A 144179-nucleotide genomic window follows, 5' to 3' on the forward strand; every position below is an offset into this window, starting at 1 on the left:
CATAATTAGCTGTTATTTCCAAATGAGGTAAGATACGTGATTTAATTGGAGACACTTTAGCCTTACACATAACAAGAAATATAACACTATTACATTGAAGGTAAGCAACTGCTCCATATGCCAATTTTGAAGCATCACAAAAAATGTGGAGTACATTTTTCCCATCTGGATTGGCCACCTGGCATGGGAACTCCAACATTGGAATTTTCTCATAATCGCCAATTAATTCATCCCACCTGTTAATGAATTCCTCAGGTAGAATTTCATCCCAAGCACATTTAAGTTTCCATGCATCCTGAATTAATAATTTCCCTCTTATAGTAAGGGGTGACACTAAACCTAGTGGATCAAGATAAGATAAGAGATAAGATAAGATTTCGTTCGGATTTTTAACTCCAGGGGGTTAGCCACCCAGGATAACCCAAGAAAGTCAGTGCGTCATCGAGGACTGTCTAACTTATTTCTATTGGGGTCCTTAATCTTGTCCCCCAGGATGCGACCCACACCAGTCGACTAACACCCAGGTACCTATTTGCTGCTAGGTGAACAGGACAACAGGTGTAAGGAAACGTGTCGAAATGTTTCTACCCGCCGGGAATCGAACCCGGGCCCTCCGTGTGTGAAGTGGGAGCTTTAGCCACCAGGCCACTGGAAACTTCAGCAAGCAAGACTCTCTTAGTTAATTTATTGGGCATACTGTAATTATTAGGTTTTAACATTAACAAATCTCTCTCAGTATAACAAGTTAATCCCAATACATTACTACATTTTGGCACTTTATCTCCAGGGTAATCTTTACTTATTTTGTCCTTTAATTTGGACGAATTACTATTCCATTCCCTCAGAGGCATATTTGCACTTTGCATTATTTTATTAGCATCTCCATAAGTCATTAACAGTTCCTCTTCAGTTGATGTCACACCTAGGAAATTGTCCACATAAAATTGTTTGCTCATTACTTTTTTCAATGGACTTTCCATACGTTTAAGGTGTGCATTTATCGTCGCTTGAAGTAGGAACGGACTGGATGTAGCACCAAATAATATGCTCCTAAAGCGAAAGGTTTTCAGAGGGCTAAGTTGGTCAATAGGATTCTTAGGCCATAAAAAGTGGGTACAATCCCGGTCAGCCTCTTGTAAAATCACTCTCAGGAAAGCTTTACTTATGTCAGCTGTAAAGGCATAATGCTTCACTCTGAAATTTAATAAAATATCTCCTAATTTTTCTGTCAACGACGGACCTGTCATCAAACAGTCATTTAAACTAGGTACATTTTTGTTACTCCTGGCACTACAATTAAACACAATCCTCAAAGGAGTGGTCTTAGAATCTTTCTTCACTCCGTGATTGGGCAAATAGTGACCATAAATTTTGGCTTGCTCAGGAGGTACCTCTTCTATAAATTTATTAATTAATTGTTCAGCAATTATATCATTATAGGCAGTTAACAATTCTGGTGTCTTACTCAGTTCGCGGAGCTGAGCCTTTAATTGTCCATATGCCATTCTGTAATTAGTGGGCAATTCTGGATGGTTCAGTCTCCACGGAAGTCGTACCCAGTATTGTCCACATTCAAATTTTACATCTCTCAGGTATTGATCCTGAGTAAAAGAATCATCTGGACTTTCTTCGTTTACATTTATTCCAATGCTGTCTAATTCCCACAATTTATGCACTGGCTCAACACCATCCTCTATGGAAGAATTATACTGGGGTACGATTTCATGAGTAAGACACACAGTTATGGTATTTGTAGTTTCCTCTAGTCATGAATTATTATTACGAGGAATCCTACCATACATTACATGGCCTCCTGCAGTCTTCAAAAGGGTGACACCACATTTCTTTACCATACCCTTTACAAAGGAGGCATAATAGTCACTACCTATCAAAATATTTATTGGGCCTACAGAATCATCACTTACACCAGAAGGTGCTAAATTTACATTATATGAAAGTCTTTCTGTAGCTTTACTAAGCTCTACTGTAGTTATTTTCTCTGGAAGTCTATCTACGATTACTGCATTAACACATTTTTTCTCATTGCCCAACCTGACAGTTACATAAACAGTGTCATACAATTAAGTCCTTTTATCCGAGAGAAAACCAGATAATTTTAAAGTTGTGGGATCTCCCATCCGTACTTTCATCCCATCAAGACATTTACGTTTTAAGAACGTACGCTGTGATCCCTGGTCTAATAATGTATTTACATTTTTTGATTTATGCCTTTTATCATCAATTTTCACCTGTAACACAGGTAAGGCTACTTCAGCAAAACCATCATTATTAACATTAGCAGCAATTTTTACATTAGCCACTGTTGTGTCAGGATTGTCAACATTATCATTATTATCGCCATTATCATATAGACCTTTACACATGACTATATGGTGTCTTCCTTTGTGGCATTGATAACAGAACTTTAATCTGGCATAATAGTCCTTTACAGTGTGATTACCCAAACACCTGATACATCTCTCAAGTTCCTCCAATCTTTCAACTTTATCATTCCATGAATTGTATGCATTGCAATTCTTAGAAAAATGAGTACCCTTGCTGAAGAGACAATCTCTCATTTTTTTGACTGGTTTCTTATTAACTGGGCTACTCTAAGGAGGGTATTTATTCTTCTTACTTTGTGGAGAATCGTTATTTCTGATTCCTGCTATTTGATATGCACCTATCCAACTCTTTTTAGGAAATGAAATTTGATTATTACCATTGGGATAATTTTTCCCTTTGTGAAACTTGACAGATACCTCAGAGTTATTATGTGTTGCATCTTTAAAATGAGTTAGTTGGCTGGTCTGCAACTGCACAATTAATTATTGTAGACCTAGTCTTATTTCCTCCAGTCCAAAATAACCCTTGTGAGATTTGTTTGAGATCCATTCAAGTGTTTTACAGCTTAATTTATTCTGTACAATGGCACTCAATAACCAGTCTGATTCCTTCAGATTATATTTATTACTTAAAGTTTTGAGAGTGCTCTCCAGTTTAATCCTAAACTGCTGTAAACTTTCGTAAGTGTGATCTGGAGATTTTAAATTAACAATGATATTCACTAGATCCAACCTACTTTGTTCTATATTACCATAAGTGACCTTCAACAAGTCAACTGCTTCTTTGTAAGAATCATCTACATTGGGAAAGGCTTGTATGAGTATGTGAGCATCTCCTCTTACCTGTCCTTTGAGGTAAAATAATTTAGTTACACAGGCTAGGTCACTCCTTGTGAAAATTTGTGTGGACTGCCTCCAAGTGAGTCGCCTACTCGGGCAAACTCTGTTGATACCGAGCTCTGAGGTGGGTACCTCACCCTCACAAGTGGCTTATAGGACAGATTTTCACAAATGATTGATGTTGCAAGAAACTCGCCTGCATGCACGTATAAAGGACTAACTTACTTGGTGTTGCAGCATATATCCTGATCTTCAACTTCCCTACGCTTAGCCTTAGCCCCTTTGGACTTCCCCTCAGAAACCACGTGCAACCAGGAGCCTTAATTCCTGCAATATTCAATCGTTATTGGTGACCTGCCTGCACCTCAGAAATTCCTATATCCAAGAGGGTATGTATCCCCTAGTATAACTATGCAGACACGGACACTAGCTTCCAGACTGCAAAGAGACGTTGGTACTTACTGGGCATGCACTGCCTGCTGCACACCGGGCCCACAGATCAAACTCACTCACAATTCTCCCCAGACACTGGCCAGAAATCTACAAGATAAAGTGGAGGTCTTGTCTTACTGTATGGGCCTGATGGAGGTCATCTACGGTACATCGAGGTGCTTCTACCAGATTTCCCTAGGTCTCAAATGTGAAGACACATGGGGGGCGCCATCTGCTGATCACGGCACGTCTTGTCCAGTTGGTGTCTGTCTTAAGAAGAACGAGCCGGTCTCTCTTCCAGACCCTCGTCTCCTTCCCTGAAGGGTAAATCTATAAATTAAATAGGTGCCTACCATCAATCGCCAACCCGGGGAGAGAAATGTGTTTATGTTCGGGGAGAACGTTTTTTGTTTGGGTGGGTTTAAGGGCCACACAGCTCAGCTGTTCCATTACGACCATACCGGATCTGTCCTGTGGAACTTTAGGGACCAAATAAATTTCCACACTCCTGTCATGCACAGCTGCTTTAAAAATTGACCAAAACTCCTCCTAGTTTTCTCCAGGATTAAATACAGGTAAACATAATTCTGGGAGTTTTGGCAATGACATCTTATTTGTTGGGGCAGACTGATTAACTGCCTGGTTTACACATTTTAATTTATTCAAGGCCTGACTTTTACAAGAAAGAATCTTTTCCTCTAATTCATAATACTGATTAATCATAAGATCTACTTCAGTCTCATCTACATAGTTTACTAATAAATCTCCTTCATATTTGTTGTAATATAATTTGTGTGAATCATGTATATTACCTAAAGCATCTAAATACAATTTTAAATCATCAGTATTCACAGTTTCTTGATTCATTAATTCCAAGCACTTATTATATGCCTTGGTTACATGAACTTTCTTAGCCTGTAGTGATGCTTTTTTTGCTTTATATTCCATATGTTTGTCTTCTATATTAATTTCCTCATTTTCAGCCATGATGCAATGTATTAAATTCAACTTAATAACACTGATTATGTACTAAATTATGCACTTTATAAAGGTAAATAGTACAACTTTCCTTTAAATAAATCCTAGCTACTTGAGCTTAGCAATTACATGTAAGAAAATTATATAAATTTTAAATGTACATTAATACAAACCTTTAGCCAAACTTGGCTTATCAAAATTAATATTACACAAATTAGTATAATCCTTGCCAGAATTTGGCATAGCAAATCAATATTATACACAATATAATCTTTAGCCACACTTGTCTTATCAATTACACATACACTGATATAAATCTTCTCCAGAATTGTCTTATCAAATTAATATTATACAAATACATTAATATAAATCCTAGCCACTTTGGCTTTGAAAAATTGTTATACACATTAATATAATTAGCTACAATTGGCTTATCAATTACACATACACTTATACACATTAATGTAATCTTATGGGCTCTGGTGGCCTGGTCTGGTGGCTAACGCTCGCGCTTCACACGGCGAGGGTCTGGGTTCGGTTCCCAGCCAGAGTAGACACATTGGACGTGTTTCTTTCCACCTGCCTGTTGTCTATGTTCCCCATCAGTAAAATGGGTACCTGGGTGTTAGTCGACTGGTGTGGGTCGCATCCTGGGACACTGACCTAATTTGCCCGAAATGTACCGAAATGCGGAGCATAACAAGGGACTTTCTATATAGTAGTATGTCATTGTTGTCAGCTAGGACTGTATACCTTGTACATGTACTTGTAGTAAATAAAGATATTATATTATTATATTATATTATATTATATTATATTATATTATTATATTATTATATATATTATATTTAGCCACACTTGACTTATCCAAATTAATATTGTAATAATTATAATCCAATACACATTAAGTAAATTTGTGAATTTAACATCCACCTCCTTCTGTCATTTCACATATAATTATTAAGTAATTAACTAATTAATGACTTCACTAATTACCTCCGGTTCAAGAAGGACCAACGGGCAAATTAAATGTGGAAAATTGCATTTATCTGAATGTATCATTATATACATAACAGTAAATGAACATTGATAATTATTATTTATCAGTTAGACAAGTAGGAATTTGGGACACCTAGGTCACAAAAAATGTCCCCCTTCGATACCTACCACTGTCATATCCACAAGTTGCTCTGGACCTATTAATTAAATGAAATATACATCACCAGGAATGCTGGTAAATATATAAATTTGTGGACTCTGTGTTCATCAAGAACTGCAAGAAGCCCCTATCACGAGCCTTTTCCATCCTATGGAGAGGGAGCATGGACACGGGGGTCGTCCCTCAGTTACTAAAAACAACAGACATAGCCCCACTCCACAAAGGGGGCAGTAAAGCAACAGCAAAGAACTACAGACCAATAGCACTAACATCCCATATCATAAAAATCTTTGAAAGGGTCCTAAGAAGCAAGATCACCACCCATCTAGAAACCCATCAGTTACACAACCCAGGGCAACATGGGTTTAGAACAGGTCGCTCCTGTCTGTCTCAGCTACTGGATCACTACGACAAGGTCCTAAATGCACTAGAAGACAAAAAGAATGCAGATGTAATATATACAGACTTTGCAAAAGCCTTCGACAAGTGTGACCATGGCGTAATAGCGCACAAAATGCACGCTAAAGGAATAACAGGAAAAGTCGGTCGATGGATCTATAATTTCCTCACTAACAGAACACAGAGAGTAGTCGTCAACAGAGTAAAGTCCGAGGCAGCTACGGTGAAAAGCTCTGTTCCACAAGGCACAGTACTAGCTCCCATCTTGTTCCTCATCCTCATATCCGACATAGACAAGGATGTCAGCCACAGCACCGTGTCTTCCTTTGCAGATGACACCCGAATCTGCATGACAGTGTCTTCCATTGCAGACACTGCAAGGCTCCAGGCGGACATCAACCAAATCTTTCAGTGGGCTGCAGAAAACAATATGAAGTTCAACGATGAGAAATTTCAATTACTCAGATATGGTAAACATGAGGAAATTAAATCTTCATCAGAGTACAAAACAAATTCTGGCCACGAAATAGAGCGAAACACCAACGTCGAAGACCTGGGAGTGATTATGTTGGAGGATCTCACCTTCAAGGACCATAACATTGTATCAATCGCATCTGCTAGAAAAATGACAGGATGGATAATGAGAACCTTCAAAACTAGGGAGGCCAAGCCCATGATGACACTCTTCAGGTCACTTGTTCTATCTAGGCTGGAATATTGCTGCACTCTAACAGCACCTTTCAAGGCAGGTGAAATTGCCGACCTAGAAAATGTACAGAGAACTTTCACGGCGCGCATAACGGAGATAAAACACCTCAATTACTGGGAGCGCTTGAGGTTTCTAAACCTGTATTCCCTGGAACGCAGGAGGGAGAGATACATGATTATATACACCTGGAAAATCCTAGAGGGACTAGTACCGAACTTGCACACGAAAATCACTCACTACGAAAGCAAAAGACTTGGCAGACGATGCACCATCCCCCCAATGAAAAGCAGGGGTGTCACTAGCACGTTAAGAGACCATACAATAAGTGTCAGGGGCCCGAGACTGTTCAACTGCCTCCCAGCACACATAAGGGGGATTACCAACAGACCCCTGGCAGTCTTCAAGCTGGCACTGGACAAGCACCTAAAGTCAGTTCCTGATCAGCCGGGCTGTGGCTCGTACGTTGGTTTGCGTGCAGCCAGCAGCAACAGCCTGGTTGATCAGGCGCTGATCCACCAGGAGGCCTGGTCACAGACCGGGCCGCGGGGGCGTTGACCCCCGAAACTCTCTCCAGGTAAACTCCAGGTAACTGTATATTAAAATTTAAAAAGGATTATAGTATATGCACACATTTATATAACAGAAGGAGAATATATCTTAATCATAACACTCACCAATTTGACTGGAGATTAATGTATATCATACTCAGAAAACCTCACTGGCCAGGTTACTACATAAGACTCATCTGAGGTTCCTGGAGCTGTCTTGTCCAGTCGCCTGATATCTCAAGTTATGCAGGAATGCACATCCAACAATTTTGTCTCCTATTTGAGAGGTGTAATCCTAATTTTAACCTCAAGAGCACGAAAAATTCTTCCCGTTACACCAACGTTTCTAATCCAAATTCAAACAAAATGGCGATTGACCCCCCCAGCCGCAGGTTTCCCATTTTCGATAACATACTTCTTTTAAAAATACAATATAGGGCATCTATTTACCTATAAATTACCGTATTTCCGGAAAATGTATACAGTATTTTCCACAGGGTTTATAGTGAGGCACATATGTATGTTTCAGAGAATTTCCTGTATCGGGGGTTAGTTGGGGATGAGTCTGTACTTGTTTTATTGAGATTATGATGTAGGTCATTCCGTTTAGTGACTAATGTTAAGGTTGTGATTGATATATTTTTTGTGAATATTCTTTTTATTGTATTGAGCCTTTGTCATATGTTACAGTAATACTATGTAAACTATATACACCTGAAAGAATTTTGATTCAATGATGTTTATATAATTCATTATCTGAACCTGTTACAAAGGTCACCTGTAAGTTATGTCCTTGTTAAGCTTCTTGTAAATAGGGTTCAGATATCCCACTCTTCTCAATGTTACGTATGCTATATAGCAATATTTGCGAGTGTATATTTGCAATCTTTTTGTGTCAGTTAATTTGTGTCGTGTTTATTTTGTCAGTGTACGTTATCTAGGATTGAGATCCTTAATGTATTCATTTTAAATTTTCTTTAAGGGGTGTTATGTTAAGCTGTACTGTTTATAAATAAAATATATAAAAAAATAATGTTTGGTAAGTTTTCTAAGGTTCTTTTGGTACAAAATTATTAATTTTTACATTAACATAAATTAAAAAAATATATATCTTTGAATGTATAAGAGAATTTTTTAGAAAGGACTTAATTTTAAATGAGTTCCTGCACTTAACAGGTAGAGGCAGTAACAAGAAGAGTGTCTGCTGACTCGAGTCTTATACACAGATCGACACCATGCTCTGCCCTTCTAGGGTAGGGTTGGTGCCTGAGCCCGAGCTTGCAACTCACAAGCCTGCCATTCTCATTAGCCCCCTTGGGGCGGGGATGGCAGACCAGAGAGGCCTAGCTTCTCCCTACGAGCCCCGTGAGGGCAGAGAATGTGGCTAGGCCTGGGGACAATTGGTCCCAAAGATGAGGGGGTACTTGTGCTTCCTCCTATGGGAGCCTTAGATCTCAGACACTCCCTAGACAGGGAGCCAAAGCCGGGCCACCACTTGCAAAAGGCCCGGGCCAGGAGAATACCGCTGAATCTTTAATAATAATAATAATCTTAATCACATGCCATGGCCAACCCTAGGGTTGGGGCCAGCCTCGAGTTCATGAGGTTGTTCTACATCCAGGTAATACGCTGGCTCGTTGACTATGGAGCACTTGCTCTGGTTCATGTCAGACCCACAAACATCAAGTCACTCTGTGGTCCAGAGCACAGCTGTACGGGCAATGCTGGGGGCTCCTAGGTGGGCCAATGCAGTGGCTCTGAAATTTGAGGCCCAGCTACAGCCCCTTGAAGACAGGATCCAATTTGTAGCAGCCAAGAGAATAGCAAAGTACCTCTGACTCCCAGGGGCTGACAAACTGATGAGGGATTTACGGGTTCGCCAGGGACATGTCATTCCAATGTACCCCGGTCGCTGATGGATGTGGTCAGTTGCAGATGCCACAAGGAAGCTCCTGCCCATGACATTGCTCCAGGCGGGAGGCTGCGACAGACCAGCAGCAAACTACACGGTGCCACCCTCTTGGGCACCAAAGCTGTTGGCGGTGCACTGGACAACCCTACCAGGCAGCAAGAGGCATTGCCCCCAGCACATTCTGCAATGACTTGCCTCGGCTAGCATTGCGGGTGCGGAAGGCCCAGGGTGTGTGCCGAATTACACCGATGGCTCCAGAGACCCAGTGGCAGGCTGCACAGCTGCTGGGATGTTCCACAGCAATCTGACAGCAGGTTGGAGCCTCCTGGACCATTGCGCCATAATCCAGGCTGAACTCTCTGTCATCCAACAAGCTCTGCAGCATGCACTTGCAGACCTTCAGCATCCCCCCGTCATCCATGTTGATTCCAAGGTAGCGATCCAGGCAATTATGCACGGAGAGCCAAGGGACAACATACACTTGATTACATCCATCCGGGGTGACCTGCAGACGCTCATAGCCCAGGGTCGCAGGGCCACCATCAACTGGATCCCGAGCCATGTGGGTATCCCCGACAATGATGCCGCAGATGAGGCTGCAAAGACTGCAACCCTCGAAGCACAGCCACGTACTGCAATCTCCATCAACCTCAGCCAGATTGCACTGTGGGCTGCCAGTGCGGCCAGGCGCCCACTCCCTGACCCTGGGGATTCACGGAGCCTCTGCTGATATGACAGGGCAACCCACAGGGCGCCCCCTCCAAGTATTCGGACGCAAACCAGAGAACTGAGAGTGCATATCCACTGCCTATGCTTAGGGTATCCCACCACTGCGCAGATTGTTGAATGGGCACGAGAGGAGCTCTGTGCCTATTGTGATCGAATGGTTCCAAAACCCTTTTAGACTGCCCAGCTATGATGCCCCTTTGCCATAGACACTTCCCAGTGACCCCAGTGGGGCAGCACATCTTGTGTACTTAGCTGTCAGAGACTTGGAAACCTTACTCCCAGTCATTCAACATCACCCGACCTCCCCCCGTCCCCCGCTGAAGTTGCTGTGAGGGCCTGCTTTGGGCCTCCTTTACACCGCACGCCAGCCGCCGTTAGTGCACACTAACTTTTGGTACGTCAATTGGCCATAGAACCAGAGAGGAACCTCCCTTTCCACCGAAAAACTGCCACGCATGTACAAGAAAAGATAAACGACACTTCCCTATCTGGGGAGCCAATGCCGGGTCACCAAACTGGAAGAGACCCGGGCCGGGATCCGTACCGGCAAACCAAATAGAATAGAAGAACATAAATTGAAGGAAAAGAGTTTATTGTTTATTTTTTAATACTCCATTTTAGGGTAATAATAACACATTTGTGATTTAGTATAAATGTGAAAGATACCATTATTGATCACAAAACCCATTTATGTTCCTTAACCTATTATTAGATATTCACTGGCTAACATACATATACCCGTTATTGTGAATTTTTAATTCTTTACATACGTAAGTATATACATTACATATATACACCAGTTTACAAAACTAACACAATCTCAGCACGCACGCACACACTAACAGCCCTCGCACACTCACACACATGAATGCGCACGCATACTGGCGCGAAAAATCAGTAAATGAAATGGACTACGAGACAACAAAATGCAAGGAGGCAGAGAGGTTTGTTCCCAAAGCTAACAGAAATACGGCCATATCCCACTTTACGCCATTTCGGTCTAAGTCAAATTCGCGTTTACGCCACTTTTCTAGAGTAAATTTCAGTTCAGTGAACGTCATTCCATCCGACTTTATGTCACTCAGCAACGTCGCCTACGTCATATTTTTTTTTTTACTTATGTTCATTATTCTTTGTAGTGTTCTTTAAGGTTAATGAAAAGTTATAGGCTTTTGCGAGTTATTTACGGAAGTTTTACTGTGTTTCTAGTCATTTTAAGGCATTATGTCCTGTTTATGTCGAAAACCGAGTTATATCACAGCTCTTGGAACCAATTACGTAATTATATAGGGCGGGGTATAACTGTTGTGGAAATTTTTTACATAATTTCCTAAATGTAGAACATATAAATAAATAATAATTGTGTAATAAAATATGATGCTGATTTGACCCTTTTGAGAAATTTCGAGTGAGGGGAGTGTAGAAGAGCTGTGGAGTGACACTGGGGGAGGGGGGGATGCCATATTGAATCTAATGTGTGAGCACTGGATGGAGTTGTGCAATGTAAGCAACCGTTTTTGAAGGTCAATTGGAGTTTTTTGGCCTGAATTTGTAATTAGGAACCTGTGTTAATGTCCCCTGCTGCAGAATTGTGAAAGGAAATTTGCAGGACCTCAAGAATTACATGTGGATGGCAGAAAATGAGGGATGTAAACATTACTCACGGGGGAAGTGCACCATTAGTCCTTGCATTAGATCTCTAGCTGGCCAGTGTAGGGTCTAGGTGTTAGGCAGGTGGTGTGGTATGATCTGTCTACCCAGCAAGCCTAATTTTATGCAGTCCACAACTTTAATATACCAGAGTAGCTGGTTTTAATATTATAATTATTAATTTAATGTCAGGTCTAGCTTTTTGTGAGAATGGTAGGGAGTGGACCTCAAGGAAGTGACAGTTTGGCAACCTGCTGTGACTAAGTCCCACTTACCTCACCAAAATTACTTGCAGATAATAATTCAGGTATTGCCCTGTAAGCCTCATGCAGGTAATTTACTCAGGTAATAATAATTTTCACAACCATAATGGGAAGATCAGAACGAGCCCATGGTTCACTTAAAATGTAGAGAGGCCAAAACTAAGTGCACTAGAAAATGGAAAAAATATAGAAGACAAAGGACCCAGGAAAATAAAGAAATTAGTTGAAGGCCAGAAACGAATATGCACGGGTAAGGAAGGAGGACCAGCTACAATACGAAAACGACGTAGCATTGTAAGCCATTGTACAGCCACATGATGAGATTTGTAGTGATACTTATTTGGTGATATTTGTAGAGATAATTGTAGTGATGATATCTGTAGTTGTGGAAAATAATGTATTTTCCGGAAAAAATACAGTGTATTTTTTATGTAAATTAGTGTAATACATTGTATTTAATAACATTTATGTCATAAAAAATGGGAAATTTTCTGTGCCTGCCCTGGAGTTTACCTGGAGAGAGTTTCGGGGGTCAACGCCCCCGCGGCCCGGTCTGTGACCAGGCCTCCTGGTGGATCAGTGCCTGATCAACCAGGCTGTTGCTGCTGGCTGCACGCAAACCAACGTACGAGCCACAGCCCGGCTGATCAGGAACTGACTTTAGGTGCTTGTCCAGTGCCAGCTTGAAGACTGCCAGGGGTCTGTTGGTAATCCCCCTTATGTGTGCTGGGAGGCAGTTGAACAGTCTCGGGCCCCTGACACTTATTGTATGGTCTCTTAACGTGCTAGTGACACCCCTGCTTTTCATTGGGGGGATGGTGCATCGTCTGCCAAGTCTTTTGCTTTCGTAGTGAGTGATTTTCGTGTGCAAGTTCGGTACTAGTCCCTCTAGGATTTTCCAGGTGTATATAATCATGTATCTCTCCCTCCTGCGTTCCAGGGAATACAGGTTTAGAAACCTCAAGCGCTCCCAGTAATTGAGGTGTTTTATCTCCGTTATGCGCGCCGTGAAAGTTCTCTGTACATTTTCTAGGTCGGCAATTTCACCTGCCTTGAAAGGTGCTGTTAGAGTGCAGCAATATTCCAGCCTAGATAGAACAAGTGACCTGAAGAGTGTCATCATGGGCTTGGCCTCCCTAGTTTTGAAGGCTCTCATTATCCATCCTGTCATTTTTCTAGCAGATGCGATTGATACAATGTTATGGTCCTTGAAGGTGAGATCCTCCGACATAATCACTCCCAGGTCTTTGACGTTGGTGTTTCGCTCTATTTCGTGGCCAAAATTTGTTTTGTACTGTAGTGATACTGGTCCTGTGGGGAGCAGCAGCAGGATAATACTGCACCACCTCTAGGGGCCCTTAACAACAACAACAGTTTGGTGTGTGTCATGGGCACCAACACATGGTGTGTGATTCTCTCCTACTTTATCCATTTATCAGCGATGCAGATTACATGGTGAGTTTAAATATGTGGCCTGTAGTTATAACTTTTCTCTTGACATATGCAAGACATCACCATCCCTGTAGAAGCCATTATTAGATGTACTAGTCATTATATTTTGTTGTTGCAGAAGTACTATGAAGATTCTATGTTCAATAAAGCCTAGAGATAAGGCCTGTGTTTCTATCACAACAATTTATTGAACATAGGATCCTGGGCTACCTGGTGGTGATCCTGCGCTAGACTACATCACAACATGGAGCGTTTACTGAAACCTGAGAGGCTAGACTGTGACCCCAGCTTATCAACGGCTGCTCAGGAATGGAAGCACTGGTTTAAGACTTTCGAAAACTTCTTGGGAGCCCTTCCTAAAGAAGATCTAGATAAACTAAGTCTGCTCATCAATTTTGTGTCACCTAAGATATATGAGGCTATTTCTGAGTGTAATACCTACGAAGATGCTATCAAAACCCTCAAGTCTCAGTATATTAAACCTACAAATGAAATCTTTGCACGCTATCGCCTTGCAACTCGCCGCCAGCAGATTGATGAGTCCTTAGAGGAATACTTTCAAGCACTGAAAATTTTAGGTAAGGACTGTCACTTCCAAGCAGTGACAGCTGCTCAGTATTGTGAAGAGTCCATCAGGGATGCTTTTATCAGTGGCCTGCAATCACCAATAATAAGGCAGCGTTTATTGGAGAATAAAACTCTCGACTTAGCCGCTGCCTTTGACCAGGCAAGAGCTCTAGATTCAGCCCAGAAGAATTCTGAAGTATACAGTACCACTCAGCCTTCTCGAGTGGTAAGTGCTGCAATTCCTGACCAAGACTCTTGCAATGAAGTTACTGGGGAACCTGCCTCAGTGACAGCAGCAGCAGGTACGGTGTGTTTCTTTTGTGGTTTTTCAAGACATCCACGTCCAAAGTGTCCTGCTCGTGAAGCAATGTGCCATAAATGCCACAAGAAAGGTCACTTTGCTAAAGTATGTCGTGCTAATGCATCAACAAGAGCTAGTGCCTCCACACATTCCAGTGATCATGCGACTCTAGCAACAGTGACTTCTGCGGCTACTCCAAATTCACTGTCAAAGGCAGTTGTGAAAGTATTCATCAAAGGAACAGAAGTAGATGGTCTTATTGATAGTGGCAGCTCAGAGAGTTTCATCAACCTTGACTTAGTTAAACGGCTCTCCTTGACTCTACATCACTCATCAGGTACCGTTTCCATGGCATCAACAGCTCTCTCTATTCAGACCTTAGGGTTTTGTAAGGTAAATCTCAGAGTTAATGGAAAGGATTATCAAGATGTACATTTAGCTATTCTGCCACAACTGTGCTCTGATGTTATCCTTGGTCAGGACTTTCAGAAGCTGCATGGTAGTGTCACCTTAACATATGGAGGTGAACTGCCTCCTCTTGTTGTCTGTGGACTTAGCACTTTAAGGGTAGACCCACCAAAGCTGTTTGCAAATCTTACCGCGGATTGCCATCCTATATCAGCTAAGTCACGCCGCTATTCTTATGAGGATCGGATGTTCATTGAGAACGAAACTCAGAGGCTGCTGAAGGAGGGTATTATAGAACCGAGTGATTCCCCTTGGCGTGCACAGGTTGTTGTTGTTAAAGATGGTTATAGGAAACGGAGACTGGCTATCGATTACTCTGAGACAATCAACAAATTTACACTTCTTGATGGGTACCCTCTACCTCGAATTGACGATACAGTGAACAAAATTGCTCAGTACTACGTGTTTAGCACAATTGATCTGCAGAGTGCCTATCATCAAGTCCCTATAAGGAATGAAGATAAACCATACACAGCGTTTCAGGCTAGTGATGGCCTGTATCAGTTTACCAGAGTCCCTTTTGGAGTCACCAATGGGGTAGCCTGCTTCCAACGAATTATGGATTCACTCATTCAGGAAGAGCAACTCATGGGAACCTACGCGTATTTAGATAATGTTACCATTTGTGGCAAGACCCAGGAGGAACATGATGCAAACCTTGATAAGTTTTTGGAAGCTGCCAAGAAGAAAAATATCAGTTACAATGAGGAAAAGTGCACTTTTTCAACTAAAAGGCTTAGCATCCTTGGTTATGTAGTGGAAGGAGGTTCAATATTCCCAGACCCTGAACGACTACGACCTCTACGGGAACTTCCAATGCCTCAAGACAAAAAGTCACTCCGAAGAACTCTTGGTCTCTTTGCTTATTACTCACAATGGATCTACAACTATTCAAGTAAAGTCCGCCCATTGAGTGCTACCACATTTCCTGTGACAAAGGAAGCAGAAGCCGCTTTCCATACTCTCAAACAGGACATTGAAAACTCAGTAGTTCAAGCCATTGATGAGTCCCTACCATTCGAAGTGGAAACGGATGCATCTGACATTGCCATTGCTGCAGTCTTATCTCAGGCAGGACGACCAGTAGCCTTCTTTTCGAGAACTTTTCAAGGATCAGAGAAATGTTATGCTGCTGTAGAAAAGGAAGCCCAGGCCATCATAGAAGCAGTTCGCCACTGGAGGCATTATTTAACTGGTAGACATTTCACCATAAGGACTGACCAACGGTCCGTGATGTATATGTTCGACAAGAGGCACAAAAGTAGGATAAAGAATGACAAGATATTACGCTGGAGGATGGAACTATCGTGTTATGACTTTGATATTCTGTACCGACCGGGTCAAGAGAACATCTCACCTGATGCATTCTCTAGGTCCCACTGTGGAGCAGCATGTCATGATTTGCAATCACTCTCAGCTCTCCACAAGGCTTTGTGTCACCCAGGAGTTACACGCCTGTACCATTTTGTCAAATCAAAGAACATGCCCTACTCAGTGGAAGATGTGCGACAAGTGATCAGAGCATGCAGAGTATGTGCAGAGTGCAAGCCAAACTTTCATCAGCCAGAGAAGACTCATCTCATAAAATCCACCCAGCCTTTCGAAAGATTGAATATAGATTTCAAAGGACCTCTACCAAGCACAAATCAGAATAGGTATTTCCTTAACATAGTAGATGAATATTCAAGGTTTCCCTTTGTATTCCCCTGTGCAAATATGGCTGCTTCAACTGTTATTAGTTGTCTTTCACAGTTGTTCTCTATTTTTGGTATGCCAGCTTATATCCATTCAGACAGGGGATCCTCGTTCATGAGTAACGAACTTCAGGAGTTTTTGGCTAGCAAAGGTATTGCCTGCAGCAGAACAACAAGCTACAACCCTCAAGGCATTGGTCAAGTGGAGCGGTTCAATGGTACTATATGGAAGGCAGTTACAATGACATTAAAGTCACGCAATCTACCTGTTCAACACTGGCAAACTGTCCTACCTGATGCTCTTCACTCTATTAGATCACTGCTGTGCACAGCTACTAATGCAACCCCTCATGAAAGACTCCTCAACTATTCACGTCGTTCCTCTACGGGAGCCTCCATGCCCACTTGGTTATGTCATCCTGGACCCGTTCTCCTGAAGAGTCACCGTAGGATGAACAAGACGGATCCTTTAGTGGAAGAGGTAGAGCTCCTGCAAGCTAATCCACATTACGCCCACATTCGCTACCAAAATGGTGAAGAGACTACAGTATCTACAAGACATTTAGCCCCAGTTGAAATCCCTATTAGTGTGGAATCTCAAGATACACCAATAGATGTGAAAGATGCTTCGTTTTCTCCTGGAAAGCCCCTTGAGACTACCCCTATGGAAATAGAGGATTCTGCTCCAGCAGTTAATCAAACCCCGCTGGAAAATATCGAACCTGGTGAAAAGGCTCAAGGGCTACGAAGGTCGGGACGTGTACGTCGCCCACCTAACAGTTTGGGAGATTACTGTCTCTGATATTTTAGAAGGGGAAGATTGTAGTGATACTGGTCCTGTGGGGAGCAGCAGCAGGATAATACTGCACCACCTCTAGGGGCCCTTAACAACAACAACAGTTTGGTGTGTGTCATGGGCACCAACACATGGTGTGTGATTCTCTCCTACTTTATCCATTTATCAGCGATGCAGATTACATGGTGAGTTTAAATATGTGGCCTGTAGTTATAACTTTTCTCTTGACATATGCAAGACATCACCATCCCTGTAGAAGCCATTATTAGATGTACTAGTCATTATATTTTGTTGTTGCAGAAGTACTATGAAGATTCTATGTTCAATAAAGCCTAGAGATAAGGCCTGTGTTTCTATCACAACATGTACTCTGATGAAGATTTAATTTCCTCATGTTTACCATATCTGAGTAATTGAAATTTCTCATCGTTGAACTTCATATTGTTTTCTGCAGCCCACTGAAAGATTTGGTTGATGTCCGCCTGGAGCCTTGCAGTGTCTGCAATGGAAGACACTGTCATGCAGATTCGGGTGTCATCTGCAAAGGAAGACACGGTGCTGTGGCTGACATCCTTGTCTATGTCGGATATGAGGATGAGGAACAAGATGGGAGCTAGTACTGTGCCTTGTGGAACAGAGCTTTTCACCGTAGCTGCCTCGGACTTTACTCTGTTGACGACTACTCTCTGTGTTCTGTTAGTGAGGAAATTATAGATCCATCGACCGACTTTTCCTGTTATTCCTTTAGCACGCATTTTGTGCGCTATTACGCCATGGTCACACTTGTCGAAGGCTTTTGCAAAGTCTGTATATATTACATCTGCATTCTTTTTGTCTTCTAGTGCATTTAGGACCTTGTCGTAGTGATCCAGTAGCTGAGACAGACAGGAGCGACCTGTTCTAAACCCATGTTGCCCTGGGTTGTGTAACTGATGGGTTTCTAGATGGGTGGTGATCTTGCTTCTTAGGACCCTTTCAAAGATTTTTATGATATGGGATGTTAGTGCTATTGGTCTGTAGTTCTTTGCTGTTGCTTTACTGCCCCCTTTGTGGAGTGGGGCTATGTCTGTTGTTTTTAGTAACTGAGGGACGACCCCCGTGTCCATGCTCCCTCTCCATAGGATGGAAAAGGCTCGTGATAGGGGCTTCTTGCAGTTCTTGATGAACACAGAGTTCCATGAGTCTGGCCCTGGGGCAGAGTGCATGGGCATGTCATTTATCGCCTGTTCGAAGTCATTTGGCGTCAGGATAACATCGGATAGGCTTGTGTTAATCAAATTTTGTGGCTCTCTCATAAAAAATTCATTTTGATCTTCGACTCTCAGTCTGGTTAGCGGCTTGCTAAAAACTGAGTCATATTGGGACTTGAGTAGCTCACTCATTTCCTTGCTGTCATCTGTGTAGGACCCATCTTGTTTAAGTAGGATCAAGAGCCCCTCACCAGCATCAAGAAACCTTCCTTGAGGAGATGATTCAGAAGAAATTTTAAACAACATTGTAGGTACAGATAATGTTTATTTATATACATCTGTTCCTTTTGTTACATAAATTAAAATATAAATCAATAATATGTTTGAGTGTTAATAATAAGAGAGGATATAATTAATGTTAAAGTGATAATAATAAGAACCAAGAAAATAGTTAATGTTTGTTGACAAACATAATATAATATAATAATAAGAACCAAGAAACTAAGAAACTAGTTAATGTTTGTTGACAAACATAATAATATATAATAATAATAAGAACCAAGAAACTAGTTAATGTTTGTTGACAAACATAATAATATATAATAATAATAAGAACCAAGAAACTAGTTAATGTTTGTTGACAAACATAATAATATAATATAATAATAAGAACCAAGAAACTAGTTAATGTTTGTTGACAAACATAATAATATAATATATAATAATAATAAGAACCAAGAAACTAGTTAATGTTTGTTGACAAAATAAGAACCAAGAAACTAGTTAATGTTTGTTGACAAACATAAGAGGCAAACATATAATATATAATATATAATATATAATATATAATATATAATATATAATATATAATATAATATATAATATATAATATAATATAATATATAATAATATATAATATGCCTAGACAAACATAATAATATATAATATATAATATATAATATATAATATATAATATATAATATAATATATAATATATAATATAATATAATATATAATAATATATAATATGTAATAATAATAAGAACGAAACTAGTTAATGTTCAAACAGAGGCGCCTGACTCGAGTGTTCCAGTACAACACGACAATTATTTATCTTTATTACTCTCTTCTTCAACCACATTATGACTTCAACCAAGTTATTTAGTTTTTAATGCAGTGATCTACACGAGTGACTTTTTTTATGGAATATCCGGCAGAATTGAGCGTGAGCAACAGCAGCAGCAAGTTGATGGGCTGCGCCTCCTAGCATAAGTGAACAATTAAGAAGAATTAGTGTGAGTCTTGGTAGGCCTAGGAGGAGATATGCCAGGTGTGAAGAGAGTGCCAGACAATGAAAGGGACGACCACGAGAGTGAAAATGAAGATGGAGACCAAGATTCTGACAGTGATCATAGTTCACTGGACGAGTCTATATCATCTGATGGCACTGAGTCTGATGATTCCTCAGGTAACACACTTATACTTAACAAAAAAATAACATAAATGTACTATAATGCTATCCTTTTATTAATTTTTATGTTATCCTAGGTAATTTACACATATGCTGCTATGTTATGATAACTTATGTAACTATTTCACGTGTACCTGTAGTTGAAAAAACTAATTAATGTTTCTGCCACACAATAAACTTTATCAAGTTACAAACAGATCTGCCTGGGTGAACAATAACAATATACAAGTGTGGAGAGTTAGGTGGAGAATGTCGAGGAGGTTGAACTTGAGATTGACCTGCACGGCACGGGCGACTGTGTGTTATGTAGGATAACAATGAAGTTTCTTGGTAACAGGTTCAGCCATAATGAAGTTTCCTGGCAAGTTCAGCTGAACTCTTTGCCAGGAAACTTCATTGTCCTACATAACACACACTCGCCCATGCCGTGCAGGTCAGTCTCAGATTCAACCTTCCCAACATTCTCCATGGGACTTCTGCACCAGCCTTCGTTAGGTGTGGAGGTCTCTCTCTCACCTGAGTATCAGTGACAAATTTCCCCCGTTCTCTCTGGGACGCTTGTCTTCATCTATTTTGCCCACCGGGCACTCTACAGGAGGGGCACCTAGGAGGGACACCTGTTCATTGGCTTACTTTAGCCAGCTCCATTTTTTCTGCTCTGCGGAAAATTCTTTAACGGTCTTTGGTGGGAAGCCGGTTACTGAACTCAGGTTGGGCTTGGCAAGGGGGTCCACTGGATCTAATTTGAAACTATATGTTTCTATCTCTGTTTACAAAGGAACTTTTGTTCCTTTTCTCTCATTGCCCCAGCCTTGGGCAACAATTTTTTCTCATCCCATCGAGAAACCAGGCTCGATACGGCGTATGCTGTCAGTGGCCCCTCATAAACCCAACAAAGAAAGAAAGACAACAACAACATTCTCCACCTGACTCTTCACACAATATATACTTACATATTCTTTACACTTGATAAAGCCCATTGTGTGGCCAAAACATAAATTTATTTAAGTACAGGTACACAAAATACAGTTACATAAATTATCATAATATAGCTACATATTTGTCGATTACCTAGGATACCCCAGAAAAGTAAATAAAATGATCGCATTATAGTGTATTTGTGTTAATTTTTTCTATCGTGTCCTGTATTTTATGCCATTTATCTCCAAGCTTGTATGTTACTCTGAGCTTAGTCTTCTTCATGATAGTACCACCACACAACCTCATTAGCCTTGCTCACTTACCACAAAATATCCATATTATTAACACAGAAAAAAAACACCTACCTCTGTTGTTATAATTATTTACAGATGTATCAGCAATAGTAACAGTAATAATAATAAAAATAATAATAATAATAATAATAATAATAATATAATTATGTATTTATTGATGTAGCAGCCATAATAACACATTATTATAATTATGTAATATGTTTAATATATCAACCATAACAACACAATGATAATAATTATATATTGACTTATCAGTCATAATAGCACTAATAATAATAATAATATAAATAATTATATAATGATATACTGAACAACAACTGTGGTGTTGATTCCTGCACTTAAATCTGTGTGATTTGTATGATCTAGTAATAGGGGTGATCAGTAATATGTTGCTTGGTCATTGTGCTCAAGAATCATTAACTATAGGACAGGTATGTTGTTATTGACAGTATATCTAGATAGATGCACACTTGCATCATTGGCTATAGTTATCAGTAAATACTTGGAAGAACCTGACAGGAGTTGACAAGTTTTAGTGCTTACCATACAACTTATGTACATAATACAATGAGTAAGTATTTCTTGTGAAAAGAATTGTTTTGGGAATATTAAAAGAGGTTGGTTATTAGGTATTGTTTACTTAATGTTAGATTAGGTTAGGTAACACTTGGCTATGTATCTTGACCTGAAAATGTTGCCCATTTTGGTTTATATTGGGCCAGGCATGAGATGCTTCATTGTGCTGCACAACCTAAATAAATGCATTCATTTTCCTTATACCATCTGAAAATAACAATTTGCACAAGAAATTATTTATTTCAGGATGTACATATGTTGTATGTGTTGATTTGAGAAAGGGTAGAAATGATCTGAGTTCCACCGAGTAGTTGTTGGTAACTATTTCTGCATTATTTTATAAATGAAATCATCCAGAATTGCTATGGTCATGCAGTTAAGACAGATTTCCATTGTGGAAATGTAAAAAACATCTAATGTAACTAAGCCTTATTCCCATGTTCCACTTTGGTATTATTTCATGAGCAAGATCATCAGAAATTGACATGGTTGTGAAGGATTCTTTTTATAATTTGCACACTCACTGTGCAGACCCATTCTCTCATATCTAGGCCAAAATTTACCACTTGCAGCTTATCTGATTCGGCAGAGCTCATAACGTAAACTACATGAGGGACACTGGCCTCAATGACATAGGTGTTTACTGGTAACATTTGTGAAATTTAACCCTTTCACTGCCCAGACCAGACCACAAAGTTAGTGGTCTTGGCTCAATTTATGCATTGGTGATTTTGCCCACTTTGAGTCCTATTTTAAAGCAATTATTATTTTTATTATTTTTATTATCACACTGGCCGATTCCCACCAAGGCAGGGTGGCCCGAAAAAGAAAAACTTTCACCATCAATTCTCTTATTCAATTTGACCAAGAAACCACCCATTCATCTATTTCACTTAACCTATACAGTGCACAGAAGTTGGTAATTTGCCCATAATAAACAGCATAGACATTCTTGGCATTAAAACGTTTCCTCTGTTTATTAGTCGCATCTGCAGGCTTCTCCTATACAGTGGACCCCCGACATTCAATATTAATCCGTTCCTGAGAGCTCATTGAATGTCATAAATATCGAAAGTCGAATTAATTTCCCCCATAAGAAATAATGGAAATCAAATTAATCTGTGCAAGACACCCAAAAAAATTTTTTTACCACATGAAATATTAAGTTTAATGCAATAGAATAATTACAATAACAACAATAACAATAGATTAATAACAATAGAATAATTGACACTAACCTTTAATGAAGATCAGGTGATGATTGATGGGATGGGAGGAGGGGAGAGTGTGGATGGTGTTAGTGTTTAGAAGGGGAATCCCCTTCCATTAGGACTTGAGGTATCAAGTCTTTTTCTGGGGTTACTTCCCTTCTTTTAATGCCACAAGGACCAGCTTGAGAGTCACTAGACTTCTGTTGCACAACATATCTGTCCATAGAGGCCTGTACCTCTCATTCCTTTATGACTTTCCTAAAGTGGTTCACAACATTGTCAGTGTAATGGTCACCAGCACTAGAAGCTTTCTTGGGGCCCATGGTTACTTATTTTGCAGAAACAAGCACCAAAAACAGTGATAATATGGATAATATGGAATGTACCGAAAGTATCCTTAGATGCGCGCACACTGGCTGGCTTGTAAACACTGGCACACATGGGGCAGTTCAGGCCACACGTGGACACGTCTCGTGCGAATCGTATCGAATAGCGGGTTTTCGATTGAACATCGAGGCAAAATTTTTGCGTTAAAATGCATCGAGTGTCGGATTTATCAAATGTCGATGCCATCGAATATCGGGTCCACTGTATTACACTTACCTTCCATTTTGAATTCTCATTCACAAAAATAGAAGATTTACATTACTCTATTTTCTGGATAATTAATTATAACCAGGAAAGATTGGTCATGATTTACATCATCCCAGTAATTGAATCAGATCTATTTAAAACCCATTAAGCAAACTTGGGGTTTTAGGAGGGCCTTGCCCATTCTCTTGAATTTCGACAAAAATAAAATGCAGTGGACCCCCAGTTATCATAATTAATCCGTTCCAGAGAGTGTGACTAAAGTGAATTTGACGATATCCAAATTCATTTTCCCCATAAGAAATAATGTAAATCCAATTAATCCATCCCAGACACCCAGAAGTATTAGAAAAATTTTTTTTTTACATGAAATATACATTTACCTACACAGAAAACAATGAGACATGAAGGATAAAACAATAATAACATGACACTTATCTTTATTGAAGACTTGTTGATGTATGGAAGACGGGAGGAGGGGAGAGGATGGAAGAGTTACTATTGTTTGGAAAGGGAATCACCTGCCATAAAGACTTCAGTTACCAAGTCCTTTTCTGGGGTTGCTTCCCTTCTTTGTTTTTTAATGCCACTAGGACCAGCTTGAGAGTCACTGAACCCCTGTCACTCAAAAAATTGTTCCAGAGAGCTCTGTTTCTGGCGTTTCCCTAAAATGGGACACGACATAGTCATTGTACACGTTGCCAACACGGCCTGTAACAGCTTTGTCAGGGTAATGTTCATCCATAAATGTTTGCGCCTCACTCCACTTTGCACAAATGTCCTTAATCTTTGAAGAAGGCACCTTCTTCCATCTCTCTTCTTCCTCCTCCTCTGAAGCAATTTCCTGAGCTGTGGTCTGTTGCTGTTGCAGATGAAGGGCTTGCAGCTCTTCAGTGGTTAGCTCTTCATTGTGGTCCTCCATCAACTCTCCCACACCCTTGACACTAACATCCAACCCCATGGAATTCCCCAATGCCACAATACTTTCCACAACTGCCATAGGGTTGTCAGGGTCAGCCCCAAACCCTTAAAAATCCTTCTCTTGGACACATTCTGGCCACAGTTTACTCCAAGCAGAGTTCAAAGTTTTGGATAAGGTTGCTTTAGTGGCTGAAATTTCTTTTGGACTGTTTTTAAATTGGAATTTGTTGAATTTTGTGTAAAATGGAAAAATTATTGACTTCTATGTACTTCCTGGGGAGTTCTGATAGTTTAAAATAGGACTCAAAGTGGGCAAAATTGCCAATGCATAAATTGTGCCCAGGCAGCCAACTTTGCACCTGCATCATTGTGTTTTCTGTGAAATTTTGCAATTTTAATGTCATTACCTTCAGAAAAAGAATCTACAATTTCAGAAGATAAAATTATTATTATTATTAATTTTTTTTTTTGAAGAGTCATGACTGTCATTTAATTTTAAGGGGTTGCAACAATGAAAGGGTTAAATTTGTGGTTCTTGAACAGTCTCCACCTAATAAATTTGAGTTCTCTATACATATATATAGAGTGATCATACACAAAGTATGAATGCATTTGGGAAAGCTAACTTTTGTAATTCAATTATAGAAATTAGAGTGATAAAAATACACCTGTGTGATAGGTAGGTCACGATCAGAGCAAAAAATGAATTGTGAACCGGCAGAAACACTGACTAGAGGTGGTATAGGAGAGGACCTGCAGTATAGGCTTTTTATAATGTATTCATATCCAACTTAGTTTGTCAACAAGGTGATGAGAGTTAAATAACTTCCTTGCTTATAGCTGCTTGAAGCAGTCGACCATTGACTCTCACAAGGACAGGTTGTCTGCTCCTTACGTATTATTGTATGTACTAAACTCTCTCACAAACTTTTGACACTGATTCTTTTTTGGATTAGCTGGATATTCTTTCCAGCACTGATGATGGACAAAGACTTTAGACTTGTTGGTGAACTCTGTTGCCAGTTCAGCTAGTAGATTCCCTTTCTGCTAATGGACTTTGTCACATTATTGTCTGTATGGGGAAACAGTTGATGTTTCCTTTAGGCCTTGTTAAGTTTATTCTATTTATGCGATAGAGTGTGGACATTGTACTCAGTTGGCTCCAGGTCTTGGTGTTATGAAGATGTTCCACTCCATACCCACTGGCTGACAAATCACAGCTACTTTCTTTACACATGTCTTTTTGTGGAAGTTTGCCATTTTCCTGAGTGATGGAAATAAATGGTATAAAATACCAACACAGTGGAAATATAAACACTTAAGCAGTATAATGTGATCCTTTATTGACAACGTTTCGCCCATGCAGTGGGCTTTATCAAGTCACAAACAGGTCTGATCAGATCTGTTTGTGACTTGATAAAGCCCACTGTGTGGGCAAAATGTTGTCGATGAAGGATCACATTATACTGCTTAAGTGTCTATATTTCCTGAGTGATTTAGAAATTGTCTCCTGTGATGCTTGTAGTCTGTTTCTGCATTTTTTAATGATCTACTAAACTTAATTTCTTCAGACTTCACTTAATTTATGCAGGCTTGATACAATCTGTTGTGTGTCAGTGTAGATATCTGTGATGGGACACTGCCAGTTTTCATATGATTACTATAGTATGTTAGTGTTTGTTATACTTGCAGAATTGGACGAGGAGGAATGTGATAGACGGCGAGGGGAATATCTCACAGATCTCTCAGATTTGGAACGGCAATTTTCTTTGCTCAGAGAACAGTAAGTAAATTCTTTTTAGCCAGTAATCTAGTTGTAATCTTATTTCCCAGCTGTATCTGAAGGATATCTGAAGCATGCTTCTGGGGATCAATGCCTCTGTGGCCTGACCCCAGACCTGGTGGATCAAGGCTTGATCTACTAGCCTGTTACTGCCATCTGCATCTAGCTCAATTTATACAACAGTCTGGCTAGTCAGGAACTGATTGGAGGAACTTGAAGACACTCAGAGATTTGTTGGTTATTTCCCTTATCCATGGAGGGAGGGTGTTGAAGAGTCAAGAACTTCTTGACAGTGTACTAATCAAACCTTTGCTTTTTATTGGATGTATTTCACACTGGCAAATCTCTTATTGTTATTCAGGGTGATTTCAATGTGCAGGTTTGGGACTAGTCCCTCCAGGAACTAGTCCCAAACCTGCACATGTACATACCTGCACACAACATCTTTTTTACCTCTGTCCCAAGGAATACAATTTAAGATGCTTCAAGCATTCCCAGTAGTTCAGAGGCTTGATTGAATGTAGAATGGCAATGAAAGTTCTATGTATGTTTTCCAGCTGAGCAATCTCTCCTGCCTTGAAGAGGGCCATTAGTGTACATTAGTTGTCTAGCCAGTTTTGAAAGTTTAAGTCATTCAGGATATCATTTTCCTTGCTGCAGCAATGGCATTGTTGTCATCCTTGAATGTAAGAGCTGAAATTATTACACTTAAATCTCATGCATGAAACTTCCATTTTATTAACCCTTAAACTGTCCGCACGTAGGTCTATGTTCACGTGCGGCGGGCTCCAAATGTAGATCAACGTTTTATTTTTCATTCCTTCAAATTTGGTGCGATAGGTTTGATTTGCCTAGACATGAAAGAATGGGTCTGTGCACTCAGTGTGCACATTATGAAAAAAATTGGGGACCACTAAGTACTTTGTGGGAGCACCAGTTCAATTGAGCACCAGCTAGAGCAAATAGCATGGCAAACACCAGTGATTCACTGATGTCATGTCATATTACACTCACACTTTAAGAGGAAAGTAAAAAATAGGTTAGATAAATGCATGAGTGGGTGTGGGTGGGTGTGAGTTGGACCTGACTAGCTTGTGCTACTGGGTCAGATGTCGTGCTCATTCTTTCAGTGGATGTGACCTGACTAGGTGAGTCATTGGTCTAAGCTGGGAGGTGACATGGACCTGCCTTGCATGGGTCAGTAGGCCTGCTGCAGTGTTCCTTCTTTCATATGTTCTTATGTATTCGGCTGGCTGGCTGGTTGGCTTTGGCTGTCTCTATCTGTCTATAACTCTGTCTATCTGTCTATCTATATCTCTATCTATCTGTATCTGTCTGTATCTCTGTCTCTCACATGTACTCATAAATACAGTTATTATACACAATGTAAATTACCTAGGATAACCCAAAAATTCCAGGCCAAATGCTATACAGTGTTTGTAGATCTTTCATTTTTCTTTCAACGTACCAGCCGTATCCCACTGAGGTGGGGTGGCCCAAAAGGAAAAACAAAAGTTTCTCCTTTCAAATTTAGTAATATATACAGGAGAAGGGGTTATTAGCCCCTTGCTCCCGCCATTTTAGTCGCCTCTTACGACACCCATAGCTTACGGAGGAAGAATTCTGTTCTACTTCCCCATGGAGTGTTTGTAGATATAAGACATAAATAAATATGATGCAAATAATAGCAGTGTCACTTGCTCAGCAGTAGGGAGCGGCACATAAACCACAAACCAACAGGTTTACAAGCCGCTCCATGAGACATAGACAAGCAGATGGAAAGACAGACACACAGACAGACAGAAAGACAGATAAGCAGAACTAGACAGATAGATAGACAAACTGACAGACAGGTATACAGAGACATGTTTGTGTGCAAAAGTAAAAACATATAAAGGCAAGGTTCCCTCCAGCAAGGCACATTCTGACCCTTGCCATAACACCATTCTTCAAGGAGTTTCATACTCCAGCGTGTCTAAAACATTGCTGGGACCTATAAATACTTTGTATATATTTTTAGACAATAGTAAATAACCAGGGCAGGTGAAAATGTTCACCTGTCAGTGTGATTGTTACTATTTCAGTACATAATATTAGTGTCAGAACAAAGATTGGCTATGAAATCACAAGAACTATTATAAATTTTAATTATCAGAACAAAAATTATATAAATTAAAATAAAAATAAGAAAAAAAAGGTAAATCGGCAACGTGTCTGCAAGTGGCAGGACTGGATGTTGCCGTCAGGTGAGCATCCGGAGACAACTTCGTGCTCTTATGTCTCGGTAAGTACTGGTCCTAATATTTTTTGGGGGGTTTTATACCACACAGAAAATTGCCCTCTTTAGTTTAAAAACAAAAAAACGATTTTTTGATTTTTCAAAATATTCGGAGTGCCACGCAGATGAATGTAGATCTACGTTTGAACAGTTTAAGGGTTAAATGATTTGAGTTTGTCCTGTAGTGCTACCATCTTTATTTCTTTCATTCTTCCTTAGCGGAGTAAACAAAACTTGTCCTGGTTAACCCTTTAACCCGTAAACGGCCCAAACGTATATATACGTTTTTACCGCTAGTGTCCCAAACGTATATATACGTTTTATTTTTTCTGCCTTCAAATTTGGCACAATTGACCCGAGATGCCTTGTCAGCACTGAATGGGTCCTAACACTCAGTGTGTGCGGTATTAAAAAAATCTGGGACCACTTAGTACCTTGTGGGAGCACCAGTTCAAATGAGTGCCAGCTAGAGCAAACAGTGCAGCAAACACCTGGGATTCACTGATGTCATGTAATATTAACAGTGGCTTTGAGGTGGATGTGGCCACAAGTGGTCGAGGAAATATTAAAAAAAGAAACTCGATAATAACCCATGTGAAGTATTGTGCAACACCCTTTCAGAATGTCTTATAACCTATGCCCTAAGTAAAGAGAAACAATTCTGACTGGCTGACTGACTGACTGACTGGCTGACAGGCTGGCTAGCTGGCTGGCCAACTGTGTGGTGGCCAGCTGTGTGGCTGGCCGGCTCCTGGCGGCCTGGCTCTGTCTCCGTTTGTCTGTCTGTATCTATGTCTATCTCTGTCTCTCTGTCTGTCTCTGTCTATCTTTGGCTCTGTCTATCTCTGTCTCACAGGTACACATAATAAATACAAGTATACATAGTGTAAATTACCTAGGATAACCCAAAAAATCCAGACAAAGTGCTATACTCTGCTTGAAGATGTGAGTAAATGCGATGACGCAGTCTTGTGGCTCTCTCTGAGACAGGGAGCTAGACGGATAGACAGGGAGCTTGACAGACAGACAAATAGACAGACTTGTGTACCAGCGAACCCTAATCTTTTCTTATTAAGTTTATCACTGCATCCCGCGAATGCTCATCAAACCTCAGCTCTTATCAAATGTTATCTCATCTTATCATGTCACTTTCAGGGGTGGACTTTGTTTTTCATGCTTCAAGGGAACTTATTATTTTATTAATATTATGTATTCTTCTCCTCCTCCTCCTCCTCCTCCTCCTCATTATTATTATATACTTCCACATATCCAAAACATTGCTGGGACCTATAAATACTTTGTATATATTCCAAAACAATAGTAAATGACCAAGGCAGGTGTAAATGTCCACCTGTCAGTGTTTGTGACAATTTGAGTACAATTTCAGTAACTAATACTAGTGTCAGAACAAAGACTGGTTATGAAATGACAAGAACTACTATAAACTGTAATTTTTTTTTTTTTTCTAACAAGTTGGCCGTCTCCTACCGAGGCAGGGTGACCCAAAGAGAAAGAAAATACTTTCATCATCATTCAACACTTTCACCTCATTTACACATAATCACTGAAATTGTAATTATCAGAACATAAAAATTATATAAAATAATATGAAAAATAGAAAAAAGGTATATCGGCAACACTTCTGCAAGCGGCAGGACACGATGTTGCTGTCACGTGAGCATCCAGTGCCAACTTCTCGGCCTCATATCTCGGTAAGTACTGACCCTAAATTTTTTTGTTATCCTATAACACTTACAAAAATGTGTTCCTTTTTTTTTTTTCAATAAAAAAAAAACAGATACTGTATTTTTATTTTTCAAAATATTTGGGGCATTGGGGTAGTGAACGTATATATACGTTTGGACCGTTTACGGGTTAACTCTGGTAATACCCAGGATTAAATTTCCTATGTGTGTGTGGGGGGCAAGACTTTGAAAAAAAAATTCTTACATATTCAAAGAGTGCATTTTTATGAACTGAGTAAGACTAAAAGAAGTGAATTATGATAATAACTGAAGACTGATGTTGATGTTGGTGAAAAAATGATCACTCAGCCACAGCAGCATAAATGTGTCAATGATATTTACAATGCCCCATGAAAATAATCCAGACCTCCTCTTTATTATTGTGAAAATCTTCAAAAAGCAATACAGCCTCTCCACACTTAACGATGGAGTTCCGTTCTTAAGACCACGTCATTAAACAAATTCGTCGCTAAGTGAGGAGTATGCTATAATGGTAGTGGGTTTGTGTCAACTATCTTTGATATTGTTTTAATGTCACCTTTGCACCATTTATAATATTTCTGATATATTTTTAAATGTTTATACAATAGGTACTGTACGTATATTGAAATAAACAGAATAGAGGAAATTAGGAATGAGGTCTGGACTATCCCCTGCCCACTGTAAAACCTCAATATTTTTCTCAGCAAGCCACTTGGTTACTTTTTTTTGGCCTTGTGATGGGGCACTATTATATATAAGGTGGCTCAGCTGTGAATTTCAAAGATATTCAGCAGGTGGCCCTTGAGAACGGTGATGTAGCAGTTGACATTCATTGTAACATTTAAGGAAAGTACAACTTCCTCACTCCACGACCAAGTAAACCACTAAAGCAACCCCAAACCATGACAAATTATGGCTGTTGTATGGAACTCACTGTGTGAGCAGGGTTGTATCTGCTGATAGAGGAGGGGTGCCTCAGCCTGCTTTGATCTTGAATGCACTGAAATGAGGATTCATCTGACTACATGGCCTTTTTTTTTTTATCCAGTCATCAGCACTCCAGTACACTTATTTCCTGGTAAATTGTCAGCATTCCTTCTTCATACAGAGTGAGAGTTGGGGTGTCCTTGAAGCAGGCAGAGGTCTTGTCACAGTCAGTGATGGATGCACTAAATTGAGAGGTCACCCAGTAGTTCAGGATGCATTTCTTTGAGCAGTGATGCAGTCTGTTACAAACACATAAGAAGTGTTTGGCACAGACTCATTAGGTGTGATATCATGAGTCAGGAAATCAGTATTTTCCTCACCAAGATCTTAATTAAGAGGTTTTTGGGGTTGGGGTGTCGTCTCGATAAACTCACTTGCCAGGTTAATTTATAGTGATTGTAGGTTTGAAGTTTGACCTTGTCCAGCCATTCCATGTAGTATTTTTAAGAATCTGCTGGGTAGATTTCAGTTACTTTGAAAGCTGATTGATTATTCTTTTCATTAAACCATTAGTGTCAAATCCTGCCAAGTTTATGAATTACTGAAAGTTGCCTTTTGCAGTGGCTCATGTGCCCTGGTTTGGTGAACATTTTTTGTCAGCTCCTGTTCATAAAAGTTTTTTGATGCGTTGAAGCAAACAACATCAAGAGGCTGCAGTAAATCAGCACAGTGAACTGGCAACCTTAAGACTGGTGTTTTCTTTCAGTGTCGGAAGTATTTGTATGATGGCCATTAAATAAATTTCAGTAAAGGGCATTTGTGTTTTAATTTTTTCCATGAACTTCTCAACTAATGCCTGTGGTAATGCAACCGTTGTTGATAAATTAGACATATGTGCAACTCTTGGGTATCTTTATTGAGGAAACGTTTCGCCACACAGTGGCTTCATCAGTCCATACGTAGGAGAAACTTGAAGAACAGGAGGAGAATGAGGTAATCAGTCCCTCAACCTTGAGTCGATGTGTTCAGTCCATCAATCTTGAATAGAATACGGCATATGAGCTGAGAAGCAGCTTATAAACCGTATGGCAGGAGAGGTGCAGCAGTCATAGGTGGTGTCACATTTGTTCAATGTGGAAGTAGGTCGTGCCCAAGAATTAGGCAAGCGAAGAATTCCTAAGTCTTAAGATCCCAAGAAGTTGCAGTGTCTGACAGGTTTGTAGATGAATGGTTCAGAGAACCGACATGTTGATAAATTAGACATATGTCTGACAGGTTTGTAGATGAATGGTTCAGAGAACCAACATGTTGATAAATTAGACATATGTATAATTTATCAACATGTCGGTTCTCTGAACCATTCATCTACAAACCTGTCAGACACTGCAACTTCTTGGGATCTTAATACTTAGGAATTCTTCGCTTGCCTAATTCTTGGGCACGACCTACTTCCACATTGAACAAATGTGACACCACCTATGACTGCTGCACCTCTCCTGCCATACGGTTTATAAGCTGTTTCTCAGCTCATATGCCATATTCTATTCAAGATTGATGGACTGAACACATCGACTCAAGGTTGAGGGACTGATTACCTCATTCTCCTCCTGTTCTTCAAGTTTCTCCTACGTATGGACTGATGAAGCCACTGTGTGGCGAAACGTTTCCTCAATAAAGATACCCAAGAGTTGCACATATGTCTAATTTATCAACATGTCGGTTCTCTGAACCATTCATCTACAACCGTTGTTATTGACTGTTTCAGGCAGTGCTTCCTCACTAGATAAAAGGAAGGTATTAGAAATCTCTGGTGATTTTTTTTATTTATTATTAACACATCGGCCGTTTCCCACCAAGGCAGGGTGGCCCAAAAAAGAAAAACTTTGATCATCACTCACTCCATCACTGTCTTGCCAGAGGCATGCTTACATTACAGTTATAAAACTACAACATTAGCACCCCTCCTTCCAGAGTGCTGGCACTGTACTTCCCATCTCCAGGAATCAAGTCCAGCCTGCTGGTTTCCCTGAATCCCTTCATAAATGTTACCTCGTTCACACTCCAACAGCATGTCAAGTCCTAAAAACCATTCTTCTCCATTTGCTCCTATCTAAGATGCTTACGCACGCTTGCTGGAAGTCCAAGCCCCTTGCACAAAATACCTCCTTTACCCCCTCCCTCCAACATCTCCTAGGCAGACCCCTATCCCTCTAGTGATGTGGGAAGGAAAATGATGGAATCATATCTTGATAAAGGGCATACATTACACACTGACTACTAATACACAACATCCTTCACTCAGTGATTTCCTGCTGGTGAACATGACAGACATGTATGTACGGTGTATGGGACATGAAAATGAATTTCCGAGTTCAGTGCAGGCATTAGAGGCAGTGAAATTCAGGTGTCTTGTGCCATGACATCGTGGGATTTCAGTGGCATCACGAACATGATGTCACTGTTAAGTAAGTTTATGTAGGCACAGGTGCACGTAAGTACAGTTGTCATATATAGTGTAAAAATTATGGAAGTATAACTAAAGACTTTGAATTAGGAACCCCACAGGGAGGTGTGCTCAGTCCCACACTATTCAGTATTCTAATTAATGCCTTACTTAATGCTATGCCTAGCCAGCCCCATCATTATATGATTAGTTTTGCTGATGATATAATGATTCACACCACCGGATTCTCCAACACCCAAAACATCCTTAACCATGTATTAGCCTCGTGTCAGGACCTGGGTTTGATAATCTCTACTGATAAAACAAAGATACTCAATAGGTGTCCTCCTAGACAGAGAGGCACAGCTTGTCAGATCCAGTTGCATGATGGGTCTCTTCTAGAATATGTAAGCAGATACAGGTATCTAGGCTTTGAGGTTCCACTGCTTGGACCTGTTGTAACGAGACTTTGTCGCCAATAAAAAGAAAGACTGAGAGCACTTAGAGTTGTGGCAGGGTTTCACCCCAGGTATGGTGCTAATGTTAAAATTGTGAAAATTATATTAGATAATTGGTTGATTATGCTGCACCACTACTTGCTCTTGTGTCTGACTGGAAGCTTGAAGGGCTGGAAAAACTGCAGAACGAAGCATTGAGGATCATTTTAGGATGCCCTCGCACTGCCAAAATTTTAAATATGCAAAAAGAACTTGATATCCCAAGCATCAGAGATCGTGTTACTGAAAGAAATATCCTAATTGGGGTTAATATGCTCAGGCAAGCTCATTCAAACCCCTGCACAGAAGCCCTCCAAACTTTCTTCAGCACTGGTGAACACTCCTCCAGATGGATCGAAAAAACTGGTACCAACCTCCGCATGAATCAGATACATGATCTATGTCAAGTAAGGCAACAGCAGCACTTCTCCACTCCATGGGATATTACCCCATTCCAAACTACCATTCCTCCATTTCCCCCCAAACTACTTCTTAAATCACAGCCAAAACTTCACCTTGAAGCCAAACATGATGCCTTAAGCTGTATTGATAACTTAGTCACACAGCACACACTCTTGCAAATTATTTATGTTGATGGTTCTGTTCACCAATCTACTGGTGCAGCTGGTAGTGCTGCTGTTGTCATACAGAGTGATGGTTCTCTTAAAGAAATTGGAGCACGCATTAATAATTGGGCCTCTACCCTTCAGACAGAACTGTTTGCCATATTCCTTGCACTCAAATGTGTCCATGTATCTAAGATTGACACTTTAATTGTAACTGATTCTCTGTCATTCATAAATGCTCTCAACTCATTAAGTATAAATTGTGGCATGCTTGTGTCAGAAGCCAGACATAGGTATGGTAAGATTATGGACAGTGGAGTCAGAGTGCACATGCTGTGGATTCCATCTCACATTGGTCTTCAGATGCATGATAAAACTGATAAATTGGCTAAGCTGTATGCTCTTAAAGAGGGGGTAGATTGCAATCTTGGCTTGTCAGTTAGCAGTTTGAGAACAATAATACGAAAAGAACTTCAACTGAATTTTATTGACTTAAGACTTGGGGAGATTGACACCAGTGAGTCCATCTATCATCATCTTATCATGCAGGAGGAGCCACATGTCTATGGTGCATCCAACAAAATAAGCAGACTCTTGGATATCACTACCGCCCGGCTCCGGCTGGGTTACAAGTATCTTTGGCAGGTTAAATCACCACCACCAGATGTAGACCAGATGAAATGTAAACTTTGCCAGATGGACTATTGTCACACCTTGCGTCATTATGTACTGGAGTGCGATAAAATTAATGAATTTAGAAACAACTCACTCAGAAATGTTCAAGAAATGGCAAAGTATTTTATCCACAGTGGTATATTACAGAACATTCTGGAGAAATACCCTGACTTTGCTCCCTGTAAATAAAGCATTACCATGTGCGCGCGCGCGCGTGTGTGTGTGTGTGTGTGTGTGTGTGTGTGTGTGTGTGTGTGTGTGTGTGTGTGTGTGTGTGTGTGTGTCTGTGTCTGTGTGTGTGTGTGTGTCTGTGTCTGTGTCTGTGTCTGTCTGTGTGTGTGTGTGTGTGTGTGTGTGTGTATCTGTCTGTCTGTCTGTCTGTCTGTCTGTCTGTCTGTCTGTCTGTCTGTCTCTCTCAACAATCAGTATTTGCACCAATAACTCATTACAGTTGTGACCGGGTGTGGAAGTGTGAATTGCTTATTACTCTATAATTTGTTCATGATCGTAGCCATGTATAAACGTAAGTAACGATTCTTACAGGATTCATTACTTTTGTAACTTGTGAGTTCATTACCTTTATACCTAGTTCAGCTATGAAAACTTTGGGGGCCCAGTCCCTGGACCCATTACGTACCTCTGTAATCTGTAAATACCTTTGTAACTTGTCATGATTGTGACCAGACCTACCTGGAGTTCATTACCTTTGTAAATTGTGATTTCATTACCTTTGTAAATTGTGAGTTCATTACCTTTGTAACTTGCTCAGCTATCAAAACTTTGATGCCCAGTCCCTGGACCCATTATGTACCTCTGTAATCTTTTGACCACCGCCCACAGGATGGGTATGGGGTGCATAATAAAGATATTAAACTAAATCCACCAGCTTGAAATGAAAAACAGGAAAGGTGAATAGAGATATGACTGAAACTATTTTAAGACCAACTACTGTCACAGAATTACATGACAATATTCATTTAGTGGATAAAAATGACATGCAGAATGGGTGTGTTGATTGTGTCCAGAAGAGTTACAAGTGGTATACCTGGAGGGTGTTCTGGGGGTCAACACTCCCAAGGCCAGGTCCATGACCTGGCCTCACAAGTAGTACATGAAAGTTTTCTTCCATCTTATTAACATTGCAATGTTGGATACATACAGTATGTACCAGGTCAAGACTGTTAACAGACCACCATATACCCACTACTGTTTCTGTCATCAGACAATAAAGAAATTCCAGGTCACACCACCAGCACAACATGCACTGCCATACTGATCACCAAATTCCCTCTTGTTTGAGGTATGGTGATCACTTTCTAACTACACATCCTTCTACAGAGAAGAAGTATGGTCTCAGAAGAGATGTTATGTTCATGCACACATGTCTAGGCATCCAGCAACGTGTGTATATATGTTAGAACAGTAGGACTGTGAAATGAATAGACGTGTGTGTGTGTGTGTGTGTGTGTGTGTGTGTGTGTGTGTGTGTACTCACCTCACCTAATTGTACTCACCTAATTGTGGTTGCAGGGGTCGAGACTCAGCTCCTGGCCCCGCCTCTTCACTGATCGTTACTGGGTCCTCTCTCTCTTTGCTTCCTGAGCTTTGTCATACCTCTTCTTAAAACTATGTATGGTTCCTGCCTCCACTACTTCACTTGCTAGGCTATTCCACTTGCTGACAACTCTATGACTGAAGAAATACTTCCTAACGTCCCTGTGACTCGTCTGAGTCTTCAGCTTCCAGTTGTGACCCCTTGTCCCTGTGTCCCCTCTCTGGAACATCCTATCTCTGTCCACCTTGTCTATTCCCCGCAGTATCTTGTATGTTGTTATCATGTATCCCCTGACCCTTCTGTCCTCCAGTGTCATCAGTCCGATTTCCCTTAACCTTTCCTCGTACGACATTCCCTTGAGCTCTGGGACTAGCCTTGTTGCAAACCTTTGTACTTTCTCTAACTTCTTGACGTGCTTGACCAGGTGTGGGTTCCAGACTGGTGCTGCATACTCCAGTATGGGCCTAACATACACAGTGTACAGTGTCTTGAACGATTCCTTATTAAGGTATCGGAACGCTATTCTCAGGTTTGCCAGGCGCCCGTATGCTGCAGCAGTTATTTGGTTGATGTGTTCCTCCGGTGATGTGCTCGGTGTTATGGTCACCCCAAGGTCTTTCTCCCTGAGTGAGGTCTGTAGTCTTTGTCCACCTAGCCTATACTCTGTCTGCGGTCTTCTTTGCCCCTCCCCAATCTTCATGACTTTGCATTTGGCTGGATTGACTTCAAGAAGCCAGTTACTGGACCACATGTCCAGCCTGTCCAGGTCTCTTTGAAGTCCTGCCTCATCCTCGTCCGAGTTAATTCTTCTCATCAACTTCACATCATCTGCGAACAGGGACACTTCAGAGTCTATTCCTTCCATCATGTCGTTCACATATATCAAAAATAGCACTGGTCCTAGAACTGACCCCTGTGGGACCCCGCTCGTAACAGGCCCCCACTGTGATACCTCTTCACGTACCATGACTCGTTGCTGCCTCCCTGTCAGGTATTCCCTTATCCATTGCAGTGCCCTCCCTTTTACATGCGCCTGATCCTCCAGCTTCTGCACTAATCTCTTGTGGGGAACTGTGTCGAAGGCCTTCCTGCAGTCTAGGAAAACGCAATCTACCCACCCCTCTCTCTCGTGTCTTACTTCTGTTACCTTGTCATAAAACTCCAGGAGGTTTGTGATACAGGATTTGCCTTCCATGAACCCATGCTGGTTTTCATTTATAATCTTGTTCCTTTCCAGGTGTTCGACCACTCTCCTACTGATAATCTTCTCCATGACTTTGCACACAATACATGTCAGAGACACAGGTCTGTAGTTTAGTGCCTCGTTTCTGTTTCCTTTCTTAAATATGGGGACTACATTAGCTGTCTTCCATTTCTCAGGTAGTTGCCCAGTTTCAAGGGATGTGTTGAAGATTGTGGTTAGAGGCATGCACAGCATCTCTGCTCCTTCTCTAAGGACCCATGGGGAGATGTTGTCCGGTCCCATCGCCTTTGAGGTGTCAAGGTCACTTAACCCTTTGAGGGTTTTCGTCGTACTAGTACGTCTTACGCGTAGGGGTTTTTGACGTACTAGTACTCATAAATTCTAGCGACCTCAAATCTAGTGGGAGAAAGCTGGTAGGCCTTCATATGAAAGAATGGGTCTATGTGGTCAGTGTGCACAGTCTAAAAAAAATCCTGCAGCACACGGTGCATAATGAGAAAAAAAAACTTTTTCCATTTTTTTTTAATAAATCAGCGACTTTGCAGTGTATTTTCGTATGGTATTTATTGTTGTATTCTAGTTTTCTTGGTCTCATTTTATAGAATGGAAGACATATTACTGAAATTGAGATGATTTTGACTGGTTTTACGATGAAAGGTGCCTTGAAATTGAGCTCAAAGTAGCAGAAATGTTCGATTTTTACCAAACTTCAAAAGTAAACAAATCGTGCCAAGCGTGCAATACACGTCAACTGGTGAGTCTAATATTCTTTCACAAGTGCACCAATAATATTTATACCATTTTTTACACTAATGCAGTAGTCTGCATAACAGTAAATCTTATATTTTTTGTGAGAATAAAAATTCAAAGTGGAAAGCAAAAGAATATAAGAGGGGCCTTGAGACGTGACTAATGACTAGAGGAAATGTCATTTTAGTGCCAGGAATGTCTTTCTTGTTTATTCTGGACCCTATTCCGAAATTGGCATCTTTTGAAATTTGTGTGAAATTGGCAAAATTGCTAAATTCTGACCACTGTACTGGATAGTTGAATTTATAAATGGGTGGTTTCTTGCACCCATTCGATAGAAAAAATGGAGTTCTAGCGAAATATTCATGTTTTTTGTCGACTAGTACAGTGAAATTGGCCGAAAATGGGGCTCAAAGTGGGCAAAATCGCCGATCCGTAAACATCGCCGAGACCGCTAACTTTGCGAGAGCATAATTCCGTAAGTTTTCTATCAAATTTCAAACTTTTGGTGTCGTTATGATCGGGAAAAGATTCTCTATCTTTTCGTAAGAGAAAATAATTTTTTTTTTTTTTTAAATTTGGCCGACCCTGAGAACGAGTTTCGGAGAGGGCCTGTCGACCCTCAAAGGGTTAAGAGCTTCTTCACCTCCTCCTCAGTTGTTCGTATGTCATCCAACACTTGTTGGTATATTCCCTCTTGATGTTCCCTTCTGTGCTGTCTTCCCACAGCCCTTCCTGTCTCTACTGTAAAAACTTCCTTAAATCTCCTGTTCAGCTCCTTACATACCTCCTGATCATTTCTTGTGAGTTCTCCACCTTCTGTCCTTAATCTGATCACCTGGTCTTTGACTGTTGTCTTCCTCCTGATGTGGCTATACAACAGTTTCGGGTCAGTCTTGATTCTCGATGCTATGTCATTTTCATACTGTCGCTGGGCCTCCCTCCTTACCTGTGCATACTCATTCCTGGCTCTGCGACTGATCTCCCTATTTTCGTGTGTTCTCTGCCTTCTGTACTTTTTCCATTCTCTATTGCACTTTGTTTTTGCCTCCTTACACAGTCGGGTAAACCAGGGGCTCGTTCTGGTCTTCCCGTTGTTGCTGTTGCCCTTGGGAATAAACTTTTCCACTGCCTCCTTGCATTTTGTTGTTACATATTCCATCATTTCATTTACTGGCTTTCCTGCCAGTTCTCTGTCCCACTGGACCTCCCGCAGGAAGTTCTTCAACCCTATGTAGTCCCCTCTTTTATAGTCAGGCTTTTCCCATTCAACTCCTGTTATTCTCTCCACTTGCAGCTCTACTATGTATTCAAAGCACAGAACCACGTGGTCGCTAGCTCCTAGGGGACTCTCATACTTGATGTCCTCAATGTCTGAGCTGCCCAGGGTGAACACAAGGTCCAATCTTGCTGGTTCATCCTCCCCTCTCACTCTGGTAGTGTCCTTAACATGTTGGTGCATGAGGTTTTCCAGCACCACGTCCAACATCCTGGCTCTCCATGTTTCGGGACCCCCATGTGGCTCCAGGTTTTCCCAGTCGATCTCCCTGTGGTTGAAATCCCCCATAACCAGCAACTTTGCTCTGCTGGAATGAGCTCTTCTTGCCACCTCAGCAAGTGTGTCCACCATTGCTCTGTTGCTCTCTTCATATTCCTCTCTTGGCCTCCTCCAGTTCTGTGGTGGATTATACATCACTGCAATGACCACTTTGTGTTCCCCAGACTGAAGTGTACCTGCTATGTAGTCTCTTTCTCCCGTCTCATCTTTGCCTTCCATTTTCTCGAATTTCCATCTGTTTTTTATGAGCAGAGCAACCCCACCTCCCCCCCTGCCCCTTCTATCTTTCCTCATGATCTGGTATCCTGGTGGGAAGATTGCATCTGTTATTGTCTCCGTGAGTTTTGTTTCTGTAACGGCTATGATGTCTGGGGACTTCTCATTGATTCTTTCTTGCCATTCCTCATGTTTATTCGTTAATCCATCTGCATTTGTGTACCAAACCTTCAACTTCTGTTCTAATACTGTAACTGTGGTGCGGGGGGTGGAAACAGAGGGACCGGTGTGTGATGGTTGGTTTGGATTGTTCAGTTGCCTTGGGGGTGTCGTGGCTGGAGTCCTTCTGCAGGTGTTTCTGGGGGGTGTGCTTGTCCTTCCATTTGATCCTGGGTTATTCTGCTCTCCTTTTTCATTTCCTCCCATTTCTCCTTTCGTTTTTGAACTCTCTCTTTCATCGTCTTCCTTTCGTCCTGTGTTCTGTCTCGATCGAGGTACACACTCCGGAACTCCTGCTTGCCTCTCAGCCGTGCTTTCTCCTGCAGGATCATGGTTCGGGTTGATTCTGCCTTGAAAATTACTTTGAGAGGCCGATTCCTTTTCTTTGTGAACCACCCAATTCTCTGAAAATTTGCCACCTGGGTCATGTCCCCCTCGCCTATCACCTTCATGATATCTTCAATCGCTTTTTTCTCCTCCTGCTTTCTTTCATCATAAGTTTCCCCTTTAGCTTCATCTAGCCCATAGACAAACACGGATCTCTCCCTTTCCACCTCCCACTGTGACTCCCATTGCATCCTCTGATGTGTTTTAGTTTCTTCCCGTGGAGTGTTCCTTCCTTCAGTCCCTTCCCTAGTTATGGCCCCTATGCTTCTTGGTTTGTCCTTCCTGCTCACCTGTTCCTGGCCCCCACAGGTATCTGGTAAGGTCCTTGCACATGTCCTAGTTCCTTCAATGTCTTCCAAAATCTCATTCTGTCCTAGTGTGCTCCCTGCCTTTGTTTTGGCCCCATGTGGGTTTGACAGGACCTCTGCATACAGTTTAGTTTCCATGCTTCCTTCAGACCTGTTGTCTGTGTTTGATGTAGCCATTGCCAATGCTACTTCTGTAATATCTCTGTGCTGTGTGTGTGTGTGTGCATGTGTGCATATTTACTTTTTTTGTGCAGCACTGTTTTGCAAATAATATTCTGCTGACACTTTTAATGCAATTGTTGTGTTGTATACAAGAGCTAACCATAAGGACAGTAGACTAGAGTGTCATAGCCTACATAACTTACTTGAAAATGCTAAAAATTAGAAGAAAGTAAAAAAAAAATGTAAATAAAGTGTAGTACACAGCATACAGCAGTATTTGATGATGTTGCTGTCATGGGGTCAATGACCTCCATCTTTACACCTTCATATCTCACTAGGTACTGATATAGATTTTGTTTTCATTGTTTTATATGCATGGAAATGTGTCATTAATTTTTTTACTGTGATGCTGAGAGCATTTTAATTTTAGGGGTTGTGATAGTGAAAGGGGTAACAACAAGCCTCTAAGAAGTTACACAGTATGCACACCTACATAATATGGGAGAGAGTATGGCCTAACAATGGATACACACACAAAATGATTTCCTTACAAATGGTAATCAGTAATGCCTATGTTATTATTTACCTCAACATACCTTTTTTTTTTTTTTTACCTCATTTGACTACTTTATATACTTTATATTACAATAATATAATTGTTGTATACTGTATTATAGTAATTATATTTGTATGTAATTATTGTATGTTTAAATATTTTATCGCTGCAGACTGTACCGTGAACGAGTTACTCAAGTTGAAGCTAAGTTGGATGAAGTGCGAGTGGGAGAAGCTACAGAGTATCTTATGCCACTGGAGGAGCTTCAGGAAGCTCTGCGTGTCAGGTTGGAAGTGGCTTGTATCCTTCGTCAGTTACGCCTCCAGAACATCAGTAATAAACATGAAGCTGAACTTCTGGCCTCTAAACAAAACTTTGAGGTTCGTGACTCTTTTTATAATTCATTAAGGATGAAAATACTAAGATTAAAGAATAATAAGGCACAATATCGTGACTGGAACAATACACAAATAACCCACACATAGGAGAGAGGAACTTAGTTGCAAAAGAGGAGAGGAGAGGAAAGTGTAGACAATATTTCAGTCCTTGGCCCAGTTGTAAGTCACTACTGAATGAGACAATGCAAAGAAAACTGGATCACAAGTCAGATGAAGAAATAAGAAAAATGAGAAGACAAGTTAAGTACAAAAATGCTGGAAACAAGTCAAGTGACGAGAAAATTGAAAGACAGGTCAGGTGAAGAAAAATTCCAGAAGACAGGTGGCAAGGTGAAGAGAAAGCTAAGGTCAGGTCAAGTCTTCTGCAGATTACAGCATTTGCTCTCTCAACTGTAGCAGGTCCTGCATTTTGAAAATAAAAATAGTCTTATGGTTTGAAAAAAACCTGTTTCTCTTAACTAGAACTACATAAAGAAAATTGAAATCCAGAGAAAAATTATAATTTTATAGTGTTGAAGCTGGTAAAATATAGTCATTTATTAGCAACAGTGGAGTAAATGATAATTTATTAACATCAGTGGCATAAATGACCATTTATTAACAACTTGTGTAAATGATCATTTATTAACAGCAGTGTAACAGTATACAGCAGTATTTAAATTTTACAATTTATTAAGGTAAAATTATGATTTTTTTAATTTAATGTGCTTAATATTATGTACACTAGGCCTTAGACAGGGATGTGTGATGTCACCATGATTGTTCAATACAACCTCACCTCACTTAGTGACGTACTCATTTACTGATGACAATATCAATGATGGTCGACACAAACCCACTACCATTATAGTATGTTCCTCACTTAGCAATAAATTCGTTTACTGACGTGTTCTTAGGAATGGTACTCCGTCGTTAAGTGAGGAGAGGCTGTACTGTATAAACATTTAAAAATATACTAAAAATGTCATAAATGGTGCAAAGGTGACATTAAAACAATATCAGAGATGGTTGACACAAATCCACTGCCATTATAGTATGCCCCTTGCTTAGCGACGAATTCGTTTACCGATGTGGTCTTAGGAACAGAACTCCATCGTTAAGTGAGGAGAGGCTGTATATTTATAGATGGTGTTGTAAGAGATGTGAATGCTTGGGTGTTGGCAAGAGGTGTAGGATTAAAAAATAAAGAATCTAACACAAAGTGGGAGTTATCACAGTTGCTTTTTGCTGATAAGACTGTGCTTTTGGGAGATTCTGAAGAGAAATTGCAAAGGTTAGTGGACAAATTTAGGGGGCTATGTAAAAGAGGAGTGATTGGTGGAATGATGAAGTAAAGGGTGTGATAAAGAGAAAAAGGTAGCTTATGAGAGGTATTTACAAAGCAGAAGTGTTATAAGAAGAGCAGAGTATATGGAGAATAAAAGAAAGGTGAAGAGAGTGGTGAGAGAGCGCAAAAGGAGAGCGGATGATAGAGTGGGAGAGGTACTGTCAAAAACTTTTAATGAAAATAAGAAAAATTTTTGGAGTTAAACAGGTTAAGAAAGCCTAGGGAACAAATGGATTTGTCAGTTAAAAACAGAGTAGGGGAGTTAGTAGATGGGGAGATGGAGGTTTTGGGTAGATGGCGAGAATATTTTGAGGAACTTTTAAATGTTGACGAAGAAAGGGAGGCGGTAATTTCATGCACTGGCCAGGGAAGTACAGTGGACCCCCGCATAACGATGGCATCACATAGCGATTATTTCGCATACCGCTTACTTTAATTGCAAAAATTTTGCCTCACATACCGCTTAAAAACCCGCTTACCGATTTTCTTCCGAGACGCGTCCAATGTGCGGCCTGAGCCACGCTCACATGTTCCGCCGGTGGCATTGTTTACCAGCCAGCCTCCGCGGTAACATCCAAGCATACAATCGGAATATTTCGTATTATTACAGTGTTTTCGGTGCTTTTTCTGGAAAATAAGTGACCATGGGCCCCAAGAAAGCTTCTAGTGCCAACCCTACAGCAATAAGGGTGAGAATTACAATAGAGATGAAGAAAAAGATCATTGATAAGTATGAAAGTGGAGTGCATGTCTCCGAGCTGGCCAGGTTGTATAATAAACCCCAATCAACCATCGCTACTATTGGTGGTACAGCTGCTGCTGCTGCTGCTGCACTGTCAGCTGCTGCTGCACTGTCAGCTGCTGCTGCTGCTGCTGTAGCACCGTTGTTGGTGTGGCTTATTGAGAATACCAAGAAACAATTAACCCCAGAGGATTTGCCACCCAGGATAACCCAAAAAAGTCAGTGTCATCGAAGACTGTCTAACTTATTTCCATTGGGGTCCTTAATCTTGTCTCCCAGGATGCAACCCACACAAGTCGACTAACACCCAGGTGAACAGGGAAAAATGCCTGGAACTAGTGCTCATATTGGTGAATTTAAAGCCAGCAAAGGTTGGTTTGAGAGATTTAAGAATCGTAGTGGCATACACAGTGTGATAAGGCCTGTTCTGGAAGAAAATGCCAAACAGGACCTACAGTACTCAGGAGGGAAAGGCACTCCCAGGACACAGTGTCTCATCAGTCATTGCTGCATCTTCAATAAAGGTAAGTGTCATTTATTCTTCATTTAGTAGACTAGTACATGCACAATATATACTGTGCATGTACTACTCTACTATTGTGCATGTATCCTTCTCTTTGTGTGTGGGAAAATGTATATTTCATGTGGTAAAAATTTTTTTTTCATACTTTTGGGTGTCTTGCACGGATTAATTTGATTTCCATTATTTCTTATGGGGAAAATTCATTCGCATACCGATTATTTCGCATAACGATTACCCCTCTTGCACGGATTAAAATCGTTAACCGGGGGTCCACTGTATACCATCATTTAGGAGTGAAGAAGAGCAGGATGTGAGTGTGGGGGAGGTGCGTGAGAAAATACGCAAAATGAAAGGGGGTAAAGCAGCTGGAACTGACGGGATCATGACAGAAATGTTAAAAGCAGGGGGGGGGACAGTGTTGGAATGGTTGGTATTTTTGTCTAATAAATGCCTTGGTGGTATTTATTATTAAATGCCTTGGTGGGATACGGCCGGTGTGTTGAAAGAAATGTATGAAAGAGGGGGAGGCACCTAGGGATTGGCGGAGAGCATGTATAGTCCCTTTATATAAAGGGAAGGGGGACAAAAGTGATTGTAAAAATTATAGAGGAATAAGTTTACTGAGTATACCAGGAAAAGTGTACGGTAGGGTTATTATTGAAAGAATTAGAGGTAAGACAGAATGTAGAATTGCGGATGAGCAAGGAGGTTTTAGAGTGGGTAGGGGATGTGTAGATCAAGTGTTTACATTGAAGCATATATGTGAGCAGTATTTAGATAAAGGTAGGGAAGTTTTTATTGCATTTATGGATTTAGAAAAGGCATATGATAGAGTGGATAGGGGAGCAATGTGGCAGATATTGCAAGTACATGTATATGGAATAGGTGGTAAGTTACTAAATGCTGTAAAGAGTTTTTATGAGGATACTGAGGCTCAGGTTAGGGTGTGTAGAAGAGAGGGAGACTACTTCCTGGTAAAAGTAGGTCTTAGACAGGGATGTGTAATGTCACCATGGTTGTTTAATATATTTATAGATGGGGTTGTAAAAGAAGTAAATGCTAGGGTGTTCGGGAGAGGGGTGGGATTAAATTATGGGAAATTAAATACAAAATGGGAAGTGTCACAGTTACTTTTTGCTGATGATACTGTGCTTATGGGAGATTCTAAAGAAAAATTGCAAAGGTTAGTGGACGAATTTGGGAGTGTGTGTAAAGGTAGAAAGTTGAAAGTGAACATAGAAAAGAGTAAGGTGATGAGAGTATCAAATGATTTAGATAAAGAAAAATTGGATATCAAATTGAGGAGGAGAAGTATGGAAGAAATGAATGTTTTCAGATATTTGGGAGTTGACGTGTCAGCAGATGGATTTATGAAGGATGAGGTTAATCATAGAATTGATGAAGGAAAAAAGGTGAGTGGTGCATTGAGGTATATGTGGAGGCAAAAAATGTTATCTATGGAGACAAAGAAGGGAATGTATGAAAGTATAGTAGTACCAACACTCTTATATGGGTGTGAAGCTTGGGTTGTAAATGCTGCAGCGAGGAGGCGGCTGGAGGCAGTGGAGATGTCCTGTCTAAGGGCAATGTGTGGTGTAAATATCATGCAGAAAATTCGGAGTGTGGAAATTAGGAGAAGGTGTGGAGTTAATAAAAGTATTAGTCAGAGGGCTGATGAGGGTTTGTTGAGGTGGTTTGGTCATTTAGAGAGAATGGATCAAAGTGGAATGACATGGAGAGCGTATAAATCTGTAGGGGAAGGAAGGAAGGGTAGGGGTCGTCCTCGAAAAGGTTGGAGGGAGGGGGTAAAGGTGGTGGTGTGGGCGAGGGGTTTGGACTTTCAGCAAGCGTGCGTGAGTGTGTTAGATAGGAGTGAATGGAGACAAATGGTATTTGGGACCTGATGAGCTGTTGGAGTGTGAGCAGGGTAATATTTAGTGAAGGGCTTCAGGGAAACCGGTTATTTTATATAACCGGACTTGAGTCCTGGAAATGGGAAGTACAATGCCTGCACTCTAAAGAAGGGGTTTGAGATATTGGCAGTTTGGAGGGATATATTGTGTATTTTTATACGTATATACTTCTAAACTGTTGTATTCTGGGCACCTCTGCAAAAACAGTGATTATGTGTGAGTGAGGTGAAAGTGTTGAATGATGATGAAAGTATTTTCTTTTTGGGGATTTTTTCTTTCTTTTTAGGTCACCCTGCCTCGGTGGGAGATGGCCGACTTGTTGAAAAAAAAAAATGTAAAAGAAAGAATTTTGAAAGATAACATAGGAAAAAGCAATAAAAAAAAATGTAAAAGAAAGAATTTTGAAAGATAACATAGGAAAAAGCAATATGATGAGGAGTAACAAAAAATTTAGGTATTGAGAGATTGGATATCGGAGTGGATATCAGAATGTGTTCAGATTTTTAAGAGTGGACTTGTCAGTGGACAAGTCTGTGAAAGACAAGGTGAATCATTGAATTGATGGGGGGAAAAAAGGTGGGTGATGCATTGAGGTATCTTTGGAGACAAAGAATGTTATCCATTGAGACAAAAAGGGGAGTGTATGAGAATATAATAGTACCAAGACTCTTATATGGGCATGAGCATGGATTGTGAATGCTGCAGCAAGGAGAAGGCTGGAGGCAGTAGAGATGCCATGTCTGAGGACAATGTGTGGTGTGAATATTATGCAGAGAGTTCACAGTTTGGAGATTAGGAGGAGATGCAGATTACTAAAAGCATTATCCAGAGTGCTGAGAAGGGGTTGCTGATGTGGTTTGGTCACTTAGAAAGGATGGAACAGAATAAGATCTGTAGGGGAGGGAAGGTGGGTCAGGGGTTTTCTTAGAAAAGGTTGGAGGGAGGGGGGTAAAGGAGGTTTTATATGCAAGGAACTTGGACATACAACAAGCGTGTGTGAGTGTATTAGATAGGACTGAGTGGAGGCAAGTGGCTTTTATGATTTGACAAGCTGTTGGAGTATTAGCAAGGTAACATTTTTTGAAGGGAAACTGGTTAGCTGCACTTGAGTCCTGGAGGTGGGAGGTACAGTGGACCCCCGCATACCGTACGCATTGCATACCGTTCAATCCGCATACCGCTCGCTTTTATCGCAAAAATTTTGCCTCGCATACCGCCCAAAAACCCGCTCACCGCTCTTCGTCCGAGACGCGTCCAATGTGCGCCCTTAGCTAGCCTCACATGTGCCGCCGGTGGCATTGTTTACCAGCCAGCCTCCGCGGTAACATCCAAGCATACAATCGGAACATTTCGTATTATTACAGTGTTTTTGGTGATTTTTTCTGGAAAATAAGTGAGCATGGGCCCCAAGAAAGCTTCTAGTGCCAACCCTACAGCAATAAGGGTGAGAATTACTATTGAGATGAAGAAAAAGATCATTGATAAGTATGAAAGTGGAGTGCGTGTCTCCGAGCTGGCCAGGTTGTATAATAAACCCCAATCAACCATCGCTACTATTGGTGGTACAGCTGCTGCTGCTGTTGTACCACCGTCAGCTGCTGCTGCTGCTGCTGTAGCACCGTCAGCTACTGCTGCTGTTGTACCACCGTCAGCTGCTGCTGCTGCTGTAGTACCGTCTGCTGCTGCTGTAGCATCGTCTGCTGCTGCTGTAGCATCGTCTGCTGCTGCTGTAGCACTGTCAGCTGCTGCTGCTGTTGTACCACCATCAGCTGCTGCTGCTGCTGCTGTAGTACCGTCTGTTGCTGCTGTAGTACCGTCTGCTGCTGCTGTAGCATCGTCTGCTGCTGCTGTAGCACTGTCAGCTGCTGCTGCTGTTGTACCACCATCAGCTGCTGCTGCTGCTGCTGTAGTACAGTCTGCTGCTGCTGTAGTACCGTCTGCTGCTGCTGTAGCACTGTCAGCTGCTGCTGCTGCTATACCACCGTCAGCTGCTGCTGCTGCTGTAGCATCATCTGCTGCTGCTGTAGCATCGTCTGCTGCTGCTGTAACATTGTCTGCTGCTACTGTAGCACTGTCAGCTGCTGCTGCTGCTGCTGCTGTAGCACCGTTGTTGGTGTGGCTTATTGAGAATACCAAAAAACAATTAACCCCAGAGGATTTGCCACCCAGGATAACCCAAAAAAGTCAGTGTCATCGAAGACTGTCTAACTTATTTCCATTGGGGTCCTTAATCTTGTCTCCCAGGATGCAACCCACACCAGTCGACTAACACCCAGGTGAACAGGAAAAAATGCCTGGAACTAGTGCTCATATTGGTGAATTTAAAGCCAGCAAAGGTTGGTTTGAGAGATTTAAGAATCGTAGTGGCATACACAGTGTGATAAGGCCTGTTCTGGAAGAAAATGCCAAACAGGACCTACAGTACTCAGGAGGAAAAGGCACTCCCAGGACACAGTGTCTCATCAGTCATTGCTGCATCTTCAATAAAGGTAAGTGTCATTTATTCTTCATTTAGTAGAGTAGTACATACACAATATATATTGTGCATGTACTACTCTACTATTGTGCATGTATCCTTCTCTTTGTGTGTAGGAAAATGTATATTTCATGTGGTAAAAATTTTTTTTTCATACTTTTGGGTGTCTTGCACGGATTAATTTGATTTCCATTATTTCTTATGGGGAAAATTCATTCGCATACCGATCATTTCGCATAACAATCAGCCCTCTTGCACGGATTAAAGTCGCTATGCGGGGGTCCACTGTATAATGCTTGCACTCTGAAGGAGGGGTGGGGATATTGCAGTTTTGATGGGCATCTGAACTGTAGTATCATCATGCTTCTGGCAAGACAGTGATGTAGTGAGTGATGGTGAAAGTTTCTTGTTTCCTGGGTCACTCTGTCTCACTGGAATACTGCTGGTGTGTTAAAAAAAAAGTATTGCCAAAAATAATGGGATATAATCAAGTCGGTTATTTCTCATTAAATAAGTTTTTATTTAGGTTTTGTGTTGTATTTTGATGTTGAGGGCACCCAGGTGTTATGGGCATAAAAAAACCACACCATATTGATGTAATCTTGGATAAGTCAACAGAAGTCATGTAGTGTGACTAATTATCCACTGTTATTGAACAGTTTGGTCAAAATCCACTGTTAGTATCATCAAATTGTAATACAGTCATTCCTCACTTAGCAACGTACTCATTTACTGACCATTCAGAGTTACGACCAGATATCCGACCTATATGCAAACCGAAGTAATGTATATTAGAGCTGATTTCCTCTGTTCTGTTTATTACAGTATACGGTACACTACTGTATAAATATTCAAAAAATATACTAAAAATGTTATAAATGGTGCAAAGGTGACATTAAAACAATATCTAAAGATGGTTGACAAACCCCCTACCAGTATAATATGCTCCTCGCTTAATGACCAGTTCACTTACCAACCTACTCTTAGGAACGGAACTCGGTTGTTAAGTGAGGAGAGGCTGTACATTTGGAACCAATAAGGCATCATACTGCATATTCCACATCCTGTATACTGGTACAATTATCTCCTTTTTTCAAAATCAGCTTATGTATACATTATATTGAGGCACTTAGATATGATGCACTGCCTCTCCCACATGGACCAAATTTTTTTCTAGATGTGAGAGGTTTTAGGTGATCCAAACAGTTCAGCTGAGACCAGATATGGCAGCTAGAGGTATATTTGAACACATGAAAATTAAGCATATACAGTGGACCTCCGGTATTCGATGGCATCGGTATTCGATAAATCCGGTATTCGATGCATTATATCACAAAAATTTTGCCTCAGTATCCGATTGAAAACCCGGTATTCGATACGACTCGTACGAGAAGTGTCCACGTGTGGCCTGAACTGCTCCGTGTGTGCCATTGTTTACAAGCCAGCCAGTGTGCGCACATCTAAGGATACATTCGGTACATTCCATATTATCACTGTTTCTGGTGCTTCTTTCTGCAAAATAAGTCACCATTGGCCCCAAGAAAGCTTCTAGTGCCAACCCTTCGAGAAAAAAGGCGCTAATGACTATTGAAATGAAGAAAGAGCTAATTGCAAAGTATGAAAGTGGAGTGCGTGTGTCAGAGCTAGTCAGGTTGTATAATAAACCCCAATCAACCATCTCTACTATAGTGACCAGGAAAACGGCAATCAAGGAAGCTGTTCTTGCAAAAGGTGCAACTGTGATTACAAAACAGCAACCGCAAGTGTTAGAAAATGTTGAGAGACTGTTATTTGTGTGGATAAATGAAAAACAGATAGCAGGAGATAGCATCTCTCAAGCGATCATTTGTGAAAAGGCTAGGCAGTTGCATGACGATTTGGTAAAGAAATTGCCTTTAACTAGTGCTGATGTGAGTGAATTTAAGGCCAGCAAAGGTTGGTTTGAAAGATTTAAGAATCGTAGTGGCATACATAGTGTGATTAGGCATGGTGAGGCTGCCAGTTATGTTGTGCGACAGAGGTCCAGTGACTCTCAAGCTGGTCCTAGTGGCATTAAAAGAAGAAGGGAAGTAATCCCGGAAAAGGACTTGCTACCTCAAGTCCTAATGGAAGGGGATTCCCTTCTAAACACTAACACCTCTCCCCTCCTCCCATCTCATCAATCATCACCAGATCTTCATTAAAGGTAAGTGTCAATTATTTTATTGTTATTGTAATTATTCTATTGCATTAAACTTAATATTTCATGTAGTAAATTTTTTTTCATACTTTTGGGTGTCTTGCACAGATTAATTTGATTTCCATTATTTCTTATGAGGAAAATTGATTCGGTTTTCGATATTTTCGGTATTCGATGAGCTCTCTGGAACGGATTAATATCGAATACCGGGGGTCCACTGTATATATATAAATCACTCACTGTTGTACTATGCCTTTCTGATCTATATTATGGGTTTTTACTTGGTCTACTTCAATTACTGTGATGGTCTAAACTATAACTAATCATTCTTAGTTATATTTTATTACCTGAGAAAAAAGATAAAACTTCATTTTTGTGTGTGTGATGACGGGTTTAAAATGAAAGACGAGTGCTATGTGGGAGAGGTCTGGGGACATTAATTAAAGGAATTGTTTGCTTTAGTTGCTGGATTACCTGCAGTGTTTATTATGGATTTTGTTTATAAATTAGAATTTCTTAAATTTTGTGTAAAATAAGCCAAATGGCTGGCTTTTGAATGCTTTATAGGCTAGTTCTGATAGTTGTATGGGCAGTTTCTTGTGCTCAATTGATAGAATGGAAGGTATACTAGGGTAATAGCCAGGAATTAGATTGAGCAATGATATTGGCATAAAATGGGCCTCAAATTGGTTGAAATTACTAATTGTAAATTGCACCCAGAACCGCCTACTTTGTGCCTGTATAATTCAATAAGTTTTCCTTAAAATTTCACATTTTTTTATGTTATTACTCTCGGAAAATCATTTTCTACCATTTTAAGATTTTTTAAACTCATGACTGTGAAAGGGTTGAGTGTTTTGCACCCTATACTGGATTGCTTTTTTTTTTTTTTTTTAATACACACTGGCTGTTTCTCACTTAGGTAGGTGACCTGAAAAAGAAACACTTTCAGCATTGTTCACACTATCACTGTCTTGCCAGAGGTGCACAGATAGGACAGTTTACAGTGCTCGTCATGGCATTAAGCCAGGTGAGTGCCCTGGCATAATGCTGTGATGAAAATCAAAGGCCTACCATACAGGGGGGTCTTTTTTCGTCAGTGTATTCTCCTGGGTAGCAGCTGTTAGCATGATGTCACGGCCTTCTGCCACACTTCACAGTGACTTCTCATTGCTCACATGGCTGCCGTGGCGAGAGGAAATATTGCACTTTCATCTCTCATCTGCCTCGTCTTTTGTTCAGTATTCCCTTTGGTTTTGGGGCTATACATCTTTGATTATGGGTAAAAGGAAGTCTTTAACACCTGAAACTACAAGAAGACATCTGTTCATACCTTAACTGTGTTAAAGAGGCAGTTAAGAACATAAGAAAGAAGGAACATTGCAGCAGGCCTACTGGCCCATGCGGGGCAGGTCCATGTCAACCCCCGGCTTAGACCAGTGGCCCACCCAGTCAGGTCACCTCCACTTAAGGAAGGAGCATGACATCTGGCCCAGTAGCACCAGCTAGTCAGGTCCAACTCACACCCACCTACACACACTCATGTATTTATCTAACCTGTTTTTAAAACTACACAGCGTCTTAGCTTCCATAACAGTACTCGGGGGTTTGTTCCAATCATCCACAACTCTGTTACCAAACCAGTGCTTTCCTATATCCTTCCTGAATCTGAATTTTTCCAGCTTAAAACCATTGCTGCGAGTCCTGTCTAGGCTAGATATTTTTAGCACGCTCTTTACATCCCCTTTATTCAATCCTGTTTTCCATTTATGCACCTCAATCATATCCCCCCTAATTCTACGCCTTAACATAGTTAAGGTACAAACAGATGTCTTCTTGGAGGGGCCAGGCTGAGGTTTGGCAAACGGTAACTCGACACCACCACCAGCTTTGAAACTCTGCATCCAGTTCCTCACTGAAAGCTCACACACACTAACATTCTCCACTGTTTCTTTTGTCTGGTGCCCAGTTTTGTGAAGCCCTATGATGTGAGCTATAGTTTCAGGTGTTAAAGACTTCCTTTTACCCATAGTCAAAGATGTATAACCCCAAAACCAAAGGGAATACTGGACAAAAGATGAGGTGGATGAGAGACAAAAGTGCAACACTTCCTCTTACCACGGCACCCATGAGAGCAATGAGAAGTCACTGTGAAGTGTGGTGGCAGGCCGTGACATCATGCTAACAGCTGCTACCCAGCAGAATGCACTGATGAAAAAAGATCTTCCTGTAAGGTAGGCATTTGATTTTCATCACAGGATTATGCTGCTGTGCTCACCCGGCATAATGCCGTGACGAGCACTGTAAATGTCCCTCCAAACGGCAAATACATATTCCCACCCCTCCTTTAGTATTGAGGAACTGTTCTTTCCACCTCCAGGACTCAAGTCTGGCTAACCAGTTTCCCTGAATCCCTTCACAAAATGTTACATTGCTCACACTTCAACAACTCATCAGGTCCCAAAAACTGTTTGCCTTTACTCCTATCTAACACACATATACGAGTAAATTTTACAAACTTCTACTCATATTCAGTATACAGTTTATACTCCATGTATATCTTAACATTTTGTGTTTCTGTAATACAGTATTTCCTTTGAAATTTTCAGTTATGTACAAAGATTTATCATAGGATAAAGTAGGAATAATTCTTATTTAAACAGAGTGATGCTGTGTTTTTAATAGAATGAGAAAGTGATGCTGTGGGATGCAATTGAAGGTGAACTGGAGGATAGGATACGTCGTCTTGAGGAAGATCGCAACAACGTTGATGTCACCAGTCAGGTGTGGGCAGAACAGAATCTACACAGAAAGAGACGAAGACATAGACAGGTACAGTGCTGAGTTTTATGAAAATATCAGTGAATATCTTCATTGATCCAGCTGAGTATTACCTCTGTTTATGATTACCTAACTTATTTATGAAACCAGTGCTTGTGGTGTCTCTTCTTTAATAATTTTGTATAAATTATTATTTATATTTGCTGTTTACAGTGACATCTAAACTGTTGTATCTGCGCACCTCTTCAAAGAGTGATAGTGTGAATGATGGTGAAAATGTTTCTATTTTTTGGGGTCACCCTGCCTCAGTGGGAGATGGCCAGCGTGTTAAAAAAAAATTATTAACACATCAGCTGTTTTCCACCAAGGCCAGGTGACCTGAAAAAGAAGAAACACTTTTATCATTACTCACTCCACTGGCTTGCCAAAGGCATGCTGACACTACAGTTAACAAGCTGCAACATATCTCCACCTCTATTTCAGAGCTCAGGCACTGTTCAGCTAACTGGTTTCCCTGAAGCCCTTCATAAATGTTACTTTGCTCACACACCAACAACACAAGTCATAAAAACCATTTGTCTCCACTCTTATCTCTCACATGCTTGCTAGAAGTCCAAGCCCCTCACACACAAATCTTCCTTTACCCCATCCCTCCAACCTTTCCTAGGACAACCCCTACCCCACCTTCCTTCCACTACAGATTTATATACCCATACACTCTCCAAGTCATTCTAGTTTGTTCCATCCTCTCTAAATGTCTAAACCATCATCAACGAATCTTCATCTCTCTGATAATACTTTTAGAAACCCCATACCTCCTATTCTCCAAGCTATGGATTCTTTGCATAATATTCACACCACACATTGACCTCAGACACGATATCTTCACTGCCTCCAGCTTTCTCCTTGTTGTAATATTCACAACCTATGCTTTACACCCATATAAGAGTGTTGGTATGACTATACTCTCATGCATTCCATGTTTGCATTGGCATTGTTCCCCTTGTTTTGAAAGTTCTCAATACCCACCCAGCCATCTTCCTGGCTGTCGTGATCTTTGTCTTGTTATGATCTTAAAAAGAAAGGTCCGCTGACATAATTATTCCTAGGTCTTTTACGTGTTCCTTACGTTCTATTTGGTGACCCTCTTAGAGTTTTTGTATATAGTGCTCCTTTTGAGCTCTTCATTCTTTCCATACCTAAGAAGCTGGAACTTATCACCATTGAACGCCATGTTGTTTTCCACTGCCCACTGGAGAACCCTGTGTATGTCTTCCTGTACTTTTTCAGTGTCCTCAGCCGTACTTACTTTCATGCTTATTTTAGTGTCATCTGCAAATGATGATACAAAAGTGTGCCGGGTGTTTTTGTCTGTGTCTGCTATGAGGATGAGGAACAGCAGAGGTGCCAGGACAGTGCCTTGGGGCACTGAGCTTTTGACCTCGCTGATGCTGGATCTTGCCCTGTTCACTACTACTTTTTGTGTTCTGTGTGTTAGGAAACCGAAAATCCATCTGCCTACCTTCCCCGTAATGCCCATGGCCTTCATTTTGTGCGCTATCACTCCATGATCGTATTTGTCAAATGCCTTTGCAAATGCGATCATGGAGTGATAGAGTGATGTTACCATGGTTGTGTATAAATGGTTTAGAAAACTGACAGTTTGATAATTGAGACACTTGTGTAACATTTAGGTATCTTTATTCTGGAAATGTTTTGCTAACCATTGACTTCTTCAGTTCAGTGAAGAGAAAGGTGGGAGATGAGGAGTTTGAGGTAATCAGTCTTTCAGCCTTAAGTTGGTGTGTTTAGATCATTAGTCTTGATAAAAGATTGTTGGTCTGAACACATCAACTCCAGGCTGAGGGATTGATTATCTCACACTCCTCATCTTCTACCTCTCTCCACATTGGACTGATGATGCCACTGGCTGGTGAAATGTTTCCACAATAAAAATACTCAAATGTTGCACAAGTGTCTCATTTGTCTTCATGGTTGTTTCCATACTTATAGATGAGGATTGTAATAAAAGTGAAGACTAGGGCGATGAGGAGAGGAATGAGATTAAAAGATAATGAGCCTAACAAAGTGGGAGGTATTGTAGTTGCTTTTTGCCAATGACACCATGCTTTTGGGAAATTCTGAAGAGAAATTGCAAAAGTTGGTAGATGAATTTAGGAGGATATATAAAAGAAAGAAATTAAAAATGAACATAAGAAATTTCGAGCAAGGTAATAAGAGTAACAAAAAATCTGGTTAATGAAAGTTTGGTTATCAGATTGGAAGAAGGGAGTATAGAGTAAATACTGTATATGTTTTCTGATATTTGTTAGTGAACTTATTGGCAGATGGGTCTATGAAAGATGAGGTGAACTATGGAATTAATGAGGGGAGAAAGGTAAATGGTACAGTGAGGTATCTATGGAGGAAAAAAAGGGGAATGTAGCAAAGTATAGTGGTGCCAATACTGATAGATGGGTGTGAAGCATGGGTTTTAAACATTGCAATGAGAAGGAGGCTAGAGTCAGTGGAGATGTCATATGTCTGAGGACAATGCATAGTGTGAATATTATGCTGAGAATTCATAGTTTGGAGGTTAAGAGGTACAGTGTTACTAGAAGTATTATTGAGTGGGCTGAGGAGGAGTTTATAAGATGGTTTGGACATTTAGAGAGGAATTCATTACCAGAAGATATTAAAGTAACCCAGTCTGAAAATCAATTTAAGACTCTTCTCAAAAGCCACTTAATCACCCTAGACTAAATACTAAATACTCAGTACACACTCACCTATGTACAGTGGACCCCCGACTAACGATCAGCTCCCAACTTGACCAATTATGTAAGCGTATTTTTGTAAGTGCTTTTGTAGGTGTATTTTTGGGGGTCTGAAACGGACTAATCTAATTCACAATATTCCGTATGGGAACAAATTCGGTTTATAACGTCACCCGATCAGACTTCTGGATTGAAATAATATCATTAGTCGGGGGTCCACTGTACTCCCACATCATAACTGAAACAACCACATTGAACCTTTTATCCATTGTTGACAGGAATGTAATTGAATCATTGTTTTCACAAAAAGCATTTTCGAATATAAATATATCTTTGTATTATACAAATTTTGATTCATCTATAATTAATATTCTACTGTACAACTATGAAATAATTACTACACTACTATACAACTATGATATACTCCTTAGTATTAAGCCAATAATGTTAAGTTGGCCCATAATGCCTAGGCATAATAGAGGCTCTCTTTGCATTACAACCCACTATTGTAAATACAAAATCTCAATGTACTGTTTGCAAAAACATAAAATAAATAAATAAATAAATAAATGGAGCAGAATGGGATAACTTGGAAGGTGTATCAATCTAGGGTGGAGGGAAGAAGGAGTAGGAGTTATCCCTGGTAAGGTTGGAGGGAAGAGGTAAGTAAATTTTTTTGTGCAAGGGGCTTGAACATCCAGCACTAATTTGTGAATGCGTTAGATAAGAGTGAGTAGAGGCTAAGTGGTTTTCATTATTTGTTGTACTCTTGGAATATGAGCAGAGTAATGCTTGCAAAGGGATTCAGGAAAACTTGTTAGCTGGACTTGTGCTTACCTCTGAAGGAGAGGTGGTGTTATTGCTGTTTGGAGGGTCATGTGAACTGTGATATCAGCATGCTTCTGCAAGACAGTGATTGAAGTAATTATGACAAAAGTTTTTTTTTTTGTGGGGGGGGGAAGGTCATCATACCTCGGTGGTAGATAGCCCGACGTGTTAGAAAAAGAAAGCTGTTCAGCCTCCTCCTCATTTCATGTACTCTCTCTAGCCCATCTTTCTCCCAGTAGTTCTTTATATTTTTCCATCTCCTCCTTTGGTTCATTCACTCTTATTTCTCTCACCTACTGGTGCCATTCTCCTTGGACTCCATCTACCTCTTACTCTTACTGAAATCAAAGTACAGTGCTCCTCATTTAAGTTATCCAGCCCCCTCTCAAACCATGATCAAAAAATAGAAAAATGAAAAATATGTAGTGTTTTGTGAGTTGCCTCATGCACTTTACTACATCCTTCAGCTGTCTAGGAAGCTAGTCAAATTTTTTATTGTTTCTTGAGATAAATTCTCCCATGACATGGATGGTGACCACTCCAGCCATGGGCATGAGAGATGTCCTCTCCTTGTACATTTATCTTATCACAGTCCATAGGTTCTCAATGAGGTTCAAATTTGGGAACTTCCTGGTCAGTCATTGTCTAAGAAGGTTAATTCACAGTCATAAAGTCACTGAACACTTGATTAGTAGTGTGGCAATGAGCATTGTCTTGCATAAAAAATCTTTGCATTACATTGAGTGAAAGATTCCGACATATGATCACAGAGCAATTTTAACATTAAAACAAGCCCAAACCCTTCGAGATTTAAGACATTTTGTGGTACCACAAGTGTAGCCTGGGTCCAAGCGGTTGCTACTTGGGCATTTGTTAATGTTCCCACCACAGTTACAGATCACTGTGAGAGTGGCTACATCACTCCAAGGAACTTTGATCCATGTTTTGTATTTCTTTGCAAACACAACTTCATGCCTTCTCTACACATAGCTCAAAATTGGTTTCTGGATGGGTCGACAACTACTGTAACCAAACTCCTTCAACATTTATTAACTGTTCAAATAGTCAAATAATGATTCTTTTATTTTAATCTCTCATGCAGTAACTCTTGATTTGGACTCAAGCTGCTGCTTTATTGCAGTTATTGTACGTAGAGATGTTTTTCTAGGCTTCCCTGGAGGTGTTTTTGATATGGGCATGTCATCGCCATCATCTTCAAGGCACCAACACAATCAGCTCCTCACTGAATGCTCTCACACACCAATGGCTTCTGCTATTTCCTTCATTTGATGGCTTGTCTTGTGTAATCCAATGATGTATGCAGTTGTCCCTTATATCAGCGACTTGGTTTTGCCCATATTAATTCACATACTGGAGACCCTATGGCACAAGGAGAACACCAGCCCAGAAGACACTGAGCATGCAGCGAGTAGCCAAGTGGAACCGTGAAATGTCTCACTATGATTTGCCAGGCCAGCATAAATTTCTTTGGAAATAAATGGTATAAAATACCAACACAATGGAAATATATAAACACATAAGCAGTATAACATAATCCTTGATTGACAACATTGTCAATAAAGGATCACATACTGCTTATATTTCCATAAATTTCTCTCTCCCCAAAATGTATAATAGGCTCTGGTATTAATTTTGACACTAAAGCACACCATGTGGAAGCATCTGGCGTACTTTAATGACTAGCACTATGTTTGTATTTATACAGTCTCATGGAATCCATGTTTTAAGTCAATGCAAAAAGAATTCCTTAGCAAAAGCTGAATAGTAATATTAGGTGAAGTATATGGTCAAGTACATTGGTACTCATTGATTCCAATGATACATTTTTTTTGCATATTAACCCTTTGACTGTCGCAGGCCCCTTTCTGAAACTGTCATTCTATGTCGAAAAGTTTTTGGAAAAAAAAATTATTTTTTCTTATGAAATGATAGAGAATCTTTTCCCGATGGTAATGACACCAAAAGTACGAAATTTGGTCGAAAACTTATGGAATTACGCTCCTGCGAAGTTAGCGGTCTCGCTGACATATATGCATTGGCGATTTCACCGACTTTGAGCCCTGTTTTTGGCCAATTCCATTGTTCCAGTTGACCAAACTCATAGCTATTTCTTTAGAACTCCATTTTTTCTATCAAATGAGTACAAGAAACCACCCATTTACCAATTTGAACTACCCAATAAAGTGGTCAGAAATTGCCAATTTGGCCAATTTTAATCAAATTAAAAAAGATGCCAATTTCAAAATAGGGTCCAGAATAAACATGTAGACATTCTTGGCACTAAAATAATATATCCTCTGCTCATTAGTCACGTCTCTAGGCCCCTCTTATATTACTATTGCTTTCTATTTATATTTTTTTCATACAAATAATACAAAATTTACTGTTATGCAGACTACTGCATTATTGTAAAAATGGTATAAATAATATCAGTGCGCTAGTGAAAGAATATTAGACTCCCCAGTTGATGTGTATTGGACATGTGGTGTGATTTGCTTACTCTTGAACATTACTAAAAATCAAACATTTCTGCTACTTTGAGCTCAATTTCAAGGTCTTTTTCATTGTGAAACTAATCAAAATCATCTCTATTTCTGTAATATGTTTCTCATTTTATCACTTGAGACCATGAAAACGAGAATACAACGATAAATACTATACGAAAATACACCTCAAAGTTGGCGTTTTAATCCAAAAAAACGTTCAGAGTTTTTTTTTTCTCATTATGCACTGCGTGCTGCAGGATTTTTTTTATGTGGTGCACACTGACCACACAGACCCATTCTCTCACATGTGGGCCTACCAGCTTTCTCCTGTTTGATTTGAAGCTGCTAGAATTTTTCTCTTTCAACAAACCGGCCCTATCCCACTGAGGCGGGGTGGCCCAAAAGGAAAAACGAAAATTTCTCCTTTTACATTTAGTAATATTTACAGGATTATTGAGTATATATACGTCTGAAACACTGGCTCGTAAGACGTATATATACGACCAAAACAGTCAAAGGGTTAAACTTTATTGTGACTATCTGTTTAGTAAGTTTTGCTTTACGTATTTCTATATGTGTAATACAGTGGACCCCCACTTAACGATCACCTCCCAATGCGATCAATTATGTAAGTGTATTTATGTAAGTGCGTTTGTATGTGTATGTTTGGGGGTCTGAAATGGACTAATCTACTTCACAATATTCCTTATGGGAACAAATTCAGTCAGTACTGGCACCTGAACATACTTCTGGAATGAAAAAATATCGTTAACTGGGGGTCCACTGTATGTGTATTGTTGAATTTTAATGTACCTGGTAATTATATTTTTCAGGGTTCAAATAGCTCTACTGATCGCAAGAAAAAAAAGCCCACTACTGTTGCTGGTCCCTATATTGTTTACATGTTACGGGAACCAGATATTGTTGATGACTGGACCACAATCAAGAAGGCTCTGACAGCATCGAAACGAAAAAGTAAATGTGAGTCCATTATGGATTTATTAGTCTGCTTTGCATAAACTCTGTTGTACTTTTAAGCCATTGTTGGCATTTGTGCAATAACAGATGTGGGTTTTCAGGAGAGGCTAAGGTATTGGACTTTGTTATTTAACCCGTAAACGGTCCAAGCAGATCTACGTTCATATGTGTAGTGCTCCAAGAGTAGATCTACGTTTTTTTACATACAGTGGTCCCTCAATAATCGTCCATAATCCGTTCCTGGAAGTGGGACTATTATCGAAATGGACGATTTTTGAATCAATTTTCCCCATAAGAAATAATGTAAATCCAATTAATTCGTTCCAGGCACCCAGAAGTATCAACAAAATTTTTTTTTATTTACCTAAAAGATAGATTTACATGCACAAATGAATGAACATTCAACATGACAGTTACCTTTATTGAAGGCTGCTGTTAGGTAAGACACATATGCAACAGTTAGGTATCTTTATTTCGAAACGTTTCGCCTACACAGTAGGCTTCTTCAGTCGAGTACAGAAAGGTTGATAGAAGCAGAAGATACTTGAAGACGATGTAATCAGTCCATCACCCTTAAAGTTTTGAGGTGGTCAGTCCCTCAGTCTGGAGAAGAGCATTGTTCCGTTGTCTGAAACAATATGTTTCAGACAACGGAACAATGCTCTTCTCCAGACTGAGGGACTGACCACCTCAAAACTTTAAGGGTGATGGACTGATTACATCGTCTTCAAGTATCTTCTGCTTCTATCAACCTTTCTGTACTCGACTGAAGAAGCCTACTGTGTAGGCGAAACGTTTCGAAATAAAGATACCTAACTGTTGCATATGTGTCTTACCTAACAATCTGTCGGTATTTCATACCATTTTAATGTTCATTGAAGGCTGCTGTTGATGAATGGAAGACAGGGAGGAGGAGAGAGGGAAGAGAGGTTATTTGGAAGGGGAATCCCACTCCATAAGGACTCTAGGGCACTAATAAAATGTATAAATGAACATTGGTAATAGGGGTAGTTGATGAGTGGAACGGTCTGCCTAGTAGGGTGATCGAAGCTAAAACATTGGGTAGTTTCAAATTTAGGTTGGATAAATACACGAGTGAAAGGGGTTGGATTTGAGTCGGACTTGCACCTGAGTTTATTGCTTGGGTAGCATTTGTTCTGTTAGTGGGTTGGATTTGTGAAGGACCGGCCTAGTATGGGCCAGCAGGCCTGTTCCAGTGTTCCTACTTTCTTAAGTTCTTATTTAACATCACACTTACCAGTAGGGTGATCGAGGCTAGGACCTTGGGTAGCTTTAAGAAGAGATTGGACAAATATACGAGTTGGAGGAGCTGAGTTTGATTTGTGTCATTGGGTACGGGAGTAAATTCTTGGGTAGCTTTGGGTGGAGGTCATTTTTATAAGGACCTGCCTTGTATGGGCCAGTAGACCTGCAGTGTTGTTCCATTGTTATGTTCTTATTGGCTATTTGTTTGTGTGAGGGAGGGATGGCAAGTTTATTGTTGGAGAATATGACACTAATATCAACTCTATGGCTTATTTATCTATCACAATTCAACTAATATGACATAATAAACAATATTAATAACATAGAAACATGGAATATACTCTAGAATGAATAAAATAAGTCATTATGTATGTCACGAGAGGTGTTGTGTTGTGTTGTTGTTGGGTATATAAGGGCCACTGAGCGTAAGCCGTCCATAATGGTGGTGAAGCAGCAGCTGCGTCGGCGGTGATTTTTGTAGCCCTATATAACTCCAACAACTCTCATTTGGGACTTGCAAATGAGTGGATAGAGTTATCAGAGCTTATTTCTTGGGTAGTATTGAGGACTGGGTTGGGAAAATGTTTCCTTAGTGGGATGAATTGTAAAGGACCTGCCGAGTATGGGCCAACAGGCCTGCTGCAGTGATCCTCATTTCTTATGTTCATCAACCACTATCACAACTGCTTTCACTCTACCACCACCATCTTTGTATTTTTCTACAAACTTTTTTCATAAATTATGTGTTTCTCACATTCTTTACCAAAGGGCTGGCTCTAGAAGCTTTATTTGGAGCCATGGTAGCTTATTTAGCACTTGCAAGCACTAAAATCAATGGAATATTATGAAATATTTCATAGGAGCATGTGAGGGGACCATCACTCACTGGTAAACAATGGCACACTGGCTGGGAAGGAAAGGCCGAGGCAGCTCAGAGCGTGAGTAGGCGACCGGGACGAAGGACTATTAGGACTATTAGCGAGTTACCGGACCATTTGCGAGCCAATATTTTGACGAAAAAACAGGACTATTTCCGAAATGGACGACTTTCAGGCCGGACGATTATTGAGGGACCACTGTATTTTCAAATTAAAAAAAAAAGTAGATCAAAGTTTTTTTACACTTTTTCAAATGTAAAAGAAAAAAGAAGATCTACTTTTTTTACATACTTTCAAATGTTGAAAAAACGTATATATATGTTTGGACCGTTTACGAGTTCACTTATAATGATGATTTTATTTTCCAAGAAGATAAATGAAGGGATTGCTTGTCATACAAGGTAAATCCTGAAGTTATGCAAAGAATGTCGAGTGGAATTAAGCTAGGACTGATACTAACAATAGAGAATTCAAACATACATTGCACAAGTGTGCTTGCTTGCTTGCGTGCGTGCATTCATGTGTATGCGTGTACTTATCTATTTGTCCCCACCTATTTGTGGTTGCAGGGGTCAAGACTCAACTCCTGGCCCCACCTCTTCACTGACCGCTACTGGGTCCTCTCTCCCTGCTCCATGAGCTTTATCATACCTCGTCTTAAAACTATGTATGGTTCCTGCCTCCACTACATCACTTGCCAGACTATTCCACTTCCTGACAACTCTATGGCTGAAGAAATGCTTCCTAACATCCCTTTGACTCATCTGAGTCTTCAACTTCAAATTATGACCCCTTGTTTCTGTCTCATATCTAGAACATCTTGTCCCTGTCCACCTTATCTACTCCTCGCAGTATTTTGTATGTCGTTATCATGTCTCCCCTAACCCTCCTGTCCTCTAGTGTCGTCAGGCCGATTTCCTTTAACCTTTCTTCGTAGGACAGTCCCCTTAACTCTGGAACTAGTCTTGTTGCAAACTTTTTGCACGTTCTCTAATTTCTTGACGTGCTTGACCAGGTGTGGATTCCAAACTGCTGCTGCATACTCCAGTATGGGCCTGACATACACGGTGTACAGTGTTTTGAACAATTCCTTACTGAGGTATCGTAACGCTTCTCTCAGGTTTGCCAAGCGCCCATGTGCTGCAGCAGTTATCTGGTTAATGTGTGCTTCCGGAGATGTGCTCGGTATTATACTCGCCCCAAGATCTTTCTCCTTGAGTGAGGTTTGCAGTCTTTGGCCACCCAGCCTAGACTCTGTCAGTGGTCTTCTTTGCCCTTCCCTGATCTTCGTGACTTTGCATTTGGCGGGGTTAAATTCTAGGAGCCAGTTACTGGACCATGCATTTAGCCTGTCCAGGTCTCTTTGTTGTCCTGCCTGATCCTCATCTTATTTGATTCTCATTAACTTCACATCATTGGCAAACAGGGACACTTGGGAGTTGACGTGTCGGCGGATGGATTTATGAAGGATGAGGTTAATCATAGAATTGATGAGGGAAAAAAGGTGAGTGGTGCGTTGAGGTATATGTGGAGTCAAAAAATGTTATCTATGGAGGCAAAGAAGGGAATGTATGAAAGTATAGTAGTACCAACACTCTTATATGGGTGTGAAGCTTGGGTGGTAAATGCAGCAGCGAGGAGATGGTTGGAGGCAGTGGAGATGTCCTGTTTAAGGGCAATGTGTGGTGTAAATATTATGCAGAAAATTCGGAGTGTGGAAATTAGGAAAAGGTGTGGAGTTAATAAAAGTATTAGTCAGAGGGCAGAAGAGGGGTTGTTGAGGTGGTTTGGTCATTTAGAGAGAATGGATCAAAGTAGAATGACATGGAAAGCATATAAATCTATAGGGGAAGGAAGGCGGGGTAGGGGTCGTCCTCGAAAGGGTTGGAGAGAGGGGGTAAAGGAGGTTTTGTGGGCAAGGGGCTTGGACTTCCAGCAACGTGCGTGAGCGTGTTAGATAGGAGTGAATGGAGACGAATGGTACTTGGGACCTGACGATCTGTTGGAGTGTGAGCAGGGTAATATTTAGTGAAGGGATTCAGGGAAACCGGTTATTTTCATATAGTCGGACTTGAGTCCTGGAAATGGGAAGTACAATGCCTGCACTTTAAAGGAGGGGTTTGGGATATTGGCAGTTTGGAGGGATATGTTATGTATCTTTATATGTGTATGCTTCTAGACTGTTGTATTCTGAGCACCTCTGCAAAAACAGTGATAATGTGCGAGTGTGGTGAAAGTGTTGAATGATGATGAAAGTATTTTCTTTTTGGGGATTTTCTTTCTTTTTTGGGTCACCCTGCCTCGGTGGGAGACGGCCGACTTGTTGAAAAAAAAAAAAAAATACAATGGAGGTGTGGTAGCCGGGCGGAGGGAAAACATGTCACTCCCCTTAATACATAATGCTTTTGTTTACAATTCTTGGCATGAATTATTCATTACTTCTTCCTTTGTTTATGATGGCATCTAAAGGCAGTTGTTATAAACGATTAAACTCAGTGAACATGGTATGTCGATGGTAATAATATGGCTGTGGGCCACATTAAATATCGTGTAGCTACGTAGGTAGGTATAGGTATGTAGCCCAGGCGGACTACATACCTACATTATTATTATAACTGATAATTATACGTATGTGTACCTGTACCTAAGTATGCCTTCACTCAGGGTGTCATTTCTTCTAAAAATAGTGTTACATGAGAATGGGACTGTCTATTTATTTATTCTACTGTATCAACATGGAGACATCTTGTACACAATGTAAAGTGATGAAACCAGACGCGTTCGCCTGGTTTGTTTACATTACGTGTGGGTGGCGTGGGGAGGGCTGCCCTTCCTGGCTACCCATACTTTCCAGAACTGACTTCCTACAAATAAAACTCACCTCTCACCCTACATTAAGACTTCAAATATTTTAAGGTAACATGACTCACGAAATCGTAATGACACGATTGCAAACAAACCATACCATGGGTGGGGTTTGATCCCACGGTCAGGGAGTCTCAAAACTCCAGACCGTCGCGTTATTTTAAGGTAATTAATGAATGTACTTTATGTATTTTATCGCTCTGGGGAGCTTTAATTAAATGTAGTATATTACGTGTGGGTGGGGTGGGCTGACCTGACTTCCTACAAATTAAACTCACCTCTCACCCTACATTAAGACTACAAATATTTTAAGGTAAGTAATGGGTGTACTGTGTGTGTATTTTACTATTTATTGTTTTTAATGCCTAGTTTTATTGCTAACGTAATATATGTTAGTGTAAACTTGTTACCTGGCATTTATATGCATTTATAAATGGAAAAAATGGCATTCTGCTTTCTGGCAGTAGCCTGGAACCTAACCTGCTGTATAAGTGGGGCCCTACTGTAAACTGGGCCCGCCTGTATTTGATTTGGTTAAGTTAACATTAGTTAATCAATTTATTTCAGTATAACTTGCATTAAGATGGATAAATGCATAATGCATTTATTAAGTGTTCATGTCACTAAGGAGGTCTGAAAGTCAAAATCGAATATTTGTGTTTTATTTTAACAATAGATTTACCAGTGTTATTAAATCAAGGTAAACAATGTCTTATTAGGAAGAAGGATAAGGTAATGCTTTTCTTTTGAATTTGGTGAGCCACCAACAGTCTATTTGTATAAGTTATCATCTAAATGCTGTTGCTGTTACAACTGGTACGTCAGATTTAGTTATTCTCATTGACTAATATTAAGCTTCATCGATTCTTTCGTTTGTTGTGATTTTGTTAAGTGTTGGGTAAAGGTACTGAATTATTACTGATGAAGTGTGTATGTAATTGCTATAATTATAAACTATCTATTTATTAACAGTGTTTCAGATCATTTATGTCAAAAGTTTATTAAGACTACGTGTACTTGAACATCACATAAGAGAAAGTTTTTTTTTTATATTTATGTATATTGTAATTCTCTTTATTCTTCTGATGTACAACATGCTGGTGTGGATTTCAATTAGGGACAGTTGATTACAATTGATGTTTGTGTAATCTCTTGTTTTATGTACTGTTCTCCTTATTATATTCATTTGTTCTCCCTGTAGAACTCTTCTTGAAATTTGAGAGAAAAGATTACTTAGTTATTTATCTAGATGTGCATAATATGATTGTTGTCAAAGATATATACAATAAGTTCTCTCAAACTTTCTCTATGTAGTGTGATTTTTTAAAAAATACTTTTGAAAAGGTGCTTCTAAAATTGATTAGCTTACATTATAAATGCCTTTCTGCACACTTAAATTTTTTATATACTTTCTCAGTTTGTATTTACAGAAACTTGTACTATAAAGGAACTTTATGAAATAGCGCACTGAGAGTTATATGTCTGCAAAATAAGCAGAGAAGTTTATTATTTTTTGTAAATATAATAATAATAATTATAGTAATGTTTCTATTTCAGTTGGGAAAATCACTTCTCCTCGTCATTATTCAGAAGCAGTTTCCCTCTAAGGTGATTATTGTTTGTAGTTTCCCTGTAAGGTGACTATTGTTTTTCTCTACACTGTATACTGCACTAGATACAGTGGAACCCCGGAGTTCGTCCAGTGCATATATCGTACAATTCGGATTTCAACCACTTTTTTGGGTGAAATTTTACCCCGGGTTTTGTACCTCCTCTCAGAAATCGTCCGTATTAGACGCAGCCGCTCACACGTACCTGACTCAGTCTGCCTCTGTCACTTTTTCAGTGAGCAATACTCCGTGCATTCATCCGAAACGTTTCATAATAATCCAGTGTTTTTTGTGCTTGTTTATTGGGTGCAACTGCAAAGTAAGCCACCATGGGGCCAAAGATAGTTCCTAGTGTCAGCTCTTTAGTAAAGAAGGTGAGAAACATGATAGAATTCAAGAAAGAAATTGTAGCAAAATACAAAAGTGGCGTACGTGTGGCCGAGCTCACCAGGATGTATGAATGTACAGTGGACCCCCGAATTTCGTGATTAATCTGTTTCAGAGAGTCTGCCGAAAGTCGAAATTCACGAATTTCTAAACCATTTTCCCCATAAGAAATAGTGTAAATCAAATAAATCTGTTCCAGACACCCAAAAGTATCAACAAAAATTATTTTTTTTTTATAGATTAAATATAGATTTACATACAGAAAAGAATGAGAAATCAAGTATAAAACAATAATAACATCACACTTACCTTTATTGAAGACTCTTGTTGGTGTATGGGAGATGGGAGGAGGGGAGTGGGTTAGGGTGATGTTCCTCCACAAATGTTTGCACCTCACTTCAACTTTGCACAAATATCCTTAATCTTTGAAGAAGGCACCTTCTTTCCTCTCTGTTCCTCCTCCTCTGAATCAATTTTCTCAGCTGGTGGAAATGTAAACACTTAAGCAGTATAATGTGATCCTTTATTGAAAATGTTTTGCCCACACAGTGGGCTTTATTAAGTCACAAACAGATCTGTTTGTGACTTGATAAAGTCCACTGTGTGGGCGAAGCATTGTCAATAAAGGATCACATTATACTGCTTAAGTGTTTATATTTCCATTGTGTCGGTATTTTATACCATTTATTTCCTCAGCTGGTGTACATAAGAACATAAGAAAGCAGGAACACTGCAGCAGGCCTGTTGGCCCGTGGAAATAAATGGTATAAAATACCGACACAATGGAAATATAAACACTTGAGCAGTATAATGTGATCCTTTATTGACAATGTTTCACCCATGCAGTGGGCTTTATCAAGTCACAAACAGATCTGTTTATGACTTGATAAAGGATCGCATTATACTGCTTAAGTGTTTATATTTCCACTATTGGCCCATACGAGGCAGGTCCTTCACAAACCATCCCACTAACAATATTTGCCCAACCCAATTTTCAATGCTCCCCAAGCAATAAGCTTTGATAATTTTATTCACTCATGTGCAAGTCCCACTCAAATAAAATTGTGTGTGTGGGGAATTACCCTGTTTGGTGTGTGGGGAAGTGCCCTGGCTGGTGTGTGTGTGGGGAAGTACCCTGGTTGGTGTCCATAAGAACATAAGAAAGCAGGAACACTGCATCAGGCCTGTTGGCCCATACTAGGTAGGTCCTTCACAAACCATCCTACTAACAGAATATTTGCCCAACCCAATTTTCAATGCTCCCCACGCAGTAAGCCTTGATAATTCTATTCACTCATGCGCAAGTCCCACTCAAATCAAATCGTGTGTGTGGGGAAGTACCCTGGCTAGTTTGTGTGGGGAAGTACCCTGGCTAGTTTGTGTGGGGAAGTACCCTGGCTAGTTTGTGTGGGGAAGTACCCTGGCTGGTTTGTGTCGACATAATGAGCTTGAAGCATATACAGACACTAATGAATGTATTAATAATTTTATAAAAAGAACCCACTACCTCTATAACAAGCATTGCCCTAAAAAACTAAACAGATCACAGCAAAGAGACTAAATAGTCCCTGGCTAACACCCACCATCCTCAAATCCATTAGCACAAAGCACCAATATGAAAAACAGTACAGAATGGGTCAAATAACTAGAGACCATTCTAAACATTTCTCGTCATCCCTTACCAGCCTGATAAGAAGATCTAAAAAACTGTATTATGAAAACAGATTACAAAACATCAAATGTGTTATAAAAAAGACCTGGAAAACTCTATCTGAAATTCTAGGAACTAAAAGGATATCCAAAAACAAATCAATCAAATTAACAAAATCAGATGAACCCCTACTCCCACCAACTGAAATGGCAAACAGACTCATTGTTTTCTTCTCCACCATAGGAAAGAATCTAGCAAGCAAAATCCCAAGCTCAAGCATCCGCCCATCAGACTACCTCACAGGCACCTACCCGCATACACTATTCCTAGCTCCAACCAACCCAACAGAGATCTCGATCATCATCAACACCCTTAAAAACAAGGCAGGAGACAAAAACAACTTGTCTACTTTTATGTACAAAAATGCTTCACAAGTACTGTCACCAATTATTGCAACGTTCTTTAACAAAACCATTGAATCCTCCACCTTCCCAGCAGTTCTCAAAATAGCGAGGGTTACCCTGATCCACAAAGGAGGTGATCAAGCTGACTTGAATAACTATCGACCAATTTCTAAATTACCACTACTCTAAAGTCTTTGAAAAATTAATTCATAAACAGACCTATTCCTCTCTCATCTTAAACAACATACTAAACCCTTGTCATTTTGGATTCAGGAATAATAAAAGCACAAAGGATGCTATTATACACATGCTAGAACTAATACATACCACTCTCAAGAAGAAAGAAGTCCCAATGGGAATTTTCATTGACTTACGTAAAACTTTGAATACAGTTGACCACGAATTGCTGCACACTAAATTAACACACTATGGCATAAGAGGCCACTCCCTCAACTACCTAAAGTCATACCATAGGAACAGAAGCCAATACGTGTTTGCAAATGGTGCAAACTCTCCCACACAGTCAATCACAGTAGGAGTTCCACAGGTAAGTGTCCTTGGACCACTCCTCTTTCTTGTCTACATCAATGACCTACCGAATGCATAACAGCTACTCAGACCCATATTATTTACAGATGACACTACAGGCTCTGGTGGCCTGGTGGTTAACGCTCTCGCTTCACACGGTGAGGGCCTGGGTTCGATTCCCAGCCAGAGTAGAAACATTGGACGTGTTTCTTTCCACCTGTTGTCTATGTTCCCCATCAGTAAAATGGGTACCTGGGTGTTAGTCGACTGGTGTGGGTCGCATCCTGGGACACTGACCTAAGGAGGCCTGGTCACAGACCGGGCCGCGGGGGCGTTGACCCCCGGAACTCTCTCCAGATAAACTCCAGATAAACATACGTCTTTTCACACCCAAACCCAGTCATACTCACCAACACATTTTCTGCAATTCAGCATTGACAATCTACCTGGATGATGACTAATAATTATATTTTTTTTTTTTTTATTATCACACTGGCCGATTCCCACCAAGGCAGGGTGGCCCGAAAAAGAAAAACTTTCACCATCATTTACTCCATCACTGTCTTGCCAGAAGGGTGCTTTACACTACAGTTTTTAAACTGCAACATTAACCCTTTCAGGGTCCAAGGCCCAAATCTGGAGTCACGCACCAGTGTCCAAGAATTTTCAAAAAAAAAAATTTGTTATTTTTTCTTATGAAATCGTAGAGAATCTTTTTGTGAAGGTAATAAAACAAAAAGTACGAAATTTGGTGGAAAATTGACGAAATTATGCTTTCGCGAATTTTGATGTGTCAGCGATATTTACGAATCGGCGATTTTGCCGACTTTGACTCCTATTTTAGGCCAATTACATTATTCCAATCAACCAAATTCTTAGCTATTTCACTAGTATTACTTCTATTCTATCGATTGAGCACAAGAAATCGCCAAGTCAACTGTTTCAACTACAAAATAAAGTGATCGGAAATTGTTAATTTGGCCAATTTAACACAAAGTTCAAAATATTCCAATTTCAAAATAGGGTCCAGTATGAACAATGTAGGCATTCCTGGCACTAAACTAACATTTCCTCTGTTCATTAGTTATGTTTTGAGGCTTTACAAATAAATTCCATTTTGATTTTTTATTCACATAATGAATTTTTATTCACACCAAAAAATAGAAGATTTACTGTTATGCAATACTGTAATAATTGTATAAATATCATCACCATATTTGTGAATGTATATTAGACCCACCAGCTGGTGTGTATTAGACGTGTGAGGTCGTTTGTTTACTCTTGAATATCGGCAAAAATTTAACATTTCTGCTACTTTGAGCTCAGTTTCAAGCCATTTCCAGTGCTAAAACCAATCAAAATCATCTCTATTTCTGTAATATGTCTTCCATTCTATCAAATGAGACCAAGAAATCGCAAATACAACTATAAAAAACATACGAAAAAACACTGCAAAGTTGCTGTTTTAATCGAAAAATCATGATTTCATTTTTTTTCTCTCATTATACACAGTGTGCTGCAGGATCTGTTTTATGTGGTGCACACATACCACATAGATGTATTCTCTCATATCTAGGCCCAAATGTACCACTCACAGTTTATCAGAGTGAGCTGAGCTCATGGCGTAGATCAATGGTTTGGACCCTGAACGTAAAGCCGTAGATCTACGGGACGGACCCTGAAAGGGTTAACACCCCTCCTTCAGAGTGCAGGCACTGTACTTCCCATCTCCAGGACTCAAGTCCGGCCTGCCGGTTTCCCTGAACCCCTTCATAAATGTTACTTTGCTCACACTCCAACAGCACGTCAAGTATTAAAAACCATTTGTCTCCATTCACTCCTATCAAACACGCTCACGCATGCCTGTTGGAAGTCCAAGTCCCTCGCACACAAAACCTCCTTTACTCCCTCCCTCCAACCTTTCCTAGGCCGACCCCTACCCCGCCTTCCTTCCACTACAGACTGATACACTCTTGAAGTCACTCTGTTTTGCTCCATTCTCTCTACATGTCTGAACCACCTCAACAACCCTTCCTCAGCCCTCTGGACAACAGTTTTGGTAATCTCTCACCTCCTCCTAACTTCCAAACTACGAATTCTCTGCATTATATTCACACCACACATTGCCCTCAGACATGACATCTCCACTGCCTCCAGCCTTCTCCTCGCTGCAACATTCATCACCCATGCTTCACACCCATATAAGAGCGTTGGTAAAACTATACTCTCATACATTCCCCTCTTTGCCTCCAAGGACAAAGTTCTTTGTCTCCACAGACTCCTAAGTGCACCACTCACCCTTTTCCCCTCATCAATTCTATGATTCACCTCATCTTTCATAGACCCATCTGCTGACACGTTCACTCCCAAATACACATCTGAATACATTCACCTCCTCCATACTCTCTCCCTCCAATCTGATATCCAATCTTTCATCACCTAATCTTTTTGTTATCCTCATAACCTTACTCTTTCCTGTATTCACTTTTAATTTTCTTTTGCACACCCTACCAAATTCATCCACCAATCTCTGCAACTTCTCTTCAGAATCTCCCAAGAGCACAGTGTCATCAGCAAAGAGCAACTGTGACAACTCCCACTTTATGTGTGATTCTTTATATTTTAACTCCACGCCTCTTGCCAAGACCCTCGCATTTACTTCTCTTACAACCCCATCTATAAATATATTAAACAACCACGGTGACATCACACATCCTTGTCTAAGGCCTACTTTTACTGGGAAATAATTTCCCTCTTTCCTACATACTCTAACTTGAGCCTCACTATCCTCGTAAAAACTCTTCACTGCTTTCAGTAACCTACCTCCTACACCATACACCTGCAACATCTGCCACATTGCTTCCCTATCCACCCTGTCATATGCCTTTTCCAAATCCATAAATGCCACAAAGACCTCTTTAGCCTTATCTAATTACTGTTCACTTATATGTTTCACTGTAAACACCTGGTCCACACACCCCCTACCTTTCCTAAAGCCTCCTTGTTCATCTGCTATCCTATTCTCCGTCTTACTCTTAATTCTTTCAATAATAACTCTACCATACACTTTACCAGGTACACTCAACAGACTTATCCCCCCTATAATTTTTGCACTCTCTTTTGTCTCCTTTGCCTTTATACAAAGGAACTATGCATGCTCTCTGCCAATCCCTAGGTACCTTACCCTCTTCCATACATTTATTAAATAATTGCACCAACCACTCCAAAACTATATCCCCACCTGCTTTTAACATTTCTATCTTTATCCCATCAATCCCGGCTGCCTTACCCCCTTTCATTTTACCTACTGCCTCACGAACTTCCCCCACACTCACAACTGGCTCTTCCTCACTCCTACAAGATGTTATTCCTCCTTGCCCTATACACGAAATCACAGCTTCCCTATCTTCATCAACATTTAACAATTCCTCAATCTTCCCAATACCTCTAACTCTCCATTTAATAACTCTCCTCTCCTCTTTTTAACTGACAAATCCATTTGTTCTCTAGGCTTCCTTAACTTGTCAATCTCACTCCAAAACTTTTTCTTATTTTCAACAAAATTTGTTGATAACATCTCACCCACTCTCTTATTTGCTCTCTTTTTACATTGCTTCACCACTCTCTTAACCTCTCTCTTTTTCTCCATATACTCTTCCCTCCTTGCATCACTTCTACTTTGTAAAAACTTCTATATGCTAACTTTTTCTCCCTTACTACTCTCTTTACATCATCATTCCACCAATCGCTCCTCTTCCCTCCCGCACCCACTTTTCTGTAAACACAAACTTCTGCTGAACACTCTAACACTACATTTTTAAACCTACCCCATACCTCTTCGACCCCATTGGAAATGCTCTCATTAGCCCATCTATCCTCCAATAGCTGTTTATATCTTACCCTAACTGCCTCCTCTTTTAGTTTATAAACCTTCACCTCTCTCTTCCCTGATGCTTCTATTCTCCTTGTATCCCATCTACCTTTTACTCTCAGTGTAGCTACAACTAGAAAGTGATCTGATATATCTGTGGCCCCTCTATAAACATGTACATCCTGAAGTCTACTCAACAGTCTTTTATCTACCAATACATAATCCAACAAACTACTGAATTTTCCCCATAAGAAATAATGGAAATAAAATTAATCCGTGCAAGACACCCAAAAGTATGAAAAAAAATTTTTTTTACCACATGAAATGTTAATTTTAATACACACAAACTGAAAAAGGCATGCACACTTACATGACACTTACTTTTATTGAAGATCTGGTGATTGATGGGATGGGAGGAGGGGAGAGAGTGTGTTAGTGTTTAGAAGGGGAATCCCCTTAACAAGACTGTAGACTCAAAATACAAAAGGTACAAGATTTAACAAGACCTTTGAATCTGGCCGTGAAGTATCTATGGATTACTGAACTGACCAAGAATATAAATATCAAAAAGAGTCTTTCAAAGTAAATGAGGAACAAATTGAGTCAGCTCTATAGTCCAATTCTCAAAACCATTCAACTGTACACCGTAAGAGCCAATATACAATCAGTTGTCAGGGCTAGAGCAGGGAGCAGACTCAATTTGTTCCTCATTTGCTTTGAAAGACTCTTTGATATTTATATTCTTGGTCAGTTCAGTAATCCATAGATACTTTACGGCCAGATTCAAAGGTCTTGTTAAATCTTGTACCTTTTGTATTTTGAGTCTACAGTCTTGTTAAGAAAGAGACGTAAATATTAATGAGGACTTAGATACAGGAAGAATAATTAAACTTCCTTATTAATATGACATTTCCATGATTTGGAACTAAATGTATATGGTAATTTTATTGTACAAAGTATTAAGTTAAATTAACTACAAAGAGAAGATAAAGTATTGTATTTAAATACTTTAATAAATTTGAATATTATTCTATGGAGTTTCCCAGTTAAAATTATTTCCCCTGGACTCTAAAAGACCTTTAAAGAACTCGGATCCAAAAATCTTGTTGCATAAGAAATAAATGGTAACAGGCCACATTCTGAAGTTCTTTAAAAAATTTCTTATTCGCAACAAATGGGGGCCTGTCCGGGAGCTCTGTTGTTCTAAGACATTGATCAAAAGAACAATATTAAAGTTATATACTGGGAATTTATCTCAAAATATTGATCATGGAAGATCACATTAAAGAGTTATTTGAAGATTTAACATTGTCAAAGCTGGACTCCTTGAAACTTCAAACGTGCTGGCAGATAGCCCGTAAATTGGGAGTACCATACAATAGATATTACACAACCAATACCGTAAGGGCAATAATTAGAAACAAATTGTTTCCAGGGGCCTCTAACCATCATGTAGCAGGAGATTCTGACTCTGAAAGTTTAGTTTCTCAAGTAAGGTACCAGTCGAGATTCGAAGTATTAGAAGAACAATTTCGAAGAATTGATCTTGAAATTGAATCAGACAGATTAGGTCCCGCTTTGGCCTCTAATAAAGTAGACGAAGTATTGCAGGGTGCAGCCGCTGTTAGGCATTCGCCCGTTACTGAAGGAATTCCTATTAATGGTCAGCCTGGCCCTCACCAAGGTACACGTCCAAAGGAATATCCACATACCGCCAGTTCAATTCCCTCATTTTCGATACCATCGGGGCATATTTCTCAAAGTCAGTTTGAGAAATTAGAGAGACTATTTATTTTACAGACTGCTCAAATTGAGGCTCAGCGTAAATTAAATGAAGAAGACTTTCAAAGGGAAACGCTCCGCTATATAAGACAACAACAAGGTAATGTGAGTGAAAGATGTACTGAATCCTCAAATGATTCTTTCAATATACAAAAAGCTGCTGGGGGTCTCGGACATGACTGTCAGGGTCATCCATGTGTACTTACTACTTCGTCCCATCAACGAAACGGCTTTCATAGTCATACTGTCAATATAAAAGAAAATTATTAACAAAAATATATAATATATATATATAAATTAGGCTCTGAGAGTACTCATTACTTTACCAGAAGACTTGCATAGGTATTTGATTAGTTGCCCCATAGTAAATACAGTGGACCCCCGGTTAACGATATTTTTTCACTCCAGAAGTATGTTCAGGTGCCAGTACTGACCGAATTTATTCCCATAAGGAATATTGTGAAGTAGATTAGTCCATTTCAGACCCCCAAACATACACGTACAAACGCACTTACATAAATACACTAACATAATTGGTCACATTCGGAGGTAATCGTTATGCGGGGGTCCACTGTATACTAGAAACAGTCTCGCTCGCCTATAATTATGAAATATCTCAACAATTGATTGGCGAAACAAAAAGTAAGGAAACAGTGACTAAATATGCCCCTAAGAAAGGACGATCCAATCTTACAGAGATGCATCGCATACAGAATCCTTACCCGACCTCCTATGATGCCTCCACGCCCATTAATAATAAATTTAGATCTAACTCTAGGAAAAGTTCAAAACCACTAAGGCATAACAGTGAGTTGAACTGCACTTATTGTAATAAGAAAGGGCATGTAAGGAAACACTGTTATTGGCTAGAGGGGGATACCAGGAACGAGCGACTTCGTTTCCCAACTCAGATAATATTTTTATCGACAACTAAAAAGAAACTGAACCCTAGTACTGAACAAGGTTCACAAGAATGAATCAGTAGTCATTCCAGATGACTAAATACTAGAGCTGTTTCAGAAAAAGAAATTCTCTCAGCTATGAGTCCCTACTTTGCTAAAGTGAAAGTTGGAATAGACGAGACTCAATTAGTTGAAATTAATTCCTTCCGTGATACTGGAAGTTATTTAACATTGTTGAAGCAGGACATACTTCCCGTAAGTGATATGACCTGCACAAAGCTAGATGTCTTATTAGAAGCCTATGGAGGCGCCATTATAAGAGTGCCTCTTCACAGGATATACATCCAAACACCAACCTATACTGGCTTTGTGTCGGTAGGTATATCCAGTGAAACTTTTCCTATTCAGGGCGTTGACTTACTCATAGGCAATGATTTAGACTATGCGGGTATAAGCCGAGAGCCTATAGTTATTGATAATTCTACTGACATTAACTATGCCATAGAAGCTCGAAAAGAGGCTCCTACCTTATTTCCTCTCAATGTTATAACTAGAGCAATGTCTAGAGCGCCTAAAAATCCTTTATCAACTGAAGTCCTAAGTGAAGGCGAAGATTTAGGTCTCGATTTATTGTTCAGTCGATCCTTACAACCCGGATCTTCAAATCTGAAATATTCTATGATCAGCCCTTTTCAAGATTCTGATATTAAAATGCTATCGAAAGAAGATTTAATAAGGGATCAGTTCCTTGATCCATCCCTAGAGAAATTACGAGAGATAGCTATTACAGAAGACGACGCCCAAGACCTGGACAATTGTTACTATCTTGCTAATGGTATATTAATGAGAAAGGAAAAGTCTCTTTTGTCTTCCGATGATCATCTGTCTACCAGCAAACATCTAGTAGTGCTACCTAGCACCTTTAGAGAATTGGCTATTAGTTTCGCCCACCATAGTCCCATGGGAGGACATTTGGGAGTAAAGAAAACGCTAGGCAAAATAGCCAAGCATTTTCATGGGCCCAGAATGAAGGAGACTGTGGAAAGCTATCTAAAAGGTTGTCAAGTCTGCCAAGTGACCGGCAAACCTTTGCACACACCTCCACCAGCTCCCCTCATTCCGATTCCCGTCAGTGGTGAGCCCTTCTCACGCCTGATAATAGATTGTGTTGGTCCGTTACCCAGGACTAAACAAGGGAATCAATATCTGTTTACAATTATGGATGTCATTACTCGATATCCAGAGGCTATCCCTTTGAGAAAAATTACTTCTCGCATCATTGTTCGAGCTTTGCAAAAATTTTTCTCACAGGTGGGGATTCCCCGAATAATTAAATCCGATCAAGGTTCAAATTTTACCTCTAAGATGTTTCGTGATGCCTTATCACGCCTCGGAATTAAGTCCGTATTTTCTGTTGCTTATCACCCTCAGTCGCAAGGAGCCCTCGAACGATTTCATCAAACATTAAAATCAATGATGAGAGCGTACTGCGAGCAGTTTTCCAGAGATTGGGACGAAGGAATACCATTCCTCTTGTTCGCCTTAAGGGAAAGCGAACAAGAAAGCACTGGGTTTAGTCCATTTGAATTAATTTACGGACACCAAGTACGCGTCCCCCTCGCCGTACTAAAAGATTCATGGACCGGAAAATCAGAACCCTCGCTTAAAACAACTCCAACTCTAATGCAAAAGCGTTTGTCGCAACTGAGGGAATTAGCCTCAAAAAACTTAGCTAAGGCCCAATCCAAGATGAAGCATTGTTATGACAAACACACACGCTCTCGTTTCTTCAAACCAGGTGACAGTGTGATGGCACAGAAATTCTTACCTGGACACGCTCTGCAACCTAGATACGAAGGTCCTTTGGAAGTGATTGAGCGGCTGAATGAGGTAAATTATGTACTACAAACTCCAGGAAAGAGAAAAGCAAAATGTACTTATCACATAAACCAACTTAAGGCTTACCACCCTAGTATCGTACCAGTTTCGACAGTTCTTCCTTTAGCTGAAACTGAAAATGTAAGTCTGCCCAGCATCTCTAAAGCGATAGAAGTACAGTGGACCCCCGCATAGCGAACTTAATCCGTGCAAGAGGGCTGGTCGTTATGCGAAATGTTCGCTATGCGAATTAATTTTCCCCATAAGAAATAATGGAAATAAAATTAATCCGTGCAAGACACCCAAAAGTATGAAAAAAATTTTTTTTTACCACAAAAAAATGTTAATTTTAGTACACACAAACTGAAAAAGGCATGCACAATTACATGACACTTACTTTTATTGAAGATCTGGTGATGATTGATGGGATGGGAGGAGGGGAGAGAGAGTGTTAGTGTTTAGAAGGGGAATCCCCTTCCATTAGGACTTGAGGTAGCAAGTCCTTTTCTGGGGTTACTTCCCTTCTTCTTTTAATGCCACTAGGACCAGCTTCAGAGTCACTGGACTTCTTTCGCACAACATATCTGTCCATAGTGGCCTGTACCTCTCGTTCCTTTATGATTTGTCTAAAGTGGTTCACAACAGTGTCATTGTAACAGTCACCAGCACGGCTTGCAATAGCTGTGTGAGGGTGATTTTCATCAAAAAAGGTTTGCACTTCAAGCCATTTTGCACACATTTCCTTAATCTTTGAAGTAGGCAATTCCTTCAATTTCTCTCTCCCCTCCTTTGAACCAGTTTCCCCAGGTCTGGCCTCTTGCTCTTGAAGTTGATCTATCAGCTCATCAGTGGTTAGTTCTTCATTGTCCTCCTCCACCAACTCTTCCACATCCTCCCCACTAACCTCCAACCCCAAGGACTTCCCCAATTCCACAATTGATTCCTCAACTGGTATACTACTCCTCTCAGGGTTAGCCTCAAACCCTTCAAAATCCCTTTTGTCTACACATTCTGGCCACAGTTTCTTCCAAGCAGAGTTCAAGGTTCTCTTAGTCACTCCCTCCCAAGCCTTACCTATAAGGTTTACACAACTGAGGATATTAAAGTGATCCTTCCAAAACTCTTTTAGAGTCAATCGAGTGTCTGTGGTCACTTCAAAGCACTTTTGAAACAGAGCTTTTGTGTACAGTTTCTTGAAGTTGGAAATGACCTGCTGGTCCATGGGCTGCAGGAGAGGAGTGGTATTAGGAGGCAAAAACTTCACCTTAATGAAGCTCATGTCCCCATAAAGTCGCTCTGCCACGTCTGTAGGATGACCAGGGGCATTGTCTAACACCAGGAGGCACTTAAGGTCTAATTTCTTTTCAGTTAGGTAATCTTTCACATTGGGGGCAAATGCATGGTGTAACCAGTTATAGAAAAATTCCCTAGTGACCCATGCCTTACTGTTTGCCCTCCACAGCACACACAAATTATCCTTGAGGACATTCTTTTGCCTGAACGCTCTGGGAGTTTCAGAGTGATACACTAATAAAGGCTTAACTTTGCAATCACCACTAGCATTGGCACACATCAACAAAGTAAGCCTGTCTTTCATAGGCTTATGTCCTGGGAGTGCCTTTTCCTCCTGAGTAATGTAGGTCCTGCTTGGCATTTTCTTCCAGAACAGGCCTGTTTCATCACAATTAAACACTTGTTCAGGTTCCAGTCCTTCAGTTTCTATGTACTCCTTGAATTCATGCACATATTTTTCAGCCGCTTTGTGGTCCGAACTGGCAGCCTCACCATGCCGTATCACACTATGGATGCCACTACGCTTCTTAAATCTCTCAAACCAACCTTTGCTGGCCTTAAATTCACTCACATCATCACTAGTTGCAGGCATTTTTTTAATTAAATCGTCATGCAACTTCCTAGCCTTTTCACATATGATCGCTTGAGAGACGCTATCTCCTGCTAGCTGTTTTTCATTTATCCACACCAATAAGAGTCTCTCAACATCTTCCATCACTTGCGATCTTTGTTTCGAAAACACAGTTAAACCTTTGGCAACAACAGCTTCCTTGATTGCCGTTTTCTTGCCCACAATAGAAGCGATGGTTGATTTTGGTTTCTTGTACAACCTGACCAGGTCGGTGATACGTACTCCACTTTCATACTTATCAATGATCTCTTTCTTAATTTCAATGGGTATTCTTACCCTTTGAGGTGTAGGGTTGGCACTAGAAGCTTTCTTGGGGCCCATGGTCACTTATTTTCCACAAACAGCACCGAAAACACTGTAATAATACGAAATATTCCGAGTGTATGCTTGAATGTTACCGCGGAGGCTGGCTGGTAAACAATGGGACGGGCGGCACATGTGAGGCTGGCTGAGGGCGCACATTGGACGCGTCTCGGACGAAGGTCGCTGAGCGGGTTTTTGTCCACTATGCGGGGCAAAATTTTAGCGAACAAAGCGTTCGCTATGCGGATTGTTCGCTATGCAAGGCGTTCGCTATGCGGGGGTCCACTGTACGTTTAAAAAATTCAGAGACATTGCAATCTCTTGATACCTTTCTTATGGACCTTGATTTGAAGAAAGCAAAAGATATCAAAGGCTTTATATTACGTTATGAGGTTTTATTCGATGACGTCCCTAGGTGTTGTACATTGGGAATTCACGACATAGATGTACAAGGAGCAAAGCCTTGCAAACAGTCACCTTATAGGGCAAGTCCACTCAAACAAGAAACAATAAGCAAAGGAGTAGAATTTTTGTTGTCCCATGGACTCATAGAACGGAGTAAAAGTCCGTGGGCCTCGCCCTGTATATTAGTTCCCAAGCCTGATGGAACTTCTAGAATGTGCACTGATTATCGTAAGGTTAATGCTCTCACGGTACCTGATGGTTTCCCACTACCCCGTATTGATGATCTAATAGACAGAGTATCAGGAGCCGCCTATGTCACCCGCCTGGATTTATTAAGGGGCTATTACCAAGTGCCGCTTACCCAGCAAGCCCAAGAAATATCCGCATTTACTATACAAGGCGGATTATTCAATTATCGTGTTATGCCCTTCGGGTTGTGTAACGCGGCCTCTACCTTTCAGCGCCTGATGAACCTGCTGACCAATGATTTAGAAGGAGTGGATGCATATCTAGATGATCTTGTTATATATAGCAATGAGTGGGAGCAACATTTAATTCGCCTGGAAACCTTATTTAAGAAGTTAGAAAAGTACAACTTCACCATAAATTTAGCCAAGTGTCAGTTTGGACAAGCCAAGATTAAATACCTCGGTTTTTGTATAGGTCAAGGTGAGGTACGTCCTGTTGATGTAAAAGTTAGGGCCATTGCCGAGTTTCCTATCCCTCAAGATAGAAAGTCTATACAGAGGTTCCTTGGAATGACTGGTTATTATCGACGTTTCTGTCCTAATTTTTCTCAGGTTGCATCTCCTCTTACTGAGTTAACCAGTAGTAAGATGAAGTTTTGCTGGACGAAAGATTGTGAGATAGCTTTTAATCGGTTGAAGCGGTTGCTTTCTTCGTCACCCGTATTGAAAAGTCCTGACTTTAATCAACCCTTCTATTTACACATCGATGCCAGCGGTTATGCTGTGGGGGCGGTGTTACTTCAGAAATCCCCCTCTACTGACATTTTGCATCCTATATCTTATTTTTCTTCAAAGTTGAAACGTCACAAAAAGAACTACGCCACTGTAGAGAAAGCTCTTGCCCTAGTAATATCTTTGGAACATTTTGACATTTATCTGGGAACCTTCCCCCATAAAATTATGGTATTTTCTGATCACAACCCTTTAATTTATATTAATTCTATGAAATCAAAGAACACCCGGATCCTCAGGTGGGCTCTGAGGATCCAACCTTATCTGATTAGTATTCAACACTTAAGAGGATCCCTTAACATAATTGCTGATACCCTTTCTCGCCCCTGAAAAAAAAATGTATACCTTAAAATGTAAAATAAAGTAATGGGGTACCCGTCCGGGAGCTCTGTTGTTCTAAGACATTGATCAAAAGAACAATATTAAAGTTATATACTGGGAATTTATCTCAAAATATTGATCATGGAAGATCACATTAAAGAGTTATTTGAAGATTTAACATTGTCAAAGCTGGACTCCTTGAAACTTCAAACGTGCTGGCAGATAGCCCGTAAATTGGGAGTACCATACGATAGATATTACACAACCAATACCGTAAGGGCAATAATTAGAAACAAATTGTTTGAACCTTGATCGGATTGAATTATTCGGGGAATCCCCACCTGTGAGAAAAATTTTTGCAAAGCTCGAACAATGATGCGAGAATTAATTTTTCTCAAAGGGATAGCCTCTGGATATCGAGTAACGACATCCATAATTGTAAACAGATATTGATTCCCTTGTTTAGTCCTGAGTAACGGACCAACACAATCTATTATCAGGCGTGAGAAGGGCTCACCACTGACGGGAATCGGAATGAGGGGAGCTGGTGGAGGTGTGTGCGAAGGTTTGCCGGTCACTTGGCAGACTTGACAACCTTTTAGATAGCTTTCCACAATCTCCTTCATTCTGGGCCCATGAAAATGCTTGGCTATTTTGCCCAGCGTTTTCTTTACTCCCAAATGTCCTCCCATGGGACTATGGTGGGCGAAACTAATAGCCAATTCTCTAAAGGTGCTAGATAGCACTACTAGATGTTTGCTGGTAGACAGATGATCGTTGGAAGACAAAAGAGACTTTTCCTTTCTCATTAATATACCATTAGCAAGATAGTAACAATTGTCCAGGTCTTGGGCGTCGTCTTCTGTAATAGCTATCTCTCGTAATTTCTCTAGAGATGGATCAAGGAACTGATCCCTTATTAAATCTTCTTTCGATAGCATTTTAATATCAGAATCTTGAAAAGGGCCGATCATAGAATATTTCAGATTTGAAGATCCGGGTTGTAAGGATCGACTGAACAATAAATCGAGACCTAAATCTTCATACTCATACTGTCAATATAAAAAAAATCATTAACAAAAATATATAATATATATATATACATTTAGTTCCAAATCATGGAAATGTCACATTAATAAGGAAGTTTAATTATTCTTCCTGTATCTAAGTCCTCATTAATATTTACATCTCTTTCTTAACAAGACTGTAAACTCAAAATACGAAAGGTACAAGATTTAACAAGACCTTTGAATCTGGCCGTATAGTATCTCTATGGATTACTGAACTGACCAAGAATATAAATATCAAAAGAGTCTGCTCCCTGCTCTAGCCCTGAAAACTGATAGTATATTGGATCTTACGGTGTATAGTTCAATGGTTTTGAGAATTGGGCAACCTTATTACATACTTCGTTGTCTGGTAAAGCTCGAAGTTGTACGGCTACGTTACCTTTTGAGAAATATGTGGATTATGATTCCGTTAAGAAGGCTATCCTAAAGGCTTATGATCTCCTCCCAGTAAGTTATCAAAAAACCTTTAGAGCATTAAAACGCCAGCCAACTCAGTCGTATGTGGATTTTGCTCGTGAAAAGAAAATCGCTCTTAAGAGATGGTGTAGAGCTTCTAACTGTAAATCTATGGAAAGTCTTTCCCAATTGATCCTGCATGAGGATTTCTATAATAATTTACCAGAAGACTTGCATAGGTATTTGATTAGTTGCCCCATAGTAAATATACTAGAAACAGCCTCGCTCGCCGATAATTATGAAATATCTCAACAATTGATTGGCGAAACAAAAAATAAGGAAACAGTGACTAAATATGCCCCATCAGTTACACAACCCAGGGCAACATGGGTTTAGAACAGGTCGCTCCTGTCTGTCTCAACTATTGGATCACTACGGCAAGGTCCTAAATGCACTAGAAGACAAAAAGAATGCAGATGTAATATATACAGACTTTGCAAAAGCCTTCGACAAGTGTGACCATGGCGTAATAGTGCACAAAATGCGTGCTAAAGGAATAACAGGAAAAGTCGGTCGATGGATCTATAATTTCCTCACTAACAGAACACAGAGAGTAGTCGTCAACAAAGTAAAGTCCGAGGCAGCTACGGTGAAAAGCTCTGTTCCACAAGGCACAGTACTCGCTCCCATCTTGTTCCTCATCCTCATATCCGACATAGACAAGGATGTCAGCCACAGCACCGTGTCTTCCTTTGCAGATGACACCCGAATCTGCATGACAGTGTCTTCCATTGCAGACACTGCAAAGCTCCAGGCGGACATCAACCAAATCTTTCAGTGGGCTGCAGAAAACAATATGAAGTTCAACGATGAGAAATTTCAATTACTCAGATATGCTAAACATGAGGAAATTAAATCTTCATCAGAGTACAAAACAAATTCTGGCCTCAAAATAGAGCGAAACACCAACGTCAAAGACCTGGGAGTGATCATGTCGGAGGATCTCACCTTCAAGGACCATAACATTGTATCAATCGCATCTGCTAGAAAAATGACAGGATGGATAATGAGAACCTTCAAAACTAGGGAGGCCAAGCCCATGATGACACTCTTCAGGTCACTTGTTCTATCTAGGCTGGAATATTGCTGCACACTAACAGCACCTTTCAAGGCAGGTGAAATTGCCGACCTAGAAAATGTACAGAGAACTTTCACGGCGCGCATAACGGAGATAAAACACCTCAATTATTGGGAGCGCTTGAGGTTCTTAAACCTGTATTCCCTGGAACGCAGGAGGGAGAGATACATGATTATATACACCTGGAAAATCCTAGAGGGACTAGTACCGAACTTGCACACGAAAATCACTCACTACGAAAGCAAAAGACTTGGCAGACGATGCTCCATCCCCCCAATGAAAAGCAAGGGTGTCACTAGCACGTTAAGGGACCATACAATAAGTGTCAGGGGCCTGAGACTGTTCAACTGCCTCCCAGCACACATAAGGGGGATTACCAACAGACCCCTGGCAGTCTTCAAGCTGGCACTGGACAAGCACCTAAAGTCAGTTCCGGATCAGCCGGGCTGTGGCTCGTACGTTGGTTTGCGTGCAGCCAGCAGCAACAGCCTGGTTGATCAGGCTCTGATCCACCAGGAGGCCTGGTCACAGACCGGGCCGCGGGGGCGTTGACCCCCGGAACTCTCTCCAGGTAAACTCCAGGTAAGAAAGGACGATCCAATCTTACAGAGATGCGTCGCATACAGAATCCTTACCCGACCTCCTATGATGCCTCCAAGCCCATTAATAATAAATTTAGATCTAACTCTAGGAAAAGTTCAAAACCACTAAGGCATAACAGTGAGTTGAACTGCACTTATTGTAATAAGAAAGGGCATTTAAGGAAACACTGTTATTGGCTAGAGAGGGATACCAGGAACGAGCGACTTCGTTTCCCAACTCAGGTAATACTTCATCTACTTTACTAGAGGCCAAAGCGGGACCTATTCTGTCTGATTCAATTTCAAGATCAACTCTTTGAAATTGTTCTTCTAATACTTCGATTCTCGACTGGTAGCTTACTTGAGAAACTAAACTTTCAGAGTCAGAATCTCCTGCTACATAATGGTTAGAGGCCCCTGGAAACAATTTGTTTCTAATTATTGCCCTTACGGTATTGGCTGTATAATATCTATCGTATGGCACTCCCAATTTACGGGCTATCTGCCAGCACGTTTGAAGTTTCAAGGAGTCCAGCTTTGACAATTAGTAAAGTAGATGAAGTATTACCTGAGTTGGGAAACGAAGTCGCTCGTTCCTGGTATCCTGTTTCATTCAATTTGGAACCAGAGCTGCAAATGTTTCTCTTAACATTTGCATCACAAGACTCACAGAGGGAAAATTCCTAGGAATCCACCTAGACAGTAGCCTGAAATTCCAGACACACATACAACAAATTTCCAAGAAAATCTCAAAGGCAGTAGGCATACTATCAAAGATATGGTACTATGTTCCACAATCAACTCTCCTTGCACTGTATCATTCACTCATCTACCCTTATCTCACATATGGAATTTGTGCATGGGGATCAACAACATCAAATCACCGAAGGCCTCTAATAACCCAGCAAAAGACTGCAATCAGAATGATAAATTCCCACTCCCGACAGCATACTCCACCTCTATTCCAAAGTCGAAATTTGCTCACCATAAAGAACATCCACACTTATTCATGTGCCTACTACATACATAGAACAATACACGCAAACATAAATCCTCCACTCAAACTTCTCCTCACTAACCTTAACAGGACACATGACCGTAACACAAGACAGATCTCTTTTTGATGTACCCAGTGTCCATATCACACTGTGTAAAAACTATGTACATAAAGGGCCCCAAAATCTGGAATTTATTACCAGAACATACTAAAGTAACCAGGCCTGAAAATCAATTTAAGACTTCTCTAAAAAACCACTTACTCACCCAGGACTAAATAATCAACACTCAGTATTTAACATTACCAATAGATCTCCCAGTTACTTAAATCTTAAAACTTCAAGACGACATGCAGTAAATTGGTCATATTGTTTGTTATACATTGTAATGTGACAAATTTGCACTACTATATTACGATAAACTTTATAAACCGTAGGCGTTGTTAGTCTAGGGGACTTTTTGATGAGAATTATTCTCTAGTTATATCGTAATAAGGTTGTAAGGAGATCAAAATTTTTTTTAAAATGTATCTTTAATATAAAGTAGATATTGTTATAGACAAAGTATTTTGTTGTACCTTATTCTTAATTATATATAAACAGACTTGATATACCACTTATAAATTAAGAAGACTTTCATTCTTAGTTGAATGAACCTTTAAAATTCAGTTGAACAAAAAGTTACATTATTCTTTATTTTCTAAGGAGATTAGGCTGATGGCTTAGAAAACTTGAAGTCTCTACACACGAGAACTTCTGTATAATGAAAATTCCACAATTTCTGGTGACTTAAGCGAATAAAGCTCTAGTCCAAAAGCTTCACCGCTTAGGTTAAAAATGAGTAAGCTGTGGAGACCCTCTCTGTACCGAGAGAGTTGCTGTACTCCTTAATCTACCCCATTCACACCTGACGTCAGCTCGCTTCAGGCGAGTGGTGTAGAGGCGAGGCCAAACAAACTGGTCGTTACCCATTTCCTCACCAGAATAAATACATCTACCATCCGACTTACGACCGAGTTCGGTTCCGAGAAACCAGTCGTAAGTTGAAATAGTCGTAAGTCGAACTTTACTACTGAATATCAACAAAACATTTTTGTAATGACTTTATTTTATTGTTTTATTTTGGTATTTCATGTTTTACTTTACTTTTTATGTTGTTAGTACTGTATTTTATACTGTAAGGTTTAGGATGAACACTATGTACAACATAAATAGCTGTTTATTTCCCAGAAATTTGGCATAAAAAACACGGTCGTAAGTCGAGTGGTCGTAAGTCGAGCAGGTCGTAAGTCGGATGGTAGGTGTATATACACACATAATGAAAAATGGGAAAGATGAAATTGAATATTTATTATTATAAAGCTGTTTACTCTCGTTTTAGCATTTAACGATGGTAATCGCAATGTAATATTAGAAAGATGAACAAATATGAAAGACATATATATCATAACTGCATCTCTGTGTAACATACTATAATGCTTCAAAATCAAAATGTTCAAATATGGACTTCCAGCAGGCATGCGTGAGCGTGTTTGATAGGAGTGAATGGAGACAAATGGTTTTTAATACTTGACGTGCTGTTGGAGTGTGAGCAAAGTAACATTTATGAAGGGATTCAGGGAAACCGGCAGGCCGGACTTGAGTCCTGGAGATGGGAAGTACAGTGCCTGCACTCTGAAGGAGGGGTGTTAATGTTGCAGTTTAAAAACTGTAGTGTAAAGCACCCTTCTGGCAAGACAGTGATGGAGTGAATGATGGTGAAAGTTTTTCTTTTTCGGGCCACCCTGCCTTGGTGGGAATCGGCCGGTGTGATAATAAAAAAAAAAAAAAAAAATTGTACTTCATATTGTAAATTGTTTACAGTAATTTTTACCACTGAACCTTTCATTGCTTAGTTAATTTTAAGTTAATTTTAAGCCTGCCCATAATGCTCTACATACAAGGGGCTTTTGGCATGTACACCCAACTACTATAATTCCTTGTACAACTATGTATCATGTTCAAATAAACTATATGAATATGAAGTACCCTGGCTGGTGTGTATGGGGAAGTACCCTGGCTGGTGTGTGTGGGGAAGTACCCTGGCTGGTGTGTGTGCGGAAGTACCCTGGCTGGTGTGTGTGGGGAAGTACCCTGGCTGGTGTGTGTGCGGAAGTACCCTGGCTGGTGTGTGTGCGGAAGTACCCTGGCTGGAGTGTTCTTTCTTGAATTCTGTCGTGTTTCTCACCTTCTTTACCAAGGGGCTGGCACTAGAAGCTTTCTTTTGGCCCAAGGTGACTTATTTAGCAGTTGCAAGCACAAAAAACAATGGATTATTACGAAATTTATCGTGTGAATGTGTGGGGTGATGGTCACTCACCAAGAAACAATGCCACAATGACTTTGAATGGTGTATGTGGGAGCCTTAGTGTGCACGTGGCTGCTGGGAGGCTGCTTGGACGCATTTCGTATGACTGCCGAATTTTGAGGCAACTCAAAAAACGCGAGGTTATATTTTCACAAAAAAAGTTGCCGAAAGTTGAAATTCACGAAGAGCGGGGATCATGAAATTTGGGGGTCCACTGTATTCCAAACAATAACCTCTCCTCCCTCTCCCCTTCTTCCATACGCCAGCAAGTCTTCAATAAAGGCATGTAATAGTGATTTAAATGTTCATTTATCCATTAAAATTAGTCATTTATGTTTATTTCTCATTGTTTTCTGTATGTAAAACTATAGTTATTCTCTATAAAATGTATTTTTTGTTAATATTTTTGGGTGTCTGGAATGGATTAATTGGATTTACATAATTTATTATGGGAAATATTACTTCAGTTTTTGTCCATTTTGGATTTTGACCTTCTGGAATGGATTAAGGACGAAAACTGGGGTTCTGCAGTAATTCTTTTAGAAGCAAGGTTGCTAATGTTATACCTTGTTAACTCTATAGCAACTAAAATCATACAAGGCATGCCCAGAGACTAATTTTTAATAATAAAAAAATGTTCATAGGGCATTTTTTTGCAATAATATTGTATATTTGATCACCCATTAACCTTTGTTCTATTACAGTAGAACCCCTGTATCCACTGATTCAGTATCTGCAGTTTCAGTTACCCATGGTTTACTGTGGCCCAAAAATACCTCAATTTTGCACAAAGCATAAAAATAGAGAAGCTGGCAGTTCTTCAAAGACTAAGAGAAGCCGTGAAGGGCTTCCCATCAATGAAAAAGTGATAATTCTTCACTTATTGTGGATAATTTATCAATTAAACTTTATAATAGGTATGTATAGGACTTGTATATAGGGTTTTCTACTATCTACTGTTTGGGTATCCACAGCACATCCTTGGAATGTATCCCTCATGGATATGGGGGTCTTACTGTATTTGGCTTTCACCTATATCTATACTGTATCGAATTGTCCAAGTTTTTTTCCTCATCATGAAACAGCAGTTTGTTTTAAGACATGGGTTTAAAAACAATAACCTGTTGTCTGGTTAAGCTCCTGCTGGCCTACCATAGCTATTGTGGCTTTCAGTTTATTTCTGTAAGACTATTTTTGAAACTAACCATAGAATTTTGTTCAAAATATACACAATAAATTTCCCATTGTCTAATCTGTTTCCTTTCTGTTTAGCATTTCTTATGAATGTCAATACATAAACCATGTAATTGATATGTTAAGATATATTAATAAATCAAGTGTAGCTGTGAATACATATCTCCCTGCTATTCTTTCTTCCCTCCCTCCACCCCTGGTACTGTTGTATCAACCCAACTCAGTTTTGTCTGACTGCATGTTCATTTTCTTTTGGCTTGATGCATGACACTAATTTGAAAATGAACCATAGAATTTTGTTCAAAATATGTCTATCGGATTTCCATATTTGTTTTCTTCTTGAAGGCCTTTCCTATCACTGTTAATAGAAATCAATTTAGAGTGATATTTAACCCTTTGGGGGTTGAGAGCCTCGATCCTGAACCACCACTGGGGGATCAAAAAATATTTGAAAAAAAAAAATTATTTTTCTTACCAAAATCTTAAGATTATTTTTGTTAGTGTTTTAATAAAAAAAAATTTGCGATCAATACTTACTGAGATATAGAGGCGTGAAGTTGACAGCATGTGAGCCGCTTATGGCAACATCGCCGACTGCTGGTCAGGCGGTAATCATTTATTTTTTTTCTACTTTTTCATTTTATTTTTTAACATTTTATTTTTTCAAGTAACTTTTATGGCCTGTGAGACCAATATAAGCCATATTTTGTATACATTTACTCGTTGCATGCTACACAATAACCACACAAATATTGTCATTACATTGTTTACAAAACATGTTTACACAAACCAACAATAAAAAATGTTGTTTATTACTATTTTTCTATCATATATATACACATATAGAGTCAATGGACACGTTACTAGAACAGCTAAAGCTTCTGGACGCTTGGTGTTGTGTGTGGGTGGACTTGTGTCACAATGAGGCATTACCACCACTCGCTACCCTCAGTGACTTCCACAACAAACGTGCCTTCCTCTCAGCCCCACAACCCACATGGAAATAAGTCACTGTCTGACTTTTTTGGGTTATCCTGGGTCGTCCTTCCTACCTTCCTTCCTTCCCCCCTTCCTTCCTACCTGCCTTCCCTCCTTCCTTACTCTCATCTCTTCCTTCCTTCTGGTTTCCTGGGCATTGCTTTCAGTCACAAACTCCTCAGAACCATGAAATTCATCTTCACTGACACTTTCATCTGTGTTAGAACTGTCACTTGGGACAATATGATTCCCAGTTCGCTGGGAAGTGAGGAGTTTCTTACCGTGAGGCATGGTAAACAAGGTGTGCTGAAATGGCATTCCCACAATGCAATGTGGGTGCCTCGATTTTTTTTCTACTGTGCACACCACCACACAGACCCATTCTCTCACATGTAGGCCTACCAGCTTTCTCCCACTCGATCTGAAGGCGCTAGAGTTTACGCGTATTAGTACAGTGGAACCCCGCATAACGATCACCTCCGAATGCGACCAATTATGTAAGTGTATTTATGTAAGTGCGTTTGTACGTGTATGTTTGGGGGTCTGAAATGGACTAATCTACTTCACAATATTCCTTATGGGAACAAATTACGTCAGTACTGGCACCTGAACATACTTTTGGAGTGAAAAAATATCGTTAACCGGGGGTCCACTGTATATGACCGACCCTGGCTGTTATGACATACCTGTATGTGACCGACCCTCAAAGGGTTAAGGTGATGTACAACATCAAGCTGGGTGTCCGTTTTTTTTCTGACTTGACACAAAGCTCTCAAATTGAAAACAAAGGATTTTCTTCAAAAATGCTAGTGTCCTAAAGTCAGTTCCTGATCAGCCGGGCTGTGGCTCGTACGTTGGTTTGCATGCAGCCAGCAGCAACAGCCTGGTTGATCAGGCGCTGATCCACCAGGAGGCCTGGTCACAGACCGGGCCGCGGGGGCGTTGACCCCCGAAACTCTCTCCAGGTAAACTCCAGGTTACTCATGAGTGGCTATAAATCAGTTTAGAATACCATAATATTTAAAGAGACATTGCTAAAAAAAATAGTTTGCGTTTGTCAGCCATTAGTTGGTTTTATCACCCACTTAGCCTTTTTTATATCTGTCCTTTCCTTTTTTTTCTCTTCCTTAGCTAACATACTAAACACCTAAATAATTAATGCTAAAAAAAGTTATCAAGAACCCCTCACTGATATCAAGGAATGTTTCGTGAGGAGTGATATAAAGAAATGATCATTATCTGAGATTTTAAAAAAATCTGGTGCACCCTCTTTCCCTTCAGAGCTAGATACTTTGTGATTGACTCTGTGAGCATGCTGGTATCACAATTCAGATTACCCTGTGACTAACATCCCCATCCTTCCTTCAGAGTGCAGGCAATGCCCCTGCCACTTTCTGGACTCAAGGTCCAGCTAACTGGTTTCCCATGAATTCTTTTGTAAAAGTTACGTTGCTCACATCACAACAGCACACCCATTAAAAAGCATTTGTTTCCATTCACCCCTATCTAACATGCTCACACAAGCCTGCTGGATACTCAGTGCTCCTAAAACTTTTTTGTTTTTTTCCCCGTTCCAGTCATTTCTTGGATGACCTCTACCCCTCCTACCTTCTACCCCAGATTTTTACCCCCTCCCTGAGATTTTTACACCCACGCTCCTCTGTTAACCCTTAGAAGGTAACATGAAGAGCATGACTTAGAAAAAAAAAGTTTTTCTTTGTACATTTAGTAATTTATACAGGAGAAGGGGTTACTAGCCTCTTGCTCCCAGCATTTTAGTTGGCTCTTATAATATGCATGGCTTACATTTTATAAATATTTTTAACACACCCATAATTATGCAAAACATTTTGGGCAGATTAATTCTAGACCTTAAAAATCAGGATGGACATATTTATTTTTTTTTAACAAGTTGGCCATTTTCCACTGAGGCAGGGTGACCCAAAAAGAAAGAAAAACTCAGAAAGAAAGAAAAAAACTTTCATCATTCAACACTTTCACCATCACTCATACATAATCACCATCTGCAGAGGCACTCATATATGACAGTTTAAGCATCCTTCCAAACAGCCAATATCCCAGCTCCCTCCTTTAAAGTGCATGTATTGTACTTCCCATTTCCAGGGCTCAAGTCTGGCTAACTGGTTTTACTGAATCCCTTTACAAAATATTACCCTTCTCACACTCCAACAGCTCATTAGGTCCCCCAAAAAAACATTCATCTCCATTCACTCCTATCTAACACACTCACCCACGTTTGCTGGAAGTTCAAGCCCCCTCGCCCACAAGACCTTCTTTACCCCCTCCCAGCATTTTCGAGGATGGCCCCTACCACACCTTCCTTCCCCTAATGATTTGTATTCTCTCCAAGTCATTCTACTTCGTTCCATTCTCTCTAAATGACCAAACCACCTCAACAAACCCTCTTCACTCCTCTGACTAATACTTTTAGTAACTCCACACCTCCACCTAATTTCCACATTACGAATTCTCTGCATAATATTTACACCACACATAGCCATTAGACACATTTTCACGGCCTCCAGTCTCCTCCTTGCTGCAGCATTTACAACCAATGCTTCATATCCATATAAGAGTGTTGGTATCATTATACTTTCATACATTCCCTTCTTTGTCTCCAAGGATAACATTTTTTGTCTCCACAGATACCTCAATGCACCACTCACCTTTTTTCCTTTATCAGTTCTATGGTTAACTTTATCCTGCATAAACCCATCTGCTGACAAGTCAACTCCTAAATATCTGAACACATTCACTTCTTCCATACTCCTTCCCTCCAGTGTTATATCCATTTTTTCTTTATCTAAGTCATTTGATACCCTCATCACCTTACTCTTATCTATGTTCACTTCCAACTTTCTACCTTTACACACCCTCCCAAACTCACCACTAATCTTTGCAACTTTTCTTTAGAATCTCCCCAAAGCATAGTATCATCTGCAAAAAGTAACTGTTAACTCCCGTTTTGTATTTGATTCCCCATAATTTAATCCCACCCCTCTCCCCAACTCCATCGTTAAATGAGGAGAGGCTGTATACTGAGGTGCTGTATAGTCCTTGTGGCTTAGCGCTTCTTTTTGATTATAATAATAATAATGTATACTGAGGTACCACTGTATATTATCCTTACTCAGGCACACTACACTCCATGTTAATCTTAACTACTCCCTAGCTTTTGTAACCTACATAAATATATTATTTATCTCAGTTACTAAATGCTGTAAAGTATTTTTCCGAGGATAGTGAAGCTCAGGTTAGGGTGTGTAGGAGAGAGGGAGATTACTCCCCAGTAAAAGTAGGTCTCAGACAGGGATGTGTAATGTCACCATGGTTGTTTAACATATTTATAGATGGGGTTGTAAAAGAAGTAAATGCTACATTTACTCTGTCTGCAGTCTTCTTTGTCCTTCCCCAAGCTTCATGGCTTTGCATTTGGTGGGGTTAAATTCGAGGAACCAGTCACTGGACCATGTGTCCATCCTGTCCAGATTTCTTTGTAGTCCAGCCTGATCCTCATCTGATTTAATTCTCCTCATTAACTTCACATCATCTGCAAACTGGGCTACTTCTGACTATCCCTTCCATCATGTTATTCACATATACCAAAAATAGCACTGGTCCTAGGACTGACCCTTATGGAACCCCATTTGTCACAGGCACCCACTGTGAATCTTTGATACCTCATCATGTACCATGACTTGTTGTTGCCTTCCTGTCAGGTATTCTCTGATCCATTGCAGTGCCCTTCCTGTTACACTGGCCTGATCCTCTAGCTTTTGCACTAATCTCTTGTGAGGAGCTGTGTCAAAGGCCTTCTTGCAGTTCAAGAAAATGCAATCTACTCACCCCTCTCTCTCATGTCTTACTTCCGTAGTAGGTTTGTAACACAGGATTTGCCTTCCATGAATCTGTGCTGGTTGTCGTTTATAATACTGTTCTGTTCCAGGTGCTCCACCACTTTCCTCCTGATAATCTTCTCCATGACTTTGCATACTATACACATCAGTGACACTGGTCTATAGTTTAGTGCCTTGTTTCTGTCTCCTTTCTTAAAAATGGGACTACTTTTGCCTTCTTCCATACCTCAAGTGGTTGACCAGTTTCAATGGATGTGTTGAAAATTGTGGTTAGTGGCACACACAGCATCTCTGCTCCCTCTCTAAGGACCCATGGAGAGATGTTGTCTGGTCCCACTGCCTTTGAGGTTTCAAGGTCGCTTGGCAGTCGCCTTGGTTGTGTGTATTTCGTCCAACACTTGTTGGTATATCCCTTGTTGGTGTACCCCTGTGTTCTGTAAGTTGTGTGTAAGTTAAGGTGCAAGGAAGTTTGTGATCTTCTATGGAGGTTGAAAATTGTGTGGGTTAGAGTGGAGTGTGCGGTATTTAACCCTCTCAGGGTCCGTCCTGTAGATCTACGGCTTTATGGTGAGTGTCCAAACCGTAGATCTACGCCATGAGCTCAGCTCACTCTGATAAACTGTGAGTGGTACATTTGGGCCTAGATATGAGAGAATACATCTATGTGGTATGTGTGCACCACATAAAACAGATCCTTCAGCACACTGTGTATAATGAGAGAAAAAACTGAAATCATTATTTTTCGATTAAAACAGCAACTTTGCAGTGTTTTTTCGTATGTTTTTTATAGTTATATTTGCGATTTCTTGGTCTCATTTGATAGAATGGAAGACATATTACAGAAATAGAGATGATTTTGATTGGTTTTAGCACTGGAAATGGCTTGAAACTGAGCTCAAAGTAGCGGAAATGTTAAATTTTTGCCGATATTCAAGAGTAAACAAACGACCTCTCACGTCTAATACACATCAGCTGGTGGGTCTGGTGAATATTTATACAATTATTACAGTATGCAAAACAGTAAATCTTCTATTTTTTGTGTGAATAAAAATTCATTATGTGAATAAAAAATCAAAATGGAATTTATTTGTAAAGCAAACATAACTAATGAACAGGAATGCCTACATTGTGGACCTCTTTGTGTTAAATTGGCCAAATTATTTCCGATCACTTTATTTTGTAGTTGAAACAGTTGACTTGGCGAAATTGATAGAATAGAAGTAATACTAGTGAAATAGCTAAGAATTTGGTTGATTGGAATAATGTAATTGAAAATGGGAGTCAAAGTCGGCAAAATCGCCGATTCGTAAATATCGCTGACACATCAAAATTCGTAATTTCGTCAAGTACTTTTTGTTTGATTCTCTACGATTTCATAAGAAAAAATAACAAATTTTTTTATTGAAAATTCTTGGACACTGGTGCGTGACTCCAGATTTGGGCCTTGGACCCTGAAAGGGTTAAGGTTTGGTTTAGATGAATGGGAATTTTAATTGCTGTGCTTGTACTTGTTGCCTAATAGGCCAGTAGGCCAACTGAAGTGTTCCACTGTCTCTCAGTGGTAGGTAATTACCAGCATCAAGATTCCTTGATGCTGGTAAGGGGCTCTTGATCTAGGGAATTGGATCTGTGCTCCAGTTCCCTAAATTCATAATAATAATAATAATAATAATAATAAAAATAAAAATAATACTAATACAGTGGTCCCCTGACCTACGATATTAATCCGTTCCTGAGAGCCCATCGTAAAGCGAAATGATCGTAGGTTGAATTAATTTTCCCCATAAGAAATAATGGAAATCAAATTAATCCATGCAAGACACCCAAAAGTATGAAAAAAAATTTTTTTACTACATTAACCCTTTCAGGGTCGACAGGCTCTCTCCCAGACTTGTTATCAGGGTCGCCAAATTTTCAAAAAAATTTTTTTTATTTTTTCTTATGAAAAGATAGAGAATCTTCTCCCGATCATAATGACATCAAAAGTATGAAATTTGATGGAAAACTTACGGAATTATGCTCTCGCAAAGTTAGCGGTCTTGACGATGTTTATGCATCGGCGATTTTGCCCACTTTGAGCCTTATTTTCGGCCAATTCTAGTGTACTAGTCAACAAAAATCATAACTATTTTTCTAGAACTCCATTTTTTCTATCGAATGAGTACAAGAAACCACCCATTTACCAATTTCAACTATCCAATTAAGTGGTCAGAATTCAGCAATTTTGCCAATTTCACACAGATTTCAAAAGATGCCAATTTCCAAATAGGGTCCAGAATAAACAAGAAAGACATTCCTGGCACTAAAATAACATTTCCTCTGTTCATTAGTCACGTCCCCATGCCCCTCTTACATTCTTATGCTTTCCACTTTGAATTTTTATTCTCACAAAAAATAGATTTACTGTTATGCAGACTACTGCATTAGTGTAGAAATGGTATAAATAATATCAGCGCACTTGTGAAAGAATATTAGACTTGCCAGTTGATGTGTATAGGACGCTTAGCATGATTTGTTTACTTTTGAACTTTGGCAAAAATCGAAGATTTCTGCTACTTTGAGCACAATTTCAAGGTACTTTTCATTGTAAAACCTATCAAAATTGTCTCAGTTTCTGTAATACGCCTTCAATTCTATAAAATGAGACCAGGAAAACTAGAATACCATCATAAATACCATACGAAAATACAATGCAAAGTCGCTGTTTTAAACCAAAAACACTGTCAAAGTTTTTTTTTTTTTCTCATTACACACTGTGTGCTGCAGGATTTTTTTTATACTGCACACACTGACCACATAGACCAGTTATTTCATATGTAGGCCTACCAGCTTTCTCTCACTAGATTTGAGGGCACTAGAATTTAGACGTACTAGTACGTCAAAAACCCTGATGCGTAAGCCGTACTAGTATGTCAGAAACCCTGAAAGGGTTAAGTATACATTTTCCTACACACAAAAAGAAGGATACTTGCACAATAGTAGAGTAGTATATGCACAATATACATTGTGCATGTACTACTCTACTAAATGAAGAATAAATGACACTTGCCTTTATTGAAGATGCAGCAATGACTGATGAGACACTGCGTCCTGGGAGTGCCTTTTCCTCCTGAGTAATGTAGGTCCTGTTTGGCATTTTCTTCCAGAACAGGCCTTATCACACTGTATGCCACTACGATTCTTAAATCTCTCAAACCAACCTTTGCTGGTCTTAAATTCACCAATATGAGCACTAGTTCCAGGCATTTTTTCCTGTTCACCTGTGTGTTAGTTGACTGGTGTGGGTCGCATCCTGGGAGACAAGATTAAGGACCCCAATGGAAATAAGTTAGACAGTTGTGTAAGACAGGTATACAATACTGACAAGATGAAGTAAAGACACTTGTGCAACATCTGGTTATCTATATTGTAGACGTTTTGCCATCCAGTGGCTTTGTCAATACAGATTCTTGGACATAATTAGAAAACAGAAGAACTATATACAAAAGATGAGGTAATCAATCCCTCAGCCTTGGAGGTGGTGTTTAGAGCACCGTGGTTGTAGAGATTCTGAAGCACAGGCAAGGAGACTGGCGCTTATATAGGCGTCGGTGAATAGGGACGTGTAGCAGACGAGGGTATAGTCACTGGTAGGCGGGATTCCCCAGTGGAAGTAGGTCCTACCATAAAAAAATAATGGAAATCCAATTAATCCGTTCCAGACAACCAAGAGTATTAAACAAAAAAAAAAAATTCATGAAATATACATTTCCCTACAAAGAAAACAATGAAGCATACACAATAACTACATAAATAAATGCTAAAATGACACTTACCTTTATTGAAGAGTATTGATGAGTGATGAGACATTGTTTTTCTTCAACACTCTGGGATTTTCAGAGTGATGCATGAGTAAAGGCTTCATTTTGCAGTCTCCACTAGCATTACAACAAAACATGAGAGTTAGTCTTTTATAGGCTTGTGTCCTGGGAGTGCCTTTTCCTCCTGAGTAATGTAGGTCCTGTTTGGCATTTTCTTCCAGAACAGGCCTGTTTCGTCACAATTGAACACTTGTTGGGGGTTGGAATTTTTCAACTTCGCCATGCCTTATCACACTGTCTGCCACTATGATTCTGAAATCTCTCAAACCAACCTTGCTGGCCTTAAATTCACCAATATGAGCACTAGTTCCAGGCATTTTTTCCTGTTCACCTGGGTGTTAGTTGACTGGTATGGGTCACATCCTGGGGGACAAGATTAGGGACCCCAATGGAAATAAGTTAGACAGTCCTCGATGATGCACTGACTTTCTTGGGTTATCCTGGGTGGCTAACCCTCTGGGGTTAATTGTTTCTCGGTAATTGTTTCTCGTTAAGCCACACCAACAAAACTCTCTCCACATCTTCGAGTAGTACAGCTGACGGTGGTGCAGCAGCAGCTGACGGTGGTGCAGCAACAGTTGACAGTGGTGCAGCAGCAGCTGACCATGGTACACCAGCAGCTGATGGTGGTGCAGCAGCAGCTGACGGTAGTGCAGCATTATCAGCAGCTGACCATAGTACAGCAGCAGCTGACGGTGGTGCAGTAGCAGCTGACCATGGTACGATAGTATTTCTCACCCTTTTTTACCACAGGGTTGGCACTGGAAGCTTTCTTTGGTGGCTTATTTAGCAGTTACAAGCACTAAAAACAATGGAATAATACAAAATGTATCGCATATATGTGTGGAACCATCTGCCCTGGCTTGTAAACAATAGGACGCTAGCTGAAGGCAGGGCAGCTGAGGCGCTCAGGTTGGCTGACGCGTTCGGGATGAATGTTGTTACCCGAGTTTTTCACTGTTGGTCGAGCCAATACTTTTACGCAGAAACGCATCATTAGGCAGTTTTATCGTTAGATGATGCCAACATTGGTCGAGGGTCCACTGTAATTAATAATAATAATAATAAAGAATTACTTCGGAATGCTGCCACTAGGTGGCACAATGAATGCCAAAACATCCGGTAGGCAATGCACCAGATTACCTTGCTGTGGGAGGATTTCTCTCGTGCTTGTTTGCATTTTTCTACAGTAATTTGGCCAAATTTTTTTTTTCTAACCATGGGTCCTAAGAAAATAAGTGCAAAGGACAGTGCTGAGAAGAAAAAGAGGATGATGTCTATTGAATTAAATCATGAAATCACAGATAAACATAAGCAAGGTGTATGAGTTGTGGACTTAGGGAGGCAATACCAGTGTAGTACATCTACGACATGGATGATACTAAAGCAGCAGTTAAGTTCAGTGATAAAACAAAACAAATTGTATCAGTTAAGTTCAGCGATGAAGTGTAGCATTAACAGTGTAGCAAGTAAGTTAAGCAATTAAGCAATAGAAAAAGGACATGTACATCCTGAAGTCTACTCAACAGTCTTTTATCTACCAATACATAATCCAACAAACTACTGTCATTTTGCCCTACATCATATCTTGTATACTTATTTATTCTCTTTTTCTTAAAATATGTATTACCTATAACTAAACCCCTTTCTATACAAAGTTCAATCAAAGGGCTCCCATTATCATTTACACCTGGCACTCCAAACTTACCTACCACACCCTCTCTAAAAGTTTCTCCTACTTTAGCATTCAGGTCCCCTACCACAATTACTCTCTCACTTGGTTGAAAGGCTCCTATACATTCACTTAACATCTCCCAAAATCTCTCTCTCTCCTCTGCATTCCTCTCTTCTCCAGGTGCATACACACTTATTATGACCCACTTTTCGCATCCAACCTTTACTTTAATCCACATAATTCTTGAATTTACACATTCATATTCTCTTTTCTCCTTCCATAACTGATCCTTCAACATTACTGCTACCCCTTCCTTTGCTCTAACTCTCTCAGATACTCCAGATTTAATCCCATTTATTTCCCCCAACCGAAACTCCCCTACCCCCTTCTTCTTTGTTTCGCTTAGGGCCAGGACATCCAACTTCTTTTCATTCATAACATCAGCAATCATCTGTTTCTTGTCATCCGCACTACATCCATGCACATTCAAGCATCCCAGTTTTATAAAGTTTTTCTTCTTCTCTTTTTTAGTAAATGTCTACAGGAGAAGGGGTTACTAGCCCATTGCTCCCAGCATTTTAGTCGCCTCATACGACACGCATGGCTTACGGAGAAAAGATTCTTTTCCACTTCCCCATGGACAATAGAAGAAATAAAGAGGAACAAGAGCTATTTAGAAAAAGGAGAAAAAACCTAGATGTATGTATATATATATGTGCATGTGCGTGTCTGTGAAGTGTAAGTAGGAGTAGCAAGATATCCCTGTTATCTAGCGTGTTTATGAGACAGAAAAAGAAACCAGCAATCCTACCATCATGCAAAACAGTTACAGGTTTCTGTTTCACAGTCATCTGGCAGGACGGTAGCACTTCCCTGGGTGGTTGCTGTCTACCAACCTACTACCTATGAACACTGACAAAACCTACTATATTATGTTTGTTAGCAGAGCAGGTATGGCGCAACTTAACATTAAGATCGACAACACTCTAATTGCCAGACATAATGAGGGCAAATTCCTAGGCCTATACCTCGACAACAACCTGAATTTCAGCACCCATATCCAAAACATAGCAAAAAAAGTATCCAAAACAGTTGGGATCCTCTCCAAAATAAGATACTACGTGCCACAAAATGCCCTTCTCACACTGTACCATTCACTCATTTATCCATACCTCACCTATGCTATTTGGGCCTGGGGATCAACTACAGCAACACACCTAAAGCCAATAATAACCCAACAAAAAGCCACAGTAAGAATAATCACTAAATCCCATCCCTGGCAAAACACCCCCCCACTCTTCATAGATCTAAACTTACTCCCTGTTCAGAACATCCACACTTACTACTGTGCAATCTACAATTACAGGACCTTAAATTCCAATATTAACCTTGACCTAAAACGCTTTCTTGATAGTTGTGACAGGACCCGCAGGCTTAACACCAGACACAAACATCTCTATGACATTCCCTGTGTCTGACTAAACCTTTACAAAAATTCAATGTATGTCAAAGGCCCTAAAATCTGGAACACCCTACCTAAAAACTCTAGAACTGCAGACACATTCATCACCTTCAAAACTACCATTAGAAAACATCTTATCTCCCAGATACACCCCGTCAACTAACTACATAAAAACCACCTGGTGGTTCACACTTACACTTTCACTCACTCACCCATTTGACCATAAACACAGAAATACGAATCTTAATCTTAAAATAATGATTCCTAACTAGTCATAAGTTTGCCTGTGATACTCCAATATAGAAACTATGTATTGTGCCAAAACAAAAGCATTCACATTGCTAAACTCACAAACTAGTATTTAGTCACTTAGTATTTAGTCAACCTACTCCATAATTTGTAATAATTTAGGGCTAAGAATAAATCTAAGTTTGCCCAAAATGCCTAGCCATGCTAAGTGTCCTAGTGGCCCCCTCTGTAATTAGTATTTTATTACATGTAAACCACACAATAGCCAAAATCTGTAAACCCCACATTGTAATCCTTATAGAGAATAAACTTGATTGATTGATTGATTGATTAGTGCTTTATAATATATTTGTCATTCTTTTCTGTATGTAAATCTGTATTTCATCTCTTAAAAATAATTTTTTGTTAATACATTTGGGAGTTTGAAATGGATTAATTGGATTTACATTATTTCTTACGGGGGAAAATGGTTTCAGTTGTCGTCAGTTTCGCATTTCGTCGGACTCTTTGGAACGGATTAATGATGAAAAGGGAGGGTCCACTGTATTACTTAGGCTTTTGGCCTTTTTGGATTTAGGCCGACCTTCTGGAACGGATTACGGCCGAAATCCAGGGTTCCACTGTATATGTTTTTGTGTTAATTATATTGTTTATGTCATATTAGATGAATTTTAATAGACAAATAAGCTGTAAAGTTGATATTAGCATCATATTCAAGTATTCTGTCCTGCCTCCAGAGAGCAGGAATTCCACTGGAATGGATTAATGGCATTTCAATTAATTTAAATGAGGAAAATTTATTTGATATACAGTAGACCGTCGTTTAACCCATAAACGGCCCAAACGTATATACAGTGAACCCCCGCTTAACGATCACCTCCTAATGTGACCAATTATGTAAGTGTATTTATATAAGTGCGTTTGTACGTGTATGTTTGGGGGTCTGAAATGGACTAATCTACTTCACAATATTCCTTATGGGAACAAATTCGGTCAGTACTGGCACCTGAACATACTTCTGGAATGAAAAAATATCGTTAATCGGGGGTCCACTGTATACGTTTTTTCAACATTTGAAAGTATGTAAAAAAGTAGATCTTCTTTTTGCTTTTTACATTTGAAAATGTGTAAACAAACTTTGATCTATCTTTTTTTTTTTTTGTTATATTTGAAAATATGTAAAAAAAAGTAGATCTACTTTTGTAGCACTACACATGTGAACGTAGATCTGCTTGGATCGTTTACGGGTTAACACGGTAGTTACATTCCTGAAAACACTGCGTTAGACAAACTGAAGAACTTATGGGAAAAATAGGGTTACATTCCTTGGAGCCCCCAAAAACCCAAACAACTTTTTTTTAGAGCAACAGATCTTACAAAAATAAAAGTGCATATGTAATTGTAGTTCATTGTTGTGATATATTACTGCTTAAGACTACAAATGCAATAGAAATAATAGTATTTCTTACCTTAAATTGTGGGTGATGGTGTTTGTGGATGATTGTGAAGAGAGTTGATATGCATGGTGTGGCCCTACTGGGCTGAGGTGGATAGTTGTTGGTTGTTGGCAGAAGTGGATGGTAGAGGTTCTGGTACTAAAGTTGATGGTTGTATGGGAGTGTACATAAATTCTGTAATAGATCTTTGGGCTCTTTTACCCTCCAATACATTATACAGCTGATGGTGAGGCATCGTCAGCTGGTCTAGGCTATTTCAAAGCACTGCTTCTAGATTTGTTATTGCATAATTATACTATTACTATCAATAAATAATATCTACCTATCATATTTATTATAGAATAATATTAGGTATAACATAAATAACGTAGAAGCATGATCAAGATGCACAAATTAAAACTGACATATAGAGAGGTTTTGAAGGGTATGCGGGGCTATGAGAGGGAGAAGGCACAAGCAGTGTCTCTCAGTAACTCATGGATCACCGTGACGTGTGGATGTGTGACCTCAAGTAATAGTATTATTATACAAAGTAATAGTATTATTATACAAAGTATTGTATAATAATACTATTACTATCAATAAAGGTTATCTACCTATCATATTTATTCCAGAATAATATTAGGTATAACATAATGTAGAAGCATGATAAAAACACATAAAAACTGACATATAGTGAGGTATTGAAGGGTGGGTGAGGCTATGAGTAACTGTGAGACACGAGCAGTGTCTCACAGTTACTCATGGACCACCATGGTGTGTGGAGGTGTGAGGTCACGGCACTATAAAATATTGTATAGTAATACTATTACTATCAATAAGTTATCTACCTATCATATTTATTCCAGAAAAATATTAGGTATAACATAACATAGAAGCATGATCAAGACGCCCAAATTAATAAAAAACTGACATTATCGAGAGGTATTGAAGGTTGGAGGGCGGGGAGGGATAAAAAAAAAAAGTGACCATAACTATTACAGAAAATGTTATGCGCAATGCGTTTAACAGCCTGTGCTAAACATACACTCTTTTTCAGGCATTCCTTCCTTATCACACACTGCTTTAAACAACTGTAAGGCCTTTTCCCTAATTAAGATGAAATTAAGTGGTGCACCTTTGTTTTTTGTTTGATCCACTCAAGCAACAAGTTTTCATTGAGTTATTCAGTAAAGTCAGTAAGTCATTCAGTCAAGTCAGTAAGTTATTCAGTCAAGTCAATACGTAAAGAAACACAGTGAGCTTCCCGAGTGCCGTCCTAGAAACGTATGAACTAAACTGAAGGCTGGGAGGGTGGTGTGGGTGGCTGAGGGTGGCAAGGGATGATGGTAGGTCTCCCCCATTGACTCAATGGTGCAACCGACAGACCATCCCGCCCGGCGGGCAACTGTGCACTCAAAATTTTTTCCCCTCCCCCAACCATGTTACACTAATTTTATGAAGTGTTAAACAAAAATATGCCGCAATTCTTCAGTCATGCTATAACCAAAGCGTGCGAGACAAAACCGTGTTAAACAATAGTCTACTGTATGTACGAGCAAATTGAGTTACGAGTTAGGTCATGGAACGGGTTAAACTCATAAGTCAAGGTATATGAATTATTATTATTATAATCAAAAAGAAGCGCTAAGCCACAAGGGCTATACAGCGCTGTAGGGTAGGGAAGGAAGCGAGGGTATTGGGCGGCAGAAGGGAGGAGGGATGATCAGTAGGTTACAGAAAAGAGCGGGGCAGGGGATAGTACGGGGGTAGAGGGTAGCAAGAGATTGAGGTAGAAAGGGCTGAAGGTATCAGAATTTGTGAAGTAAGTCAGTTGTTGTCAAACGTCAATGAGACAGTCCGGATGAAAGGTGAGTCCATCAGCGAGAAGGGAAGGTAAAGAGAGAGCAGCGGAGCGAAGACGACGACGGAGGTAAATTCTGTGTGCTAGTTGATAAAGTGGGCAGTCCAACAGAATGTGACTGACTGATAATGGAGCCTGGCAATTCTCACAGAGAGGAGCAGGGCGCCTCTCCATGAGATATCCATGAGTAAGACGAGTATGGCCAATGCGAAGACGGTGATAAGAATATAAGACGGTGATAAGAAGACGGCCAGTAACCTATACTCGGTTTAATAGATTGAAGTTTGTTACCGAGCATAGTAGACCAATGTTGTTGCCAGCGGGTGTGAAGGTGGGAAGATATTGCAGCAAAACAGTCCGTAAATGGAATACCTCTATATGAAACTGGTAGGTCATGTACTGCTGACCGCGCAGCAGTGTCTGGCTGTTCATTGCCCTGTACATCAACATGACCAGGGACCCAACAAAAAACAATATCTTTATGCTTGGTAAAGATGCGGCGTAGCCAAAGTTGGATACGGAGGACTAAGGGGTGAGGTGTATCAAATTTCTGTATAGCCTGTAAAGCACTAAGGGAGTCTGAGACAACAACAAATGATGACACAGGCGTAGATGCAATACGGATAAGTGCTGCAAGGATGGCATACAATTCAGCAGTAAAAATACTAGCCGAAGATAGTAAATGCCCTCATACGACTCTGTCCGGAAACACTGCTGCGAATCCTACGCCGTCAGAAGACTTAGAGCCATCTGTGTACACAGCAATGGCATGAGAATGAGAGTGGAAGTGGTCAAGAAAAAGAGAGCGGGAAGCGACCATAGACAGTTGGGCTTTTGAGCAAGGGAGAGAGAAAGAACAGACTCGAACAGCTGGAACTTCCCAGGGGGGTAGGGAAAAGTGAGATGCTACATGAACATAGAAAGGTGGTAATTGAAGAGAAGACAAGAGCGAATGAAGGCGAAGAGAGAAGGAACGGAGTAAACAGGGGCGGCGAACAAATAAAGAATGTCTACTAATATCAGTGACCATTCTATAAATGGAAGGATTGCGGAGATCATGAGAGCGTACATAGTAGCGAAGGCAATGGGCATCACGGCGATCGGATAAGGATGGAACGTTCGCTTCTGCATAGAGGCTCTCAACAGGGGAAGAGCGAAAAGCACCAAGGCATAAACGTAATCCTTGGTGATGAATGGGGTTAAGACTAGAGAGAGTAGCAGGAGATGCCGCTGAATAGATCTGGTCACCATAATCAAGTTTCGATAAAATGAGGGTGGAATGTAGGCGAAGGAGGGTTCGACGATCAGCTCCCCATGAAAGATGAGCAAGGATTTTAAGAAGGTTCAGCCGGCTGTGACAAGTTGCCTTCAGAGAGGTAATGTGAGGTTTCCAGGATAACCTACGGTCAAAGAGGAGGCCCAGAAACTTGACTGTATCACGTTCAGGGATACGGGAGCCATAGAGGTAGAAAGGATGATCGGAGATGACAGAGCGTCTAGTGAAAGTAATTTGGTGGGTTTTAGTGCTGGAAAATTTAAACCCATGTGTGGTGGCCCAATTGAAAACACTGTAGACCGCATGCTGGAGAGAAACTGTAATGAGGTGACAGTCAGCGCCTGCACAGGCAATAGCGAAGTCATCAACATAGAGTGATGACCAAATATTTGATGGAAGACTAGAGGCCAAATCATTAATAGCAACTAGAAAAAGTGTTGTGCTCAGAACACATCCCTGGGGGACACCTTCAGCTTGGATAAAGTCCGGGGAGAGCACATTATTAACCCGAACACGGAAATGTCTATCAGTTAAAAAGTTCTTAAGGAAGGATGGTAGATTACCTCGGAGGCCTAAGGAGTGGGCTTGGGCCAAAATATTATACCTCCAAGTTGTGTCATATGCCTTCTCAAGGTCAAAAAATATGGCAATAACTGAGTGGTTATTCACAAAGGCATTACGAACATACGTATCCAAGCGTAGCAAGGGGTCTATGGTAGAACGTCCCTTACGAAAGCCATATTGACGAGTGGAGAGACTGTCGTGTGTCTCTAAATACCACACTAAACGTCTATTTACCAGGCTTTCCCTCACTTTGCAAACTGCACTGGTAAGAGCAATGGGACGATAGTGGGAGGCTTCATGTCCCGTAGTGCCTGGTTTGCGGAAAGGAAGAACAATGCCAGATTTCCACAGCTGTGGAAGAACTCCTTGTGACCAAATAAGATTGAAAAGGCATAATAGGACTGCAAGGGCTGACTGATGTAAATGTTGTAGCATACGAATATGAATGTCGTCGGGCCCAGCTGCCGATGATCTGCAAGCTGAGAGTGTTGCCTCCAGTTCTTGAAGTGTAAAAGGCACATTATACTGTTCTTCTCTGAGAGAAGAAAAGTCCAAGGGTGCTAACTCTCTGGCAGACTTTGAGGAAAGAAATGAGGGGCATAGATGGAACCCCTGAGAAATACGGACCAGATGATTGCCAATTTCATTGGCAACATCTAGTGGGTTTGCTATATCAACACCGGCAACCCGCAGAACAGGAGCCGGGTCAGGAGAATATTTACCACTCGGTTTTCGTACTTTTTCCAGACTGCACTCATAGAGGAAGCAGAGGTGATAGTGGAGACATAATCTCGCCAGCAAGTGCATTTAGCATCACGGATGACACGGAGAGCGATGGCACGCTTCTGCTTAAAATCAAGAAGTCTCTCCGTGGTTCTGTTGTACCAGTACCTGCCCCATGAAGTGCGTTTCAAATGTACTGCACGAGCACAAGCAGGAGACTAAGGCACGCATTTCTGAGAATGCCTGCCCGAAGTTTGGGGTATAGAATGAGAAGCTGCGGTTAAAACGGAGGACGAGAAGAAGTGTAAAAGTTCATCAATGGAGGACGAAGAAGGAACCTCACTAAAAACAGTTACTTGTGAGTAAAGGTTCCAATTTGCCTGATCAAATTGCCAGCGTGGGTTACGAAGAGGTGGTGAATATGAAGGGGAAGAAAGAATGATTGGGAAATGATCGCTGTCATGTAAATCCGGGAGAACAGACCAGGTGAAGTCTAATGCGGCGGAGGAAGAGCAGACTGAGAGATCAATGCAAGAGAGAGTGTGAGTCCGAGGATCAAAATGGGTGCGAGTACCTGTATTTAAAACATGGAGGGGGTGGGTGGCAAGAAAAGCCTCGTAACTGAATGCCACGGGAATCACAGTGAGACCCCCTCCCAGAGGAAATGACGGGCATTAAAATCGCCAAGTAACAGAATCGGCGGTGGTAATGACGAAACAAGGCAATATCCGGAATAGATAATGCCCGAGAAGGAGAGAGATATAAAGAACAGAGCGTATACCACCTATGCAAGTGGATACGGGCTGCTGTGTAATGCAGTGAAGTACGAACAAATAGCTGATGGTACGGAATATCAGTGCGTAGAAGAAGGGCACTTTCATTAAAGGTCCCATCAGGAAATGGATCTGAAGAATACAATAAATTATAGCCTGAGATGGGAGAGATAACAGCAGTGTGTAATTTTGGTTCCTGTAAGCAAATACCAACAGGGGAAAACTGGGAGAGTAACATCTGAAGCTCACCCCGATTACCCCTGAGGCCGCGTATATTCCACTGTAAATAGGCCATGATTGGCAATGATAAAGATACTTGAAATCCGCAGGTAAGGGTTCCTACGGACTAGAGGGGTTACAAAAGTCCACATGCAGAGGCAGCGGAAAACGTTCAAGCAGCGAAGGAATGGTGCGCTGTGAAGAAGGGAGTTGCGCAGATGGAGGAGAGGAGAGAGAATGAACAGAGGGTGGATCAGTGTCCATTGATGGTTTGGTCTCTGCAATATACATGTATTCAGAGATTGCTTTAAGTGTTTCGGAATTCAGAGACGTCGTATGGGAGACAATATTGGAGATGGTAGGGGGAGGATGAGTAAAGATTGGAACTGTAATGGACTGTACCAAGGTAGGGGGGGGCGAAAGGGTGGAGGGAACTGGAGAAGAAGCGTGGAAGGGGACAGAAGAGGCAGAAACCTGGGAGGTGGCAGAAGAGGAAGAAACTTGGGAGGGAACAGGGAAGGTAGGTATAGTACGAGGAGGAGGGTGAACCTCTACACTTGTAACAGAGCCAGTGAGAGGGGAAGAACCCAGTACAGAGACAGGGAAGGTAAAATGAGGAGGTGGAAGAAGGGAAGGAGGGGTTAAAGGACCTTTTTTTGACTTCTGAGAAGTAGAGGGACGATTGGGGGGAGGTGTCGTACGAGGTCTCGTCGATACTGAGGCTTGTGAGGGAGAACACCAAGAAGCGAGAACAGGCTGAGGCGTTGAAGTAGGGACGTCTGAGCCTAGGACAGCAAAAGAATTAGATACAGGCGTGACTGTGGGAGAGGTAACCACAGAGGAGGTTGCAGAAGATGGGACCCCAGAAGTGGGGGGACGTTTTGAAACACGGGAATAAGAAACACGAGGTAGTCTCCCTTGGATGCGGAGATGAGAAACTGCCATGGCATAAGGGAGACCTTCTGCCTCTTTGAGGTAACGTATTTCCCGCTCATTTAAGTAGACTTGGCAACGGTGAGAGTACGAAGGGTGAGCTTCATGACAATTAAGGCAAGAGGGAGGTCGATTGCAAGACGTATTAGAATGGTCATCGACACCACTGACTGGGCATTCGGCTATGGATCTGCAATATTTCGCTGGATGGCCAAATCGCCAGCAATTTCTACACTGTTGCTGTGTAGGGATCACCTTTCGAACTTGTAACCGATGTCCTGCTACATAAACTGAGGATGGGAGTTCACGGCTGTCAAAAGTTAAATGAGCCACATTGCTAGGGTATCGTCTCCGCCCATGGGCAGGAAGAACATAAGTGTCTACCTTGAGGATTGGGAGATCTTGGAGTTCAAGCTGTTCAAGAATGTCATTGCCACATGTCTGGAAATTTTGTTGAACTATGGTATGGGGCAGAATGACGGTACCACTACAAGAATTGAGGGAATGATGTTTTTCAGTAGTGACAGGAACAGTATCTATATGGGAAAGAAGAGAAAGATCATGAGCTTGGGTAGCATTCTGTACCGTGATGATGTGCGTACCGCTCTTAAGAGCATGAAAAGAAATATCTTTACCAACATGGCGTAGGAGTGCCTTGCCAATACTGTGGTCGGAAAGATAGGCGGTAGAGGAAGTCGGTCGTAAAGTGAAGAATTTAGTCCATTGTGCAGTCTGAAACTGAGCTTGGAAAGGGAGTGCAAGATGTGTCGATCTTTTCTGAGAAGAACGAGAAGGTGGAGAAGTATCATCAGCAGGTAATTGTCGTTGGCGTTTAGGGTTGGGACCAGAGTTGGTCTGACGTGGAATGGGCCGGTGATTTGAAAATTGCCGCACCGTAGAGGGAGAGGCTGGAAGCATAGTCAAAGGAGAGCGGAGGTCAGGTAAATCAAAGGAGTCAGTCGAGACCTCAGTACCTGAAGCGGGTGAGGAAACAGCACCGGCAAGAGGTGCAGAGGCATGAGGAGTGTCCAAAGAGTGGTCCAAAGACGAGGCGGGGTCAGAACGGGGTGCGGTATCAAGAAGGGGCCCGGGGGTACCAGGTTCATGGATTGGGTTCTCCATGGTTAGGTTACTTCTTTCTTTTTTGTTTTTAAGAAAAAAGAAGAAAGAAAAAAAGAATAAAAAAAGGGGGGGACCGGGAAGGGATAGTTCCTAGGAGGAATGAAAGGGCCAGAAATCTCCCTCCTCGTCCAAGAGGACCTCAGCACCGCAAGTAGTGTAGATGCAGCATGGAACGCGTGCCATGCCCTACCCATCATGCCAGTAAACCAGCAATCCGGGATAGCAACCTCACATCTGCCAAGCTACCTCGGTGGACAAAAGAGAGGGCGGCCGGATATCCGCCACAAAGCATACCTCCTTCGGCCACGATCCCCGGAATCCAAAAGGTGGCTTCCAGAGATACACCCGTCGCCCGAAAGACACCCAAAGCCACTCTCCAGGATACCGGAGAGGGATCGGGACATCCCCAGGCGATCCAGATTCCACGGCAAACTACGCCACCGCTAAGAACCTCAACGGAATGGGATGGACCCAGGTACCCTTTCCCCTACCTAGGAACTAGTGTGCCTGTGGGAAAAATCCCAAAGGCCAAAAAGAGGAAGGGCAAAAGGGAGGGGGGAGGAGGAAATGGAAAAGGGGAGGATGGGATAGGGAAGGGGGGATTGGGGAGTAATTAGGTTCGGTCTGAGGAAGGAGACCGACAGGTCTAATTCCTCAGACCAAGAGCCTCTTCACCACGCCAAGGAGCCCCCCTTGAAGAGGCACTGTATATGAAAGAGCTTGTTAACTGCACGTGTGTGTGTATGCACACACAAAGGCACCTGGCCCTGCATCTAAATTTGCCACTTGGAAGATTCACTCCCTTCTTGTCCCTGTCATTCCTGCTCTTGAAACTATGTATGGAGCCAGCCTCCACCTCTATCAAGATCATTCCTCTTCACAGCCACTCTGAGACTGAAGAAATACTTCCTAATATTCCTGTAGCTCATTTATGTCTGTAACATCCAGTTGTGTTCTGGAATACCTGTTGCCTACTTCGAATAGCTTATCTCCTCTGGTCCTTATGTCCTCCAGTGTCATTAATCTTGCCTCAGCTCATGTCCCTTCGTTCTGGAACATACCTTGTTGCATACTGCTGCACTTTAGAATTTCATAACACGTTTTATCAAGTGTGGACTCCATGTCAGTTCTACAAACTCCAGGATGGACCCAACATGTCATATAAAGAGCCTGGAATAACTTTGTTGAGATTCCTGAAGGCCACTCTTAGATTTACCAGGCAAGCATTACCTGTAAATAGTATTCAGTTGATGTGAGTTATGGTGACAGGCTAGGCATTATGCTTAGATTTAGGTCTTTCTATTTGAGCAAGGTTTGCAGCTTCTTTCATCCAAGTCTCTGCTCTGTGTCCAGTTCTTCTGGCCACTTCCCCAACCTTCATAACCTTGAATTTACTATATATTTTTTATGTGAGTGTGTGCATGTATATTTACTATTTTTAATAATTTTTATCTACTTTTTTCCAGGTTGGGTCAGAGCAAGTTTGCAAGTTTGTATTTTTTTACTTGATAACTCAGGGTATGAAGGTGTTCAGTTCAGGAACAAAATATAAGATTACAGAGGTTTTTATTACACGAACAAGACTATTTGAGAGATTAATTAGGAGCTTAGAATCAGAACATGACAAAATATAATGTTTTAAGTTGTTCAGTACAGGAGTATCACAGGATAGATTGTTGAGGTTTTCAGTACAGGAGTATTACAGGATTGATTATTGAAGTGTTCAACACAGGAGTGTCAAAGGAACAATTATTGAAGTGTTCAGTACAAGATTGTCAAAGGATCGATTACTGAAGTGTTCAGCACAGGAGTGTCCAAGGATCGATTATTGAAGTATTCAGTACAGGAGTGTCACAGGATACATCATTGAAGTATTCAGTACAGGAGTATCACAGGATACACTATTGAAGTACCTGTGTTCAGTACATGAGAATCAAAGGATCGATTATTAAAGCGTCAGTTACTGGAGCTTCACAGGATACATAATTGAAGTATTCAGTACAAGAGTAATCACACAGGAATATTTTTTTTGTGGAGTTTAATACAGAACTATTTAACTTACTGTCATTATGTACAAATTCTTATTCTTGAATTACACTTGCATTGTCAGTTAAACATGTTATAAGTGAATAATTGTTTTATAATAACTGAAGAATATATGTTATCTGGAATCTCTAATATTATATAGGTGGTTATGTATACAGGTTGGCCATTACTAATCCGGCAATCAGTTATTCAGCTCCATCAATAATCCGGCACTAATTTCAGCTAGAATAATTTCAAATTTCCGGGGTCACCACACAAACTTGCTGCTACTGTTTGGTGGCGCTACTTGCTGCACGAGTCATTTCAGTTTGTTTTTCTCCATTTATTATTATAACCTGCTCACTTTTAGCCCTAGCCATGGTTCCAGTGAATGAAAAAAATGCTTCTCATTGTGTAAAGCACCTATGCAGTACATTGTCCATAAAAGATAAGGTGACTTTGAAGCCACTGTCGGTTGCCATGAGCTCCTGAGTCTCATGATGTCAACACAACTATGGCTTATTTAGCTATCACAATTGATCTAATATGAGATAATAAACAATATAAATAGCATAAAACCATGGTAAATACTCCAGAATGAATAATATTTGGCATAATACCAAGCTGTCTGATGGAGGTATGAAGTTACCTCTATAGAATATGGGGTAAAAGTACCATCCTCCTATCCTTGTCTTGGGGGCTTATATTAGACAAAAATGTAGTGTAGTACAGGGCTAACCATGATATACACATTTTCGTTGATTATCTCGGAAGTAGGTTATTCATTTATATCTTGACATACCCCCTGAAGTGAGGTTCCTTGATGCTGGTGAGGGACTCTTGATGTAGGGAATTGGTTCTGTGCTCCAGTTCCCTGAATTAAGCCTGAATGCCTTCCATCCCCTCCCCTCCATAAGCGCTGTATAATCCTATGGGTTTGGCTCTTCCCATTATAATAAATAATAATAATTAATAATAATAATAATAATAATAATATCATAACATAGTGGCATTAATTTTTTTTTTGAAAATTCTTGGACACTGGTGCGTGACTCCAGATTTGGGCCTTGGACCCTGAAAGGGTTAATAATGATAGGAATGCAATGAATTTCACAGACAACATAAAAGGACCCCAATGGAAATAAGTCACTGACTTTTTTGGGTTATCCTAGGTTCTCTACATACATCTCTGTATTTGTTGGGCTGTCTTATTGAAACTTGGGAATGTATGATGGAGAGATGGTTCTTAATGTGCACCAAAATTGAAAGAAATCAGACGATAAATGATGGCATTCACTTCCCAGCTATTAGCCGCCCCTTAGCGGTATAATTTTTTTATGGTTTTTATGGTTGTATTCTTGTTTTTTTAGGTTTCATTCCTCTTCAAGGGGGGCTCCTTGGCGTGGTGAAGAGGCTCTTGGTCTGAGGAATTAGACCTGCCGGTCTCCTTCCTCAGACCAAACCTAATTACCCCCCAATCCCCCCTTCCCTATCCCATCCTCCCCATCCTCCCCTTTTTCCTTCCTCCTCCTCTCCACCCCTCCCTTTTGCCCTTCCTTTTTGGCCTTTGGGATTTTTTCCCACAGGCGTGCTAGTTCCTAGGTAGGGGAAAGGGTACCGGGGTCCATCCCATTCCGTTGAGGTTCTTGGCGGTGGTGTAGTTTGCCGTGGAATCTGGATCGCCTGGGGATGTCCCAATCCCTCTCCGGTATCCCAGAGGGTGGCTTTGGATGTCTTTCGGGCGATGGGTGAATCTCTGGAAGCCACCTTTTGGATTCCGGGGGTGGTGGTCGAAGGCGGTATGCTTTGTGGCGGACTGCCCTCTCTTTTGTCCACCGAGGTAGCTCGGCAGATGTGAGGTTGCTATCCTGGATTGCTGGTTTACTGGCATGATGGGTAGGGTATGGCACAGGTTCCATGCTGCATCTGCGCTACTTGCTGTGCTGAGGTCCTCTTGGGCGCGAAGGGAGATTTCTGGCCCTTTCATTCCTCTTTTTTTTTCTTAAAAACAAAAAGAAAAAAGTAACCTAACCATGGCGTATCCGATCCATGACCCCACTACCCCCGGGCCCCTTATTGTTACCGCACCCTGTTCTGACCTTGCCTCGTCTTTTGGCCACTCTTCGGACAATCCTAAGGCCCCTGTACCACTTGCTGGTGCTGTTTCGTCACCCGCTTCAGGTGCCGAGGTTTCGACTGACTCCTTCGATTTGTCTGACCTCCACTGTCCTTTGACTATGCTTCCGGCTTCTCCCTCTATGGTGTGGCGATTTTCAAATTGCCAGCCCGTCCCACGTCAGACCGACTCTGGTCCCACTTTAAACGTCAACAACAATCTCCTGATGATGTTATTTCATTTCCTTCCCCTTCTACTCGGAAAAGACCGACATGTCATGCACTCCCTCTCCACACTCAGTTTCAGACCACACAATGGACTAAATTCTTTACATTAAGACCGACTTCTTCTACTGCCTATCTTTCCGACCATAGTATTGGCAAAGCGCTCATACGCCACGTTGGTAGAGATATTTCCTTTCATGCTCTTAAGAGTGGTACTCACATCATCACAGTCCAGAATTCTACCCAAGCTCATGATATTTCTCTTCTTTCACATGTTGATACTATTCCTATCACTATCGAAAAACATCATTCCCTCAATTCTTGTAGTGGTACTGTTATTCTGCCCCATACCATAGTCCAACAGAATTTCCAGACATGTGGCACTGACATTCTCGAACAGCTGGAACTCCAAGATCTCCCAATTCTCAGGGTAGACACTTATGTTCTTCCTGACCGCGGGCGAAGACAATACCCTTACAATGTGGCTCGTTTAACTTTTGACAGCCGTGAACTCCCATCCTCTGTTTATGTAGCAGGACATCGGTTACAAGTCTGGAAGGTGATCCCTACACCACAACAGTGTAGGAATTGTTGGCGATTTGGCCACCCAGCAAAATATTGCAGATCTATAGCCAAATGCCCAGTCTGTGGTGCCGATGACCATTCTAATACATCTTGCAGTTGAACTCTCTCTTGCCTTAATTGTCATGAGGCTCACCCTTCGTACTCTCGCCGTTGCCAGGTCTACTTAAATGAGCGGGAAATTCGTTGCCTCAAAGAGGCAGAAGGTCTCCTTTATGCTATGGCGGTTTCTCATCTCTGCCTCCAAGGGAGACTGCCCCATGTTTCTTATTCTTGTGTTTCAAAGCGTCCCCCCACTTCTGGGGTCACATCTTCTGCAGCCTCCTCTGCGGTTGCCAGTCCCATAGTCACTCCTGTATCTAATTCTTTTGCTGTCGTGGGCTCAGACGTCCCTACTTCAACTCCTCAGTCTGTCCTCACTTCTTCGTGTTCTCCCTCACAAACCCCGGTATCGACAAGACCTCGTACGACACCTCCTCCCAATCGTCCCTCTACTTCTCAGAGGTCAAATAAATCTCCTTTAACCCCTCCTTCCCTTCATCCACCTCCACATTTTACCTTCCCGGTCTCTGTACCTGGGTCTTCCCTTTTCACTGGCTCTGTTACAAGTGTGGAGGTTCATCCTCCTCCTCGTACTGTGCCTTCCTCCCCTGTCCCCTCCCAAGTTCCTTCCTCTCCTGCCACCTCCCAGGTTTCTGCCTCTTCTGCCCCCTCCCACACTTCTCCAGTTCCCTCCACCCTTTCGCCCCCCCATACCTTGGTACAGTCCATTACAGCTCCGATCTTTACTCAAACTCCTCCTCCTTCCATCTCCAATATTGTCTCCCATACGACGTCTCTGAACTCCGAAACACTTGAAGCAATCTCTGAATATATTGCAGAGACCAAACCATCAATGGACACTGATCCACCCTCTGTTCCTTCTCTTTCCTCTTCTCCATCTGCGCAACTCCTTTCTTCACAACGCACCGTTCCTTTGCTACTTGAACATTTTCCTTTGCCACCGCATGTGGACTTTATTAACCCCTCTAGTCCATAGGTACCCTTACCTGCAGATTTCAGGTATCTTTATTGTTGCCAATCATGGCCTATTTACAGTGGAATATTCGCAGCCTCAGGGGTAATCGGGTTCAGCTTCAGATGTTGCTCTCCCAGTTTTTCCCTGTTGGTGTTTGCTTACAGGAACCAAAATTACACTCTGCCGTTATCTATCCCATCGCAGGCTATAATTTATTGTATTTTTCAGATCCTTTTCCTGATGGGACCTTTAATGAAAGTGCCCTTCTTCTACGCACTGATATTCCGTACCATCAGCTATTTGTTCGTACTTCTCTGCATTACACAGCAGCCCGTATCCACTTGCATAGGTGGTATACACTGTTCTTTGTATCTCTCTCCTTCTTGGGCATTATCTATCCCGGATATTGCCTTTCTTGTTTCGTCATTACCGCCACCATTTCTGTTACTTCGCGATTTTAATGCCCATCATTTCCTCTGGGGGTCTCACTGTGATTCCCGTGGCATTCAGTTAAAGGTTTTTCTTGCTACCCACCCCCTCGATGTTTTAAATACAGGTACTCACACCCATTTTGATCCTTGGACTCATACTCTCTCTTGCATCGATCTCTCAGTCTGCTCTTCCTCCGTCACATTAGACTTCACCTGGTCTGTTCTCCTGGATTTACATGACAGCGATCATTTCCCAATCATTCTTACTTCCCCTTCATATTCACCACCTCTTCGTAACCCACGCTGGCAATTCGATCAGGCAAATTGGAACTTTTACTCACAACTATCTGTTTTTAGTGAGGTTCCATCTTCGACCTCCATTGATGAGCTTTTACACCTCTTCTCATCCTCCGTTTTAACCGCAGCTTCTCATTCTATACCCCAAACTTTGGGCAGGCATTCTCAGAAATGCGTGCCTTGGTGATCTCCTGCTTGTGCTCGTACAGTACGTTTGAAAAGCGCTGTGTGGGGCAGGTACCGGAACAGCAGAACCACGCAGAGACTTCTTGATTTTAAGCAGAAGCATGCGATCGCTCGCCGTACGAGGGCATTTACTATCTTCGGCTAGTATCTATACTGCTGAATTGTATGCCATTCTTGCAGCACTTATGCGTATTGCATCTATGCCTGTGTCATCATTTGTGGTTGTCTCAGACTCCCTTAGTGCTTTACAGGCTATACAGAAATTTGATACACCTCACCCCTTAGTCCTCCGTATCCAACTTTGGCTACGCCGCATCTCTACCAAGCATAAAGATATTGTTTTTTGTTGGGTCCTTGGTCATGTTGACGTACAGGGCAATGAACAGGCAGAAACTGCTGCGTGGTCAGCAGTACATGACCTACCAGTTTCATATAGAGGTGTTCCATTTATGGACTATTTTGCTGCAATAGCTACCCACCTTCACACCCGTTGGCAACAACGTTGGTCTACTCTACTCGGTAACAAACTTCAATCTATTAAACCGAGTATAGGTTACTGGCCGTCTTCTTGTCACCAGTGCCGAGGTTGGGAGTCTACTCTCTCCTGTCTTCGCATTGGCAATACTCGTCTTACTCATGGATATCTCATGGAGAGGCGCCCTGCTCCTCTCTGTGAGAATTGTCAGGTTCCATTATCAGTCAGCCACATTCTGTTAGACTGCCCACTTTATCAACGAGCACGCAAAATTTACCTCCAACGTCGTCTTCGCTCCGCTGCTCTCTCTTTACCTTCCCTTCTCGCTGATGGACCCACCTTTCATCCGGACTCTCTCATTGACTTTTTGACAACTGACTTACTTCACAAACTCTGATGATACCTTCAGCTCTTTCTACCTCAATCTCTTGCTACTCTCTATCCCTGCACTATCCCCTGCCCTGCTGTTTTCTGTAACCTACTGATCGCCCCTCTCCCCCTTCTGCCGCCCAATACCCTCGCTTCCTTCCCTACCCCTGCAGCGCTGTATAGCCCTTGTGGCTTAGCGCTTCTTTTTGATTATAATAATACAGTGGACCCCCGCTTAACGATCACCTCCCAATGCGACCAATTATGTAAGTGTATTTATGTAAGTGCGTTTGTACGTGTATGTTTGGGGGTCTGAAATGGACTAATCTACTTCACAATATCCCTTATGGGAACAAATTCGGTCAGTACTGGCACCTGTACGTACTTCTGGAATGAAAAAATATCGTTAACCGGGGGTCCACTGTAATAATTTGGGTTTCATTTGATAGAATGGAACATATATTACAGAAATAGAGATGATTTTGATTGGTTTCACAATGAAAAGTACCTTGAAATTGAGCTCGAAGTAGCAGAAATGTTCGACTTTTTGGTGATGTTCAAGAGTAAACAAATGACATCACTGTCCAATACGTGTCCAACTCGCCAGTCTAATACACAGTCATGAATGGGTTGACATTATTTATACAGTTATTACAATAATACAGTAGTTTGCATAACAGTAAATCTTATATTTTTTGTGTGAATAAAAATTCAAAATGGAAAGTAAGAGTAATATAAGATGGGCCTGGAGACATGACTGATGAACAGAGAAAATGTTATTTTAGTGCCAGGAATGTCTGCACTGTTTATTCTGGATCCCATTTTGAAATTGGGATCTTTTGAAATTTGTGTGAAATTTGCCAAACTTCCAATTTCTGACCACTTTTTTGGGTAGTTTAAATAGGTGACTGGGCAGTTTCTTTTACTCAGTCGACAAAATAGAAGTAAGTTTATTCAGGTTTACACAAATACAGTTACATAGATTATCATACATAGCAGCATATGTTTAGAGAACCTAGGATAACCCAAAAAAAGTCAAAGCGACTTACTTCCACTGGGGTCCTTAAAGACCATCATGTAGTCGATGGGTTTTAACACATAATAAACCAGCTAGGCATTTTGTATAACAAAACAGAAAGAACAGATCCTGCAAGAACCCTTGCAAGATCTGTTCTTGCAAGAGTTGCACTGAGGTGAAGGTTCAGTGCAAAGCTTGTATAAACATTGCTGAATTTAAACAGCACTACAGAAGGAATACTAGCAAAATATCCATGAGTTTGGTTGACTGGAACAACAGAATGGGCCAAAAACGGGGTGTCAATTGGGTGAAATCGCCGATGCGTAAATATCGCTGTTGGGTTAAGTGTATACTGCCCTAACCACTCTGTGATCTGGCAAAGTCACTAATCCGGCTCCTTATGGGTCCCGATGATGCCAGATGAGTGATGGCCAACCAGTACATTTAAATGGGTAGAGAAAGGTAAAGAAATTTTTCACCTGAAACATAAGCTCACCTAACATGAATTATGTAAATATATCACTAGGCTTAGTAAGACATGGTTGGTTACTTTTTTGTGTCTCCAGCCTTGATAAAATATATTATTAATTTTAAATTATATATATTTGAAGTTATACATGGTCTTTTATTGGAACCCAGAATGGGAAATATATGCCTTGGTTAATTAAATACCATATTTTTTGGCAAACAAGACGATCTGGTGTCAAGGACATCCCTCAATTCTGACTGGCTGAATTCTGGAGGCATTATGTGTAAAAACACACATGTTGATAGTTTGTTCTGCAGTTGTTTACTACTGATGTGCTGTCTTGAGTGCAAGTGGATGTGCCTATGGCTAGGACTGCATATTGGTTTGTGATGGTTTTTTCATTCATTTAAAAGTATACAGGAGCTTAGATTACTGTCTAGTATCAAAAATTCTCTAGGTTTAGGTTGAGGCCTATGAGCAATGTAACCTTCAGCCTTCAAGACACTGGGTAAATTTTTGAGACTTATTTTTGGAAAAAAAAAGAGATAGTATTTTTCAGTGCCAAAAAATGCGGTAACCCCTCTTTCAGTGGCCATCACATAGAGCTACATCACTGAGGCCAGAGTCCCTTGCATAGTTCTGTATCATGAACTCAGTTTGCTCAGATAAGCTGTGAGTGGTAAATTTTATTCTAGATTTGAGAAAATGGGTTTGTGCAGTGAGTGTGCACAGTATAAAAAAATCCTGTCTCATGCAGTGCATGATGGGAAAAGCAAAACTCTGACCTAGTAAAATAGCAAATACAGTGGACCCCCGGTTAACGATTTTAATCCGTGCAAGAGGGGTAATTGTTATGCGAAATAATCGCTATGTGAATGAATTTTCCCCATAAGAAATAATGGAAATCAAATTAATCCATGCAAGACACCCAAAAGTATGAAAAAAAAAATTTTACCACATGAAATATACATTTTCCCACACACAAAGAGAAGGATACATGCACAATAGTAGAGTAGTACATGCACAGTATATATTGTGCATGTACTAGTCTACTAAATGAAGAATAAATGACACTTACCTTTATTGAAGATGCAGCAATGACTGATGAGACACTGTGTCCTGGGAGTGCCTTTTCCTCCTGAGTACTGTAGGTCCTGTTTGGCATTTTCTTCCAGAACAGGCCTTATCACACTGTGTATGCCACTACGATTCTTAAATCTCTCAAACCAACCTTTGCTGGCTTTAAATTCACCAATATGAGCACTAGTTCCAGGCATTTTTCCCTGTTCACCTGGGTGTTAGTCGACTTGTGTGGGTTGCATCCTGGGAGACAAGATTAAGGACCCCAATGGAAATAAGTTAGACAGTCTTCGATGACACTGACTTTTTTGGGTTATCCTGGGTGGCAAATCCTCTGGGGTTAATTGTTTCTTGGTATTCTCAATAAGCCACACCAACAACGGTGCTACAGCAGCAGCAGCAGCTGACAGTGCAGCAGCAGCAGCAGCTGTACCACCAATAGTAGCGATGGTTGATTGGGGTTTATTATACAACCTGGCCAGCTCGGAGACATGCACTCCACTTTCATACTTATCAATGATCTTTTTCTTCATCTCTATTGTAATTCTCACCCTTATTGCTGTAGGGTTGGCACTAGAAGCTTTCTTGGGGCCCATGGTCACTTATTTTCCAGAAAAAGCACCGAAAACACTGTAATAATACGAAATATTCCGATTGTATGCTTGGATGTTACCGCGGAGGCTGGCTGGTAAACAATGCCACCGGCGGAACATGTGAGCGTGGCTCAGGCCGCACATTGGACGCGTCTCGGACGAAAATCGGTAAGCGGGTTTTTAAGCGGTATGTGAGGCAAAATTTTTGCAATTAAAGTAAGCGGTATGCGAAATAATCGCTATGTGATGCCATCGTTATGCGGGGGTCCACTGTAAATGTCAGTATACAGTGGACCCCCGGATATCGGCCAATGTGGATATCAGCCAAATCGGATTTTGACTGCTTTTTTGGCCAAAATTTTATCCTGGATTTCGGCCGGCAACTCGGAAATCGGCCGTATTGGACACATCCTCCTGCCATGCCGTGTGTGAGAGTCAGTCTGGCTGTGTCTCAGTGAGTAAGCAACACTGCATTCATCCAAACATTTCATTATAATCCATTGTTTTTTGTGGTTATTTTCCTGGGTCCTTTGCCTTCTGTATGTTTTCCATTCTCTAGTGCACTTCGTTTTTGCCTCCCTACACTTTTGGGTGAACCAAGGATTCGTTCTGGTCTTCCCATTATTTCTGTTTTCCTTGGGAACAAACCTCTCCTCTGCCTCCTTGTATTTTGTTGTCACATAATCCATTTTTTTTACTGGTTATCCTGTCAATTCTCTCTCCCACTGAACATCTTGCGGGATGTTCCTCATGCCTGTGTAGTCCCCCCTTTTGTAGTTTGGTTTTTCCCATCCTATTCCTGCTACCCTCTCCACTTGTAGCTCAACTATGCAATCAAAGCACAAAACCACATGATCACGAGCTCCATGGGGCCTTTCGTACATATCTGATGTCTGAACTACTCAAGGCGAATATAGGTCCATTCTTGCTGAATCATCCTCACCTCTCTCTCTCTGGTAGTGTCTCCTAACATGTTGATGCATGAGGTTTTCCATTACCACATCCATCATCTTGGCTCTCCATGTTTTGGGACCCCCATGGGGCTCCAGGTTTTCCCAGTCAATCTCCTTGTGATTGAAATCACCCATAACTAGTAACTTTGCTCTACCTATGTAAGCTCTTCTGGCCACCTCGGCTAGTGTGTCTACCATTGCTCTGTTGTTGCTCTCTTCGTATTCTTCTCTTGGCCTCCTACAGTTCTGTGGTGGGTTGTACATTACTGTAATTACCACCTTATGGCCCTCAGACTGGACTGTTACCACTATGTAGTCCCTTTTGCCTATTCCATCCATTCCTTCTGTTTCCTCAAATCCCCATCAGTTTTTAATGAGTAGTGCAACTCCTTCCCCTCTGCTCCCTCTATCTTTCCTCAGGATTTGATAATAGGGTGGAAAGATTGCATCTGTTATCCTGGTGAGTTTCATTTCTGCGAGTGCTATTATGTCTGGGGATGTCTCCTCGATTCTTTCATGTCACTCCACACATTTATTTATTTTGTCTGCGTTTGTATACCAAACCTTCAATTTCTTTTCTAAAACTGTGGTCTGTGGGGTACATTGGGACTGGAGAAGTGGGAGACCTGATGAACTATGGGTGGTTTCTGTGGAGTGTGTAGTGTGTGTGTGTGTGTGTGTGTGCACGTGAGATGTCAAGTTGCCGGTGGCTGCAGATGCTATCACAGAACTTTTAAAATTATACACAAGTATTTTTGACGAGGGTCTGCCACTTTTCAGCATTACAAAATGGAATTCGAAAAAAATATAAAAATGCACAGCCCTAATATATATACATGCATACACATATACATTACATACATACACACTTATACATTACACATATACATACATACATGCATAATAAACATAACTGAATAATGGCTACAGCAAACACAAGAGGCATATTTAAGAGCAGGTTTCAGGAAGCTTAACGATGAGGCTTTCCCGTCCATGTACACTGCGTATGTCAAGCCCATCCAGGAGTATGCAGCACCAGTATGGAACCCGCATCTGATAAAGAGCATCAAGCTGAAAAAAAAATGCGAAGGTTTGCAACGAGACTAGAGCCCGAGCTGAGGGTTCTGAGCTATGAGAGACTACAGAGGTTAACCTGATAATGGACAGGAGGACTAGGGGTGCCATGATTACGATGTACAAAATACTGAGAAGAATTGACAGAATGGAGAGAGCGAGTCATTTTGAGAGGTGCATCTCAGGTGCAGGTGCACGAGGTGACAGCAGGAAGTTAAAACAACAGGCAAATTACATGGATGTTAGGAAATTCTTCATCTTTAGAGTGGTCACAAAGAGAAGTGACCATGCCAGCGAAGTGGAAGAGGCATTATCCATACATAGTTTTAAGATTAAGTATGATATAGATCATGCAGCCAGGAGAGAATGAACCCAGTAGCAGCCAGTGGAGAGGAGCCAGGAGCTAGATGATATTAGAACACTGCAATCAAAGGATAAATACAAATAATTCATACATGCATGCATACACATGTACCCACATACATAAATAAACAGAAGAATGGACAAAGAGTCTATCTATGGTCCTTGTATGTAGCAAACTCAAAGTTTTTACTAGTCAGCCATGGAGCTTACAATAGAATGATTTTATAAACAGCACTCTGTGACATGGTTGTATCAGCGGCACCAACAGTAATCCTATTGTCTCTTCCCCAGCCCCTGTAGTTGTCATGGTTCATTTCTTCTCATTCCCTTCAAACACACACACAGTACAAAAGCCCAAGATAAGTCACAATAAGCTAATGTTAATAAATGGAAGAATGGATGAGGCTTTGAATCGTTGTCCTTGTATATAGCAGGTCCAGTGATGTTACTACTCAGCCACCGAGCTATTAAGAGGATAATTTTACAAAGGGTACTACTGTTACCCGTCTGACTCAGCAGTGCCAACTGTTACCCTACTGTCTCATCCTGCAGCCACAGATGTTTTCATGAAACATTTATTTCCATGCCCCTAAGTCCTGTACTTTTAAACGCAAGGTAAGCTATAATTAACCCTTAAATTGTCCAAACGTAGATCTACGTTTTTTTGACATTTAAAAGTATGTAAAAAAACATAGATCTTTATTATTATTATTATTATTATTATTATTATTATTATTATTATTATTATTATTATTATTTGAAAACGTGTAAAAAACTGGTCTATTTTTTTTTCAAAATATGTAAAAAACCGTATTTCTACTTTTGGAGCACTATGCATGTTGATAAATTAAACATGTGCAACTCTTGGGTATCTTTATTGAGGAAACGTTTCGCCACACAGTGGCTTCATCAGTCCATATGTAGGAGAAACTTGAAGAACAGGAGGAGAATGAGGTAATCAGTCCCTCAACCTTGAGTCGATGTGTTCAGTCCATCAATCTTGAATAGAATACGGCATATGAGCGGAGAAGCAGCTTATAAACCGTATGGCAGGAGAGGTGCAGCAGTCATAGGCGGTGTCACATTTGTTCAATGTGGAAGTAGGTCGTGCCCAAGAATTAGGCAAGCGAAGAATTCCTAAGTATTAAGATACCAAGAAGTTGCAGTGTCTGACAGGTTTGTAGATGAATGGTTCAGAGAACCGACATGTTGATAAATAAGAGTTGCACATGTGTCTAATTTATCAACATGTCGGTTCTCTGAACCATTCATCTACAAAGTTTAAGGGTTAACGACTTTCAGTGAATAAACAGACAAATGGATGGAGACTTGAACCGTGGTCCTTGCTTGAAGCAGGTCCGGAGCTGTTACCAATAGACCATTGAGCTTCAAGGATGATGTCAACACACACGCTTATGTTTGTATCAGTGCCACTATCTTTGACCATACATGCCCTAAAGCAGTGGTTCCCAAACTTTTTCAGCTTGTTACCCAATTTAACATGCCACATAAAGCATGTTACCCCTTTCACAAAATGTTGTTATTATTGATATATATGGCTAAACGTGAACGTATACAGCCTCGCATACTCTGCTAATCCTAGCAAAACCATTGGAAACGTAAGAACCACACATACATTATATATAAAATTAATAATAGCTACAAATTCACAGTAACAGTGGGTAAATACTAACTATATACTGCACAGGGCAGTACACATACTTACCAGCTTATGTCTACCTCGGCTGATGCTCACAGATAAACTGACAGTGTGAAATAGAGGCAGCCTCAGGAAGTGAGTGACGCATACTGGACAGGTCGATCTGGGCTACTGAGTGACTTTTGTCCTGAAGCATACTTGTCAAAATACTTTTGGGTTTCCACACACTTAGCTATATATTTCTTCTTTTCTAATACTGTATATTAGTTTTTGATGTTTATTGTTATTTGGTTTAACTTTATTACTTACTTATAATAGGTTTACTTTACAACTTTATATACTAAGACAAAGTTAACAATAATCCTCATACCGGGTACCGCATTGTTTTCTTGATTTTCAGAATTCATAACTTTTTTTCTGTCACCCCTCCATTACCCCCCAAAAATGGTTAAATTACCCCCAGGGGGTAATTTACCCCCAGTTTGGGAACCACTGCCCTAAAGGCTTTGCCTACTACATGCAAGGACAATGGTTCGAGTCCCGTCCAGTTTAGAAATAAATGGATTCATAAGAGACACCCAGCATGGACTGGTTTCAAGATGGTGAGTGTTATCTTATATATCTCGCAGAGTTTTATGACAAAGAAACAAGAATAAAGCAAGGGAAGGAAGGTATTCCTGTATCTTCCTAGGTCGTTAAAGAGCAGCTTGTATACAGACTAGAAGAGAAACATGGGAGTGCTCTAGTAGTTACAGGAATACAAATTCCTAGTAAATACTGTAGAAGGCAGAGAATGACTCACGAAATCGTTATGACACGATTGCCAACAGATCATACCACGGGCGGGGTTAGAACCCGCTATCAGTCATAAAACTCCAGACCAGCGCGCTAGCCACTGGGCCAGCTGGCTACAATAAGATTCGTCCAATTAGGTATAATAATGATACGAAAGAAGTTGCCCAGAGATCAGTGCTGGAGGCACTGCTGTTCGTGACATACATGATTAATTGCCGGAGAAAATTCATTTCAATGTATCATTCTTTACAGACGGTGTGATGTGAAAAAATATTAAATGACAGGACAGATAAAGGCATCAAGATGACTGGAATAGGTTTCAAAGGTTATCAAGGGGGTGGTTACTTGAATTTATCTTGAAAAGTCAGTTATGAAAATAAGAGTTAATAAGAAGAGCAGTCACTCATTACAAGCTGGGAGGTGTAACGCTGCGGGAAACGTGAAAGAGAAACATCTGGGAGAGTCACAACATGCTCATCACTAGAAACATCTGGGAGTGCCACAACATGCTCATCACTAGAAACATCTGGGAGTACCACAACATGTTCATCACTAGAAACATCTGGGAGTGCCACAACATGCACATCACTAGAAACATCTGGGAGAGCCACACCATGCACATCACTAGAAACATCTAGGAGTGCCACAACATGCTCATCACTAGAAACATCTAGGAGTGCCACAACATGTTCATCACTAGAAACATCTGGGAGTGCCACAACATGCACATCACTAGAAACATCTGTGAGTGCCACACCATGCACATCACTAGAAACATCTGGGAGTGTCACAACATGCTCATCACTAGAAACATCTAGGAGTACCACAACATGTTCATCACTAGAAACATCTAGGAGTGCCACAACATGCACATCACTAGAAACATCTGGGAGTGCCACAACATGCTCATCACTAGAAACATCTAGGAGTGCCACAACATGCACATCACTAGAAACATCTAGGAGTACCACAACATGTTCATCACTAGAAACATCTAGGAGTGCCACAACATGCACATCACTAGAAACATCTGGGAGTGCCACAACATGCTCATCACTAGAAACATCTAGGAGTGCCACAACATGCTCATCACTAGAAACATCTGGGAGTACCACAACATGTTCATCACTAGAAACATCTAGGAGTGCCACAACATGCTCATCACTAGAAACATCTGGGAGTACCACAACATGTTCATCACTAGAAACATCTAGGAGTGCCACAACATGCTCATCACTAGAAACATCTTGGAGTGCCACAACATGCACATCACTAGAAACATCTGTGAGTGCCACACCATGCACATCACTAGAAACATCTGGGAGTGCCACAACATGCTCATCACTAGAAACATCTGGGAGTGCCACAACATGCACATCACTAGAAACAATTAGGAGTGCCACAACATGCTCATCACTAGAAACATCTGGGAGTACCACAACATGTTCATCACTAGAAACATCTAGGAGTGCCACAACATGCTCATCACTAGAAACATCTGGGAGTACCACAACATGTTCATCACTAGAAACATCTAGGAGTGCCACAACATGCTCATCACTAGAAACATCTGGGAGTGCCACAACATGCACATCACTAGAAACATCTGTGAGTGCCACACCATGCACATCACTAGAAACATCTGGGAGTGCCACAACATGCTCATCACTAGAAACATCTGGGAGTGCCACAACATGCACATCACTAGAAACAATTAGGAGTGCCACAACATGCTCATCACTAGAAACATCTGGGAGTACCACAACATGTTCATCACTAGAAACATCTAGGAGTGCCACAACATGCTCATCACTAGAAACATCTGGGAGTGCCACAACATGTTCATCACTAGAAACATCTAGGAGTACCACAACATGTTCATCACTAGAAGCATCTAGGAGTACCACAACATGTTCATCACTAGAAACATCTGGGAGTGCCACAACATGCACATCACTAGAAACATCTGTGAGTGCCACAACATGTTCATCACTAGAAACATCTGGGAGTGCCACAACATGCTCATCACTAGAAACATCTAGGAGTACCACAACATGTTCATCACTAGAAACATCTGGGAGTGCCACAACATGCACATCACTAGAAACATCTGTGAGTGCCACACCATGCACATCACTAGAAACATCTGGGAGTGCCACAACATGCTCATCACTAGAAACATCTGGGAGTACCACAACATGTTCATCACTAGAAACATCTGGGAGTGCCACAACATGCTCATCACTAGAAACATCTGGGAGTACCACAACATGTTCATCACTAGAAACATCTGGGAGTGCCACAACATGCACATCACTAGAAACATCTGGGAGAGCCACACCATGCACATCACTAGAAACATCTGGGAGTGTCACAACATGCTCATCACTAGAAACATCTGGGAGTGCCACAACATGCTCATCACTAGAAACATCTGGGAGTGCCACAACATGCTCATCACTAGAAACATCTGGGAGTGCCACAACATGCTCATCACTAGAAACATCTGGGAGAGCCACACCATGCACATTACTAGAAACATCTGGGAGTGCCACAACATGCTCATCACTAGAAACATCTGGGAGTGCCACAACATGCTCATCACTAGAAACATCTGGGAGTGCCACAACATGCTCATCACTAGAAACATCTGGGAGAGCCACACCATGCACATCACTAGAAACATCTGGGAGTGTCACAACATGCTCATCACTAGAAACATCTGGGAGTGCCACAACATGCTCATCACTAGAAACATCTGGGAGTGCCACAACATGCTCATCACTAGAAACATCTGGGAGTGCCACAACATGCTCATCACTAGAAACATCTGGGAGTGCCACAACATGCACATCACTAGAAACATCTGGGAGAGCCACACCATGCACATCACTAGAAACATCTGGGAGTGCCACAACATGCTCATCACTAGAAACATCTGGGAGTGCCACAACATGCTCATCACTAGAAATATCTGGGAGTGCCACAACATGCTCATCACTAGAAACATCTGGGAGAGCCACAACATGCACATCACTAGAAACATCTGGGAGAGCCACACCATGCACATCACTAGAAACATCTGGGAGTGCCACAACATGCTCATCACTAGAAACATCTGGGAGTGCCACAACATGCTCATCACTAGAAATATCTGGGAGTGCCACAACATGCTCATCACTAGAAACATCTGGGAGTGCCACAACATGCTCATCACTAGAAACATCTGGGAGTGCCACAACATGCACATCACTAGAAACATCTGGGAGAGCCACACCATGCACATCACTAGAAACATCTGGGAGAGCCACAACATGCACATCACTAGAAATACATATTAATCGTTTAGCACCAGTGGCATATGCAAAATTTGTTAATCTAATAATTGCACTAAGAAACCTTAACAAATATGCATTTAGGTGTTACATTCTAGAACATTATACGTTACGAAGTATTTTCTCAGTCTCTGGGTGCTGAGCAAGCGGTACTTGCTCAGTCTCGGGATTTAGATTAGATTTTGCCACCGAAGTGGCTAGTTTATTGTGCACCCCATATCCATCCTGTGGACGGTAGCGCGAGAGCATATGGATACACAAAAGGCCTAGGAACTAGGCCCCCAAAGGGTTGACAGGAATATATATGGATTTATATCTACATATCTATAGTTCACTTATCTGTTACAAGCAAATTTAGGAAATTTGCTTAGTATATCTGGTATCTTATTTTCATTAATAAGATATCTTGACGTGTCACATAGGTTATTATACTGTCTGTCTCTGTATTCCTCAATAAGTGGACAATTAAGCACATAGTGTTCAAGACAGTGACCATATGCCTGATCACATAATTTACATTTAGTTTGATCATCATCTGTGTGTCTCCCAGACTGCCAGAAGTACTTGTAACCAAGCCTAAGCCTGGCCACTACAACATCAGTCAGTCTGTTCACATTGCACGTTGCTCCATAAACATACTTATCTACGTTCATGTTATCATAGTGGGTTATAGATCTACTCAGGCTTCTAACTTCATTCCTATAACAATCATTTTCATTATTTACTTCTCTCCTAATATTATTCCTAATGCTAGACACAGTTATACCAAAGTTATATTCTACATTCTCCTTCTGGGTACTCTTCTTGGCTAACATATCAACTTTATCATAAAGGAGTAATCCAATGTGTGATGGGATCCATGGCCTCGGGGTGCTGGGCAAGCGGTACTTTCTCAGTCTCAGGGTGCTGAGCAAGCGGTACTTTCTCAGTCTCAGGGTGCTGAGCAAGCGGTACTTTCTCAGTCTCAGGGCGCTGAGCAAGCGGTACTTTCTCAGTCTCAGGGTGCTGAGCAAGCGGTACTTTCTCAGTCTCAGGGTGCTGAGGATACAAGACAAATGAGCCCAGCCACCGTGGAGAGAAGACGTCGTCGTTCCTGCTCTTCAGCTGAGCAACTCTGAACACTGTTGCTCGAGAATTTACTTGGGTTATCCTGAGTAGTTCTTCACCAGAGCTGAGAGGAGACTTGCTTGCAGTCACTTCGAGCCCCATCCCATCAAGAGGGTAAGGCGGTGACTTGCTTGCTTGTTCACCCCTCTCATCCCCATCCCCCCATCCTTCCCCATCCTCCCCTCACCCATACAACAACACTGGCCCACACACTTAACACACTACATACATTGCTATCCTTCTGACTGTCCTATCTTCTTCTTTTTCGGCAACTTCGCTTTGGCGAGTTAACACAAGGCATTTTGACCATCTGGTAGCCCGTGTGGTTTTTTAAAATCCAGCCGATCTTTGCCTTGGGCCCTTTCTCCTCACTACTCGAGGGTAGGCTATCTTAGGGGCTGACCTTCATAAGTCAGCTGAAATAGGATGTTAGGCTAACATTAAGGAAAGATACCTTTTTGTTAAGCAACTCCTCTGCCAGATGCTCCTTCCCAGGCATCATGGCGAGGATTCGTGTAAGATTACGCATTGATGGAAATCAAATGTCCATGAAAGACATTCTCAAATGTATTTGCTCCAACTCAACTGTTGCTCCAGTGGATGTTTTTCAAACCCACGCTGGAGCAGTACTTCTCCTCTCTTCAGAAGAAGAGTTACTTCAACTACTAAAGCATGATGTCTTGGATAAACTGAGGACTTTTGGTGTTACCCCAGTTGCACCTGACAGCTATCAAGCTCAGAGGACTGTGTTTGTGGCCAGAATCAACAGTTTTATGAAACACAGCACTGTTAATGAAATTGTTGATAACATTAATACCGAGAATTCTGACCTTAGGGCTGTAGAAGCACATAAATTCTCGAATCCCAACAACAATAAGGTAACTTTAAAATTAATACTCGAGACACCTGAGGAGGCCAAACTTGTGTGTCAAAATGGCTTCAAATGTTTTGGCACCAGATGTACACCTGACCAAATTTCTCTGGAACGCTTTGTCAGTGTGACACAATGTTTCAAGTGTTATGCCTTTGGTCATAACAACAACAAATGCAGTATACAAGGGCAAATTTGTAGCATTTGCTCTGGCCAACATTCCTATCGTGTTTGTACCAATAAAAATTCACCTAAATGTGTCCTCTGTAATGGAAATCATCATGCTGTTTCTGCTATTTGTCCTGAAAGAAAAAAGGAAATGCAGAAAATTCTTGACGCCAAGAAACTATCCACTTCTAAGAAGACCACTCCCCAGGCACCGCCAACCATGTCCCAAACTTCCTTCCCAGCTCTGCCTGGATCAAGTGGGACTCCTCAGGTCTCTACCAATGGTTCCAATGTTTGGAATTCTGCCCCTCTTGGAGCGCCCCAATCTAACCCTCACTTACAACAGACACAACAACAAGGTTCAGTCGCATCTCATATGTCTCAGGTATCCACAGACGGGGATATAATGAGAACACAACTAATGTACTTGATGGCCAAAGACATAGCAGGTGGTGACATTCAACTCTGCTCTCATGTTTTAAATGATCTGTTAATGGCTAATGGGATCACTCCCATCACTAATGTACCATACTCTACATCTAAAAATAAGCCTAAGTCATCCCTGGCCCAGGGATCGCCCTCCTCGCAAACCCAGGTTGTCAACTCCTCTCAACCCGATAAGTCAACACCTGAACATAACAATGCCCCAGAAAGTGGTGCCTACTCTCCCGCTATTGTAGCTGATCCTGTTGTACAGGAACTTTCCCAAGGTAACTCACCTTGCCTATCTAATATTCCCTTGGAGCCTACACAGTCTCCCATTAACTCTCACGAGCCTCTGCTTCCTGAAACTGAGAATAGCACAACTCAGTTTTATGATGATGACTCTAACGACTCTAACGATTCCAATGAGTCTGTTAATATTACTACCTGTAGTGAAGATGATGGCATTTTTAATACACAAGCATCCACGCAAAAGTTCCCTCCTCCCCTTGACGAGTCCAGCAGGGATAGTGTAGATACAACACATGACATTACTTGCAGGCGTTCAGAACGCTGTGTACGAGCGAAGAAAAAGAAATAATGGGGATTACAATTTTCCAACTTAATGTTCAACATTTCTTTAATAACCGTTACCTTCTTGAGGTTGAACTACATAACTACAATCCCGATGTTATACTTTTGAACGAGACAGCTGCAAGAGTTGATCAACATATTAAATTACGTGGTTACTGTACTGTGGAGAAATCGAGAGGACCCTTTAGTGGTGTAGCCATCTTGGTTAAATTAGGATATACATTTAACAATATTCATGTTGATGAAGATAACATTCTTGCAATAGAACTAACAACGTCGCATGGACAACTAGTGATAGGAACTGGATATTTTCCCCCGAGACAGCCATATATAGAGTCAATTCCTCTACATAGGATATTAAGCAGAAATATTCCAACAATTCTAGCTGGAGATTTTAATGCTCATCATCCTGCCCTCTTTAACTGTGGAGCTGGTATTCCACTGGGTGACTTAAAAGGAAAACAACTCTTTAATATCATGACAGCTAGAAACTTGTCATTTCAAGGCCCATTCTTCAACTCGTACATTGGACCTCATCCAGGAACACCAGATATAGTACTGACAAACAGAGACTGTGACATCTTTCACTGTCGTATATCTCCTGGTGGAAATGTAGGATCTGACCATATCCCTGTTATAATACAACTACAAACTTCTCCATTTAGAATACCTGTAACTCCTAAACCCAATCTTAACACCCTAGGATTTGACCCCTTCAGGGCATATCTGGGTGAGGATGAAATTGTGTCTTTGGAAAATCTACCTTCCAGTGCAATTGATGATGCAATCAGGTCCCTGCACAATCGAATAATTGAAGCTACCGATGCAACTTGCCAATTAGCTTCCACAAAGATATACCAACAATATAAACCTACTAGAGAAATTAGAGACACTTTAAGAAATTATCAAACAGAATGTCGAAGGCATCTTCAAACGCGACAACCACCAGCAGCTACACTGCACCGATTAAGGCACGAATTAATTAACATGATTAGTCAACACAAACGAGACATATGGAAATTTCTAGTTCTTCAAGCTAATCAATATAAACGTGAACCAGCAAAATTTTGGAGTAAGATCCGACAACTTTTAGGGGGAAAGCACAAGGTTCCTAACCACCTAGTTCATACCTTCACTGATGAGGATGATGAAGATGTTGAAATTAAACTTGACGATCCACAGGACCAGGCTAATTTGATGGGTGAAGTATGGGAGAAAATTCTCTCTCACAATAACAGTCGTCAATTTAATAATAATCATTATCAGTTAGTAAATGAATGGAGAGATGAGAACTTGGATGATCTACAACCACTACCTACCATCGATACTTCAACTCTTGAAGATACCCACCCGCTTACTAGACCTATTACATTACTAGAGATAAGTCAGGTTATTGGAAGAATGAGAAATAGAGCCCCTGGCCTCTCTGGAATAACAATGAAACAAATAAAGTACCTACCTAGAAATTGCAAACAGTCCTTGGTAAATATCTTTAATGCCATCTTGGCCTCAGGACATTTTCCAGTTGTTTTTAAGACTGCTAGGATGATCTTTCTTGCTAAGCCCAATAAAGACATCCACCAACCTGGGAACTATAGACCTATATCTTTACTTGAAGTCACTGGAAAAGTTCTTGAGAAAGTCATTTCCAACAGATTGAATTACTATATGGAGTTTAATCATTTGTTTACTGAAAAACAATTTGGCTTTAGAACACATAGAGGTACCAATCATGCAATAAATGTGATTTTTGACACTAGCAAGTCTAAAACAACAGGGCAATCTTACCTTAATTGCCACCAGAGATGTTCATAAAGCTTTTGATAGCTTATGGCATGATGGCCTTATATACAAACTCATTGACCTACCAGACCATAACTGGACTTTTCTCAGAGTAATTTATAATTTCTTAACTCAAAGAAAAAATCATTCCCACCTTTCATGGCAAGTCGACAGAACCTTTTATACCGACGGCTGGTGTCCCACAAGGTTCTTGTCTCAGTCCACTTCTGTTTAACATTTATGTGAATGACCTTCCTCAACCAGAGTTTAATGACACAATTGTGACACAGTTTGCAGATGATGTTATTCATGTCGTCTCATCAACTCCAGTAACAGGAAAATACAAGTATGAGAGAGTCATAGAAAAAATGAATATTGAACTTCGTCGAACATCTAATTGGGAGAAGAAATGGAGAATTACGACTAATCCTGACAAGGTCCTTGTTAGCACGATAGGATGTTTTGCATCAACCATTGAAGATAAAGGGGGTATCTCCATCAGAGGTACACCTGTAGCCATTGGAAACCCTAACAAGATCTTGGGATATGAAATAGACAGGCTGCTCCACTCAACATCTCATGTAACTAAAAAGATCAACACAGCCAAAGCCGGTCTTAGCAGACTCTTTCGATTCAATCAAGCCCCTCAACATGTCAAAAAACATCTGTATAAAATGATAATAAGACCTATACTCGAATACCCTTGTGTCCCAATGTCATTAACAACAAAGACCAACATGCTACGGTTACAAAGGGTCCAGAATAGTGCTCTTCGCTTTATTAAAGATACCAGGAGGAGAGACAGAGTTAAAATGGCAGATTTACACACACAACAAGATATTACTGCCATAAATGTACGCCTTGACACCCTAAAAAAGAAACAACTTTATACAATGCAAGAACTATACATGCCAGATAGAGAACATCCTATACAAGTGATAAATACCACCGATTACACCATCAATACTCCGCCTCACAGGACTCAAAGAATGACTCTCCCACAGAGGGTTTGTCGTTTTATTCATAAAGATGATTACCCTCGACCCATGATTTTGAGCAACTTACCTGATGAAGAAGATTGGATACCACCAGAACCCTTCTATGTATACTGAGAAAATCATCGCCCCCAATTAGGGAGACGTCTTAAATAACTTTCTAATGTAAAATTATGTTATTGACTATTGTTGGACACCACCATTAAGAAGCTATTGTCACGAACTTATAAACTGGCCAGAAAATTAATGCCTTTCTTGTCGTATAAATATCCGTTGTGCAATCGCGAAAAAAAAAAAAAAAAAAAAAAAAAAAAAAAAAAAAAAAAAGCAATTGCAACTTTTATAACTACTACCAATTCAGAGTCATGTACTTATATACCTATTATATTTATGTGACTCTGATGGGTTAGTATTATACCCATTAAAGAATATCTTATCAATTCACATACACTTTTTAAATTACACCAAAGTGGTTGGGCCACTTACCTTTTATATCCTACCTCTCCCCCCTTCCAACCCTTTTCCAATATTTTCATCCTTACCCATCCTTCTTCCTTACCCATCTTACCAAAGCTCTGGTCATCATCATCAGAAGAAGAAGAGGGTGCTGAGCAAGAGGAATAAACTAGACGAAAAACTAGTCTACATACACAATTTAAGCCATGGATACTAGGAATCAATAAAACTTGTTGATGTTAATTAAAAAAAAGTGGGCCAGGGGCTATGAAGCGACCCCTGTAAATACAACTAGTAGATGAATACACAGCCTAGCCTGGAGACCTGGAGTACCTGGAGAGAGTTCCGGGGGTCAACGCCCCCGCGGCCCGGTCTGTGACCAGGCCTCCTGGTGGATCAGAGCCTGATCAACCAGGCTGTTGCTGCTGGCTGCACGCAAACCAACGTACGAGCCACAGCCCGGCTGGTCAGGAACCGACTTTAGGTGCTTCTCCAGTGCCAGCTTGAAGACTGCCAGGGGTCTTTTTTTTTTTTTTTTTTTTTTTATTCGCCGGTATTCTCCCGGCCCGGGTCTTTTCCAAGTAGTGGTGACCCGGCCTTGGCTCCCTGTCTGGGGAGTGTCTCGAGACTTAAGCCAGGGGTCTGTTGGTAATCCCCCTTATATATGCTGGGAGGCAGTTGAACAGTCTCGGGCCCCGGACACTTATTGTATGGTCTCTTAACGTGCTAGTGACACCCCTGCTTTTCATTGGGGGATGTTGCATCGTCTGCCAAGTCTTTTGCTTTCGTAGTGAGTGATAATCAAGGGGGAAGCGCTAAACCCGGAGGATTATACAGCGCCTGGGGGGGGATGTGGAAGGCATTCAGGCTTAATTCGGGGAACTGGAGCACAGATCCAATTCCTTAAATCAAGAGCCCCTCACCAACATCAAGGAACCTTCCTTGAGGGGAGAATCAGTGAAAAAAGCCTGTGTAACACACCAAAACACTCTCGACACTCCAGGTATGAGAGTCCACTTCTTTCAAGTATTGTTTCCAAATTATTTTCTTTGAATATAATGGTATGGCGGAAGATACGCATTAAAAAAAGCGAGTTAGGATCAGGTCAAGAGCTCGCCGGCTGGCTTCCATGGGCACAGTGCAGTTTTTCCCCAAACTCTCACTTTCCTTCCTTCTCTCTCACTTTCTTCCTGCAGCGGCAGAGCGAGGGAAGATTCCTTTAACAACGCTCTATTTCCCACGGAGGCGGGATCACCAATTTCATCGACGGAATGGAAATAGCAGCGTCTGAAGCGACTCCTGCCGCCATTATTTACCAGGAGTTGAATATTAGATCCAGCTGCTGTTTGGCTAGGCTGCTGGCGTAAGTCCCCCCCCCCTCCCTCAACCCACATCCCTATCCCTCCAGCCCACTCACTATCCTGCTGCTAGTCTGCTTTTATCCCCATCCAAACCTTCCCCAACCCATCCACACCTGCTCCAACCCATCCACACCTGCCCCAACCCATCCACCTTCATCTTCCGGCTCCCACCCTGCCATCCCCCTCCCATCATCCAGGAGCTGAGGCTCGACCCCTGCAACGACATACAGGTGAGTACAGCCTTGCTAGGACATTCACCTAGTGTGGGAACCTAACAACACTGACCAGGATAACCACATAACGGGACAAGATAACTACACAATAAGGCAGTATACCCTTACCATGGGATAAGATACCCACATCATGGGGAAATATACCCACGCTGTGAAGGACAACCACGCCATGAGAGGAAAAACCCACATCATGGGGCAGGATACCCACATTATGAGACAGTAAACCCCTACCATGAAGAAGGGTATTCACACTATGACACAGTAAACCCACCCCATGGGGCATGGTACTCACGTAATAGGACAAGCTACCAACCCAATGGGACACGGTACCCCTTCATTTTGGGACAAGATACCAACCCCATTCGCAGGATATACACATTTATGGGACAACATAGGTGAGTACACACACACACACACACACACACACACAATGTATCTTCAGTTCTTCACCATGGTACTGAAGGACAACATTATGGATCAACCTGCATAATGAGGCTGTGTTTTCTACCCACAAAGGCTGTAGCAATTTCATGTAGGAGAAAAAATAACAAATGGAAAAGTTATTCTTTCGGGTACCAAAAACTCTTGACTGTTTGCTGTTCCAAGTTATACCCAGACTAAGGTTTACTGTTCCAAATTATACCCAAACTTCAAGGTTTACTGTTCCAAGTTAAACCCAGAGTTCAAGGTTTACTGTTCCAAGTTATACCCTGACTTCAAAGCCTACTCTTCAGAGTGATACCCAGACTTATTCAGCCAATGCAACCATAATAGACCACATATGGACCAATATACTAGCCCCCCTTAAATCAGGGATAATCACAGATAGCACTACAGACCACTACCCTACCTTCCTCCTGACAAACATGAATAAATCACCACTTGAATACAACAAAGTCTCATTTAGACTCCATGACGAGGCCTCAATAAGGAAGTTCACAACTGACCTAGAGATTGTTGACTGGCCTACAGAATTCTCCAAGGCCAATGGTATTGATGACTGGACAGACATTTTTCTTAACAAATTACTTAGACTATACAACAAACATTGTCCTATAAAAACGAAACAGATCACAAACAAACGGCTTGGTTGCCCATGGCTAACCAGCACCATTCTGAAATCCACTGACAAGAAACACCAATATGAAAAGCAATATAGACAGGGCTTAATACACAAAGATATTCTAAAACACTATTCATCAGTTCTCACCAAAGTAATAAAGAAAGCCAAACAACTATACTACTCCAGTAGATTCACAGACACTAGAGGAGATATAAAAAAGACCTGGAAAACACTCTCAGATTCTAGGGACCCACAAACTGAAAAAAAAACAAGAATATTGTCCTAACTAAACCTAATGAAACACCACTACATCCCACTGACACAGCTAACAAGATAAACGACTTCTTCTCAACCATAGGATTTAATCTCGCCAATAAAATCCCACATACTAATGCCCATGCCGGGGACTACCTAGATGGGAATTTCCCAGATTCCTTCTATCTTGCACCAACTGAGCCCTCGGAAGTCACCGAGATTATAAAGTCACTTAAAAACAACTCAGGGAATCTGTCTAATGTCCCACCATTACTGTACAAGTGAGCGGCCCATATCCTTTCGCATGCTATTTCATTACTTTTTAACAAGTCACTAGAAACTAGCACCTTCCCGAAACTACTCAAGATGGCAAGGGTTACACCAATACATAAAGGTGGTGACCCTACAGACTTAAACAACTATAGGCCAATATCAAACTTACCATTGCTATCCAAAATCTTTGAGAAACTCGTGCACAGGAGACTATATTCATTTATAACAGCACAAAACATACTCAACCCCTGCCAATTTGGATTTAGGAAAAATAAAAGCACTAATGATGCAATCATAAAAATGCTAGATCTGCTTTACACAGCATTGGAAAATAAGGAATATCCACTAGGAATTTTTATTGACCTAAGAAAAGCTTTTGACACAGTAGACCACGACATCCTACTCCACAAACTTGACCATTACGGTATAAGAGGCCATGCGCTTGCTTATTTCAAATCTTACCTTACTAATAGGTATCAGTATGTTACCATTAAAGACACAGCATCAACAACACGGCCACTTGATACTGGAGTTCCACAAATAAACCATACCCCCGGGAAGTGTCCTTGGTCCCCTGCTCTTCCTCATATACATCAATGATCTTCCAAATGTATCCCAACACCTGAAACCCATTCTCTTTGCTGACGACACGACTTATGTCATCTCTCACCCTAATCTTGCCACCCTCAACACCATTGTTAACGAGGAGCTGATCAAAATATCGACTTGGATGACAGCCAATAAACTTACGCTTAACACTGACAAAACCTACTATATTATGTTTGGTAGCAGAGCAGGATATGCACAAATTAACATTAAGATCGACAACACTCTAATTACCAGACATAATGAGGGCAAATTCCTAGGCCTATACCTTGACAACAACCTGAATTTCAGCACCCATATCCAACACATAACCAAAAAAGTATCCAAAACAGTTGGGATCCTCTCCAAGATACGATACTATGTGCCGCAAAATGCCCTTCTCACACTATACCACTCACTTATTTATCCATACCTCACCTATGCTATTTGTGCTTGGGGATCAACTGCAGCAAGACACCTAAAGCCAATAATAACCCAACAAAAAGCTGCAGTAAGAATAATCACTAAATCCCATCCCTGGCAACACCCCCCCCCCCCTCTTCATAGATCTAAACTTACTCCCTGCTCAGTACATCCACACTACTACTGTGCAATCTACATCTACAGGACCTTAAACTCCAATATCAACTTTGACCTAAAACGCTTTCTTGATAGTTGTGACAGAACCCACAGGCATAACACCAGACACAAACATCTCTACGACATTCCCCATGTCCGACTAAACCTTTACAAAAATTCAATGTATATCAAAGGCCCTAAAATCTGGAATACCCTACCTGAGAACTCTAGAACTGCAGACACATTCATCACCTTCAAAACTACCATTAGAAAACATCTTATCTCCCTGATAAACCCCATCAACTAACTACACGAATACCACCTGGTGGTTCACACTTACACTCACTCACCCATTTGACCATAAACAGAAATATTAATCTCAATCTTAAAATAATGAATCCTATGATACTCCAATACTGAAACTATGTACTATGCCAAAACAAAAGCATTCACATTGCTAAACCCACAAACTAGTATTTAGTCACTTAGCCATAATACCAACTTACCTCATAATTTGTAATATTTTAAAATAAAGAATTAAACTAAGTCTGCCCGAAATGCCTAGCCATGCTAGGCGTTCTAGTGGTACACTCTGTAATCATTATTTAACTACATGTAAACCACACAACAACCAAATTCTGTAAATTCAACATTGTAATCTTTATAGAGAATAAACTTTGAATGCAAGCTTTGAGAGAAGTACTAGCATGATGAAAGACAGAAGGAGAGAGAAAGAGAGAATGGGAAGAGAGTGAGAGAAAGAGAACATGAAATTCCGCCTCTAAATGGGCAGAATGGGACCACCTCTACTAGCAATCAGGAGAAGCTGACTTCTATGTTACACAACCTAGGGTATCATGGGTTTAGAGGAGGTCGCTCCTGCCTGTCCTAACTACTAGACCACTATGACAAGGTCCTGGAAGCTCTAGAAGATAAAACGCAGAGGTAGAATACACAGACTTTGCAAAAGCCTGTGACAAATGTGACCATGGTGTAACAGCACACATTTGCTCCTGAGAAAACAAATGATGATGGTCTCTAGGCACCATGATGGTAATGCAGGAGCAGTAGTAAGAATGAATGGGAGAGTGTTGGTACCCGGGGACGAAATTGATATCCTTGGGGAGAAATTTGTCTCGAAACTGAAAATGAAGAGCCACTTTGTAAATCTTGCAAACAAAGCGGCCAGAGAGCTCACAGCACTTCGATGTATTTCGCATCTACTCGACATCTGAAGCTGTAAAATTCTATATGAGGCACAAGTACACTCACACTTTGAGTATGCTCAACTTTCTTGGATTGCCTCCCCTTTGTCTCATCTGTGACTTCTTGACAGAATAGATAACAGAGCCAAATGGCTCATCTCTTGCCAGGACCCAGGCTGGATAGATCTGTCATTTCTGTAGAGCCTTCAACACTGGAAGAATGTGATGGCCTTACTGTTATGGACAAGGCCAATACAGTCAAAGTACCACACTTGGCTTCACTCCGAGGGAAGCAAGGAGCTACACAACAAGACGGGCAGCAAGTAGCAACTTCACTCTGTACCCTTCTCCAGAACATCACTTCATCTGAGTTCATTTGTTCCTACGATGACTCGAGTCTGGAATACGTTCTTACACCATAATGACATCGACGAAATAAAGTCAGTTGAAAAATAGAATAGCTGGCCCCACAGATGGCCCCAACTTCATCCTGTTCCACATTTGTACGTCTTATAATATAAAGGCTTTCAGATGAGCTGGTGTATGCAACAGCTTTTAGCTTGTAAATAAAGTTAGGAAACTTAACCTAACCTTGTAAAATACTGTAAAAAATGTAAGAGAATATCGGCTGAATAACTCTCACAGACCCACTCACCCAAGTGACTCACTCTCACAGACCCACTCACCCAAGTGACTCACTCTCACAGACCCACTCACCCAAATGACTCACTCTCACAGACCCACTCACCCAAGTGGAGTACTCACTCTCACAGACCCACTCACCCAAGTGGAGTACTCACT

At 40.9% G+C, this 144179-nt stretch overlaps 1 protein-coding gene across 5 annotated transcripts; it reads left to right on the forward strand.

Moving 5' to 3' along the window:
• The first annotated feature begins 19505 nt into the window (after positions 1–19505).
• Brms1 (breast cancer metastasis-suppressor 1-like protein) lies at positions 19506–115401 on the forward strand. 5 transcript variants are annotated; one of them, XR_011392902.1, is made up of 8 exons: positions 19506–19900; positions 26130–26220; positions 42421–42628; positions 54492–54638; positions 61533–61680; positions 68244–68294; positions 90899–91076; positions 113832–115401. XR_011392902.1 is itself a non-coding variant. In XM_070092206.1 (7 exons), exons 1-6 carry the CDS (start codon positions 19756–19758, stop codon positions 68291–68293), a joined length of 789 nt encoding a protein of 262 aa, XP_069948307.1. In that variant the 5' UTR covers positions 19506–19755; the 3' UTR covers position 68294; positions 113832–115401. The 5 variants fall into 5 exon arrangements, 4 of the variants coding, with proteins under 4 accessions (XP_069948307.1, XP_069948308.1, XP_069948306.1 ...); XM_070092206.1 differs by lacking the exon at positions 90899–91076; XM_070092207.1 differs by lacking the exon at positions 90899–91076 and having other exon boundaries at positions 61533–61674.
• Positions 115402–144179: the final 28778 nt, after the last annotated feature.

The sequence above is a fragment of the Cherax quadricarinatus genome, chromosome 38, assembly GCF_038502225.1.
Source record: "Cherax quadricarinatus isolate ZL_2023a chromosome 38, ASM3850222v1, whole genome shotgun sequence".
NCBI classification, from domain to species: Eukaryota; Metazoa; Arthropoda; class Malacostraca; order Decapoda; family Parastacidae; genus Cherax; species Cherax quadricarinatus.

Coding starts and splice junctions, on each gene's coding strand:
- Brms1 (XM_070092205.1), top strand. CDS start 19,756: ATGCCAGGTGTGAAGAGAGTGCCAGACAATGAAAGGGACGACCACGAG. Junction 19,901..26,129: donor TGAGTCTGATGATTCCTCAG/GTAACACACTTA, acceptor TTATACTTGCAG/AATTGGACGAGGAGGAATGT. Junction 61,681..113,831: donor ATCGAAACGAAAAAGTAAAT/GTGAGTCCATTA, acceptor ACTTTTTTCCAG/GTTGGGTCAGAGCAAGTTTG.